This window comes from Pollicipes pollicipes, unplaced genomic scaffold (assembly GCF_011947565.3).
Source record: "Pollicipes pollicipes isolate AB1234 unplaced genomic scaffold, Ppol_2.1 Scaffold_7262;HRSCAF=8765_pilon_pilon_pilon, whole genome shotgun sequence".
In the NCBI taxonomy this organism is placed as follows: domain Eukaryota; kingdom Metazoa; phylum Arthropoda; class Thecostraca; order Pollicipedomorpha; family Pollicipedidae; genus Pollicipes; species Pollicipes pollicipes.
The window spans coordinates 91,801-233,423 of NW_023597055.1; the positions used below are offsets into that span (position 1 = coordinate 91,801).

Consider the following 141,623-nt stretch of genomic DNA (forward strand, 5'->3'; position numbering starts at 1 on the left):
CATTGTAGCCTGCAGAACATTAAGTGAGAGCTAATGGACGGCCGTTATATCTGGAAATCGTGCCCACGAACGTCGGATATGAACGACTGGACAGTTACATTCTCTTGGTCTTGATCGACGCATAGCAGGACCAGGAATGGTGGAATTTGAATGGCGTTATTTTGACGTCATGGATGCCTGGGTGGCCTTGAAATATGAAATAGCCTCCCAGAAATAGCCTGCTCACTTTTGCGGGCGTGTAGCTCAGAAACTGAAAGGATTATGTCGTTAAGAGGGACAGGGCTGTAAACTGCGCGGAATGATCTTGAGGATGGCCGTTTCAGTTCAAAACCCCATACAAATGTGTAACATTTCTTTTAAGGGTGTGGGAATGGCAAAGATTATTCGCACCACACTGAACAAGTGCAACCCGCCTCAAAAGTCCGTGGCCATTTCGGTATCGGCTTCTCCAGCGCTTCCCATCGGAGCTCCAGTTCAGTGCCGTCTTGGGGGTGATCTGTGCAACAGCCAGAGGGTGGAAATTACTCCATGCACCTCCCGTGCCATGGTTTTTCATTAAATATATGCACTCATAATTTGGACGCCTTACGGCACCCATCTGCGCGGGAGGGCTTGTCACAGGCTCCCCTGCTCTGCGAGCGCGCCTATCGCCACGCTGTCGGCGTTGTGTGCAGGCTGCTAGACCGCACGCGAAATGAGAGGACCGGCACCTGTGTTTGTCTCCCAGGTCTGCGTGTGCGTGCGTGCGTGCGTGTGTATGTGCGTCCCGCCGCCTCCCTAGAGTTTCAGTTGGGTTCTGTGACGCCCGCAGTCCGTTGCAGTGCTCATTCCGCCTCTCACACGTCCAGTCCAGGATGACTTCCCCAGCACTATGCAAGACCGCCGGCCTCGCCCGCCCCCTTCCTCATTCCCGCACCTGTTTAGTGTGATGGCCCTCCAACGGCTTCAGTTGGTGACACCTTGCCAACCCCTGTCACCCTGTCCGCTGCCCGTGCCGGCCGCTGACGACCCGGAACACTGTCCCGGCCCCTGAAGCCACCCGCCCGCTCAGTCCCTAACTCCTCTGCGCCTGTCCCGGCTCCGGACTCCTCTGTACCCTCTCGCCCGGCCCCTGACTTCCCTTCCTGCTCAGCCCCTGGCTCCTCTCTACCCTACCCGCCTGGCCCCTGACTCCACTGTATCCCTCTCGTCCCGACTCCTGGCTTCCCTGCCTGCTCGGCCCCTGACTCCCCTGTGCACTGTCCTGGTCCCTGGCACCCCTGTCCCCTGCCCGTTCGGCCCCTGACTTCCCCGTCCCCTGCCCGCTCGGCTCCTGACACCCCTGTCCCCTGCCCGTTCTGCCCCTGACTGCCGCCCCGTCGTGCCGCAGTCGCGGGTGGAGGCCGACTGGAAGGTGGGCGCCGTGCTGCCCGCCTTCGCGCGCCTCGCCGTGCAGCCGGCGGCCGCCGTCGTGACCACACATAAGGGCGCGCCGCTGCACTGGCGCGTGGCGGTGACAGCCGGCTCCCTGCCCGAGGCGCTGGGCCTGCTGGAGGTCACCTCGCGACCCTGCTTCCGCGTGGACGAGCTGCGCGCGCCGTTGCTGCCGCGGCCGCTGCTCGTCGACGGCCGCGAGTGGACGTGTCCCGACCGCGCGCTCGTCGAACACTCCAGCCAAGGCGGCGCGCCGGTGAGCGGCAGCGGGGAGGGGGGGGGGAGGTGGTGAGGGTCCCCTGCCAAGTTCCGGCCAGACGGGCTGCGCAGAGCACCGTCGCGTATGTTGTCACAATGACAGACCGGACGACGTGTGGACAGAGTCAAGACGTGCCAGTGCTCGATGAGTATTTTTTAAAAGGAAATTGATCTTTTAATATATAAAATGCAGACGCCCATATTGACATGCTGTTCCACTCAGTGCACCACATCTTGCAACACAGCGTATAAGTTAGGAGACGTTTGTCGGCATGTCCTTATTGGCGTGACCAACCGATACGGGCTGCAGTTTTGCCGCTGTCTTTCGACCCCGGAGACGTTATTGTGACCATGGCTGCATTGTTCGCTGACGTAGTGATTGCGCTCTGCAGTGACCTCTGCTCCTCCCCAGCGCCCGTACTGGTGTGCTGCTTAACTTCAAGTACTGTCTGTAACCGACAGGTGTCGTTCGAGGTGACGGTGACCTTCAGCGCGGACGTGTACGGCCAGTATCGGCAGCAGCTGGCGCTGGTGTTCCCACACCACGCGCCCATGCTGTGCTCCCTGCAGGCCAGCGTGACACCCCGCACGACGGGATGCGCCGTTGACGAACTGCGTGACCAGCTCTCCGTCTCGACCGCCGGCTGGAAAGACGAGGCTGTGCAGGTCGGTGCTGCCATCTAGTGAGCGACTGGAATACCATGGCTTACATGTTTGTCCAGATGGTGGCAGCGGGCACGCCGAGGTGAAACCAGAGTAGGGGCGGAGATAAGTCAGCTGTTAGAATGTGTCGGATTTTCTATACAGCACTGGGTCGGCTCAGAGCTGACATATCGGACGGAACAGAACAGGGAAGTGCTGGGCCTCAGGCAACGCAAAGTTACTGAGCACAAGTCTCCCAAGTCCCTCAGTGCAGTATTTCGAAGTCAAGCCCTCGGCCAGTTCAGACGTCGCCCGCGTCTCCGCCCACTTCACCAGCCGGCGCGGCGCGCCTCCCGCCCGGCGCGCCGCCCGCCGCGCCCCGCTCCCGCTGACTGCAGTGTTGGCCGCCAGGTGGTGGCGTTCGCGCCAGACCCGACCCCGCCCGACTGGCAGGACCGCGCGCTGCAGGCGGCCCACCCGCCGCCGGGGCCGGCGCTGGCCGAGCCGCCGGCCGGTCCGCTGGCGCCGGACAGTTACGCGCCGCTGGCGGGCGCGCTGCTCCAGCTGGAGGAGGCGGCGCGCACCGCGCTGCTGAGCCGCTTCAACGTCACCACCGAGCTGAGGCTGGTGGATCACTTTGTGCTGCTGCCCGACACCGGGTGAGGAGGGCGGGTGCGGAGCGCGGGGGCGGGGCGGGGGGCGGGAGCAGGACGTTCAGCGAAGAGCGAGGAGGGTACCGCAAGCCGCGGAGGTCCGGGGCTGTAGTCAGTCTGACTGCTGGCGACCAGCGGAACCGCGTATCTCCGGTCATCCGGTTGGGTGTGGTGGGCCGGTGCAGTCGTTGCCGCCCGTCGGTGGCGGTACTCCGCGGGTGACGATGCTCTAGCATCCATATGATCCATACTGCCATATGGTCAGCCATATGGTCGGCCAGCCATAGGGGGAAAATGGGCGCGGTTTTAGCCTGCTCTCATTGCATGCAGCGTCGCTGCATGCTGGAATTACCGGGTTTATATTTACAGCTAAGTTGGGGTGATTCATGTCCCCAGCCTATAAGCCCCAGTGACGTTTTGTCGTGCCTGTGTCGATGTCAAACCAAAGACCACGTGGGGGTTGTTGTTACCGGGTTGGCAGCCAGTCGGCGGCGTCGCTGCGCCGTGGCCCGGCAGCTGTTGCGCTCGGACCTGTGACATGACGCTTGCTTTTGTGCGGCCGTCGCCGCCGCCGCCAGGCACCACCACGCCAGAACCGGAGAGCTGTTCGCCCGGCTCTGCACGCAGCACGAGCTGTCGGCAGACACCGCCGCTGGTCGGCTCATACTGGACACGTGCCAGCGGGCGCTGCTGGCGCCGCTCAATCAGGTCAGGTCAGGTCAGGTGTCTCGGGTCAGGTTGGGGTGGCGAGCCAGTGCAGCGCCGTGCGTCAGTTCAGGTGGGTCTGCCAGGTTGGCGTCTTGGGTCAGGTCAGGTCAGGTTGGGTCAGGTCTGGTCAGTGTCACTAGTCACGAGGCCGGTTGGCATGCCATGAGACATACTGGCTGTCTATTGAGGCAGCCAGGTTAGTAACTTATGCCGGTTAGATCACCGAGGCCGAAAGGCGAGGTCGTAGCTGGTTATCAAAGCCGGTAGCGGTGTGGCCTGAATCCCCGTGCAGCTAAGATGACATGTTTGCCCATCTTTTTAGCGGGAAACTGGAGGAAAGAAGAGCAAGGTGTACGAAGTATTGATAGCTGCCAAAGCGAAGAAGGAAATCTTCTTCAGGCTTCCATGTGAGATGGTGGATGGTAAGTGGTCACAAGAAGGAGTTATCGGAATACATTTTTACAAGTTCCCTCGTCGGAAATGTTTTCGTCCAACCGACGCCGATGCTTGGGTTGATCACTGTAAACTGAATAAACCGTGAAGTGGCGTGAAGTACAACGCACGCCTTGTTCGTTTGGCATCTATGATGCCGTGCTATGTTGGTCTGCTGATGCTATCTACCCTGAGTATTGTGCCCATATGTGTATCTCCATGGTCAACGGGACATCATTCTCTCTGCTGGCTCATTTCCGTGCTCCACGCTTTTTACCCTACACTTTCCTCGCGTGGAGCTGCTATCTTCGCACACCACTACCTCTTCTGTTTGGTCCCCTTACACCCTGACCTTCGCTGAAGCCTTGACTCTTCCCTGCCCTGGTGACCCTTCCCCGCTCTGACCCCGTAGTCCTGTAACGCTTCACTGTGTGTCCCCTGACCCTGTGACTCCTGTCGGTGTGACCCTTGACTGTGACCCCTGATCATGTGACCCTGTGACCCTCACCCAGTGGCCCGTGACTGCGTGACCTGTGACCCCTAAGCCTGTCACCCCTGAGCGTGTGACCCCTGACCCTGTGACCCTGACTCTGACCCTGTGGCCTGTGACCCCGTGACCCGTGCCCCCTGAATCTGTATCCCTGAACGTGAGGCCTCCGACCCTGTGATCCCTGACCCTGTGACCCTTGCCCGGTGACCCCTGACCCGGCGACCTCTGACCCGGTGACCCCTGACCATGTGAACCCTGACCCGCTGACACCGCCGTCAGACCTAGAGGTGAGCGGCGACAGCTGGCTGCGCGCCGCCATCCGGTTCCAGCCGAGCCGGCAGCCCTTCTGCGACATGCAAGAGGGCGTGCGGCTGGCGGCCGAACGGGCGGCCCGCCTGCTGTTCCCCGATACCCGCGAGAGGCCCTCCATACCCTGGAGCCCGGCCAGGTGGGCGGGAGCTAGTGTACTGCTCCGCAACAGGTCATGGCTCTTCGAGAATCAGTGAGAACTCTCCGACCAACTCTCCGACCAGACCTCACTTTTACGATCTCACTTTCTCACGTTCCAGGGTGTGTTATTCGGTACTGAACGTCAGCACTCTCAGCAGTTAACGCTAGTACTCTCAGCACTTAACGTCAGCACTTCGTTTTCGAACGAGACCTCATCACCGCACCACGAGACTCCTTGGCCGAGGCAGGCGGCTGCCCACACGGGCTCGGAGCTCTCGACACACGTCTCCCCGGAGGGCGTGTCGGCGCGCGCCGTCCACGTGCGGCGGCGCCGTCGGTGCGGGCGGGGCCGACGCTGATTGGCCGGGCGCGCGGCGTGCGACAGCTTTGACTCGGGCTGCACAGGGACTGACAGGGGCAGCATGATAGAATCGCCGGGTCGCCTCTTGCCGGCTGGGTTTTTGATTACACTCGGGGTTCTCGGACAGCCGTGTGGAGCTGTTCGCTGATTTTGGGCTCAACATGTTCAGATTGCATGGAACAGGACAGCCAAAGCCGAGGATGGCAGGCAACAAAGAGCAGGCAGTCGTGAAGTCTTGTCTCACCTACACACGGCGTGCGCTAATGCCACATCTGTAAATGCATAGCTCCTGTCATAACCTGACCGCACTAGCGAACTCTGTTGGCATAATTTCGGTGGCAAACGCTCCAAATCGATCGCTTCGCACTGCGCGCGTTTCAAACGCCGCCGTTTAACTGCGCCTGTGTGCACTCTTCCCTGGCCCGAGTGCTGTACTGGTGTTTGCTCCTGGACCTGCGTGCTGTACTGGTGTTTGTTCCTGGGCCCGGGTGTTGTATTGGTGTTTGTTCCTGGACCTGGGTGCTGTATTGGTGTTTGCTCCTGGACCTGGGTGCTGTACTGGTGTTTGCTCCTGGACCTGGGTGCTGTACTGGTGTTTGCTCCTGGACCTGGGTGCTGTACTGGCGTTTGCGGCGGAGGGCGCCCTGCCTCACATCGGATGGTGGACCGCTGACCAGTGCGGCCGTCGGATCCGTGACCGTGGCGCCACCTGTCGGCAGCCACTGGCGGCCCGAGGATGACAAGCTGAACATCAAGCAGAAGGAGGCCATCAACGCCATGACGGCGGCCGTCGCGCACCCGCTGCCGCCCGTGCTCGTGCTGGGTCAGTGCCGCCTGCGGGGGTGTGCGTGTTGTGGAGGCTCGGCCGCTGCTGGAGACTCCGGAGCCGCGGCCCAGCCGCTGTACCGTGAGGGACGGCCGCACGTGCTGTCTGCCCTCCTAGCAGGCATGGTCGGCAGGGCACTGGGATCGCGATGGGGAGGTTTAGGTTCGAATCCCGCCCGATGCGTTTTTCTCGAGGTGTTCGGCAGCAGTGAATCCGGCGGCGGAAGGAAGCAGATCGATGCAGAGCGGTGTAGAGCGTCTGGCGGTCGTGATGCGCTGTTTGCGCTCGCTGGTGATGGTCAGGCGTCGACAACATGGTCATGGAATGGTCTGAGCCGATGTCTCTGCGGCGTGCGTCCGACCAACGCCTTATGTATATGTACCCATAGGCCCGTACGGCACGGGCAAGACGTTCACCATGGCACACGGCATCAAGCACATCCTCACCAATCAGCCAGAGGCGCGCATACTGGTCTGCACGCACAGCAACAGGTGGGGGCCGAGGCGGGCGTCGAAGATGGTGTGTGGGGGGGGGGGGGGGTGGGGGGAGGGCGGAACAGGTCAGTCTCGACCTCAATGTTGTATCGGGCATCTGATCGAAATCAGCTTCCGCCGAGGGGGTGCTCCATGAGATGGCTTTACATTCGATGCTGCCTCCAGCATGTAGACGCTGTCTTAGCTCCGCTGGCTGCACGCGACTCGCTCGTAATGCTGGCACGGTACAACGACACTTTTTCTAACCCCGTCGTGCGTAAGCTTCCGCACGACGCACGCTTACGCCTTGGTGTGTGACTGCCACTGCTCAGGCTCTGTACCACCTCGTGTCTTCGCCAGCGCCGCCGACCTGTACATCCGGGAGTACCTCTCCGGCTACTTGGAGGCGGGACTGGAGGCGGCTCGTCCCCTGCGGGTCTATTACCGGCACCGCTGGCTCGGCACCGTCCATGCCAGCGTGCGCCAGGTCAGTACTGGAGGTGTCGGGTCAGTGCTGGGGGCGCCAGGTCAGTACTGGAGGTGTCGGGTCAGTGCTGGGGGCGCCAGATCAGTACTGGAGGTGTCGGGTCAGTACAGGGGGCGCCAGGTCAGTACTGGAGGTGTCGGGTCAGCACCGGGGGCGCCAGGTCAGTACTGGAGGTGTCGGGTCAGTACTGGGGGCGCCAGGTCAGTACTGGAGGTGTCGGGTCAGTGCTGGGGGCGCCAGGTCAGTACTGGAGGTGTCGGGTCAGTACAGGGGGCGCCAGGTCAGTACTGGAGGTGTCGAGTCAGTACTAGGGGCGCCAGGTCAGTACTGGAGGTGTCGGGTCAGTACTGGGGGCGCCAGGTCAGTACTGGAGGTGTCGGGTCAGTACTGTAGGCATCAGGTGAGTGCCGGAGACACCAGGTCAATACTGGAGGCATCAGGAAAATGCTGGAAGAACCAGGTCAGTACTGGAGGAACCAGGTCAGTACTGGAGGCATCAGGTCAGTATCAGAGGTACCATGTCAGTATCAGGGCGCCATCTGGGCTTTGCTGAACCGAAGGCGATTTGCTTGTATCTTTCTGGCTCCGGGCCTCCGGGTTCTCTCTCATTGTTTTAGGTTAACTATGAATAATTTTGCAAGTGAAATGCTACACAGTCAACTTCAGAAATGTAGCGCAGTAGCTACCGATGCATGCCTAGTCTTTGGGAGGTCGAGCTAGCATTTAAGGGCGTTTCTTCAAGTGAGAAGTCTGCAAGGAAAGCAGAACTTCATTTGCTCCGCGGGAGTTTTGATCTCTCCGGCTTTCTCCGCTAATTAGCGTGTAATCGTTCTCAGTTCGCCTTACTGGAGGAGAACCCTGACGACCCCGACGTCACCTTCAGAAGGCCCAGCGTCGAGGACGTGCTGAAGCACAGGGTGGTCGTCGCCACGCTCTCCATCACCAAGTGAGGGTCACGTGGTGTGGCGCCGCGTCGCTGTCCCGGTGTGACGTTTTGATTTTGTTCGTTATGCCGGACAAGGTCCGGTGTGTGTGCCCCGTATGAATTTATTCCGTCAGCTAGAAATTATCTCCACATACCAGCGGCGCATCCTCGCTCTATGTCCCCTGAGAATCATTCCCCGGCCTAGTGTGTCCGCTGGTCGTGCTCTCTCTCCCTCTCTCCCTCCTTGCCGTCGCGGCGTACGTGTTCTGTTCGAGAGCCCTGCTCCGTATTCGTTCCCGGCAGGCGCACGACCTGCTGCCTCGGTGTACCCACCCCGTCTCCGTCCCGTGACCCAGTCCTGCGCTTGTTCCCCGCAGGTACCTGACCTGCCTGAACCTGCCGGAGGGCACGTTCACCCACCTGTTGGTGGACGAAGCGGCGCAGGCGCTGGAGTGGGAGGTGGCGAGGGTCCTCTCGCTGGCCGGTCCTCACACCAGGCTGGTGCTGGCCGGAGACCACCTGCAGGTCAGCACACGGCGGAGGAGGGTGTCAGGGAAGGGGACGCTAACATGGCGACGCGTGTACGGAACGCGCGAGAAGAAGAGGCCGGGGATTGATGACATGCTGCCATAGCTGTTGAGGAGATGTTGGTGTGTGAACCTGACCTGCCTATCCCCGTCTGGCTCAGCTGGCGGCGAACTTGTACCGTAGCGGACCCCTCTGTCCGGCTTGGCTGGTACCGCCGCACGTGTAACGCCCCCTCCCCGTGCCCCCTGTAACCCCTTGTCTCCCCGTCCCCTTGTTCCCCATGTACCCCCTTCTGTGTGGTTCAGCTGGCACCACGGGACGTGTACCTGACTTCCGCCCTGTACCCTCTGTGCCCCAACCCGTCTGCCTGTCACTGCTGGTACCACCGGACGTGTACCTGACCTTCCCTCCCTCCCCCCGTCTGTCAGCTGTCGCCGGACGTGTACCTGACCCTCCCCCCCCCCCGTCTGTCAGCTGTCGCCGGACGTGTACCTGACCCTCCCCCCGTCTGCCTGTCAGCTGTCGCCGGACGTGTACTCGGAGGTGTGTCAGGAGCGGCAGTACCAGCGCTCGCTGCTGGAGCGACTGCAGGCGCTCTACGGCTCCGACTTCCCCTGCTGCATCACCCTGCACGAGAACTACCGCTCCCACGCCGACATCGTCCAGGTGGGGGTCTCCGCTGAGAGCAGCCGTCGCCGCCGTGCTGCGGCTGGGCCCGGTCGGTGGCGGGTCTCGTTGGGGAACAGTCACCGCCGCCACACTGACTGTGTCCAGGTCAGGTCACGGAATGAGTGGGCGGAGCCACGCGGGTGGGCTGTCGGTCACACCCCGGTGTTCTGGCAGGACAGGTCGATAGCAGGTGCTGGCAGGACAGATCGATGGCAGGTGCTGAGGCCGATAAGCTGTGTCGCGTGCTATGCACCGGAGCAGCATCTGTCAGTCCTGACACAACCCCGTGTTCGGCGGCGCGTCTCGGACGGCTTTGATACCGAGTCCTTGACATTCTCATGTTCGTGTACCCTCCCCGCGCGGCGCCGTGTCGTGACCCTCTGCGGTTATGGCTGGTGTTCCTGCCAGGGCCCCTGCTGTGAGGCTGTGTCCTGACAGTCCCTGTTGGATGGTGTCCCTGATACGGTCTCTGTCGTTCGGTGTTCCTGCCGCGGTAAATTCCTGTTGGCGGCTGGTGCCCCTGTCACGGTCCCTGCCGTGGTCCCTGTTGCCGTCTGATGTCCCTGCTAGGGTCCGGTGCCCTTTCCACGGTCTGATGTCCCTGCCGCGGCCCCTGCCGTCATCAGGCGTCGTTGACGGGGTGGCGGTGGCACCGTTTCCAGCTGATGTCCCTGCCAGGGTCCGGTACCCCTACCACGGTCTGGTGTCCCTGCCGCGGCCCCTGCCGTCACCAGGCGTCGTTGACGGGGTGGCGGTGGCTCCGTTCTCAGCTGACCTCCGAGCTGTTCTACGGCCGGCGACTGCGGTCCAGCGGCCACCCGGGCCGTCACCCGAGCCTGCCGCCGGTGACCTTCTTCAGCGCGCGCGGCACCGCCAGGCAGAGCAGCGGCACCACCGGCTACTGCAACGATGCGGAGGTCAGGGCAGCTGGGAACGGGGTCCTACACAAAGGTCAGGGTTATGGCGGCGGGGAAGGGCGGGGTCGGCGGTGGGGAGGGGTCGCTGAGTTCAGGGAAGGGGAGGGCTGTGGGAGGGACGTGAAGATCAGCGATGGATGGACGCCGCGGAAAAGGGCAGAGCGGCTTAAGGTTGGAGGCATGTTGGACTTATGCAAGAGGAGAAATAACCTCATCGAGTGGTAATCTTCATCAGCTGAGTTTCACGGCTGGCACAGACATGAGTGAGTTTCAGTGGGATGGTTTCAGCTGGTTTCGGCCGTCGCACATCCTTCATCAGCCAGGTATAAATCATGACTGTCTGCGCGCCATGGCTTACCACTGATGGCTATGGGCCCGAGTCGTGAGCCCCACGTAATCGCCGTGCCGGATTGACCGCGCAGGCGGCCGGCCGGCCAGCCTGACGCCCGCCCCGCCCCGCCAGGTGTACGAGGTGGCGGACCGCGTGGCGGCGCTGCTCGACGCCTGGCCGGCGGAGTGGGGCGAGCGTGCCGACGACACCATCTGCGTCGTGTCCGCCTACGCTGAGCAGGTTAGGTTCGGCGCGCGCGCGCGCCCGCGCCTCGCCGCCGCCGGCGCGCCGGCGCTGGTGCCAGCCGGGCTCGAGCGCTTCGACGCCTTCAGCGGCGGTGCGCGTCTCTCGGGCTCTGACGTGCGTGCGGTGGTCAGGCGGCGGCGTGCTGTGTTAGTGGGGGTGGGGGATGTCATCAATGTCGTCAACACGGCGTTTCCGGTGTCCGTTTCTTGTGACCTCGTGCGCCGCGCTCTGGTGCGCTTCTCGGGTGTTCAACAGCAATGACAACGCCGGTTTGGCAGCTGCTGCGATGACTGTGTCAGAACAACGCGTGGCACGAAATTGCGCCATAGAGTGCTCCTCCTGTTGCTACACGTGACACAAACCCCTCCCCTCCTCTCGACCCGCACCGGGGAATGCTGTGACGCCGATGACGTCAGTGGCCCACCGTCGGCGGTTTGCGTTAGGGTAGGGCGTTGCTGTTCTCTTACCCGCGGTGCCGGGTTTCCGGTACGGAACAGCGCGGCGTCGAGGCGGTGTGCGACTTCAAGCTCTATGATGTGAAATATCAGACGGCGTTTTCACGCGCCGGCCGGAAGCACGGCTGGGGCGCGTTTGTTTTCGCGCGCCAAAGTCGGGAGCGCGCCGTCTGGAGGTGACGCGTGCGGCAGACGTGGGCGAGCGCGGGCGGGGCTGGTGGCGCGCCAGCGGCCAGCGCCGATCTGGCGGCGCCCGCGGCGCGAGCGGACTCGGTGTGTGCTGACGCCGGCCGCGTCTCCAGGTGCAGAAGATCAGGAGTGAGCTGAGGAGTCGCCGCCTGAGCACGGTCACCGTGGAGCATCTGCTCAACGTGCAGGGTAAGTACGCGTCCGCTACGGACGCATCGCTGGTGTAGCTATGCTGGCGCACTGGTGCCTGCTGTGGCCACTCTGTAGCAACTTTCACCATTTGTTAGCGTTGTTGGCCAGACGTGCTCCTTGCGGAGTACCAAAAATAGCGCAAATAGCGTGACATTGCCGGCCAGTCCCGGAGCTATCATCGTTACGTTTTATGTGACATTATTGCCCGTCACTGCAGAAGGACAGTATGAGTGTATCGTCCGCATGCGCCTAATAGATATTTGGTGTCCATCACGCGTCGTCAGCTGTGCCGGCGTAATGGCCGTGGGCGTTATCCTGCCCGGTGTTGTGAGCGCCTGGAATCAATACCGGCAGCCTTCGGCGGGCCGACGGGGCTGTGAGTCGGTGTGCCGGTGTGGGCGGTAGCCTTTATCGCTTGGTTGCGCCGCTTTGGCCGCTTTTTGATGGCGTAGGAGGTGGATCCCGATTAGCGTAGTCATACACCACCATCCACCCCTCCCCCATACCAGGGCCCAGGAGAGCGCGGGGGAGAAGTCTGTGGCGTGGTGCAAGCACGCTCGTTGAGGCGGTTTGTTCGCCGATATTGGCGATTCTACCCTGGCTGAGAGACCCCGCGTCCCCTTCCCCTGGACCAGCGGTGTGTGGCTCCGCGCCAGTCTGCCTGCTGCCACTTTGGTTGGTCGTACGGCTCCGAATCGTGCCGACCTGTCTTGCGCGAGAATTGGGTCAGACGCTGGCGCCAGACTCCCACGGGGTCTATGGGGGGGGGGGGGGGGGCTGGCAGAGACATGACAGCTGTTTTTGCCCGTGCGGCGTCGGAGGATGCAGAATACGTTGGACGCGTCTCAGTAGCGAAGCTGGTCCTCAGCTGCAGTACTAAAGGCCGGCCTGGTCCACCCTCCACTCACTCAGCTGGTGTTTGTGTCGGGGCGTGTGCTCGCGGGCGCCCGAGCCAAGCGCTTCGTCACGTGCCTTGTGCAGCCGTCAGACGCTGTGGCAGCTGCGAACGAGCGTGCGGACACGGCGCAAGGAGCCGGCTGTGACACGCTGTGCATTGTCTCGTACGCCTGCGGTTGTCTTCCTTCCCACCGATATCCACATGTATCTAATATTTATATAGTCACGTGACGTCCGGGCCGCTCCGCCTGTTGCGAACCGCGCCGCCTCCCTGGCCATTCATTCCTCGGCGTGCAACGTCGGACACGCCGTCGCCGCGGCCGGCGCGGCCGTCCCGACAGCCGGCCGGCGCGGCGGCGGCGTCACCGGCGGCGGCACGCCGGGCAGCGGGCGCGCGCCGCCTTCTTCGGCTCGGAAGGCGCTCCATCACCCGGGAATGGTCGACCCAGCCGGCGGCGGCGGCGGCGGCGGCGGCAGTGCTGACGCTGACGCTGACGTGTCGCCGGTCGGTTGGCGGCGGCCGTCGCCGACACAGCCTACCCGGGTATTGATCTACTCGTTACTGTGCACCGCCGTGCGCGCCTGCACGCGCCGCCGCCGGGGACCGCCGGCGAGACGGCAGTGCACCGAGCTCCGAGCACGCGGCGCCGGCGACGCGCCGCTGCCACACTCCCCGAAAATTATCCCGGAGCAACACTGGGTGTGCGCGTGCGTGTGTGCGTGTGTGCGCGCGGTGACGCGGCGGAGGGTGCTCGCCACCGGCCGCTGAGCGTGCGGGACAAATGACCCGCGACGGTTTGTGGCGGCCGGAGTCGTGATCGCGCGCGAGAGGACGCGTTGCGGGCGGGAGGCGTCGCTGCACCGGTGGAGGAGGTGAGCACGGCGGCGCTGCGGCGGCCGGCGGCGGGCCACGCCCGCCCGTGACGTCGTTCCCCGGCGGCCGTCAGGGTGTCCTGGAGTTTAGGAGCAACGGCAGGGTCGCAACAAAACGCGCAGATAATCAAGTGTGCTGCGCGGTGGCATGTTGCCGTCTTCGGCGGGCGTAAGTGGGGTGTGCACACTTCGTGGCGCCGACGTGCTCGCGGGGTGGGAGGCGTTGTTGACATGGCTCCGACGTGCTGGCGGGGAGGAAGACGTTGTTGACATGGCCCCTGTGTGTTTGCTGGGTGGGAGACCCTTTACGCGGCTGCCGTCGGCTTGATGCTCCGTCGGAGACCGCGCGCACTATTTTGACTGCGGATACGTAACCATTGAATACGATGGCGTTTTGTTCGTTATGAACTCGTGCACCTGTGAGCAATATTCGTTTTTTGAGAGAACGAGGATAAGTACGCTCGAAGAATGGCAGTAGCATGCAAGCTGAAAGACTGACCAGCTGACGCCATGTTCTCAACTACGCCTCAACACCTTGTCCAACTGCATCCAGTTGAATGGATCTCGAAAGATCAAACCAGCGATTTCTAGGGCTTCCGCCTCCAAGCCATTTGCACACATTTACACGAGGCTGTACGTGCTGGGAGGGGGGGGAGGGGGGAGAAGGTGCTGCACCGCCTCAGCTTTGTTCGACCGCCGGGTATGTAGCGTGTTGTGCCCATCTCCCTATCATTGAATCGTAGATGTCGCTTGTCGCTGTCGTCATTGTCGTTGTCATGTCATGTCATTGTCAGAGAGGCAAGGTGTCAGCGCTGCTTCTTGTTTGTAAAAGGTATCGTCAGCATTCCGCCTGCAACCTTGGCCTGGCTTTCTGTCCCATCACTGTTTGTCGTGATCAGTCGTCCGCGTTCGCTGTGTGCATTCCTCCGAACGGAGTATATGACGTCATCTTCTCACCCGCAAGCCGTCATTGGTCTCTCGACGGACTTGACTCCGCCCCCGCTCATCCCATTGGTTATGTGCGGGCCCGTCCCCTCAGTACTGAATGTCGCTGCGTATACAACACGCAGCAGAATGGCGATAGCGCTGGCCAATGCATGTGCCCACATGCGTAACTGTCACCACGGCTGTAAACGCTGCGGCCGCCCGAGAAAAACCGAGAGCGCCCAAGTCCCCCTGCTGCGCGGGTTGAACCCAGGACCGCGTAGTCCGAAAGCAGCGCCGCGCGCCACTCGGCTACTGACGCCCGGCCGCCGGCAGGCAAGGAGTTCCGGGCGGTGTTCGTGTCGACGGTGCGCACGCGCGACTCGTGCGCCGACACGGCCGGCGACTACCGCTTCTTGACCGACTGCAAGCTACTGAACACAGCCATCACGAGAGCGCGCAGCCTGCTGGCCGTGGTCGGTTGTCCGGTGGACGCTCTGTTCTGTCGGCGCGTGCGCCAGGTGCGTGGTCTCGGCAGGTCCCACTCGGTGGCGGCCGGCCCCTCCGGCGGCGGCGCGGCGGGGTCGGACAGGCCTGCAGGGTAGAGGCGGCCTTTACTGAGGGATGTCGTTTAGGGGAAGCATGCTTTTTTACAAGGTTGAAGAACGCTGGCCGGTCGCCCCTGCCCCCTCCCCTCCCTCCTCTCCCCGTGTTCTGATTGACACCGCTCGTTGTGGCTGGATTGTGCCCTTGGAGAAGAGGGCTCCTGGTGCCAGAAGTAAGAGGCGAGGTATCGCGGTAGTGGGGTATGATTACTGCTTTTGCATTCCAACGGTTAAGAGTGGGACGCGGCGCAATGGATGCTTACCGCAATGTCTACAATCTACCCGACTTCGCTCATACCATCGCGTTTATGTTCCCACTGTACGTACCCCTGTAAGACATGTATACATCCCTGTGTGTACGTGTTGTGTGCGTGTTGTGAACGTCGCCGTGGTGCCGAAGCTGCGCTTGTGACCGCGTGCACGCAGGGAGGGGGGGGGGGTACTGCCCACCGATGGGGTTTGTCGTGTGGCCGTGTGCACGCAGGGGGGGGGGGCACTGCCCACCGCTGGGGTTTGTCCTGTGGCCGTGTGCACGCAGGGAGGGGGGGGGGGGGTACTGCCACCGCTGGGGTTTGTCCTGTGGCCGTGTGCACGCAGGGGGGGGGGGTACTGCCCACCGCTGGGGTTTGTCCTGTGGCCGTGTGCACGCAGGGAGGGGGGGGGGGCACTGCCCACTGCTGGGGTTTGTCCTGTGGCTGTGTGCATGCAGGGAGGGGGGGGGGGGGCACTGCCCACCGCTGGGGTTTGTCCGTTGCCACACCGAGGCTGAACCCGCTCCTCCGTCCTCATTTTCGCCTCATTCGACACCCCGGCAACGCCCGGCTTGTCCGGGGTAAGCTGCATGCACCCGCCGGGAGTGGGCTTAGTGTCCTCTGTTGGGTCCCGTCAGATCGACGAGCACGTGTCCCGTTTCGAGCTCCCTGCGCGGCCTAAGTCTCGGTGGATGGACCCCCAGATGCAGGCAGTTTTGCTCCTCCATTATCCACTCGCTTTCATCCCATAGCCCTGAAATGGTTACTTCTGGCTCAAGGGCTCTTCTCCGAATGAAACCAAGCCAACACTGCTGCTGTTGTGCCTCGGTTGCTGTTTTATCGCCGCACAGGAGGGGCCATGACTAAAAGTGCTGTCAGTTTTGCCTGTGCGACGGTGTTTTTGCGGTCCTGTCCCACCACTGCACGTAACCACCACTGTATCCCTGTCGCCTGCCCGTTCAATGCGACCTAGGGAGGGGGGGGGGAGGGGGTACCAAGCGGGCCTGAAATGACTGCGGTCCACGGTCGTTGTGTGACACGACAGGCTTCTGCACTGTTTGACAGCGTCGGTGGGGCCCCGCCACCCACCCCGTCGCTCTCTTGCGCCGCCGGTCGTCAACAGCGGCTATGCGGTGTCTGTCCAGTTGCGAGGCCGGGTCCAGACCGTTTGCCGCCCCCATACACGGACAGGGAGCGTGGGGAGTCCTTTGACCGGTGTCTGTCCTGTTGCGAGGCCGGGTCCAGACCGTTTGCCACCCCCATACATGACAGGGAGCGTGGGGGCGTCCCTTGGCCGGTGTCTGTCTTATTAAAGAGGCCGGGTCCAGACCGTTTGCCGCCCCCATACATTACAGGGAGCAAATACCTGGGCTGTCGGCGCTCAGGTATTTTTCGGCTATTTTTCTCGGACGCCTGTACGTTGGAGAGACGGGGCGGGGGGGCGGGGGGTGGTGAACATAACCCGCCGCTATATAATGTTACGTGAGGGTCTCATGCCTGGAAGCTGTTGAAATAAAGTCCGCGAGACGCCTCCGCTGGCGACGGCCCCGTGTCGGTGGTGAGTTATGCACGCTGTGCTGAGCGCCGACAGCCCTGCCCCCCCCCCCCCACGTGGCTTAGCGAGGTGCCGATGACGTCAGCGGGTATTTGCTGCCTCCTGATTTGGTGCAGGGACCTTCGAAGTCGGCGCGTCACAAAAACTCCATTCAGCAACAACAGTTTTGACCTCTTGATTGGTCATGTTCTCACGGAACTATGGTATTGCCGTCTACCAGCATCTTTCGCACGCAGTCGATTATGCAGGCGTTGTTTGTGAAAGGGATCCATGGGTGGGATAGGCCTGCACGCAGTGCGTTACTGTGCAACATAGATTTATTCATGTATTATGATCCTCCAGGCCACGCACACGGGATCTGGCTATCCTCAGCGCCGCGTCATGAAGTTATAGCACAATGGATGCATGGTTTGGGCAGAGTTGCCGGCTTCCGGTTACTCGTGGGTATGCACGCTGAGGAAAATGACACTGAAGTGTCTGTACCAGGCGTGACACTTTCTTGAATCGGCCGAGGGGGCTCAGTCACTAAGGTCGACACTACCTCCAAAACATCATTTCTCCTTGGATTTTTTGCCGTCTAAAAGTTGTTTTTCCGATGTTAAGGTCAGTGATGAAGTGTTTTAGTGTTATCTTGTTAATCATACGAGAAAGGAATTATTTCAAAAGAATGACTCCCCATTCAAGTACATGTGAAACTAGCTCTGTGAACGGCTCGGAATAGGGTGTAATTCATAAAGGACATCATGTAAGACGGTCCGATATTGCCACTGGAAATGGGCCTCGTTTATATTTCATGCAGAGTTGTCCGAGCCGCGCCAACACAAGGTGGAGAAGCTAGGGCCGGAGACGCATCCTTCTCCAGACTGGAGGTGTTTACAAAAAAAAAACTCCGTGTAGAGGGTATGACAAATGTGCTGTGCCTGTCGATAAGTGGATGGACAAAATAGATGGACAGACTGGATGGACTGAGTAGTACTGGTGACCGGGCGGGTCAGCAGAATGACTGAAAGTTCGCTGAAGGTAATGAGCCTTTAGATTTCGGGGAGATACTGGTCACGCGGCGTTATCAAGCAAGCAATCGTATAAAGAAAAGTGGACGTTTCGAAGCTGTGGTCATAACCAGACATCTTTGCAAAAATCAGTTAACCCCACGCCGATGTTTCCTTCGCTGTGGAGCACACTGCACAATGTATGTCTGTCAGCGCGTCCGCATCTCCGGGCCAAATGTATGGCACGGGTGATATGTAATGTTGAGTTACAGATTCCAGGGTGATACTTCAGAATAAGCGATCGTGAAAGTGTGATGCTATTACACAATGGACAAGGAATGGCGCGATTGCAGCACGCCTAACTTGGTTTTCGCGTTTAGCTGTCCCCCTCTCCGATTGTAAATTCATGCCCACGCCCTTGTTTAACAATGAATCAGGCTCGCGATCAAGTCGTAGAAGGGTGAAACATACATTGCCGGTATGTGAAGCTCCTGGCTATGGATGGAGTTCTGTGCAGACAGGTCAACGTCACCGTACCATTGATGATTTGCACGGTCCGGCGGTAGTCTGGACTATCGGTCCTAGTTGGAAGTCCTTGCCTGTTTGAAATCCTTCCTTGTTGGAAGTCCTTGCCAGTTCGATCATTTCCAAGGCTCCAGCGTGGCCCGATGAGATGAGGCTTCGACATGCATGTGTCATTGGCCTGAAAGGAAACTGCGCTGGGAAGAACGTAGCGTATAAGGGCTCTTGGGACATCTGTCCAGAGATATTGCATGAAGGAAAAACGAAGTGTAACGTTCGTAACCGGTTTTGTCAACGCCTTGGAGACGCACGTTTACGCGGAGCGCGCAAGCCAATAGGTGAGAATTGGGTAGCCTAAAGCGCGGCAACGGACGGTGAAGTGTTTCCAACTTTTAAGGGAAAATTTTAGCAACTGCAAAAGACCACGCGGATCTCAGAATGTAAGAAATGTTGCGCAACCGTAGTCTTCTCCCCAGGCTGAACATACAGGCGTCATTTGTGGGACATTGACGCTCTGATGTTAAGCTTTTGAGCACTTAACTCATAGTATTGTCTTTAGGTGGCTATAAGTGTGCCAGTATGTTAGGAAAACTTTCTACATTTCCTTCGCCCAACATTCCTTTTTTGCCCATGCCCATGTTCATCGAGGGCGGGGAGGCTCAAACATGCATCCATTGAGCAGCCGCCCCCTCCCCTTACTGAAAGTGTAGTAAGTGACGCCCACGCCCTGACCTGTTCGCGGTAGCGGGGAACGGGACGGTGGAAAAAGCACCAGGTTAACTCGCAGCTTCGGAAGCCAAGGCTGCAGCTCTGCGCCTTGTTTTTGTATATGGTCACTGAAAACTAAATAAGGGCCCTAGCACTCGAGAAGTACTACAGCGATTCAGCGATTAGCGAGCCTGGTTGTCAAGGCAGCCGTGGCTCTACCTCGAACGCATTACTGCGGTTGCAAAGTAAGTCATTTCGGGGGTACTGGGTCACGTATGCTTGAAGACCGCGGGCCTATCGTAACGTGGCGGCCTGCCTGTTGTAGAGCATTATGGATCCAGTTGTTTGGCTCGTAATTGCCGAGCTCCTCGACTGGTGTACGTGACTCCGAAATGGCTAGCATTCTGAATGTGAACATCAGGGCTGAAAGCTATTTTTGTGTTGAATATTCACCTGTTCTCGGTTACGTTTGATAGCTCTTTCCGACGCCATTACGAAAGCGATTATCAATGATGACAACAGACGAGTTGCACCACGCCTGGAGCCACTGGTGATATCACGCTTTACTCTGCATGAGCTCGACGTTTAGACTCATGCTCAGCAAGAGGAGTGATGTACACCAGGAGCCATCATCAGGGGCCTGATGTTGGTCACAGATCGCCAGGTCCGGTCCTTTCAATGCATTGGAGCCAGTTGATATGTTGATTTGTTTATACAGGCCATAATAATTCCACAGGCAAAAGCCCAATTACGGAAGCAGTCGAGTTTTAAGAACAATGAATGACGATACACACACATACCAAAAACCCAACCAAACACACACACACACACATACACACACACACGCACGCACGCACGCACGCACGCACGCACGCACGCACGCACGCACGCACGCACGCACGCACGCACGCACGCACGCACACACACACACACACACACACACACACACACACACACACACACACACACATCGTCTCGCATTAAGTCATCGAGAGAATGTTCCACGTGTGCCGGCGAACCTAAACAGATTAGATCGGAATGATTTTGTTGGATGACAAAATTCGGTTGAGGGAGAATACTGCAAAATTTATTGCAGACAGCGGGTTGCTCATGTTTGTGTAAGCCTCCTGGCATATTGATGATCGTTTGCTGTCTTGGTATTACCACCTCACACCTTGGTGATCATATGCCGTCTCCTGGCCTTACCATATTGTTGCTGAAAATGCCGAAAATGATGAGCTCAGCATAGCAGCGAAGCACGCATTGCAAAGTAGGGAGTAATAAGATCGTAGCCGTCCAGTGTAAATGTAAATGATCGTAGCCGTCCAGTGTAAATGACGTCCGTAATTGCCAGGGCGCCGTTTTTTCAGCAAAAGAAAGCTGTAGACTGAAGCGCCATGCTGTGTCCGTTGCCGTGCGGCGTCGTCCGCCCGGTGCCGCCGTACCTCCCCCTCCCCCTCTCTTCCGCCCCTCCCCTTCCTCACGCACATAGCACGTCCTGGGGGGGGGGGGGGCGTGATCTCACCCCTCGTCATAGCTGTCTGCCGCTCTCCTCAGGTACAGGGAGACGGTGGCGGGCGCCCTCCGTGACCTCTTCCCTCCCCCCCCCCCCCAGGAGGCGCTGGTTGTCGTCCCCGCTGACTCCTCCCCCTGTGCTTAGGTACTGGGAGGCGCTGGTGGCGGCGGCGGCCGGCGGCGGCGGCCTGTTCGGTACCACGACGGGCGAGCTGCGTGCTCAGCTGGATGCCGCCGAGCTACACAGCCTGCACGGCCTGAACCCGCTGGCGCCCACCTTCCGGCCGCAGCAGCCGCCGCCGCCGCCGCTGGTGCAGCCGCCGCTGGCGGCGCCGGTCCTGTCGTCCTGGCTGCCTCGTTATCACGTGGCTATGTCGTACATCAGGTGGGTGGCGCGCGTTGGGCGCTGCGGCGGTGCGGCGTGCGCGGTGTGTGAAGCGCCGCCGTGCTGACGTGGGCTGCCGCGCCGGTCTGCCTTGCTGACGTGGGCTGCCGCGCCGGTCTGCTGTGCTGACGTGGGCTGCCGTGCTGATGTGGGCTGCCGCACCGGTCTGCTGTGCTGACGTCGACTGCCGTGCTGACGTGGGCCGCCGCGCCGGTCTGCCGTGCTGACGTGGGCTGCCGCGCCGGTCTGCCGTGCTGACGTGGGCTGCCGCGCCGGTCTGCCGTGCTGACGTGGGCTGCCGTGCCGGTCTGCCGTGCTGACGTGGGCTGCCGCGCCGGTCTGCTGTGCTGACGTGGGCTGCCGCGCCGGTCTCGGCCGAGGGCATGGTGGAGAGCGTTGCTGCTGGCGACGCTGTCAGTTAGGCGGGTCCTGGAAAAATGTTTACGTGACGTTGCTATATGCTGCAAAGTGCTGACGGGTAAAATGCCAAAGCACGTGACTTGCACTGGTGAAATGTGGACCATGGTTAAAACTTACACGCTTGAACATAACGGACTAGATTTGTGCGTGATACGACGGTATGTGATAAACTGATCAAACATGACTGGTGCATGGCGGAACTGTTGCGGAGAAAACCTCCAGATAGTCTGACCTGCAGACAAAAAATCACCAGAGCGCAGCAGGACTGATGCAAACAACACCTCTCTCTCCAGACGTAGCCTAGCCCGACCTTATGGAAGGTTGTGGGACGATTTGTTGTGTTGTGTCTACACATATTCTGGCCAAACGACGTAAATCTTTGGCCGCCGACGTCTTGATGGCGAACATTTGTGTGGTGCCAATTTTCTGCATACAGCAGTCGGGCCATGCAAATGTTTGGCAGGAGAGGGCGTGGAAAGGCTTGGCAATAGATTCGAGGATTTGTCGAGTAGGTTTCGCCTTACACATTTTGTCTGTGAAACCCGCCGGTGTTAGGCTTGCTCGTAATGCTTTTGTAGTTCGGGAGAATTGGTCGGAAGGTTTGACTGTGGACGTTTTGTCGAGTGTGAGTTTTTCGCAAAAGTTAAGACCATTGAAACGAGTCGCGCGGCAGTGACGTGACCCCGTTCTCTGTCATGTGGCAACAGCGGTCGTCATGTTGTGGCAGCAGAAGTCATGTCGTCGCAGCTGACGTCGGCTGCTCGGCTGCCGCTGCTGACGTCATGGTGACGCGGTTCGCTGTGCTGGCGAGCGGCCGTGTCGACGACGGTTCTCCGGTGCTGACCCCCTCCCCCCCCCCCCCACCGGCAGCCCGGTGACGCCCGGCTATCTACTGGGCCGGCCGCTGGTGCTGCGGCCCCAGCTGCTGCAGCCGCTGCTGCCCTTCCCAGGGGCGCGCCTGCCATCGGCGGTCAACGGCGCGCCGGCCTGGCCCGGTCCCCGCTTCGCGCCCGCTGGCGCCACCTCGGGAGCGGATGGCGAGTCTGTGTTTCAGCGACTCTCGACCACCGACCTTGTGGCGCTTCTGCCACCGGACGTGAGTGGGTGGAGTTGTTGCTTGAGGTTTTTTGCACTTCTGTCTGGCATGAGGTCGTTTTCACGTCTGTCGGGTTGTATGCTGTTTTTCTTGCAGCAAACGTTGATAGAGCCTGTAATATTGTATTGTTTTTGTATATTGTATTGTATTGTATATTGTAACATGTTTCTCCAACAAAACGGTTCGTCATGAGCGCTGGAACATTTCCTGGTGAATGTCATGGCTCTCACCAGGAAACGCGAAGATAAAATAATTGTATAATATCAAAGCAAACCCACACATCTGGCATCATCAGGCATTAGTCGAAGACACCGACAAACGGGCGGAAAATACTCCCTTCGATGTGGTACCCGCCGCTTGCCAACCGCAAGCCATGTTATTTCCAAATCACTCATCGACGCACGTGTCTTCGACGGGCAATAATCTCAAAACACCCACGCTGAAACAGCATCTGTGAAAATTTCCGTCGGCGGGAATCGAACGGGGGACCTCCCGCCTTTGTGACACCGGCCGCCCGGTCGGCAGGTGAACTTGCAGACGCTGCTGGAGGACGGCCGCCTGCAGCGGGACTGGACGGCTCAGCTGGCGAACAGACGCGGCCCGGCGGCCGCCGCCCAGTTCGGCGCGCTCGTCGCCAAGTTTCGTGACATGGCCGGTGGGTGGCGCTGACGGTGCAGTCACGGTCACGCTCGGTGTCGTGACCGCCCCTGGCGCCGTGCCAGGACCGGAGTTGTGGCCGGGCGCCGTCGGCTCATGCTCGGCCGTAGGAGATGCGGGGTTGGGGGAGGTCGGGCGGGCGGCGCAACGCAGCGTTGGGCAGGGCTAGCACGGACGTTCCGTACCGGAGCCGGGCGGGGGTGCAGTGCAGGTCTGACACGGACGTGACGTACCGTAGCCCGGCGGGGGTGCAGTGCAGGGCTAGCACGGACGTGACGTACCGGAGCCGGGCGGGGGTGCAGTGCAGGTCTGACACGGACGTGACGTACCGGAGCCGGGCGGGGGTGCAGTGCAGGTCTGACACGGACGTGACGTACCGTAGCCCGGCGGGGGTGCAGTGCAGGGCTAGCACGGACGTGACGTACCGGAGCCGGGCGGGGGTGCAGTGCAGGTCTGACACGGACGTGACGTACCGTAGCCCGGCGGGGGTGCAGTGCAGGGCTAGCACGGACGTGACGTACCGGAGCCGGGCGGGGGTGCAGTGCAGGTCTGACACGGACGTGACGTACCGGAGCCGGGCGGGGGTGCAGTGCAGGTCTGACACGGACGTGACGTACCGGAGCCGGGCTGCGGCGCTGTTGACCGGACCGGTCACACGAGGCGCCGCCGGGAGGGCTGGTGGGTTCGCCGCGGCCTGGCCACGCACGCCGGCGCCGCCGCGGCCTGTCAGCAGCTCTTGAGACGGCCCATGGGTTTCTCCGGAGGCGGAGGGGTTCTAATGTCATGTGATGTGATGTTTTGCCTTCATGCCGAGCGGTCACAGCAGCGCGGCACATCGGGCCGTGATGCAGATAGGCACCGACGTCTGGATGTAGACCACACGACCTTCCCTGGCTTACTGGTGACGTGGGACACTGAGACACTGCTGAGGTCGTGCGAGAACACTCTGTCCCGACTAACACACTGCTGAGACACGGTGAGGACACTGCTGAGACACCGACGGCGACGCTGATACCTAGCTGAGATTCAGTTCAAACCCCGCTGATGGCCAGCCGAGACCCTGAGCATGAGCATTCGTTCCCTGGCGGCAGGTGCTGCGTCCGGCGAGAGTCCGGGACCCACCGCCAGCCCCGCCCCCTCCCCCTCCCCCGCTGCCGTCGCCGCCTCCGCGGCCGCCGCCCGCGCCACTTCGCCGGCGGCGGGCGAGCCGGGGCCGGCGGGCTCGCCGTCACCGCCGCCCGTCGCCGAGCAGCTGGATCGCATGCTGCGGGAGCCGGTCGCCGAGGAGCAGGAGCAGGAGCAGGAGCGGGAACAGGAGCAGGAGCGGAGCGGCCGGCCAGCCACGGTCAGTGCCGCCACGCTGCGCCCTGCCGTAACGGGGGCTCAGCCAGCGGGCTGGGACACGCGGTGGGACGGCATCGAGGCCCCCGCGCGCGCCGTTGTGCGGGCGGTGGACAAGCGCGTGGCCTCTCTTGGACCGTCGGGGTGTGGGTCGGACGAGGCCTGGTGTGGGACTGTAGTCGGTCTCATGACGTGGACAGCACAGCGAGACTGGTGTGATTGAGTTTGATCTCCAAGCTGTTGGATGCGGAAGGTCGCACCGCAAACCTGAACCAGTTGGCACACCAGCTGTGCCACCAAGTGGTACACAAACCCGTAATAGCGATATAGCTGCGTGGAAAGCTGCCTGTTTTGCCTGCGGTCGCGGTCGGTGGGGCATGCGCTGTCGACCGCCGCACCGTGTCACCCCCCCCCCCCCCCTCCCCCCCCGTGCCCGGTCGACGTGGCGGTGCCCGGCCTGATAGTTAACCTGCTCTCGGCCAGGCGTCGCCAGCCGCCGGCGGGAGTCCAGCGCCGGCGCGAGCTCGACCCACATCCGCCGAGCCGCCGCGGGAGCCGACCGCCGCCGGCACTGCTCCGGAGGTACAGGTGACGCCCAGGACTGCGGTGCCGGCGGGCTGGCGGCGCGATGCCGCGTGGTGTCCGTTTTCTCCAGCCCGCAGGGGCACTGGCTTCGGTTGGTGTAGGGGACTAGCGCCCCCTCGGGTCCTAGCTCCGGTAACGGATGGACAGCGCAAGCTACTCCTTTCAGGGCGTAGCGACCCTGCCGGTACGTGAGCTCCTGCTCCTTGTCCCGCCCGCTCCGCTTCCCATTACCCGTTCTCCGTCATCCGGCCCCATCACCACTCCTCATCCTCGTTTTATCCGGGTCGCCGTGCCCCCTCGCCCACGTCCCCGGGTTGATCGGATCCTGGTGGCTGAGGGGCGTGTCGTGCGGGTCAGTCACGGCGCGTCCCAACACTCCACTTTGGCCAGAATATCCGGGGGCGTGAGGGGCCCGTGGGGCCCCACACGGGTCTAGCGGCTTGTCGCTCGCGTTGCGGTTGGGTGCTCCTTGCGGGTTTCCGCTTGGGGCGCCTGGCCGCGCGCAGGGGCTTAAGGGGTCAAGGGGCGGCGGCGCTGAACCACGGTGAGGACGGGGAGGGGTCTCCCCGGTTACACCTGGCCGTGTGGGAGGCGTCGTTCGCCCCGTATAGCACCGGGGTAGCCCTGGCGGTGACCACCTCCCGAGGGAGTGTTGGGCCGTCCCCCTGTTGGGCTCCGAGGTGGGTGGGGAGCCCCGGTGCCGAAATGAAAACCACACTTTATGGCGTCTTTTCACCTTAAAAGCACCCGTCCTCCGAAAGGGGGGCGGACCTCGATAGCCCCAGGGTGCAGAGAGGAATCTGCGCCCTCCGGTCCACGGATCCTGATCTTCGGAAGTGAAGAGATTAAATTGGCTTCCCTGTCACCGTTTCAGAGGCGGAACGGCTGCGACAGGCTTGGAAAAATTATAAGATGTGACAAGTTTCGGGATGGGAAAATAGAAGTAGAGTTCGCTAACGGTCTGGAGGCAACCAGGGCCATGACAGGCAAGGAATTTACGTTTACTGTTCGGGACGAGACTGGCAAGCATGAAAAGACCGTGTCAATATCAGCCATACCACATAAGACCAAAAATTCGTCCAGGGGCGTAGTCAATTGTTTCGATCTTCGTGACGTCGCCGAAGACGAGATAGTCGAGGAGCTCTCAGAGTTTGGTGTGACGAGCGCTCGCAGGATTCTCGTCAGACGGGGAGGAGAGCTGCTGCCTACCAACAACCTCATTCTGACGTTTAGCTCCACCGATTTGCCTACCGAGATACGTGTTCGATACGCTCGAGTGAAAGTTCGCCCTTATGTGCCTAACCCCATGTGGTGCTACCAGTGCCAGCGATTCGGCCGCACCAAGCTCCACTGTCGTAACCGTCCAGCGTGTGGTAAATGTGCGTCATTCGAGCACACGAGCGAAGCTTGCACCTCTGCGGAACCCGATTGCGTGAACTGCGGCAAGGACCAAATCCCACACACGACGTATGACCGTACATGTCCGGCCTACGCGAAAGAAAAAGAGATTGTATCGATCAAAACCACTAGAAATGTCTCTTTTCGTGAAGCTCGTGAACTTTACAACGACAGTCATCCAAAAACATCGTATGCGTCCAAAGTGAAAACTTCGTTCCCACAAAGCAATGCCATCGAGCACATGACGGCCGTTCAGTTCGTGGGACTTCTGAGGTCGTTTGGCCTGTCGCTTGTTCCCTCGGTCCGAACGCCCGACTCCCAGTCGGCACCCCAAGCTCCCTCTCCGCCGATCGAGCAGTCGGTGGACGTCGCACCGCTGGCCTCCTCGGCGCGCGCCGGATCACCAGCGGGCGACGGTTGGACGACGGCTCGGCGTGGTCGGAGTCCCCGCGCGCTGCCGGCCTTGCCTTCGTCTGCGACCCAATCGGTCCCTTTGCCACAGATACCTCTTGCCAGTGCCTGTGAGCGTGTGGCAGAGACGCTGGAACGTCAGGAAGCTGACAGGCGCGCCCGCGAGGCCAAGCGAGCACGCTTGGCCGAACTGGAGCGCGCTAAGGCGGCAAGCCGCCTGTCCGGTGCAGACAAAGAGCCCGTCCCCCGAAACAGCACTCCATCGCCACGGAAGCCGGTGGAGGCCCCCGCTGGTGCCTCGAACCCCGGTAGAGGCCCACCAATGGGCCCTTCCCCGCCTCCACCCCGGGCTGGGTACGCTGGCGTAAAGCGTGCCCCAGCCGGCCCCCTTCTCCATCTGACGGAGGTAGCCCAAGCACTCGTCCTAGGGTGGGGCACGCCCCCCCCCCCCCCCCCGGAATTAAGCCGAAGCTCTCGGTCTGAGGCGTCTGGACATGCAACTGGCGCAGCCGAGCTCTTTTAAGCCGGGATTGTTTTAGCTTCTCACATCTTGCCTCTTTTTTAATACCCCTTTTACAGGCGTTTTTACAGTGGAACTGTAGAGGAGTAAGGGCGAACGCCCTCGATCTCGAGGCTGTCGTCAGCAGAGGCTCTCCTGCAGCCGTGGCGCTGCAGGGAACCAAGCTAGCGCCTGACAATTTTTGCTCTCTGAAAGGATACGCGATGTTTCGCAACGACGTGTTGACGGAGAGCATTGCTCAAGGTGGCGTCCTCCTGGCAGTTCACCATAGCGTGCCAGCGAGGAGGCTAAGCTTGCGGTCCACACTTCAGGCTGTGGCCGTACGGCTTTATTTCAACCATCGTCACATCACTGTTTGCTCACTTTACCTTCCACCAGGCATCGCTTTTCCGTTGGCGCACCTTAGGTGTATGCTGGCTGAACTGCCTCCACCACTTCTTCTTCTCGGCGATTTTAATGCACATCACACCGCATGGGGGTGTGACGTCACCAATGCTCGTGGGAGGCTGTGCGAAAATTTTATCCACGGTGCTTCACTGTGTATTTTAAACACAGGAACTCGTACGCATTTTACAATGCCGTCCGGTCAGACGTCCGCGCTAGACTTAAGCCTGTCCAGTCCCCAGCTCGTCCAACGCCTCGAGTGGAGTGTTGGAGATGACCCCATGGGAAGCGACCACTTCCCAGTGTGGGTCCGGTTTAAAAGAGGTGGAGCGTTGGGTGTTCGGCCACAACGCTGGGATTTTAAGAAAGCGGACTGGTGTGAATTTGAGACTCGGGTCGACGAATCGTTCGTAACTGAGGCTGTGAGGACGGTACCCTCTATTGAGGTTTTTACTCACAGACTTTTAGAATGTGCCAACAGCTGTATCCCACGCACGTCTGGCGCTCCCCGACGTACTCCTGTTCCGTGGTGGACGGAAGAGTGTCGGAGCGCCATCCGGGCGCGTAAACGTGCGTTTCGGGCTTTTGACGCCAGGAACACTACAGAAAACCTCATAGCCTTTAAGAAAGCGAGGGCTTTTGCTCGGCGCACCGTAAGGGAGGCGAAGCGTGCTTCCTGGCATGCTTACGTGAGTACGTTGAACCGGTTCACGCCAACATCGCAGGTTTGGTCTCGAATTAAGCGCATATCTGGGCACTTGACATCCATGGCTCTTCCGGTACTATGTGTGAACGGACAGGCCGTGACGCGCCCCTTGGAAGTTGCGAACGAGACTGCCCGGGCGCTGGCCTACCGCAGCGAAGGTGGCAACACTAACCCACAGTTTGTGCGGCATCGAGCGCAATGTGAGCAATCTGGAGTGGATTTTTCAACGAGTGAGCTACATTCTTATAATGATCCATTCACCCTAGTCGAGTTGGAATGGGCGATTGCCAAGCTTCGCAGCGTGTCAGAAGGTCCGGACGCTGTGCACAACGACATGCTCAAGCATTTGTCGCCTTGCGTGCTTCGCGCTCTTTTAGCAGTATGTAATGCGCTGTGGGCCAGTGGTGACTTTCCAGCCTCTGGGTGAGAAGCTGTAGTCGTTCCTATTTTGAAACCGGGTAAAAGTGGACTAGATCCTTTACACTATAGGCCTATTTCTCTCACTTCATCACTCTCTAAGTTGATGGAAAAGATGGTGAATGTCCGTTTGACTTGGTTTTTAGAACATCACGGCGTTTTTACAAACGCCCAGTGTGGTTTTAGGAAGAATCGCAGCACAGCGGAAAATCTTTTAGTTCTTGATAATGCGATTCGTATGGGATTTAAAGCAAGCCGACACATAGGCGCAGTGTTCTTTGACATAGAGGGCGCCTATGACACCACTTGGCGTCAAGGCATCCTTCTCAAGCTACGCAGGTATGGTATACGCGGCAATATGGGCACCTTTCTTCAAAACTTTCTAGTTGACCGCTCTTTCCGTGTCCGTGTTGGAAACGAGCTCTCTGAGAGGCATATGCAAGTTCACGGCGTGCCCCAAGGCGGCGTTCTCAGTGTAGCTCTGTTCGCCGTTATGATCAACGACATCGGGATGGGGCTTCCACAGTCTGTAGGCCGTGCGCTTTTTGTTGACGATTTTACCATTTGGACTAGCGCAGCCAGAGCACCATCGATGGAACGCCAACTCCAGTTAGCTATCGACCGCGTTGAGAAGTGGGGTACCATGAACGGGTTCGGGTTTTCACGTAGCAAGACTGTAGCCATGCATTTTTGTCGTAGCCGGCAATGCGGTGACCTGTCTATCCGTATGTATGGGCAATGCATCCCAACTGAGCCTGTGGCTAGATACCTTGGGGTATACTTTGACCGCCGACTTACGTATAAGGCACATCTTAAGACGCTACGTGAACGCTGTTTTAAATCTTTGAACGTATTAAAATGTGTTTCGCGCACATCGTATGGCGGAGATCGGAGCACACTTTTGCTGCTGTATCGGGCCATCATACGCTCTAAGCTGGATTATGCATGTTTTATTTATGACAGCGCGTGTGAATCCACCAAACGCATCATTGACACCATCCACCACACTGCTGTACGTGCCATCACAGGGGCGTTCCGCACATCTCCAACCCGAAGCCTCTTGGTAGAATCACACGAGCCGCCGTTGTCAGCGGGGAGGAAAATGCTCGGCATGCGTTACGCACTCAAGCTGCGACAGTTCCCGTGGCATCCCGCATATCACGCAGTCTTTGCGCGGCCTGCTGTGCCGTTTGTTCGCCATGCACCTCGGGCGCATGCAGTGACCTTTGGCTCCCGGATACAAGCCTTACTGAGGGAAACCGAAATTCCCATTCGAAAGGCGAAGCGATCGCGTCACCTGTGCACTCCTCCCTGGCATTTGATCTCACCCTTCACAGACACATCTCTGACTGAAATGAAAAAAGTGTCTCGCTGCCAGATATAATGAGGTCCAGAGCGTTTGAGCGTATAGCGGTATATGAGGGTTACACACACACTTACACGGACGGCTCTAAAACTTCTGATGGTGTAGGCTGTGCGTTTGTGAGCGGTGGCATCACCCGGTCGTTTTCACTGCCCCCAAACGCTTCGGTGTTTACATCAGAGCTCATAGCAATCATTAAGGCACTTTGTTCCATTGAAGTCGGTGACGAACCCTTGCATCTCATTTTGACGGGATCTCTGAGCAGCGTTCTGAGTGTGAAGTCTTTTTATCCGTCATGTCCCCTTATACAGGACATTTTAACACGTTTGACTCAACTGGATCAGGCCGGAAAGAAAATCATGCTATGTTGGGTTCCCAGTCATGTCGGCATCGCGGGCAACGAGTTGGCTGACGCGGCTGCCAGGTGAGCAGCGCTGGCTCCATGTGTTCACTCTCTTTCTATTCCTGCCAGAGACTTTTACCCTGCAATAAAAACCTTCCTGCACAACAATTGGCAGCGTTGTTGGGATCGGACGGATAGCAATAAGCTCAGAGAGATAAAACCTAAGCTGGGTCAGTGGTTCTCTTGTTTCCGGAAAATGCGGCGAGAGGAGGTGATCCTCTGCAGATTGCGCATCGGGCACACATACGCAACCCACGGCTATATGTTGGAGGGAGCCGATGAACCGATCTGTCATCGATGTGGTGCTGTCCTCACCGCTCGCCATATTCTTATTTCTTGTCCGCGCCTCGCGGAAGAACGCCAACGCTTTTTTGGACAGCATGACTTGCCCCTTGCCCTCTGTGATATGCTAGGAGATAACTCCCCATTTCTGGAATTTCAACAGATCTTTTTGTTTCTCAAACACATCAACTTTGGGACCATTTATGCGGCTCATTAGATAGGTAAAACCAAACTCGCTATGGGCGCCAAATGACCACCGCTGTCGGCGCGCCCCTAAACTCCAATAAACAACAAAAATCCGTTTTCTCCTTTGCGATTTTTGTCTCTCTGGGTGTCTTGTTTGGCTTGCTGTGATTGTCGTGATTTTGCGGCGACCCGGGCGTGACCTGTTCCTGACTGCAGCGTCTTTCGAGGCGTCGTCCCAGCTTGGTTACCCGGCCCTGCCCTTCCCATGTGTCGTCTCAACGCGGTGAGCCCTCCCTGCCCTCCCCAGGTGCTCTCCCCAGGTGCCCTCCCAGCGCGGTGAGCGCTCCGTGCCCTCCCCAGCTGCCCTCCCAGCGCGTTGGGTCCTCCCTGTCCTCCCCAGGTGCCCTCCCAGCGCTCTGACCCCTCGTTTTCCTCCCCACAGGTGCCGTCTCAGCGTGGTGGCCTGTCATTGCCGCTGTACCTGCGCGGCGCGGCGCCGCCGCCACCGCCTCCGGACGCGCACAGTTACGCGGCGGCCGTGCGACGCAGTCTGGAGCCGCTGCCCCCCGGCTTGGCCGCCCTGCCGCGGCGCGAACACTACGCGCACGGCTACAGCCACTTCTAGCGGCCGGCGCCGGCGGGGCGGTGTGGGGGCGGTCGCGGCGAGCGGGGTGGCGGCGTCGGCTCGTGCCGGCTGGAGGCGTGGTCGCCGTCGGAAGGGTGTGTCCGTTGCGGTGTGTTACGAGGGAGGCGCTGCATGCGCTGGGGTGTGGGTCGGCCAGAGCCAGCTGTTGAAGGTTGGCTTCGGCTCCGGCGAGGGGGCGACACCTGCAGTCGCGCCGAACTAGCGCCGCCTCGTTGCGCGGTGTGTTCTGGCTCCTGGTGACCCGGTGTTCGCGGATTGAGCACCGAACTTGTTTGGGTTCTGGCGCGCTCCCCACACATGCTGTACACACCTCAGCCGCCAACGTGCCGTCGTCGAGGAGATGCCGCCAGCGAGATTCCGCCGCCGCTGCCGTGTCGGTCGAGACCCGACCATTCCGGCTGGTGTCAAGTTCCGTGGCACGCGTTGAGGCGTCGTTGTTGCTGTGATATTGCGCACATTCCGCGGTCTCGTCCCAACACCGCCGTCCGCTCATTTGAGCAGCGTTCCGACGGCAGTGCGGGCCGACGCACGAGCTGTCTCCGTCTGCGTGAGGGAGCCTCATCTCGCGTACCAACTCCGACGTGTTCCATGGAGATAGATGCGTATATCTCAGCTTCGTGCTCGGTGCGCTGTGGAGCCGGGACCGACGGTTGCCGTCATGGGCGTGCGGGCCGTGGAGAAGCGCCGTGTTCGGGTGGAGAAGCGCAACCTTGGCAGGGGTTCCAGGGGACAGTACCAAAGATGTTGGCGCTGGCGCTCCGTCTCCGCCGCCGTCGATCCAGATATTCAAACCGACGTCCACACAGTCGCTGGTCCTGCCATTTGTGGGCATAATCAGCAGCTCAAGCTCAAACCGCCGTATTGTTTCGGAGCGTGCAGTTTTGATCTTTGCTTTGGCTCGACTTCCTCATGATACTTAGTGAACTGATTTTAGTAAGTGCGAGAATTGAATATGCATGTGATTTCTGGAATGGTCCGTGATGCGGGTGCATGGGGTGCTCCCGCTGTTTATACCGTTTTAGTGGCTACGTGTGTTCACATTGACGATTTTCTCGAGGTTCTTATTTACCTTTGTGTTTTCGTCGCACGGATGTTCGTAGGCCCTTGCATAGATATTGTGTACAATTTGTACAGCTAAGAAAAATGATGGTTTGCCAGCTTGGCACATTGATTCTGTAAATATGTCACATAGCATACCAAACCCATTTACATGGGACAAAAATCTATAAAAACCACAAAACCTCCGAGGCTTGCGTAAGATTGACAAAAAAATGCATGATATATTGTAGTGCAGTGCTGTGCGCAGTTCATGCTTGTTGCAAATCTTGTATATTTCGTGTGTCGCCGGCTTGTTTTGCTGCTGGGGATCGCACTGCTGTGGTGATGGGAGCCCTGCGGGATCGCTCCCACGCTGGCTTTTGTACGTTAATGGGGTAACGGCGAACATTCATACTACGCTTTCGCGAGTTCGTGAGACGGACGTCACGCTAACTCTGCGGAGTTAGCTCTGCTCCTGCGTTAGTGAGTTCTTCTCGCCGGCATTTTAGCGACAATTTTCCTGACAGGTGTGCGGGTAAGCGTTAATTTTGTGTGTTAATTGTGATGCTGTTTTATTGGAGTACCTCTCACTTGCATCTGGCCGACGTCATTTATCTTCACAACCCTTTCCGCTAAAGCAAAAACGACCGCCAGGACTCATCCGCTTGGGCTCATCCGCTTGGGCTCGTCCGCTTGGGCTCGTCCGCTAGGGCTCGTCCGCTAGGGCTCTCCGCCAGGGCTCGTCCGCTAGGGCTCGGTCCTGACCGCCCGGCCGCCTCTCCGGCCAGGCGGCGTGTCAGTTGCTCTGTTCGCCGGCACCGAGGCGCCCGCCGCCTGCTGATCCCCCTCCCCCTCCCCCTTCGGCCAGTTAGACGTGCTGTGGCGCTGTGGCGCGTGTGCTGTGCCCAGCGCGTGCGCTGAGCACCAACAGCGGCGAGAGCGACGGGGTGGAGTGGACCGTCGGAGGTATCCGGAGCTCGCCGGCCGCCGCGTTTCGGCCAGTTATTGGCCACCGATGGCCACCGAGTATGTCTGGGGCCGCCCGTGACCGCGAGTCGCAGCGTTCGTCGCCGGCGGAATGTGCTGTGCGCTGTGCTGGCCCAGTGTCCGCCGGCCACCAAGGCTTGCCGTGTTGCCGTGTGCCGTGTTGTTGTGTTGTGGGGGCGGCTGTACTCTGTGGGTGCTGTGCAGGCCGCGGTGTGCGCCCGCGCGGTGCGATCTGTTGTCTGCGAACGGCGATTTGGCGGTCTTGGCGCGTGTGTGTGACTGCAGGAAGAGGAGGGGTGGCGGTGGGGGCTAAGCTAGTGTGGTGTTGGTTGTGGTGCACGTGTGCAGTGTGATCCGTCCTCTCTCAATTACGGTGTGCATGTATGTATGTGTGCGTGCGTACGGGGTGCGCATGTGTGTGCGGACCGCGTCCGCCGTGTCGTGTGTGGCGTGCGTCCATGGCGTGTCTGTGTCTGCGGCCGCGCCGCGCGTGATCCGTGTCTGGCGGGGCGGGGCCGACATACCGGGCCGCCCCGGCCGCCACCTGGTGACCTTACCCTGGCTGTGAGCAGGCCGCTGATCCGGCCACGCCCCCGCCACGCCCCTCGGAGGTCGCGGCGCGCCGTAGGAGGCGCGCCGGTCGGCTACGGCAGGGACTCGTTTCGCGCGTTTTCCGTTGTCGACGGGAGTGGAGCTCGCCGAGCACTCCGTTCTGTGGAGTGGAGCCCATCGAGCACTCCGTTCCGCGGTCTCGTGGCGTCGAAAGTACTGCGGAACGGACCCCTTAACTGCACCTGAAGAACATATCCATCGATAGATGCGTCACACTTCTATAGCGGCACACGCCATTCACTGCTCATGCGTCCTGCACTTGTCAGCCTTGCGCGTGTTGCACCCTGGCGCGGTGGAAGCCGCGGTTGTCTCTCAGTTGCGTCGAGCTCAGTTCCAGCGCCGCGGGTCTCTAAGGTCGGTGCCGTCTGGGGCGTTACTCACGTGGTGTACGGAGCTGCGCTGGCCCGTCCCCTGTCTGACGGGCCGCGGCGCGTCCGCGCCCGGTCGTGGCCTGAAACTCCCTGATCTCAGCGGATGAGGCCCGCACCGGCGCCTTCAGCGGTCTTTCAGGAGCGCGTGGTGAGCAGGGAATTGAGGAGTGTGGCGCAGTGGCCACCGGTCGGCTGTTCGTTGCAAGCCCCCGGGGTCACAGGTCACGGTCACGCGAAGGTTACTCAGAGGCGTCGGGGGTGGCGCCAGCGCAGCAGGCGGTAACTTGGTTACATCTATCGCCATTGCAGACTAGCTCCGTCGTGTTTTTTCTTCCTTGTTGTTGTCTAAGCCTCGATGAAACACCTGTAGCGGCAAAATACTGCGTGGTGATTGTCTACCAAACTTGCGTTTCCAAAAGCGAATCGCCTGCGCTAAAGCTGTGTTGCCATGGACTGCACCGGCTGCTTGAAGTCGTACTTATGTTCTGTGATGTTTAGTCAATTCCAATATGCATTCCACGTTTACCATCTTGTGCTTAATGGTGGCATTACCTCAAAAAATTCACGCTCTGTTTCCATGTTTTTGGGTGGTTTGCGCTACCGGGTTATTGTTGATTCCCCGGATCTGTTTTTTTAACCCTGCGCTTGGCAGCCTGGCAAATGTGTCTTGCTTTTGTGGTCAATACAGATCCCGCACGAAATGCTATTCAAGGGCTTGGATTTGAGTTCCTACATGTACCTGCACTCTCAGAAGTTGCAATTAGTCGGTGATGTGACTAATTTTTACGTAGCTCGAAGGCAGAGGTGACTGCAAGAAATCCGCGGGATACGAAGAAGCAACATCTTTGCCATACGAACCAATACTCAGAAGACGCATGCGTTCACATTTTGAAAAATATGTATTGGTTCGACTGTATGCGTAAAGGATGACTATGCGAAGGCTGCCCCCGCGGGGCGTGCATTTCATGATGATATGAAAGGCATGATACGTGCCGCGGCGCGCCGGCTGGCGGGGGTGCCGGGTGTCCCACGCAGCTGCTGCCAGCACGCTCACACCTCTCCGACCCGGAGTCGGCAGCTGGCGTCGCGCACAGCCCCGACACGGGGCGGCCGCCGCTCTCGAGGCGCCCCAGCAACCTTGACCCCGCCCGCGGGCTGCTGATCACGTGACGGACAGCGCGACCCGCCCCTGGCGCCGGATGCACACCGGCGCGCGCGCACACCCACACAAACACCCACACAAACACGGAACCCGTCACGTCACGTACCAGCCACGCGCACGAATACACACAGGCGGCGAACGGGCCAACACCGCGCAGAATGCCTCGCTGGCCATCACAACACGCACCGGGCCGATGGGCCACGTGGCCGGTGACGAACCGGCGACGCCACAGCGGCGCCGGCGCTGCGGTGGCGCGCGCGGCCGCCCGCCAGCGACCCCTGGATAAACATGGCGGGAGGGCCGACGGCGGTTGACGTGGGACATGGCGAGCACGAGTCAGCTGACCAGAGGACCGGGCGTGACGGCAGACTACGGTCTGGTCTGGTCTGGTCTGGTCTGGTGGGGTGGACGGTCGGAGCCATATTCAGAGGCGCATCAGCCCAGCCAACACCTACGGACCTTGCCCAGCGACACCACCGTTGCGACGCTGGGTCCGGGACCCCCTCTCCCTGACTGGCACACACTCTCAGACGACGGCCTGGTCGCCGAGCAGACGTCACCGGCCCGCAGCCTCCTCTGACCGCGCGATTGATCTGGTGGTTCTGTGTCCGTCTCTGCCCCTGGCCCACTCTGCCCTGGCCCCGCCACTGCCCTGGCTCGCTCTGTACCCCGCCACTTCCCTGGCCCGCTCCGAGCCCCGCTGGCGCCACCGCCGCAGCGTTGAGTCGCGCCTCGGACCGCGCGGCACGCGCCGGACGCCGCGGTCCGCTACAACCCGACGCCGACGCCGTTCGCGGTCTGTTTTGGCAGGGCCAACCGCCGTCCATGGCACTTCCGAGCGGCGTCGGCTGTCGGTGGGATGACGTCATCGATGACGTCAACCAGCACCGTCTGACGTCACACCAAGCCGCATGACGTCACGTCGTTTCCGGCGGCCAGCGCGCGCCGTCGTCCAGACCGCGCCGCCGACGCTGCGGCGCAGCTCCGCCGGCCGACCCGGCGACAGCCGCGGCGGTCTCGTGAAGTCACAAACCGTGACGCCATGTGCCGTGACGTCAGCGGCTACAGGTGCGCCACGATCTCGACCTCGCCGTCGGAGCCGGCGGCCGGCGCGGACCGCTCGAGCGCGCCGCTCACGGTCACCACCACACTGTTGGAGCGCACCACGTGGCCGCCCTCGGGCGGCGTAACCGGCGCCGCCGGCGGTGGCGGCGGCGCCGGCAGCGGTGACTCCTCGTCCATCATGTGACTTCCGTCCGTCTGCACGATCGTCACCAGGTTGTCCTCGCGTTTGACCTCCTCCTCGAGCCGGCCCTCCTTCGCCTCGCGCTTCTCACGGCGTCGCTTGCGCTTGCCGTCCTCCAGGCTGCCGGTCTGCAGCACCGAGATGACGTTGACGCCGTCGGTGCTGGGTATGCCATCTAGCGGGCCCCCGAAACACTAGAGACTCGTGCGAGAGAAACGAGAGGACGCTGGGGTTGCGGCTGTGGCAGACGGCCGGCTCGGCGGCCGGCTGCGGGTTGGCCGACGACTGGCGCGAGTGGTAGCTGGGCGGGTGACTGTACTCGGAGTGGCGGGAGAGCGTGTTCATGCCGGGCCTGCGGACATACGGACGGTGCTCGGTCACAGACGGCGGGGCCAACAGCGGGGCCCGGCGCCGCCCTCCGATCGGTGATCGGCCAGACTGAAGAAACCCCAGCAGTAATCATCACTGCCGGCACGGCACATAGTTCTATCCGTCAGAACGTTGCATCTCATTCTATTATTATATATATTCTGTCCATTTAGAAGCCTGTTTTTTGTCGGAAACTATCCGGATAACACGGAATATCTCACAGAACCATCAGTTTACCTCTCACTGCACCACGAACTTCCAATCACGGTATCCGAATTCGCTACATCGATCTACTACAATACATGGACGACGCAGTCAATCGTCCTCTCAGAATGCACTACATCGATCCACTACAATACATGGACGACGCAGTCAATCGTGGTCTCCGAATGCACTACATCGATCCACTACAATACATGGACGAGCCAGTGTAACTGGCGAGTGGACTCCTGCGGCCTCATTATCGCAATCAAACATATTAAGAGAAATCACCCCGCTCAGCCATACTCCCAGACACACGAATGGGAGTCGTCACTCAATGTTGGCCGGTTGTTCATTGGACCTCACCTGAGCGCGCCGTTTGACTGGTCCTTATCTAAGCTGCTTTGGTCCTTATCTTTGCTGAACAGTCGGCCATTGGCTGGTCTCCAATTGAAAATGCCGTTCACGGAATGCCGCTCTCTGATTAGGTCTTACATTTGCCGATGTTGACAGTCAAGCCCGTGGTTAGTGCTCACCTGAGCGTGCCGTTGGCCGGCCGGTAGGACGGCGGCGGCGAGAGCGCCGCCGTGTGGCCCGCCGCCGCCGCGTTGTGCCGATCCAGCAACAGTCCCAGCCGGTACGCCTGCATCGAGGCGTGGTAGCTGGGCGGTGGCGGTCGGAACTGGAACTCCGGGTACACCATCGCTGCAACAGATGGCGCTGTGAGCGCGGCGACCGGCCGGGCCGGAAACGGCGTCGCGACGGCGGCATCCTTATCGCCGCCGGCACGCGACGGCTGCTGATCCCGGGGATGAGCGGATGTCGCCCACGACGACGGAGGATGTTCGCATCGCTGCAGCCAGACGCGGCCTCGAAAGTGCTTCTGATCCCGGAAAACAGCCGCACGGCGTCGCGAGCGACGAGGCGACGTCGGCATCGGCGTGACAAGACCATTTGGATATCGCTTGGGTGGCAGCAGTGACAGCTGCTCCCTTCCAATCAGTTATGAGACAGCGGATGTGTTGCGCGAGGATTTCTCCGACATCGAGCGACACCCCTTTTCAATATGTTATGCGACCACGAGACCTTAATAACAAATTCGAATGTCTGAGCACGTGATGGTGAGCTGCGAACGAAAGGATCCTTATCGGGGTTACAAATTCAGCTCGCTGCTGACCGCTGGCGTCGAAGCATCCGCAGCTTCTTTCCAGACAGAATGGCACGTGGTGGATAAACAACGAGAGGTAAAGTGGCAACATTTGGGAGCCGTTAGGGAAAAGCATCTGCGCTGCACGTGAGGGAAAACGTCATTTTACTTCGCTTCTCTCCATGCAACATGAAGGACTACCGTCAAACGTCAAATCCTGGGACAGGAGGCGGGGGGGGGGGGGGGGGGGAAGAGAAGTGGCCCCGTCCGTCATCCGCCACCTCGTCCAACGGCAGGCCACGTACCTGCGTACGGGTGGTGGGGCCGACCGTACGCCGGCACCACTCTGTGCATGAAGCGTCGCGAGTCGGCCTCCTCCTGCTGGCGGGCCAGGCCGAGCATGACGCGACAAGAGGGCGAGTCGCGTGACGTCAGGCGCCACGCGATGCCGGACACCGTGATCAGGACAATACCGACGCCTGAAACAGAAGCGCCGACGTCAGGAGATGACCCAGACACGCAAGGTCACACACGTCAGGAGATGGCCAAGCCAGACACGGTCACAAACGTCAGATGTTTCAGCCCGAAATGATAACAAACGTCAGCAGACGTCCCAGCCAGACACTACCCCAAACGTCACGAATTGTCGCGGTCAGGACGATGCCGACGCCTAGAACATGGTCGCGGGGGTCACGGGACGTCCCCTAGCCACCCACAGCAGTAACGCGCTTCAGGAAACATCGTGGTCAGCGAGATACTAACGCCTGCGACAGTCACGACCGAAAACAGGACGTCCGAGCGCCATCATTTTCACGCCGCTGTCGCTGCAAGCACGGCGTGCGCACGGGCGGAACTTCCAAGCATGTCGAACACATCCTCATCAATGTTAAACATATGCTAATTCCGCTAATGCTAATCACCCAGCAAAACCATCGGCAGGAACAACAGACCACGCGCATGCGCGCCAGCACCGCCGCTTCCACGCACAGACGGGAAGCGATGAATAACCAGCGACGACATTCCGCACGAGCCACCTGCGCACCGACGAACGGGTTGGCGCAAACAAGCCACACCCTCGGAATCCAGCGTCCTCAGCCGATCCGGCGGAGCGCCGAGCGCTGCCCCACCAAACGCGTTTCCCTCACACCCGAGCTAACCAAAACAGACGCTTCGCGAGCCTCGCCACTAACGCGCCACTTTTTGCGCGCGTTTTGGCTGGAAAACACGCCCCGACGGCGGCGTGTGTCTTTAAGCCAGGCCGCCTGAAAAACACCCGGAAATCAGACGGACCGCGTGCGCCGATCGATGGGCTCGCTCCGCCCAGCATGCCGTGCATCTCGCACGCATCGACTGTCCTCTGACAAACTGCCGACAAGTCCCGACCGCCGTCGCGCTAAATGACGTCATAAAACAGCGCTGATAACCTCCTGCGGCTCGGAAGGGTATGGGACGGGGGCTTCGTTGGGTGAGTGGCGCGCGCGACGCAAGTGACGTCGCCGCCGCCGTCGCCGCCGTCGTCGGGAGCGACGGACACCCTCTGAAGGCGACCGGGACGGTCGGCACAGACGCGCTTCTGTCGGTCCTGATACCATCCCCCGTGCGACGCGCGCCATGAGTCACGGCGAACAGGCCACGAGTCACGGCGAACAGGCCACGAGTCACGGCGAACAGGCCACGAGTCACGGCGAACAGGCCACGAGTCACGGCGAACAGGCCATGAGTCACGGCGAACAGGCCACGAGTCACGGCGAACAGGCCATGAGTCACGGCGAACAGGCCACGAGTCACGGCGAACAGGCCACGAGTCACGGCGAACAGGCCACGAGTCACGGCGAACAGGCCACGAGTCACGGCGAACAGGGCGCGTTCACGCGACGATGTGGTAGCGTCACAAGCCAGCGACGCTGCGCGTGTCGGCGAAACGCCTTCGCGTGCGTAGCAAGAATCCACCGAAACAAACTCGTGTCAGCCGGCGCGAGGCTACAGCTGGCGAACACTGCCAGCACAGGCCGGTGCAGCGGCGCGCTCCTCTGCGGGCGGGCGACGCTCGGCAGCAATTTGGCCGCTCTCAGTCCCCCGAGTCGCCCAGCCTGCCGAAGCGCGCCGTTCGGGGAAAAACAAAGACGCATCGCCGCCGTAATTCACATCGAAGCGGTCCATTAATAACGGCGACCTCTCGTAAGCGGGCCCGCTGGTGATTGATGAGCCAAACTGGCCCGCTCCGGAGCGACTGGGCCCGGCAGCCCCACCGCCGCAGAGTCCCAGCCGGGGGGCAGGGCAGGGGGTGGCAGAGGCGCGCACCTAGAGGCGCCCACGGGGAGGCGCGGCGGCAAACTACTCAAACGCCACGGCGGCCGACACTTACCCTGTTTACATGGGCAGCTGTGATTCGAATTGAGCCGGGACCCGTCCTCGATCCGAACTATCCGGCCCATGTATACACTCACGCGCCGTTCCGCTGATTCGAATCGTGCGCCGGAGGAAATCCCTTCCCGTGACAGGATCATCCGTTCAGGAAGGGATTTCGTCCGAATTATCGGCCGTCAGCTGTCTAAACAAAAAAAAAGAAAAATGCCTGGCGCACGCAGTTCTGTTCATAGCCATTTCAGCTTTGTGCGGTGTTACCGCTTTTCCACGGGTTTTTAGCTATTGCTCGAGACGGTTCAAGTCCAGGATGGTAAGGGAAAAGAGAAGGAAGGTGAAGTTGACATCATGCTGCTAAAACTACTCTTATTATTGAGGGCCTTGAGTGGCTAGCAGCACAGAAATGCCTCACGTAATTTAGCCTTGCTAGGCGCTTGATCTATGCAGACAGCAGGCGTCGACGGTGCTTGGTGCTATCTTTCCGCCTAAAGGTTAGATTAATTTACATCTGGGGCAGGCTCCATGCTTCCAAAAGCCAAGATGGAGGTAATATGGTTATTTTATATAGCTTTGACTTGTTCTCACTTTAATTTTTGGATTGCTCAAAATTCTTGCAGAGAATGCCTCCAAGTTTCATTCATTAAGTAATACCTAAGTCCCCAGGAGTGCTTTTGCAGATGTTCCTTAAATTAGGATGCTGGTTGCTTGTCAGTTAAATTTGTGTGAGAAAGGTAGCTTAAAAATTGCTGCACTGATATGACGGATGAACAAATATAGATCATTGCAGTCAGCTCGGAATGTGAACTTTTTTAATGGTAGGACCGAAATTGCCCAATGATGGGGTCAAAACAGCAAGAAAGCAAATGTGAACACTGGATGAAAATAGTTGTCATCATTACTCTGCTAAATCCAAGTTTGTGTGTTCCATGTGCAGGAAAACAGTGCATAAACTAACACCTAACACGATGGCTCATGCTGCATGGAGAACACGTCTGTGTTGCATATCATCACCTGTTTTTGTGCTGGTGATTAAATATGTCACCTTGGTGCTTTTTTGTGATGAGTGTCTTTGCAGGCCACGAGGTAGGTAATTCAACTGTTCAACAATTCTTGCAGGGAGTACCAATAGTTTCTTTCATTAGGTGAATACATAAATGCCCCAGGATTGATTTTGCAGACATTCCTCCTGTGACTTGAACATTTGGTTGACCACCTATTGGCAGGAGGGATGTGCTGGATATTGGTGACTGGCTTGTCAAGGAAATATGAAGTTACGTCACACTGGTAGACCAACTGGCAAGGAAGCGGGGGCTGGAATATTTGTTTTTGATGCAGTTAGGCTGTTTGTTGTTTGTTGGTTTAAGTGTGTGTGAGATAGGTAACTGCAATAATTCCTGCATGATGCAAAGGATCAACAAATATAGGCAATAGATCATTGCAGTCAGTGCAGAATGTGAACTATTTTTAATGATGGGACAAAATTGCCCAGTGATGGTTCCAAAATGTCAAGAAAGCAAATGTGAGCACTGGATGAAATTAGCTGTCATCAGTACTCTGTCGAATCCAGGTCTGTGCATTTCATGTGGAAGAAAACAGTGCATAAACTAAGTAAACCTAACCTAATGCCACATGATGTGCAGAGAACATCTGCAGTGCACATCATTACCTGTTTTTGTACTGGTGAGTAAATATGTTGCCTTGGTGCTTTTTTGTGACATGTATCCTTGCAAACCATGAGGTGGATAATTGAGCTGTTGCTATAATTAATCATTTGTTATGAATTTTGAGCCCAGATTGCATTTGTCATGACAGCTCTGGGGCTGGTTCACATGTTATGATCTTTGGACTGTGCGAACACGGCTGTTTGTGCCACCTAGCCATCAGTCCATATCAGCCAATGCTGTTGACTGCAAGGATATCAAAGCAGTATTTCAACCCTAGTATGTCAAGAAAGCAAATAGCTGCATTCTGACTTGCCAGTCCATGCCAAGTCTAAATGGCAATGCTGCCCTCAGGTACTAATTGCATTGGATGGGGAAAGACAACATAGTTACACAATTTTTGCCACTAACTATGTAGCATTCATGAGTCATTTCTGTAGCTTAGCTCACTGTTGCAGGCTGCTCATAAATGCATTGGTGCGGGATTAGGTAATGTGTTTCTTGGGCTGCGCAAAGTAGATGACATGATGCTAGGTGGCATACTGATATGAGTGTGGTAAGTTTGTGAGTGTCATTGGCCAATACAAGAAAATACTGATTTTGCTGCTAGCCAAGTTTCCTGCTAGTAAAAATTTGCATATAACACTGCTTATGTGACAGATTTGGCAGTGCTGACTGCGCAACTCCTGTGTTTCAAGTGCTATGGCTTGTGCTGTAGCTATAAAGCCTATGAGTCCCGCACAGATCATTTTTCCAACGGAGTCCATCTTCCTCCTCGCCCTCAAAGCTGTCTCGCGCCCACCATGGCCCGTGACATTCGCCATCCATACGCAGAGTACCGGCTTTTTTCTTCTTGTTTTGTTCAGTTCGCCTCAAAAGCGCAGTTTTCGCCCATAACCCGTTCCTTGGTTCGAACTAAGCGGGATCGAACTATCGACCGTTAATCCGACGTAAAGCCGGTTTCGCCCATGTAAACGCCCCTCGCCGAGAGGGTTAACGTCGCATGATCCGTTCCGATCTTAATTCGAATTATCCTCGGCTGCCCATGTAAACCGGGTACATAATCCGTTCCTTGATTCGAACTAAGCGGGATCGAACTATCGACCGTTAATCCGACGTAAAGCCGGTTTCGCCCATGTAAACGCCCCTCGCCGAGAGGGTTAACGTCGCATGATCCGTTCCGATCTTAATTCGAATTATCCTCGGCTGCCCATGTAAACCGGGTAACTGCCGCGGTGTCGAGTGAGGGGCCGAAATGTCAGCTGAGCGCGGCTGGAGGGCTGAGCTGCTGCAGCCGACCAGCTGGCGAAATAGGTCAGCTGAGTTATGCCGCTCTATGTGTCGATCAGGTGTCGCCTCCGCAGGTTCGCATGCCGACCAGCCTTAAAAACGAAGCGCTCTGCTGCTGAACTGGTGCACTCATCACGAGAGCAGCCGAGAGCAAAAATGGCTCCGATAGGTTTTGGCTCGGACGGAAATCTGCCATAAACGGGCGCCGCGCCTCTAATACAGCACGGACCGTTGGACGCTGGCAATGACCCCCTAATATCGTACAGCAGAGTCGTCAAGCTCAGCTAGAGCTTCTGCTCACGCTCTGCTGGTCTCCGAGGCCGCAATCCCAGCCGTCCGAAGCTCTCCGAAGGATGACAAAAGCTATGGGTTCGGCGGGCGTCCGCAGCCGCTCCGCGGCAATCCGGGACAGGCGGTGCGTTGTCGTGCGTTTGCCCTTAATCGATGCGTGCTCCACTTGGCCCAAGCATTGATCTTCTCGCTGCCAATCGGGGTATCGACACAACGGCCCGCCGCGAGCGGACGAGCCCCGATGACGGCAGCGGCACCAGCAGTCAGTCGGCCGCCCGTCTGCTGATGACGTCACGAATGAACACCCCGAACACCGGGCCCGCGTCGGTCACGTCACAAATAGCCGTTCTAGTGACGTCATCACGGCCTAGCCGCGTCGTCGCCACATCCACATCACATCTCATCACATCACGTCTCTGCTGGCCTGGCCGCGAGGTCGGGCAGCGGTCGACTCCGGCCGTGCCCCAGCACCGGCTGATCAGCTGATCCGCGCGGCGGGCGGGTCGCGCTGGACGGGGGACGGGGGCGGGGGGTGGGCGCAGACGTGACCCGTCCCATGAGATCCGGCGGCGGAATCCGGGCCAATTTCGCACGACCGACGCCGGGCTTGCCGGCGAGCCTCCATGAATGCTGATGCCAGACCTGACAGACGTTCGTGCCGAGGACGAACGCCGCTCTCGGCCGCCGGGTCAGAGCGCGCCAATGGACGCTCGCGCCGCCCCCGTCCCTGCCGGTGTCGCGCTGGTGTCGCGCCTCTCGCGCCGGTGTCGCGCCTCTCACGTTGGTGTCGCACCTCTCGCGCCGTGTCGCGCCTCTCGCGCCGGTGTCGCGCCGCTCGCGCCGGTGTTGCGCCGCTCGCGCCGGTGCCGAGCTGCCCGCGCCGGTATCGTGCCGGCGCGATGTGCGCAAGGCCCCCGGCGCCGGCAGCGGACCGCCTCGACGACACCCAGTGCATGATGCCAGGCCGTTCGGATAACGCCGCTCATCACTCATGGCCGGGGTCTGACGCTGGCGACAGGCTGGCCGACTTCCCGTGTCAAAGAACGGGATAATACACTGCACATGGAAAGGCGAGCAGAACAGCCGCAGCCTCACCCACTCACCTAGCGTTTACGGGCTTCTTTGCACCCGCCTCAAGCATGGAAAATGGCTCTACAACCTAGCACGTTTGGCGCTGTAAATCGGACATCCACCTGTAGCCAGGAATAACATACATAGCAGAAGCGATAGGGCACAAAACGATGCCTTCAGCCAACCCCAATTGTACAGATTGAGGCAGTTTATTTTCGGTTGGGAGGCCCCACCAGCCCCACCCTCTCCTCCAACCCCAACTTAGCAAGGGCTCCAGCCCTCAACTTTGTGAAGAAAGTGGACCCGATCCCGGACGAAACCTGTTTCTTGGCGTCTTTTGGCGTATTTTTGTCAACTGCGCTGCCTAGACCCACCCACTCACTTTGCGGAACTATGCCTCTGACTTAGGGCGCACGAGATTGTTCGAAGAATGGAAGACCTGAATTTGTGTCTCTCTATCCACGCCAGGTGGCATTCTCTCCCGGAGTTTAAAGGGGGAGGCAGGACGCCCTTACAGGTCCTTCAGCCGCGCTTCTGTCTGCTGCCATGAACCCCTCGAGCGTTGAGACCCGGTGAGGTGCGGACGCTCGCATCGATGAGCTGCGGCAGCCTCCTGCAACCGAGGCCTTCACCACGGACCGCGCCCAGGACGCCCCCCTCCCCCCCCCCCCAACAGCCAGGAGCGTCACGCGCGTGTACCTGACCTTCCTGGGTCAGCGACCACGGCACGGAGGCGCCGCAGCGGCTGGTGAGTCCCTCGAGGGCACGTTGGCCAGCGGCCGCCCGCAGCTCGCCGGCGGCTCGATCCTGAGCAGATCCGATCAGATCCTCCTGAGCAGATCCGGCCGCCCGCAGCTCGCCGGCGGCTCGATCCTGAGCAGATCCGATCAGATCCTCCTGAGCAGATCCAGCCGCGTGCGGCGTGCGGTGTGCGGCGTGTGGTGTGTGGTGTGTGGCGTGCGGTGTGCAGCGTGCGGTGTGCGGCGTGCGGCCTGACGTGCGAGAAATTGCGCTGGGGGGGGGGGGGGGGCGGACAGCTGAATGGATTTGTTCGGCCACGAAGCCGCACGCGATTGCCGAACTGGTCCGGAGCCGAAGGCGTCCTACTTCGAGAGACGCCGCGTGTGCAAATGTCACGGGCCATTAACCTATGAGAGAAGCCCAGCGCATTTGTTTACGCAATAAACCGGGAATAACAGTCAGAAGGCCTTGGGGCCATTATGACTCCGCAAATATTGCGCCATTAGACTCAGTCTGGAGTTGCGTTTCATGACAGCAACGCCGCTTTTTCCTCAGAGGCCACGCCAAAAGTCGGCACGCGCGCCCTTCGAACCATATCCGCCCGCTCGACCCACAGCAGTGCCGAAACCACTCGCCGAGCGCGCGTTGCGCAACCCCGTTCCAACTTCACTGCACATCTTGGCTCCTTCGTTAGGCGTGAACACGGAGTTAACGTGATGAAGGGCCTGCCTGCTGTCTGCCGCGATGGGACGCCCAAGCGCGTGAAAACAGACGAGCAATGTCCCGAGGCGCTCGTCCGGACGTCAGTGCGCCCTTCAAGGGCAGCACCAAGGTCACGGCCTGTTGTGAGGCGGGCCACTTGCGAAACGGCGCCGGTGTTTTGTTGCCGTTGCGGTGCTCTGCCGTAATGATCGGTGCAGCGGCCGGGCAAGTGGTGCAGCGCGCCGGGCCAAACAGAGCGGCAGAGCGGCCGTGTGCGGCGACCGCGCTGCCCACAACTCAGCCTTCGCCGCGCAGGTTGCTGTCCCGCCACGACAACAGCCGCTTCACGCTAGAACGCCGCACACTTCGCAGGCGCGTGAAATTTGAACGACCGTTTTCGTCGCAGGAGGACAATCATCCCTTCGGACACGGCGCGCGGATTTCCAGCAGCCGCACGGCGGCCGGGGGATCCTGGATCCATCACGTTCCTCGTGTTGGCTCCAGCGGCTCATCATCGGTCGTCATCGGTGTGGGGGTGTTGAGGTGGCCGGGCGTGGCGGCGTGCGACGCCGCGGACCGGGCACGCCGCCGTCCTGGCTCACTGTCACCGGCCGTCCGAGCTCACCGTCACCGGCCACCCGAACTCACTGTCACCGGTCCGTCCTAACTCACTGTCACCGGCCGACCTAACTCACCGTCACCGGCCACCCGAACTCACTGTCACCGGCCGTCCGAGCTCACTGTCACCGGCCATCCGAACTCACTGTAGCTCGACATCCGAGCTCACTGTCTCCGGCCGTCCTAACTCACTGTCACCGGCCACCCGAACTCACTGTAGCTCGACGTCCGAGCTCACTGTCACCGGCCCACCTAACTCACTGTCACCGGCCGACCTAACTCACTCACCGGCCACCCGAACTCACTGTAGCTCGACATCCGAGCTCACTGTCTCCGGCCTTCCTAACTCACTGTCACCGGCCGACCTAACTCACTGTCGCCGGCCGTCCGAGCTCACCGTGACCGGCCACCCGAACTCACTGTCATCGGCGGTCCGAGTTCACTGTCTCCGGCCGTCCTAACTTTTTTTCTTTTCTTCGTCCCAACTCTCTTCGTACAAGCCTCCAATGTCGCATGATAAGTTGAATTACAACGCGTATCACTCGAACTTCGTCATTCATAGCACTTATGTCCACACTGGTGTCCATGTTTATCACGCGTACGTTAAGTTGTACTGCACACACACTACTTATAAGGGCATTGGTTCGTAGTTTTGTTTTATTGGACCGGGTCATGACGTGACGAAAACGGGCGGCGCAAGGGTCGCAGAACGCCAGATGTGAACGACTCGACAACTTTGTCTTCATCTTGATCGCCGCATGGCCAACGGAATGGCAAGATTTAAACGACGTTATTTTGGAGTCCTGGATGCCTGGGTAACCTTGAAATAATCTCCCTTAAAAATCTGCACATCTTCGCTGGCGTGTACCTCAGAAACTAGAGGGTGTTAGGTATCAAGAAGGGCAGGTCTGCGAACTGCACCGAATGATCTTCAATAAGGCTATTTCCGTTCAAAACCTCACACAAATGAACACTCTCTTTAAGTCGTCCACCCATCAGATATACAAATAAAAGCACATCATTCTGACCTGTTATTCTGGCGCACTATTCTGCCAAATTAAAAAAGAAAATGAAGCCTTCAATGCGCCATCCAACCAGGTCGTGAACATCAAATGGTGCTTCTTGTTTCCGTTCGTCGCCTTTTCCAGATCATCAACTCAACGTCAATTCCATCGGAGCCTCGCCCCGATAGTTGAATTAGTTTCTGATCATCCGCCAGGCATGCTGTCTGCAGTTTTTCAGCGCGATAATCGACTCTCAGAGCGCCGGCTTTGGATGTTGTCGGACGAGCATCTATCAACAGAAAAAACCCAAACCCCTGTTGCAATCCCAGTAAGAGCATCAACACAGCGATAACACGGCTCTCACTCGGCGCCGCGCCGCTGGCCCGTTTGTTCGACAAAGCGGGGAATTGTTTCCGCGCTTGCGGCGGCAGCGGGAAGACAAAGGAGCCGGCGAGAGCGCGCAGAGGTCGCGCCACCAAACAAAGGGGGCGTTGCGTTCTGGGGCCGCCTGTTCACGCGCCCGGCGCCTGTTCGTCTCGGGTTCGCAGCGCCGCCGCTGACACGGTATTGGAAAACATGAGCAATGAACCGGCGCCCTGCCACAACACGGCGGCATCATCGGGCATGACGTTGAGTGCGCGTTGGAAAGATGAAAAACAGATGGCTGGCGTTCCTTCGCACTGGAGAAGTCCCCCTCGCACCGCGGCCGCCCACGGGGGAGGGGGATGCCTGCGGCCCCCGGGGGGACAGCCGCGGCCCGGGGGGACATCCACGGCCCGAGGGGGGGGGGCAGCCGCGGCCTCGGGGGGAAGACGGCGCCTCGGGGGGACAGCCGCGGCCCGGGGGGGGGGGGACATCTACGGCCCGAGGGGACAGCCGCGGCCGAGGGGACATCCACGCCCGAGGGGACACACGCCCGAGGGGGGGGGGGCAGCCGCGGCCTCGGGGGGACAGACGGCGCCTGGGGGGACAGCCGCGGCCCGGGGGGGGGGACATCCACGGCCCGAGGGGACATCCGCGGCCCGGGGGGACAGAGCCGGCCTCGGGGGGACAGCCACGGCCCGGGGGGACAGCGCGGCCTCGGGGGGGACAGCCACGGGGGGGACAGAGCGGCCTCGGGGGAAGCCGGCGGGGGGACAGCCACGCGCCGGGGGACAGCCCCGGCCCTCGGGGGGGGGGACAGCCACGGCCGGGGGGACAGCCGCGGCCCGGGGGGACAGCCGCGGCCCGGGGGGACAGCGCGGCCCGGGACAGCCACGGCCCGGGGGGACAGCCCCGGCCTCGGGGGGACAGCCGCGGCCTCGGGGGGACAGCCACGGCCCGGGGGGACAGCCGCGGCCCCGGGGGGACATCCACGGCCCGGGGAGACAGCCGCCGCGGCCTCGGGGGGACAGCCACGGCCCGGGGGGACAGCCGCGGCCCCGGGGGGACATCCACGGCCCGGGGAGACAGCCGCCGCGGCCTCGGGGGGACAGCCACGGCCCGGGGGGACAGCCGCGCCCCGGGGGGACGACCACGACACTGGAGGGACGCCCGCGGCGCTGCGGGACGGCCGCGACCCCCCGGGGGGACACCACACGCCCGTGACCGGTGCGACGCTGACCCAGTTGTCCGTCCTTGCGGCTGGCGGTGCACTGCAGCCGCGCCCGGCGCTCGCCGCTTATTGAGCTGTTTGCCATTGTCCCTAGCAGTAACTGTGGGAGTGGAGTACGGCACCGACGGCGGCGGGTCGAGTGTGTGCACTGCCGGCCCCGCCAGACGGCAGCCTCGGCGACTGAAGGCTAATGTTGGCCGCGGTGCGACCAGGGCTTGCAACCGCGGCCCGGACCTGTTTGGCCTCCGATGTCCACAGTTCGCGGTACAGATTAAACGGAAATCGTGGAACTCTTTGGAGATATACACAGAACTCTTCGTTTGCACGCCGCAGTGCAACGGGAGTATTATTTCGTAACTTAATTGTGTACGCTTCATTTTTTGCTATCGCTGTCATATAAAGCAATCGGAAGAAACGTATGACAAGCATATGTATATATATATATATATATATATATATATATATATATATATATATATATATATATATATATATATATATATATAGTTTAACTACCTCGCGCGGTGAACGAACCAATGGCGACCACAAGCGGACATGCAGACATTTCCCGCGACAGCGCTGCCGCAGATGTGCGGCACGTTGGGAAGCTGCCTTCCCAACTAACGCATTCAGAAGCCCCCGAGCTCGCCCCCACGACCCTCCTAAAGACAGTGACCTTTCCAGAGCACTTGACGGCGTGAACGGCGCTCGGTTCGGCTCGGCACGGCTTAACCTCCCCGATCGCAGGTAATCTCCCCGATCGCAGGTAGCCAACCGGAATCGATGCCGGACTCCGGTCTCCCGGAATCGCAGGAAATTCGGGCGAGCTCGCTCCCGGTCCCCCTTCCCCTCCCCCCAAGCCGCGGAGCACATTTCATCGCGGACGTTGGCAGCGATGAGGCCAAAGCGGGCTGCCATATATCTGGAGCTTTTGGCGACATCTGTAGGGACGTTCGGCCCGTGTAATATCCGGGATGGGTCCGGCATTTACACCTCTGACTTATACACCGCGTGTTTGGAGATACGCGATCAGTTTCATATGATGAAAGAACGCCACGCTCAAGTTTATGAAATAAGTTCAGGAAACAAAACTTGCGCAGGGAGCAGAAGAACAGATAGAATAGAGGCATTTCACGCACGTATGGTGGTATGCACACAAAAAGATGCGTCGTCATCATGGGTAATTTGGAATTCACGTGATACCGAATAAGGCCACAACGGGTGGAAAGGCACCGAAAGGGAAATCCACTACCACAAGACCATCAGCAAAGGGCAGAAATTTCAACATCCCCACTGTGCAACACAACCCTCGAACCAGAGGCCACGGCAAGCCAAAACGCGGGTGCGACCGCCGTCGACGCGAACCCCCAAAAGACGCACTCATCAGCCAGTGAAAGCTTCCAGGTCAAACGCGTCACCGCACCTCTGTCCATGAACCGGTGACCCCGCCCGGATCCGGCGTTGGCACAGGGGTCATGGGACCCGCCCAGCAATCCGGGGGCCGTTTGGCGTGTCGTTCACCTGCGCCCGCCGCGGCAGCGGTGCGGAGAGCCTCCCGCCAGCAGGACGTCATCAAGAAGACCCGACAGCGCCGTCACCGGGGCCGTCAGCGCTCTCGCGGTTCCTGTTACACACCTTCAAAGCCCAGGGCGCTTCGAGCTTTGTTGAAACATAGCGGGTTTGCGGAGAACCCCTCCAGGCCGAGAGGAAATTGTATCCGCCCGCGCCAGAATAAGGCTGCGCGAAACTCGACCCGCTGTCGGATTTCATCGGGGATGACAGTCCCGGAGATGCCGGGAGGATACGGTTGCGGAGGCGTCGCTCTGGCCTCGAGGCCTTGTAGAGACTGAAAGGCATGTGTTCCAGCCACAAAGGACTCGGCGGAGTGGACGGACCGACAGACAATGCGCAGCGGCGCACACTGCTGAGCAGTCTCACATCAGTGAGGAGAGGAAATTTATGTTCCCTTCCATGGGAAGATGGTCATCAGTGAGGACGGCGCAGCCGATCTGGCGTACATCTGAGCCTCAGCTGAGGCGAGAGACAACATGGATATTGGACGCCAAAAATGTGCTTGCCACCAAGTTTATGATTCAGCAAGCTTCCTTTCCTGGGGTGAGCTTGCTAAGTCTCTAAGCTGGGGGTTGCTGTGGTCTGCTCGGCAGCGTGGGGAGGGGTCTCTCGACACCCGACCCCTCCCTCCCCCGACCTATACGCTCCTCGGGCGCTTCCCTGGGCAAAGCCACCTCCGGCTGCTCGTTAATTACCGCTAATGAGGGCGACACGGCGGGGAAAGGGCGGCGGTGCACCTTTGTTCCGGCTCAGGCCAGCGGCCGCCCAAAGCGGGTGCGTTCGGCCGGTACACGGACACGAACACACCCCTCGCCGGCCGCACCAGCACGCTACCGCCGCAGCCGACGGCACAGCCGGGTCGACCCAGCACAGCCGCAAACTGACCAGCACCCGGCACGAGGGACCTCAGCCCACTGATGCCTGGCGGCGATCGGCGCAGACCTCACGGTGTTACGGGTAGGCTGCGGGGTGCGGTCCTCCGCCGACATTTGGTACAATGTGGCGCCGGACTTATGCGATGCACGGAAACAAATGGATCAAAAGCATATGACCCCCCCCCCCCCTCCCCACCTGGACAAGCTCCCACGCTCTTGGTGTTGGCGATGCAGATGCAGTTGGACTACCGCGAAACAAGTGTCGGTGATGGTTGTTCCAAGGATACATGTAGACGACAATTATTATAATCGATACAATTATCATGGTTGCAAACGGGTTCACCTGCAACTTAATAGTTCCTGACGAAATTTCCCACGCAGAGCCCAACCTCATCTTTCATGGAGTCTACGCTGCGTTGCAATATAAGAGGCACAATGCATGACTGCCGCCGGCGTTCCGATTTTGGCGGAGTCGTACCGCCACTCCTCGCCGGGAGGTCAGCCGCACTGACGGTCACCCCCGTCCTAATCAGCTGCTCTCGGCTGCCAATTGCCTTTGCCAACACCGCTCATCCTCGTTAGCGGCTGATCTCAGCCGGCTCGGTCCGAGCAGGTCACTATCGCGTCATCACCACGCAGTGCCCGCCGCCCACCCGCACCCCGACACCCTCTCTCCACACAAAGCCGGCAGGCGTCGCCGCCGCCGGCACTGCCGCGCGAAGTGGGGCAGGCGCGCACTTTGTCTGAGGCTGTGCGGCTCCCACGGGTGGCCCAGTCGTGGCGCCGGCGACGGCGGAGGACCCGCCGATAACTCACAGCCCGACTGGGGGAGAGGAGACGGTCGTGGGTCGGCGGCGGGTCCCGCCGGCGAGCGGCGGGGAAGAGCGCGCCGCCGCACACGCCGCCCGCCGCCGTCGTGGGTTCGACTCCATCCCCAGTGCGGAGGGGAGTCGCTGAGCTCGGGCGAACTAGCCAGCGTTTCGTGGACGCCGGAATTTGTACGAGGTCGTCGGCCGAGGACCGGTATTGCCGCGACTTGCCCAAATGATCACAACCCGACCAATTCCCACAACCACAGCGCAAATGGCTTAAACCGACCGGGATATTGAGTCACAACAGTACCTCCGCGCATGGCCCTTGTGGCCCGTGGCCCAATAGCCCAGCTGCAAGCTCCTGGTAGCAATGAAGCGGCACTGCTCCACAGTACGTCTCCCGGGAGTTGTTAAGTTTGTTTCGAAAGTGCGAGTGACACACCCACATAGCAAAGACGATTGTTAACGTAATGCGTCCGGCTACATTTGCCCCGTTTTGAACACGCTTTGAGCACGCCACGTTTTTATCACGAAACGAAAAACAGCTCGTGTTGTCCATCAAGGAAATGAGCCGGCCAAATTAATACACTCTGAATGGTACAGCGTTCCGGGCAAAAAGCACACAGTTTTTCCGCAACTTCAGGAACTTCAACGCAAAGAACGGTAATCTGGTCCCAAACACAACCAACAAGACCCAAATTCAGCCGAACAACGTGACGACCGACTTCGAAGACAACTTCGCTTGCAGCGCACTCAACACCAGAGCGTGTCCGGTCCTTGGCCTGCAGTCAGAGCGGTGTCTCTCGAAGCCGCCGACGCCGGCTCGGCTCGTAGCGAAATCACACCGCCCGAGATGGGCGTTAAACGCGCTCTGTAGCCGCAGCGCCGGGACAAAGGCAGCGTCGCGTCCCGTGAACAGGCGACTCAAATGGCTCCCTCACGCTTTGAGGACCCCATTCAGACAAGCTGCGAAAGGAAGCCGCGACGCGGCGGCTTTTTCATGCGTCCGCCGACCGGTCCCCGACCGCTTTTTTTTGTTTCTCATCTGCGATAACATTCTTCATGTGAAAAGGGCCATCAGCGGACGCAATGCGGACTGGGTGAGGAGCCCCTCCCCCGGCACGGAAGAGTGATGATTCGGTGATCATGGCGCCGCCGCCGGCCCCGCTCCCCGCCGCCACAAGCGGCGCTAACGACCGCGCCGTCGCCGATAAAAGAGCCCGCCAAATAACCAGACCGCGCTGAATGACGTCTACGCCATTAAAGTGCCGCCAATCTGGCCCGCCGCAGTCTTCTGCGGCCGGCGGCGAGTCTCCGAGGGGCAGGCCGCCGCGGCCCGACCGGCGGCAGATGAAGGATGGCACGAGGCGCGTGGAAGGCGGCCACCGGCTGATAAATGGTAACTAAGCGGTGGCTCGGGCGGAGCCGCGGCGGACGCCGGATGATGAGCCGGGCCCCTTACGGCCGGCGGATGACGTCATGCTCAATGACTGACAGCGCATGACACGGTAATGTCCGAATGCTCCCAGGAAATGCGACTCTTAACAGTCAGGTAGCTGGGAACACGGCGGCACTTTTGGCCTTGCTCCAGTAAGCCGCGACCAGATTACCCCAGCTCTGAAAGAACCCGACCATTCCGACGCCTGGCATTACTGCGTAAACGTATGATCGTTTCCATCAATTTAGAACAGATCCAGCGGGGAGCCTGGTCCCATCAGAGCCTTCGGCGGCGGGATCAGGATCCCCAATCCTGGGATGCAACGGTGATCCAGGCCGTGTTCACCTTCCATACACCGGAGCCACATACACAGCGTATAAATTGATTTTAAGTGACAATGACGTCACTGATGCCCAGCTGGACCAGCATCTCTCTGATCATCGGCTCCGTCAATTCCAGCACGACCCCTGACGTCCTTGATGTCCAGCTGACCCAGCACCGCTCCGTTCACCAGCTACATCATCACAACTAGCACGAACTCTGACGTCACCGATGCCTGGCGCCACACGCGACCTCTGACGTCACTGGTGCCCAGCTGGCCGGGCGCCGCTCCGACCGCCGGCGCCGTCATCACAGCGGGAACGCTGGCTGCTCCACTGCGCAGGCTCGCCATTACCACACAAAGGCTCGAGTGAGCTCCTCAATTACAAGACAATGGCGGCGCACGGTCGCCGAACCGGCGGATCGGCGGGGAGCGCGCCGAGGGGCGGGGGCTGAGATCTTCGGTGCGAAGGTGGGCTCGTGAAGGAACAAGCACTTTAGTAGAATAAATGTTAGGTATCATTTTTGGTGGACGGCGTATGCGTCCAGTAAGTGTTTTTCCATGGCCCTCTAGTTTTAAGGAGGTCTTCGCGTTTGATGTGTTTTATTGGGAGACTCTTTAAATTTCATATCTTTTAATATCACTTCCATGACGTTTCCAAACCATCAAGCTTTGACCTCGCATCACACATCTCTCAACATTCTGATCATCGTGCACTCCTTATCTCATTTTCAGCTGGGGGCGCTCACCTCTGTTTCATGGTTCAAGTCCACCCAGACACGTCCACGCCAGCGTCCATCGCCGCGCAGGTCAAAGCGCATTACACCGTGGCTGATCTGGCAGCCATCCAACGCCATCTCCATCCCACCGCAATCGCCCCCCCCCCCCCCCCCCGATCGTCGGCCCGCAGCCGTCCGCTCTCCGCCAGTCACCTCTCCCTGCAGTTACCCCGGCCCCGCCCGCTCGCATCCGCCGTTGGGTCTCACCAGCTGGGACGGTCACCGGTTTAAGAGTCGACCCAAAGTGTGGTGTCGTAACTGGTGTATACTGACCCTGACTTACACTCATACGGTTGAAACTCGTCCTTGTCTTGATCAACACACGGAGGTCTGAGACCGACAGCCGGACGTCGGAAGCATACCGTCACTGGGCGAGTCCGGGGAATGCGGAGAAATGCTGGAGGTCAGTCCACACCAGGCGAACTGGCCGTTACACACAGCTCGCCCGCGCGTCTCAAAGGGCAATCGGGCGCAGTGTCTCAACGTCAAAGAGCGCTGGGACGCTGCCACCAGACACGTGCCTGGAGCCCCAGAAAGATTCCAGGATCTCATTAGCATGACACCCTATGGGATCCTGGATCCTCCCTTCGGATCCGGGCATATTCCTGGCTGCGACATTCCCACGCAGCTGAGTTCTCCGAAACTTCACGCGCAGCTGACCTCCCAACGCTGGCCATTCCGTGCAGTTCTCGCCAATCCGTTTGCCGCCGCTCTGCACAATCTCGCTTGGCAGTCCTGAAACGCTCATCGCCGCCAGCTAGGTCGACCTTTCGAGGTCCACTGCTGCTGTCCGGCTCGGCCTCCCTGGCGATCAGTCCGTTTAAGCACCCTAAGCGATTGCGATTGCTTTGGGCTGGGAGGGCGGGAAGGGGGGGGGGGGGAAGGGTGCGTACGTCCGAGGCAAGTGAAAAGTGCAGAGACGTGTCTTACCCATTCGCATTCTGCTGGCAGTGTTTCGGAGCCCCGTTTGCTCGCATCCCGAACCCCCTGACCTGGCCCTGTTTTACCAGTCAGACGCGCGGCGTTCGTGGCGCATGGCGCCGCGTCTCGTCGCGAGCAGACAGGAGACAACGATCGGAGACAATCCGCGGCCGGCGGGGGCGGAGACGCGCCCATGGCGCACGCGCGGCGCGGCCACCGGCACACGCGACCGCTGACCCGTGCCGCCCGCCGGACCACGTGACCCAGATCCCCGCGAAAGTCTCGGCCGCCGCCGCCCGACAGGCTGAGCGAGGCGGCCATAAAAGACGGGGCTGACGGGCGGGCGGCCGGCGCGGGCCGCGAGCAGTCGACGCGACGGTGAGGGGGGGGGGGGGCGTGCGAATGGGCCCCCAGGCAATATGTGAATCTCATTGGTTGGCTTCTTGTTACTGTTCCAAATCCAGAAGCACACTTTGATACGCAACAGATGTTTTGAACGTTTCGTTGATTGTCTTGTTCTGCGGTTTGAGTTTGGAGCACATACGGAGCGACGTACATTGCAGCACCTGCAGACGCTCGCAGGAGAGTTACGGACTTCGACAAAGACAACAGCCAACGGGAAGCAAACTTCACACGAAATGTTTTCCTACATTCTCTCTTCCTCGTTGCGAATACAGTCAGCCGCAAGGTAGTCATTAAGTTCACACGCCGTGTTTAAAGTTATTACCCTAGCACGCAAGGTTAACATTTACCCTGTGAGATGTGCAATACAACTCGGTGGAAAACAGTGGCCTCCCGACGACCAAACAATGAAGCAGATAATGACGGAAAGATCTCGCAGAATGAGCAAACCGTGCAGCACAGGCAGAGCTCGTGACAGACCGTAACTCCGGGTTGCGGCTCCTCCTTTTTCTCCTAGCAGCGCCATACTTGGGACAACTCCTTTACAACAACGCTCTTCAATGAAAATAGCTTGTGGACAAAATCCACCCCACAGTGCGCACTCCTCTCACATCACCCCTCACACCAGGAGCCCACCTGGCGACGCGACCCGATGACCCCCCGACCTCCAGGGCGCTGCGAAGCCGCCCTCGCCAGCGCCAAAGGTGCCGCTCTCGCCTCCCCTCCCCGCCTCCCCCCCCCCCCCCCCCCCCCCCGGCAGTCGGCCGATCACACAGCGCGCTCTCAGCAAACCCGGCGCTCGTTCGCCGACCCGACACCGAGGCCTCGCTTTGGAGCTTGTTTGCCCACTGCGCAAGCGTGCCCCAGTTCAGAGTGTACGGCCTACCCGCTCCTGAAGGACGACACAAACTCTATCGGAGACCCGTGAAGCGGACACGCGCTTTCTGGCGCGAACTATGACGCAACGACCCGCCCTGCTTTGCGCCGAGGTGTGAGCGCGGCTGACGACGCGTGCTAAGCCAACCGTGCCACGTAAAGACGCGCCAGCTTACAAAGCGCGTACGTAAGGCGGTGGGTCAATCGAAAACGAGGGTATCGACGCAGCCGCCAGTGCGCGGCAGCTTGAAATTGCTGGCAGTTGGGCAGCTTCCACTGCCGCTTAAAGGGAAGCACTGGAAAAAAGATGGCGGAAACTGAGCGGAAGGAACTGATGTTGGCAATCGCGTCAAAACAGGGTCACCACCCACGAGGTAATGGGCAATTAAAAACGGGATTAACAAAATAATACGGTGAGGGTACTGACAGGTCCCACATCGGTCATTGTTTGCTCGTGTCGCAGACTCGCGTCGCCAGTTCTTCTCATATCGACGGTGACTCTGCTAAATGAATATTATAATGTATTACTGTCCTAGCACGCTAGGAGTAAAGCAGAATGACATGCTACAAACACTCGCAAAACGCAGCTGATGAAAATCACACAAACCGCTGATCTGTTTGCTTTCCCCTTCCGTTCCCTGTATCCCAATTCGTTCCTCCCTCGACCTTTTCCACTGCTTTCAAACAACAGCCACCCAACATATTTGCGCTCGCCTTCCAGGACAGCACGCAGACGGCGGCGGGCTATGCTGAGGCGGCCAAATAGCCGGGCAGAGCAGGGCAGACAACAAAAAGAGCACGTTCGTTCCGAACAGGCGCCAGCGGTTGGCCAGGGCACAAGATGGGCTGTCAGGGTTGTTCCGTCCATTAAAACAGACTCCAGGCACGACCAATGCCAAGGCGCTAAATCCGGTTGTCACGAACAGAACTAGGCCAATACCTAAGTAACGTTTCTGCACCGCAACACGGCTGCCTCGATGTTGCATTAAACATTAAGCTGTGTTTGACGGCAGCCCGGACGGCCCGGGCGGCCCGAAGACACGCGGGAGTGGAGCCTTCGATGGAAATCGATTCGACATCCGTTAAAACCCGACCCGAAACGAGCGGTGCGACAGAAGGTCAGTCTGGGAACACCGGGTCAGGAGTCCCACCATCAGCAGGGACACCATCACCGATCAGCAACACGCGGACCGGGACACCATCACCGATCAGCAACACGCGAACCGGGACACCATCAGGGACGATGGACGACCAACAGCAGGGACAGTGGGCACACGCGTGACCGGTACTGGGGCCGTTTGGGCCCCGACCCCAGCAAGCTCGGGGAACATTCGACCATTTTGGCGTTTTGACCATACAAAATGGCACCAGAATAGAAATGAACTGCAGTAACATTTTAGGCACGGCTACGTCCCTCACAGCAGGAACAGCTGGGACGGCAGGGACAGCGGGGACGACAGGGACAGTGGTGACAGAAGGGACAGCGGGGACGGCAGGGACAGCGGGGACAGCGGGACAGCGGGGACAGCAGGGACAGCAGGGACAGCAGGAACTGACCTATCATGAGCAGCGAGACGGTGAGGTGCTCGCGGCCAGTGGTCTTCAGTGCGCCGAGCACGGTGCCGACGATGGCACAGCAGAGCCCGACGAACGCGATCATGACGATGAACCAGCGGATGGAGACCGACTGGGTGACCACCATGCCGCAGCACGACTTGGGGTCCTCCTCCTCCGTCCGGTACGGCAGCCTGGCGGGAAGAGGAGAATCGCATCAGAACGGCACTTGGTGCAAGGTGCGCATCTATTCAGAGAGCTTCAGTAGTTGATGAAGGCATGCTCCGCGCTTAACATGCACATATGCACAATGTAAACAAGGCCCGTCATATCTCCAGGTCATGCGTCGTAAGTCGAGATTGGTTGGTACAGCCCTCCCTGGGTCCGCTACACCAGTTTTGTGTGGAAAATGAGATTACAAAATTTAGTCAAGCTACGAATGTGTTCAAGAAATGAATGGTATATTTTCATTCCTGCAGGAATATTCAGAACACGTCGGCAGCAAACCGCTGAGATAACGCAGCGAGACCAGTGACGTCACTACACCACCCAATGACGTCACAAGACCGACGCCGGCTTCCCACTGCCGACAGTACGCTGGCTCCTGCTCTCCCCTGCCGCAGGAGCAGCCGCCGTCGAGTGATGGACGATCCTCAGCCCGCCCCGGCGGCGGCGCCTCAAAAGAAACACATCCCGCCGCCGACCGGGCGCCCCCGTTCCCAAGCCACAGATCGCAGGCCGGCCAGACGGCGTCGCGTTGTCATGGCGACAGCTTCCCAACCCGCCGACGGCAGTAATGCCGGGGTGTTTCACGACGTGGGTAAGTGGGATCGTTAGTCGCGCCGCCATCGCAGGACACGCGGGCCGCGCGCGCGATGAAATCAGGCGTGCTTGTTTGGAGTAGAGACGGCGTTCCCGGGGCGGAAGATCTGTCTGCTTCTCTCCGCAGCATACTGTATACCGGATATACTGGATAATTCATATATTGGATAACATATAACGGACAGCATGACAGATAATTCGACAGCACGCAAGGAGTCACTTGTCTACAGCAATGTCCACAGATCGGGAGAAACACGACTGGGTACGGCCGGGCAGCCTGGGTCCGGAGGGCGCACAGGTCAAATATTCCTTTGTGTAACATTTGACATCTGACTCGAAAATACTGCAGCCCACCGAGCTTTGCAAAACAGTCACCACCGCTAATCACGTCTGCCAAAAGGAAGCTTCAAACGTGTTTAGGGGTCGTGTTATGCTGTCAGTTCCTGTGCGCGTGGCGCGAGACGGGCATATGAATGCCATCATGGAGCTGGAAGTGGGCTAACTACTGGTAGCGGGGTGTTTACCAGGTTCGCCCGCGCTGACCTGGTCGCCTCCCGTGCTCACGCCACCCCTGCTTCACACACGATCCGCCGGCCAGCCTTGAGCTGCCGCTATCCGCATGACGTGTCATAAACTACCCTGGAGTCTCCTTAACGCGGAGAACTCGAGCCGCCCTGGTCCACAGGACTGGAATCTCGCCTGCTCCACATGACTGAGAACGCCCCTGGTCCACATGTGTAGTCTCGCCTGGTCCACATGACTGAGAACGCCCCTGGTCCACATACGTGGAGTCTCGCCTGGTCCACATGTGTGGAGTCTCGCCTGCTCCACACGACTGAGACCGCCCCTGGTCCACGTGAGGTGACGGCGCCACCGGCTCACAAATTATCGGACCTCGGCTCCCTCAAAAGCCAAATCGATAGGCCTATTGTCTGGCGGCGGACGCCGGACGCCAGAACCTAATCTGGCCGCCGGGGCCGGCCGGCGAGCCGGCGCGCCGCCGGGATTGCCTCTGCCCACCCTCCTCCTTCTTACAGGAAAAAACGGGGCCGGCACGCAGCCGCCGGCGCTCAGGGCCGGAATCGGTTGGCTGGCTTCGCGAAGTGGATCAGGATAAACAGAAGCAGCCCCGGCGCAGATCATCTGCAAACGCCACCGAAGATTGCCTTGTTTTTGCCGTGTTTATTTTGTTTTTGTCCTTCATCTCCGCAGCGCACGTCATCAACCTCCGCCAATAAAGAACGCCGGTCGCGACAGCCACTGCAGCGTAAGCACCGGCCGAACACAGTGCCGGCCTGACCTGCTGCCAGCCTTGTCCAGCGCGACGCCTCCGCCGCGCGAGGAGGGCGCACCGGGGCCGCCTCGTGCGCGGCCCCGGCGCGCCTCCCGCGCCGCTGGCGCCGGCGCCGGCGATCGGCAGAGCGGAGGAGCGAGCGGCGTCGCTGGTGCGCGCGCCCCGGCGGCGTCATCGCTCAGCCGCCGGCTAATGAACGTCGCAGCCGCGCCAGATACGTAACGACAGGTGACCGCGCCACCAGCGGCGCGGAAGCGGCCAACCAGGCGCGCCGCCAGCACTTCCGAACGGGAGGAGGTCGGAGCGCGCGGACAGACGGCAAGGAACGAGTGTAGTAACCGTGCGACGGAGAAGGGACTACCTCACCCCCTCCCACCACGTCACTACGCCCCAGAGAGGCGCTACACCGCCCCTCCCCCTCCCGCGGACGACGTACCAGGGCTGTGCCAGCTGACGGCAGGTCACTGATTGGTTGGCTGTCGGGGGGAAGGGGAGGTAGGACTCGGGTGATACGACCACGTGGTCCAACAGCGCCCGGGGGCAGCTCAACCCGACGTCGAACCCGACGCCGGGCGTGCTAACCATGCTCCAGACCAGCCGTGACGACACGGCACGTGCCGCGGCCGCTGCAAGTCCGGCATCCGGGTACAACCCGTGACGGCCTCCGGTCGGCGCATGGGGCTTGTGGTTCAGCACGCGGCCGCCGCCTTCACATTTCACACGCATGTCGGCCGGTGTCAGATGCGCCGGCGCCAGCCTGTGACAACTGTGCCGGCTCGTCCTCAGCTGCCAGCGCCTACTTGGTGCTACTGTGCCGTCCACAGACACCTGACGGCGGGACGCCACAAATAGAGATCAGCGGCCTTACCAGTCGATAGCGCCGAGGCCGCTGTGACAACTGTGCCGGCCTGTGCCAGCCTGTGCCGCCCATACCAGCGCTGGACAACTGTGCCAACCGACGCCAAATGTGTTCGCCCCCGCACAGCACGTCTACCGACTGATAGCCGTCGGCAGGGTAGGGTCATGCCAGGTCAGGTCAGGTCAGGTCAGCTCGGGTCAGTTGCCGGATAACTGATGACGCGCCGGCGGAGGCGGCGGCGAGGCCAGATGGCGTGCGCCCGGAACCGCAGCGGAGGCTTCCCGCCCTCTCCCCCGTCCCGCCCGCCCCTCTGCCCTGGCTGATGACTGTGTTTAAGTGGTCATCTGCCCGGGCGTTGGGAGCCCGAGGCTATTCAGATTCAGGCTGTATAAGTGGGTAGGTCTGCTGGTCGCCATTTCGTCATCCTTGATGTTCAGTCCTCGCCTCATCACGCCGAGATGCTCGATCCAGTTGCCCTGTATTTGTATCCTGCTGGTGCTGTGTTCATCCGTTCCTCTTCTGCTCAAAACTTTTGAGATGCAGCATAAAACTTTAAACGCATCATCAAAACATCAAACAACAAAGCCCGTGTCGCATACTCGGTTCACGGCTTGCGCCTCACCGAACGGCGCAGACGGCAACACTGGCATAGTGGGAAGCGTAGTCAAGATATCGCCAGGAAGGCGGGCAAATCAGCGCACATGAGGCCTTCCAGCCGAGGTGCTCCACTTCGTCACTACAGGGGCCTTCCCGTATTTGGCCTCGTGGAAGCATTTCAGATTCCGGATCGCCTCTGAGTGTCTCGAGCAGCCCGTTCTTTTATGTTTCAGAATCCGTACGGCGTCTTCAACCCTCCAAACGGAGCTGGGTCTTCGGCCCTAGGGGCCTGCGCCTCCAGCAGGAGGGATGGGGCATAGCCTCAAACTTTTCCTCCTGGCTATGCCACTCGGCATGGAATCGAGTCCAATCTGCGCTGGAAGTCACATTAGAACAGCCCTTCCAAACTGAAACGAAACACTCCACCGCCGGTGCAGCTGATCAGGTTCGCCGCCGTTCAGCGCCGGCTGCGGTATGTCTCGCCCTGCCTTTGATGCCGCCTCAGAGCAGCCATTTGTGACGCTGGAGCCTCTTACAGTCAACAACCAGACACACGCACACCAGACACGCGCCTCCACCCCAACGACCTCTCCTCCCCTCAGACGCCGAGTCCCCCTCGCGCGACGCCGCGCCACGCCCGGTCGTCGCCGCGCCGTAATTGTATTGCAGCGCCGCGGCGGCGATCGATGGCGCGCCGCGCCGTGTTGGCCGCGCGCTAATGGCCCTGTTTGTTGCCGGGCCGGCCGCGCGAGAGGCCGAGCGCCGGGCACCGCCCGCGGCGCCGTGATTTCAGACCGGCCGCCGGTGTCTGCTGCCCTGCCGCGCGGCGGGACGGCAGCAGCAATGGAGAACCGGCTGTTTATGGGTAAGAATCGGGCCGAAAACGCGACAATTGGTTGACTGCCGGGAGGCGCTTGGCCGGTTGACTTCGGGGGCCACTATGGAGAAGGGGTTACGGAACACAGTTTTTTTTTTTTACAGTTTTACAGCTTTTGCAGCTTTTCGGAAAGAAGGAAACACAGCACCGCTGAGTCAAGAATGTCGCACCAACTTTCTCGGCTGGGAATACAGTACGGCTTGAATTCGTGCCGCGATGCAATGCACTGATAGCAACCGACCTTGGCACTGCGTGACGACAAAAGGCCTGTGCCGGTCCTGGACGTCACGGGACCGAGCCGCAACCGGTGGCAAGCAGCTGACGCAAACGCTTATCGTGAGAAGGCCGCCGTCCACGGCCGCCCGCTCTTGCCCTTCGCGTCGTGACGTTCGAGTTCTGGCGACGTCAAGTTCATCCGGTAGTCTTCAGAACGTCGCTGCCGTCGTTTCCACCGGCGCTGCCGCCCTGACTCATCTCCGAACGTCTGAGCGCGGGCAGCCGCTTGCTAAGGTCCCTGCTCGCTGGACTCTCCGCTCCCTCAGACTCTCTGGACTCTCTGCTCCCTCGGACTCCCTAGACTCTCCTCTCCCTCAGACTCTCTGGACTCTCCGCTCCCTTGGACTTCCTAGACTCTCCGCTCCCTCAGACTCTATGGACTCTCTGCTCCCTCGGACTCCCTAGACTCTCCGCTCCCTCAGACTCCCCAAACTCTGCACTCTCTCAAGATTCCTTGGACTCTCGGCTCCCCCAGACTCTCTGGACTCTCGGTTCCCTCAGACTCCCTGGCCTCTCTGCTCCCTTAGACTCTCTAGGCTCTCTGATCCCTCAGACTCTCTGGATTCTCCTCTTCCTCAGACTCCTCAGTCGGCGCGCCGCACGGACGGCTCCCTGACCCCTCACCCTCCCTTAGTCCCGCCGCTGGCCGTCTCGGGTGATGCCAGACGGCGCCAACCCTCCAGCCGCCGCCCAGCGCGCGACTGGGCGCGGTTAGACCCCCCCCCCCCTCGCTGTCCGTTCTGGCAGGCCCGGAGCTGATGCCCCCGTTGGCTGACCGGCTCGTGGCGCTCCGGTCAGGAGGCGGCTCGAGGCGGTCCGGTCAGGAGGCGGCGGTCCGTCGGCGGCTCGTGGCGCTACGGTCAGGAGGCGGCAGTCCACCGGCGGCTCGTGGCGCTCCGGTCAGGAGGCGGCGGTCCGCCGGCGGCTCGTAGCGCTCCGGTCAGGAGGTGGCGGTCCGCCGGCGGCTCGTGGCGCTCCGGTCAGGAGGCGGCGGTCCGCCGGCGGCTCGCGGCGGTCCGTCCGGTCATGGGTGACTCACGGAGCGGACCCCGGCGCCGCTGCTGGTGTGCGGGCCCGCCGCCCACCACAGAACGCCACACCCAGAGGTCAGCCGACTGGGGCAGCACTCGGCAGGTGGCGAACACCCCGGGAACGGCGCGGGACACGGCCGGCTCCAGCAGCAGTAAACGAACACTGAAGAAGCGTTAAGAGACGAGCTGAAGCCAAGCAGCCGCGAAACGGCTCTCTGGCACGCTCGCTGCTAACCAGTCGACTACCACAGCCGCGACACAAGCTCATCACTCGCCGATAGAGGACCTTGGCCTCTGCAAGGAAAGTGCAGGGACGCAATCATGATGCGGAAATCACGCCCCGACGGATCAACAGTGGCCCCAGAACGGCCCCAGCACGGCACAGCACGGCCCAGCACGGCCCCAGCACGGCCCCAGCACCACTCAGCGGTCCTGACATCCCGCCCGACGGCCGTGTTTCATCGCGATCGCGTCAGATCTCCGCCGCGTCGATGACTTCGACCGACGGGCGGCCGGCCCGCGCCGGCGGCTGCCCGTCAAACTTCGGAATCAAGCCGGCGACGACGGGCGGCCGTCCTCCCCGCGTCGCCGCTCACAATACGCTAAATGGGCTCGGTAATGGGCGTCGCCAGCAGCCCACCGGCTTGTCATCCGCCTGTAGATCGCGATCAGGCAGCTGGTGGAGAGCTCGATCAGTTGTCGAGAAATGAAATCAATGGCCCCTGCTGGAAAACACGAGGGAATGCTCTCGGATTATTACATTAGGGAGATCAATACGTGCTCCATCAGGCACTCTCCCAGTCATCCACAAAGGAAGCACTCTCGCCACCCGCTCTTGCTTCGTTTCTGGCATCGCCCCTGACCCCCCGTCGGGCCACACCGTCCGTACGCGTGCCGGCACCCCGCCCATCCGCGCCGCCTGTCACGCGCTCCACCGCCACAGCCGGTGCCGCCTGCCGGACATCCGGCACGCGGCGCCACACCGCCTGCAGTGCTCCAGAGCTGCACGCCAGAACCATGAACGACAGCCCGTGCGTGTGTCCGCCGAGCGGTGCGGCGACCGGTCCGCGGCTGGCGGCTGCGGACGCTGCCGGCGCGCCGAAAAACGCCGCCACGCCCGCGCGTGGGCCGCAATTCAGGCCCGCGTGCCGCGGCGCGGCCGCACGCGTCACGCCAGGCCGTGCGGCCGCCGCTCAATCCAGCGCCGGTGGTTCTCCGCTGCATGCGAGCCGGCCGCCGACAGCGTGCACATCTCGGCGAGCTCTGACATCAGTGCCGCCGTCCGCGGCGGGCCCGCCAAGACGGGGCCCGCTCAGACCCCCCCCCCCCCCCCCCACTTCGCCCTGCCCTCTTAACTCGCACGCACGCACGCACGCATGTCTACGCCCCCCGGCGGCCGCTAGACCCAAGTACAACGAAGCGCGGCCATGCGGCGTAAGCCAAATAGCGGAACGCCGAGCAGAGGCGGACCCAGGCCCGCTCGACGGGGGGAGGGGAGGACGCCGCCCACCAGCTCTGAACACGCCCGACTGTGTTCCTGTTCGGAACCGCCCTCACGCTACATCAGCATGAGGGCCAGCGGCGCGAACTGGCACGCCCGTGGCCCGTGCATCGTCAAATAACGGGCATCTCACGACGGCCCTCAAATTTAGAAAACCCAGATATTCCGTACCCGGCATCAAATGTTTGCTACGTTGGCCACCGCGTGCGCAGCTGTACGACCAAACACCGCGTGGCGCCACATCAGCGGCCGCGCCGGCGTGCGGTTCCGGTCCAGCGAGCGCGGCCGGGCCTCGGTGCTGTCGACCCGGCGCCATAAATACGCCTGCCCTCCCGACGTGCCCGAGGCGAGGGGCTCGAACGGGGGGGGGGGGGGAGCTATTTGTCCACTACCCACCAGGGCGGTCGGCTGAATGTGAGCCGTGGCATGGCTGGAGAAGGCGATATGGAAGCCCGGTGTCGCGGAAGGCCTGTTACCTTTCATTGGCATTGTCATCCCTGACAAGGCATCACTTACAAGACGCTTCTTCCGGAAGCTTTGCGAACTCGCTGCAAGTGCCAAGCAGCAAGAAGTCCATGTTTTCTATTCAGCCCCATTCTAGCAGTGAATGTTACGAAGCTTCGACCCCTACAACACACGAGCGGACGTCCGCCACACCGCGACGATACCGCCACCGTTTGCAGCAGTATCGTCACGATGAACTATTTTACCACCCGCAGTAAAATGATAAAGGCAGGAGGAGTAACCAAAGACAAACGTGGCAGCCTAATTCCGCTTGTTCGCCATCATTTCTACCGCCGCCGTGAATCGGCCGTCGGAGGTGCGCCGCGGCGGTAGCGGGCCCCCGACAAGCCGAGAGGACGCGTCACCGCTGGATCGGGGCGCCCAGATCCTGCGTCGCCGCCACAGCCGATCCGCCGGCGACGGATCGGCTGTCCGCGTCCGTTTCCGTCCGCGCTCCCGAGTGGCACCATCTGTGGCGCCTGGCTCAGAAGGCGCCGACCGGATGAACCGTAGCGGGGGGGGGGGGGGGCTCCGACCGTCAGTATCGCGCGCACAGCACGTGCGTACTCGACTATGCGTCGCAGCTGAGCGGTGACGACACGGCTAAAGTAGTTCACAGCCCCATCGCATTGCTCAACGGCCGGCGGCGTGCCGGGCCCGACGAACACCCAACAGCTGTGAGAAACAGGAGCGCATCCCTGGTCACCGAACGATCGCGAGCTGAAGTGAAATGAAGTGAAGTCCCGTCACCCGACCCTCACCCCTCCCCTCCTCCCTGACGAGGCGGGCGTCCGCTCCCACGGCCGGCCGCTCGGCTCTCAGTCGGTCTCACATCATGCTAGCTACCGTCCCCCAGCAAACAATCTGTCTGCATCGCGGCGGCCTGTGCTCCGTCAGTACCCAAAGCGGGTCACAGACCACGAACCGACGCCGCCGCCGCCGTCCCGCGCCGCGTTGGTCACGGCCGCGCGTCACCAGCCGCCGCCCCGTTCTCGGAACGAACGCGTGCGGCCTAACGGGCCGACGGCCGACGGTGGCGACGAGGCGACCGCGGGGCGGACACGCGGCCGCGCCGGAAGCCACGTCCGGAGCCGGCCCGGCCCGGCCCGGATGGCGCCGACGCGTCAGCCGGCTGTTCGGGCGGCTTCGGGGCGCGTCGACGTGTCAGTGTCAGGCAAGTTGCAGCAAATGTGCAGGAAGTCACATTTGCGGAAGGCAAGTTGCTTGACACACGCCGGCACATGTGACAACGGCAGCGATGGAGTTCGATGCTTTTGTCCTACGGTTAGGATGTGGAATTCTTCATGACAAGCAAGGGGCCAGCGTTCGTCACTCCTCGCCATTCCTGAGCCCGCGGAACACCACACCAGCATGGGGCAGCGTGGGCGGAGCAACGGGCGGGGGGGGGGGGGGGCAGTGGCCATCGGTGCCTTTGTGCAGGCGCTTGAAACAATGCGCAGTGGTTCGTTTCAACTGGAAACGGATGCTCTAAATGATCAACTACCGGCCCACAAGCTCAAACTCGCCGTCCGCTCCCGTGCGCACTTCCGGATTTTGCGCTCCCATCCTCCACCCAGCCCTGTGGCGCAAAACGCTCTGTCCATCATACACTGTCCGCCCCGTGCAGTCATTCATTCCCTTCCGGTCGGCAGTCACCAAGGCGCGCTGGCCACGCTCCTTCCTCTCTTTGGTCGCCCGTGTGCAGCACTCCCTTCCTGCGTCCGCCACCGTCCAGTCATTGCCACTCGGCCTCGTTCCCCTGCCCTTCCCCCCCCCCCCCCCCCCCTCCCACCATTGGCTCAATCCCGTCGACACGTTTCGGTAATCTCGCCGCCGGTGGCGGGCGACGGCCGGGAAGGGTACAGAGCGTGCCGCCCATGGCCGGGGCCGCTTCCGGCTCGGCCCCGTGTCCCACTGCTCGACGGCAGGGGTGAACGAACGGAGCGGCGGCGGCGGCAGCAGCGGGCTACCGGTACGGACCGGGCGGCGGGCGGTCAGCTGCTGGCTGACGACCCAGCAGCGGGCCGCTGGTTTATCGGCTGGTTTAGCCGCTGGTTTAGCCGCTCGCTGAGCCCCAGTCATGGGCTGGTGGCTCAGCGATGGAAAGCGTGACAAATCCTGGGTGGGCTGATGAGCAATGGGGAGCTGGGGAGCAATGGGACGACAGACCAAAGGATTCGGCCAACGAATCATGCTCGTGTTATTTCATGTAAAGCAGCATGGTGGCCAACTCCACCGTTTACTAGGGGAAGGCAAAGGCACCGCATGCAGTGAGCCAACCCGTTGTTACTGTGTTGACAAAGTACTGTACGCGACGGAGCAATATACCCAACTTTCTGTACACGAGCGATTTGCACACTATTTTCGGTGTGGAAGCTTTTAATTCTAACTAATTTTGGCGTGAAAGCCCTCGCCAGCGTTCGGGCCGTTCACGACCACTTCACAGGCGCTGGCGCTTCCCGCGGGAGCCCATGCCAGACACGACACGGAGCGGCCGCCTTCCGCTTCGCCCCCTCTGATGAAGATAACCAGAACCTGTCTCTTCCGAGCCCAGCGAGCAAAATTACATCGGCATAAAACAGGCCCGCCGCCCGAATAGCCTGCGCAAACCCATTACGGAGCGGAATGGCCCACGTCTGTGAAGCATTTCCAAACCATCCTCCCCGCTCCCTATTAGCATAATGTCGGCGTGGAGACGGCGCGGCGCATATTCGCTAGGTCCGCCCCGCCCTCTTCCCTCCTCCCCACCAGAGACGTCCCATCTGGCGCCCCGTCCGTCGCGGAGGGCGGGGACAGGGACGGGGCAGGGGGAGGGCGTGCCCGCAGCCCGTCCGGCGCCGCCACCCGTCTTCCCTCCGCCGTGCAGAGCCGTCGTCCGCCGCTCAGTCAATCTCCGTTCAGCTATCGATCTCCCTGCGAGCGGCACCGCCACACAGCCGCCGGGCTCATTTTTCCTCGTTCGGTTCCCACGCCAGAATCCCGTCAATTTTTCATCGCTACGGCTCAGTTTGCCGGGTCTTTGGGCCCGGGCGTCCCGGGCGGGCGCGCCGGCCGAACCTGCGAGCCCCCAGCCGGCCCGGATGGACCACTGCCCAGTGACCACACGCAGCGCGCGTGCAGCGGCGAACTCGGAACGGAGGGGTGCGACGACCGAGAAACAGCACCCACCAGCGGAAACGAAGCCGCATGGCCCCGGAGCTCTCGGAGCCGCCTGCCCGGAGACCGTATCGCCAGATGCTCGCAGAGACGGGATCGCGGCGCGACGGCGGCGAGGAAGACGTATGGCCGTCAGGGCGGCCCGCAAGAGATCGACGATGAATGATGAGAGACCGCATCTATGCCACTCGCGGAAAGCAGACAATCTGCCGCTGTTGGGCATGCGGAAACGTCCCAGCCGCGCTAAAGGCAGGATAAGCGTGACAATGCGAAATGGTTCAGAAATGTTCCATGGCGTCGAAAAAGCATGCGGGATTTTGGAGCGTAGGATCACGGCATGATATCCCGGCGGGTATCACGGCACGAACGTCTCAGCAGTCTGCACTATTTCGCATGGTCGCCAGTCAGCACAGCTTCTGTCCCAGAACCGGCCTGCACCCGTCGGTGTCGGCGAGCTGGCGACGGGGCCGGGCGCGCGTCGAACGGCCGGACGCGGAGCAACAACACTGGATCACGAACGACGGAGCGACGAATGATCATGATCGACAGATTGTGATCATTCCGATGAGCGACGGAGCGTGGAGCACCATTCTGTGTCAGATCGGCACCCACGCCGCGTCCAGCCCCGCCGCCGGCAGCTGCACACCATGACCGGCACGCACGCTCACTCCGCCGGGAAATGGCCGGCGGGGGAGGGGCAGGGCAATGGCCCCGTTTGTTAATCCCGGCAGCTGTCATGGCGACCCCTCTCGCGGGACCGGCGCAGATGAAAAACACGCACGCCGAGCCAGATGCGTCGGCATGAGTCGTCGTCTCTTCAGTCCGCCGCGCACAAACACATCGCCTGCCTCGGGTCATTCATTCAATGGTGGCTGAAAAGACGGTCAACTGTTTAGAGGATAATTTCGCCTGGGCCGACGGCCTTAATTTGCTAACTGGCCTGCTTTCAGCCACCCCGTCAAAGAACCCGACGGGCAGCGGGCCTAATTCAGAAGATGCATCTCGCGTAATCTACCGCAGCTGCCGCGGCGTAATTAGCCTGCAGCTAATCCCTAAAGATCACACACATCAGTAGCTGCACATAACCCGCGACCCGCTGCACTCGTTACCACGGCAACGTCATCCGGTGCAGACAGCTGGCGTCGATCGGTCGCCGTGACGACGGCGGAGGCATAACGGGACTGCAGTCCCGGCAGCCCGCCGCCGTCGTCCGTCACGCAACGTCACGGGCCACGGGGAGGTAGCACGAGCACGGACGTTTCCCTGGGATCAGAGGCGACTCTGGCGTTTTGCTACACGATCAAAGCGGCGCGTGGGCTTCTCAAACACACACCGGAAGCGCTATTGGAGCGATTTAGTCCGGCCCGGCTACGGTCGATGGTTTCATGTGCTCCTCTGGCACGAGCAGCACACTAAAGCATTAATTAGCGCGACAACCGCTGACGGCGGCTCGGGCCTCGCTGATGCAGCCGCAGAAGTGAGTTGATTAGAACTGATCCGGAGCTGTCGAATCATACGCTCCCCGACAGAGTTTCGACGTCGGCAACTGTGCTGGTTCACTGAGGCGCGATAACGCCCGTCAGCGCCGGCTCGTGTGGCCTCCAGACCAGCAATGTGCGGATCTGGACCGAACAGGCGACTGCATAGCTGCACCAGCAAGGACACACGGGAGGACGGTGAGGGGGTAGAAATGTACTAGCCGAACTGCCGTAAGCCGCGATTGTTTCTTCCGTCACCATGGTCCGCAACATATGCGGTGCTCGCTGTGGCGTGAAGTTAGGAACAGAGAGATTCAGAACAGTCAAACAGAAAAGTCTTCCGTGATGCTCACTTGTGTATATATATATATATATATATATATATATATATATATATATATATATACCAATATAAGAATACAAATATATCAACGGTAAACTGTTCGTTCAACCTCACGCAGGTGGCGCCAGTTGGACCAGGTCGGAACGCACGAGCATCTGCCTCGAGAATGTCATTAGCGATCCTTGGGCAAGTACTACGCCCTCTTTCCGGCACTGGCGCTGTCGCCAGCTGTCTTTCAAAAGTCGCTTGTCGTCGGTCCTGCCGAAATCTCCGCCTGGAGGACCGTGAAACGACGTCTTTTTATCGGCTTATGCTAAAATATTGCCGGTCGCGGGAGACACGGTGCTTCAGAACGAGAAATATCCGGTAAAGTGTCCTTACAATGCGGAAGCAGCCTCTTCAGGAGCGATAAACTCGGAAGTGGCCCTCCGGAGGCTTTTCAGCAAGGGTTGTCTGACTTCAAAATCGGCCTCGGAGGCGAAATCTGGCACAGTGTTCCAATGGCACAGGCCCGAAAGAAGTCATATGCCTGCACCTAATTCATCACGGGCTGGTCATCGAACTCCATGTGATAAATTGCCTTCGTACATGTGCAAAATGTTGTGCTCTATAGATCACAAGTATTTCTGTCATAATTAAGTGCATGTATCATGTGATGCTTAGCTAATTTATGCCGAGAAGCTTCCAATCGTTAGCCATCTGTGAATGTGACGATTGCAAACTACCAAACTCGTGTGCAATGAGCGCCAAAGAACTGGGGCAGCAGACTGCTAGTTTACCAAAACGAATCCCCTGCTGATTTTCTGCTAATCTCTAACAACCTAAAAACGCTATCACTACCACAGCTGCAATTAACTGAAGTGGTATGCCGAGTGATGACGGCCTGGGCACAAAAGGTCTGTTCTCGATAAGTGCACAACTTTTGACGAACTATTGAGGCACCCCGCACGGGGAAAAAAGAGAAAGAGCGAGAACAATAGCGAAAATGAGAGCGCCATAGACACAGAGAGAGAGGCGAGCGAGCACAGGGAGAAGACAGAGAAAACCAACAGAAATAATGGCGGGGGGGGGGGGGGTGAAGGGCAGGCCGAGCGCCAGCACCTGCACCACGGCGCTACGAGGGATCCCATTTCACGGGTTATCAAAGGCGTACAATGGCGCAATATACATCACGAATACCTCAGCGTCAAGCCAAAAATCCAGCCAGGCACACAATCGCGCCAGGAATTCTAATTCAGCGCGACTTTTCTTCGCCCCCGACGCGGCACGACGCGTTTCGAGCACGCTCAGTAAAAACCCGTTGTTAATAGACAATTCAGATCCTATCACCGCAGTACTCACCACACAGAGACGGCGGCAGCGAGACAATGGGCGACAGCAGACGGAGGAGAAACTGAGCCAAGGTCCCCAGAGTCCGACCTCAGCGGCGCCGCCTCAAAACGCTGATGTGCGCATGATAAAACTGCGCGCCGTGCGCGGTAAAACGCCGTGACAGTTTAATTAAATTTCGCGGCGCTGCGACGCTGTGTCAGGCCTCCGCGTTCATTTTGCCAGGAAAGTGGACGCTGCCGGGCGAGAGCGCAGACGAGCGAGGAGCGAGGGCGCCGACCGCCACCGCGCTTCAAGCGCCGACTTTGATTGAGGAAGGAGATTAGCCAGCGAGTCAGCGAGTGCTTTGTCTGTCTGCCCAGCGCGGTGCGTGACGAGTTCAAAACAAAAACGCCAGCCACGCACGAGTCACTGCAGCTCACCGCAGCGCCCACACCAGTTCAACAGCCCTGCAAGACACCACGACTTCTTCCTCCACCGCGCTCTGTTATCGTCCGCGAGCGAGCCCCGCCGCACCGCTCCACGGTCGTTCCCAGCGCGCGAGTCCCGCCGGTGCGACGGGGCGCCGCGGGGACCTGCGGGCCCAGACGAGCGTCATTGTTCCGGGACGCTAGCGGGCGACGGCGGCGGCGCGCGCGCACATTCCGGCCCCGATCGCTGTCGTAATCGGGGGCGCGAGCTGTCGTACCGGTCGTACTTGCGGTGCGGCGGAGCGGTCCGCGGCTGACGGACAAAAGGCGCGAGCCGGCCCGGTCCGGCCGAGGTGGGGGACGGGGGCGGGCAGGGACTGCCGGTCCGGACAGCTGCGTCTGACCGGAGGAGAGCGACCACCAGCAGCGCCGGACAAAGCGTCGTCCCCGCCTGGCAGTTGACAGTCCCGGGAGCTTCCACAGAGACCCAACACCGCTATCGCCACCACCATCAGCCGGTCAGCATCCCATCTCTGTCACTGTCTCCGGCTCACCGCCATATCTAGCGGTGGGCCCAGAACGAGCCCACGCGCCGTCCCCACCCTTTGTCCAGTCCGGTCGACCGGCTGCACTGGGCACGAGCGTTGGATCTCTCCAAACAATCTCTTCAGTTGCGCGGTCTCGATGCGCGGTCCGTTTTTGGCTGCACCCTTCAGACTCTGACGGCACGCTGCGACGTTCTGCGTCTGCGTGTTTGCGCGAGAGGGACCGGAGCTACGGCTGCCCAGGATAGCGTTCGTGTTCGTTTTTTGGGGAAGGGATGTGTTGCCTTTGTCCCACGTTCGTGACCCCGTTCTCTGTGTCGGCAGCCGGGCGAGCCGCGCCTCCCACGCTGCGCGGTGCCCTCCCCCCCCCCCCCGTCCGGCCAGTTTTCGCCTGGTCCAGACCGGTCCGCCGGCGGTCCGCAGATCGCCAGCACCCCGGCACAGCCGCCGTCCTCAGCGGACCCCAGCCCGGCGGCCGGACCAGACCAGACCAGGCCAGACAAGACTACACCAGACCAGACCAGAAAGAACCAAAACCAGGCCAGACCAGACCAGACCAGACCAGACCAGATCAGACCAGATCAGACCAGACTTTCAGACTGGTCAGAGAACTGGATGACCCAGCCAGAGTGACCGGTCCGTCGCAGAGACAACGCCGGTGCGGGCTGGTGGTGAAGCTGGGGTGAGCGGCGGGAAACGTAGTGGCTGAGATGAAGCACGCCATCACCGCCGCTTTTATCTGTCACGGTGGCATCCTATTTTCGGCAGTCCCCATCCACCGGTGAATCCGGCGTCAAATGTCGGAGTCGGCCAAGTGTCAAACACGTGCGATTGACCGAAAACGAGCCTAACGAGGACCGTTCTCCGTTCGCCACGTCGATGGGGCCTGGCCGCGTTTGACCCCCCGGATGGACCAGCGAAGGAGGCCCCCGGATGGGCCGGTGCCCGCACCGGCGCTGCAGGGGAGCGTCGCCGCCCGGTCCAGGTCGGCCGCCCGGCTCGCCGCTCCGCCGGCGCCGGCCGCACCGGCCAACGGTACCGCATCTGGGTAACTGGAACAGCGCGCGGCGCGGCGCGGCGCGGCGCGGCGCCGCGGCGGTCGCGTCCAGCACGGGTCGGAGGTCACCGGTCCGGCTGGGCGCGCGCGCGCGGCCTGCACCGCCCTGCACGCTGGCTGGCGGCTGCGGAGCGCGGCCGTAGAGCGGCCGATTTGAGCGGGCGGAGAGGAGAGAACACGGCTGGGCTCGGGGTGCGGGGCGTGCGGTGACGGCCGGCAGGAACAGGGTGGAACCAGTGGAAGGAAACGTGTGGCAGTACAGGAGCAGTGCTGCGCACGAAAGGAAGTGCCGGGAAACTGGAAACGGAAGAGGGTCCCGTTTCGCTCCAAGTGCTCAATGCCTAGCGCCCAGTGGAGTTGCGCGCACTCGCCGCCTCCAAACCACCGCCTACAGCTACCCAGCCACGCGAATCACTTTTCGCAAACGCTTGCAAACTCTCGCAAACGCCCAACGCCCCGCTGTTGTCGATGCCTCACTCTCCGTCAGACACCGACGGCTGACGGACGGCTGACAGACAGCTGACAGACACAGACGGCTGCTTTCGCAGCCTATACATCCAGCACCACCGCTACGATTCTGCGACCACCGCCTGCAGTACATTCTGCAGAAGGCGACGGGCTTCCCGTCGGCCACTTCCAGACCTGGGTTCTCTTCTGCTGCCGGCTGTTGCAGCATCTGGCCGGCGGCCATCACCGGCGTCTGCTGTTATGTTTAGGCGCTGGGCGGATGCAGGACTGGAAGACGGATACAGGCGGATACAGGCGGACACAAGCGGATACAGGCGGATACAGGCGGAGCGGACACCGGCGGAGCGTCCCGAATCCACGACCAGCGCTTCATCTCAAAACAACGCCAAAGTGCTACTACACGGAGGGGAGCAGTCCATCGCCGCCGCCGGACGACACGCCCAGCCCGCCGCGTTCTATGGGATCGCACCGCCGCACCAGCTGACCGCCACCGCCGCCGCCGCCGCCGCTAACGGGGTGGGGGCGGCACGGTAACGGTACGATGCAGTCGTAACGCCGCGTCCGCCCCACGCGGCCACGCCGGAAACGGTGCCGCGGCGCCGCACTGCGCCCGTGAATAGATGACGTGCGCTCGCCACCGGGCCAACAAACCCTGTCACAGCGTGGAGGGACATAGTCCCAGCGGGGCGCGAGCGCCGGGTCCTGCCAGGGAGGCGATATGAAAAATCATGCCATCTTGCAGCTGCTAAAAGCTCCGCTTTACGCGACCTATATAATGCGCACCGGCAACATATCAGATCGCATCACTTTGCAATTGTGCATTGCTCGGCTGCACCGCGGCACAATCTCTTCTCCAGGACGGCTGCACCCACTGAAGAATCCGCCGAAATCAAGCTGAGATGTGATCTTGTGCAGCGCGTAAGCGTCTTCCGCCGGCCGCAGCCGAGCCGCGGTTGGCCAACTCCAAATGGCGAAACGTCAACGTTTGCACGGCCGGACCGCGGTGTTTCGTCATTTCCTTAGCGTCTGTTTATGACAGCCGTCGTCGGCAGCGCGATCAAAAGATGAAAACAAACAACGGGCCACTCGCGGCGGCAGCGAGCCGCGCCGCCGACACAGCCGGCTCAAAGGCGGCTCCAATGCCGTCTTTACCGCGACCGGAGCGCGGCAACGTGACAAGGTCCATCTCCGGGCGCCGGCTTCACCGTCCCCGGACACGCTCCCGCGTGGGAGGAGGCTCTTGGAACAGTTCTGGCCGCCGCGGCCAGGCCGGCTGGTGACGCGGAGCTGTAGTTATCTATGGGCGCGATCGGAGGGCTGTTTGACCCACGCCTCCACCCGGACCATAACTGTCGCTCAGCCACCAAAACTTCGCGGGCATATCACCCCGCTTTGCGAGATATGACCACGCTGGATGTGACCTCCCTTTCGGAGTGGGTCATACCCAAGTGGCTCCCAGGCTGGGGGCTGATAGCGGAGAGCGCTCAGCGTCCCCCCCCCCCCCCTATCCTTAAAACTGCTTCAGCACAGCCACACATACGCTAGAAGGGATTCCTGAGGTCACCACGACACCCTCGTCACCCTTGCTTCTCCCCCCCCCCCCCTCGGCTGCCGGCACAGGTCTACGTCCATCCAAGATGACACGCCTCTGGCCTGACCCTGGATCTCAGAGCGAGCTGGCCACGGTGCGCGCCGCCAGCCGTGTTTGTTTCTGCGTCGCACCGTCTCGGCGCACGCGCAGGCGGCCGGCGGCCGGCGCTAATGGATTCAGCCTCTGCCGTCTCGCGGTGATGTATGCCCGGCGGCGGCCCGGCCGACGGCCTTGGGGTTCAGGTCGGCGGCGCCCGAGGCGGCGGCCGACAAACAGGAGACGGCCACACGCCGGGCACCGACGTCCGCTCTGAGGTCGGCGCCGGCGTCCGCTCTGAGGCGGGCACAGACGACTGGTCTGAGGCGGGCGCCGACTTCCGCTCTGAGGCGGGCACAGACGTCCGCTCTGAGGCGGGCGGCGATGGTGGGCGCAAGGGTAAAGCATCGCATTTCCTTGTGATGGGTGTATCTTACAGCAGCGAATAACTTACTAACTACCAATACTGATAACGAACGTCGACGTCATGCATTGAAGCTGCCGATGTTCGCGAAGTCGTCGAATTAAGCCACAGGCGACCATCTGAGCATGAATATCATCGCGTGGGTCGCACAGCTGTTCTGACAGCTTTGCGTTGAGTCTGGACACGAGTTTATCCCTGGCGCAAGGTGAAGTGACGGCCTGGATACACACAGGACCGGACATAAACACGGACAGGACACACAGGAACGGTCCACGCAGATCCGTCCAGACAAGCACACCAGCCCATCTCCGAGGGTGCCTTGCTAACACCCACGCCCAATCCCATCCCACCGCCGCGAGTGGCAGCGAATCTGCCACACCTGCCCCGCTGGTGAGACGGATAACCGCGCAATTACACACGTGTCGACCGACACGGCCGCCGACACGTTGTCGGCCTGCCCGGCTGCCCATCGCGGGGCAGCCAGCGCGCGCGTCTCGTCTGTTCGCGACCGCATGCGAACGCACGGTAGCCGCCAATGATCGACGACAGTGCGGCAGTGCGCATTCGCGGCCGCTTTCATCACACGAGTCGGGGCAAGGACGCAGAAGACTAATGATAGTTCGGCCCGTTTCCATAGAGAGGGGTGGATCTCCGGGAGAGAGCGCGGGCGCGAGGCATGACGCCAACCATGCTTTGTTCCGACTACTCGGGTAGCAGCCGAGGCAACGTGACGACATGAAGGCGGCTGGAGAAGACTAATCAACTGTTGGCACCGGTGGCGCTCCAAGCATACTTTCGTCACGCGACAAAATAACAAAACCCGTTGTCCTATGACGCCTGAAAAGTACGAAGCGTATCTAGGATCAAGGGTCTTGAAAATATGCGGAACTGGAGTGAGAAGAGAACAAAAACATGTGTGGGCGACAGCTTCACTTTCCATCGATGCATTACCAGACCCGGCGCGACGCCGATAAAATAGTCACCGGAGATTGGAGAGTACTGCCCGGCAGGTATCCCGTTTCAGGCACTCGCACCAGGCAGCCCGTGGACCGGGCGATTTCGGCGGGGTCATCTTAGTGTCAGTGGGGTCACCCAATGCGGCGGCGAGCCTCTGAAGCTGCCACTGCACGTGCCAATCCGAAGAGCCGCTCGATCCCAGTCAGACTAGCCGGCGATGTTCAGAATTTTGAAGACCGAGCGTCCCCCCTCTCCCTGCGCTTTCGCCGCCGGTGGGAGGGCGGCGGGGGACGCCGGTTAAGTCCAAATAGGTTGTGTTTTACTTGGGCACCCGGCTCGCAGCTGCATGCGAATCACGGCCGTCTGATCTGATCGACCTGATCGCAGCAGAGCTCGCAAAAAAGCTCCAGCAGCCTCGCGCTGTCGGTAGGCCGGCTCTCCGCACCGCGCCACCGCAGCGCCCGTGCCCCCGCCTTACCGCCGCTCACGCCTTCCCCCCCTCGCGGCCAGAGGCGATGCCGCCGGGGCTGGGGAGGAAGGGAGGGGTCATCGGCAGGGAGGCGGAACGGCGGCGGTGCCGCGCCGGGTCCCCCTCAGCCCGCGAGACGGCATCTGGGTCAAGACCGGCGCCGTCTCCCACGCCTGGGCTCCGGGGCCGCTGACAGCCGTGCAATGTATGTCGGATCAGGATACCGGACCGTTTTACCCCGGGCCAAGTACGCCCGGGCTGCACGCCTGTGCCCAATGGGAACGCGACAAGGTTGCTCCCAGGTTTGCCAGGTGAATCGTGCAGTCACGGCTTGTTGGCAAACGAGCCGGGTCCTCCGAGGTCGACTGAAGCTTGGGCAGAGCGGTCTGAGCAGGTTCAGCAAGGCACAGGCTGTGTGATTGCGCCATCCCCGCTCGAGCCGTCAGTAACCCGTCTTACCTGAAGCCTAAGTGGCTGCTAAGTGACTCAAGGTGGAGAGGGTAAGCAGAGATAATCTCAGGGCGGCGGAGTCGACTGTGGCGTCATCTGGGAGCAGTAAAGTTGAAAGTTGCGAAGCCGATCCCAGGATGCTGCGCGTGATAGGGACATGTGCATCGTAGTTGACTGATAGGCACGTTTGTATCGTAGCTGATGACGCCTTTCGATGGACAGTTGACAGAGGCGACCCCAGGGTGGCGCAGTTTTCAGGGGCGTTCCCGATGAACGGCCCGTTGACAGGGGCCTTTCCAGGGCGGGGTGCGCCGTCTCGGTCGGTGCCCCGTTTAAGGAGGGGCGTGGTGAGTGCCGGTGGCCGCCCATGCGCGCTGAGCCCGGCTCGGGGGCCGCCGGAAGTGACGTCACTTCCATTAGCGACTCGGGCGAGTGACGGATTACATTCCCGTCCCCCTCCCCGCCCTCCCCGCCCCGCTCGAACCTTACCAATATTGATCACCGGAAGCGTGTGGAGAAGCTTCTTTGGAGGGGAAGGGCCACGACAACAATTCCCGTGGCATAAACCCGAGATGGAATCGAAGCAGATTCATCGCATGTCGTTTCCCGATACGTGCGCGGAATGACGAGGCCCGTCCTCCCCGTGGCTCACCCCTGAGCACGCCTCTGACGACCGCCATCGCCGGCGCCGGTGGCACGTTCGTGATGATGTGACGCGATTATGATGGCAAAGCGTCGTTTGTCACATCGATGACAGCTCGCCACGCAAATATACTGATGGCAGCAGCGGCGATCAATCCTGAGTCCAAGCCCGGTCCGAAGGCGGGGCGTTACAAGACGTCTTCACTGGTGCGAGACCAGTCTGGCGCGCCCGACCCAGGGCAAGACTGGCTTCCAGCGTATCTTGCCTCGCCGTTGATCGAGAAATACCGAGGGTGTGGGGGGAGGGGCAGGGCCGATGTAACGGGTGGGGCGCCGTGACGTCACCGTCACGTGACACCGACCTCACTTGACGCGCGGCAGGGCCGTGCGGTGTCGTCGCGGTCGGCGCCGCCCCCGGAGAAAGGCCGCGGCGTATGCACACCGCACCGCCCGTCAGTCACACTTTCACCGCGCGCGCCGTCACGTGACCTGGCCCGCCCCCGCCGGCGCCGGCGCCGGTCACGTGGGCGGAGCGCGGCGCCGTCGAAAGCCGTCCGGCCGGCTCCGACCGGTCGGCCGCGCGGGTGCGGATGGACCCGGGCCGGTGAATGGCGTCAAGAGACGCTTGCGGAGCGTCATGTGACTCTAGCGTCATGTGACCGGTCGGCCCGCGGTGTACTCTAAAACACCCACAAGCGCCGTATTTGGTGACATGTAGCTCCTTGTGATCCGACGTTGTTCCACACCTCGCACGACCTTGTACGACGTCGCGCGACATTTCGTGACATCGCGCGCCATCACATACCCCCGTGAGTCCTCCGTGACGGAGCGTGCCGTGACGCTGACGTCACAGGCCACACGCGGCGGTGGCGATGGCGTGACCGTGCCAGACGCTGGCGGCTGTCCGGTCGTGTCGAGGACCAGCCGGGCCCAAACATTGATCGCGCCGCATTTCCGCGAACCCACTGATTCCCCGGGGCATCACGTGATGCCGTGAATTATCGACGCCAATGGACAGTGTTACAATAGCCGGCATGCCACGCCAGGGGAATCAATTTACGCTGACGGAGCGAAGTATGTCCAGGAGCCACCAGCGAGCGACCAGTCGTTATCATCGCAAGAAAGCATAGCGTCGCTAACTACACTGTCTCCCGAAACTGGTCGCAGTTTGCTGCTATCAACAGCCTGAGGCGGATGCACGCTGCAGCAACTGGTCTTGAGCTCCGCAACGTTTTGTGGGACCTTATCTCCCAAAATCTCCAATATCTGTCCCCCTCGCAACGGGAAGGTCGCCCAAGAAACGAGACGCACAAAAGCTATGTATTCTGCCTGAGAGCATCCTATGACTGTTATGTTTGTTTGGCTCAAAAAGCTCTCTAACGTCGCTTGGTTAACATCATCTAGCTCCAATCCCCGGTCTATAGCCCTACGGCTGACGGCTGCTGGCAACCGCACCAAAGCCGACCCAACGCGGGTATATATATATATATATATATATATATATATATATATATATATATATATATATATATATATATCGTGACCGGACGTGATACGGAGGACGTGATATCACCATCACTGCGACAGACGACAGACAGGCGACCCCCGCCAGCCCGGCCGGCTCCGGTGATGCCACAGACCCCCGCCAGCCCGGCCGGCTCCGGTGATGCCACAGACCCCCGCCAGCCCGGCCGGCTCCGGTGCTGCCACAGACCCCCTCCAGACCGGCCGGCTCTGGTGCTGCCACAGACCCCCGCCAGCTCAGTCGGCTTCGGGCCCGTGCTGATGGCCGAGAGCCCGCGACGTCCAGCTGTCCGGTCCGTGCGGCCCACCGGCTCAGCACCGTTCCACGGCCGCGCCCCGGGACAGAGGAGGCGAGGAGAAGGGGGGGGGGGAGGGGGCGGTCGCCACGGAAGGGGGAGGAGGCGCCGGTCCGTCACGCAACGCCCGGGTCCGGACTCGATGCGTCACGGATGACGATCGTTATTCTTACTCAGAGGTATAGGAATGTTTCAATCAGTGGGTGGGCTAAAACAGGTTTTGAAGCCGATTAGTTTCACGCATTACCACACGGTTTACATGGAGCTCAGCTACAAGTGGATGGGCTGTGCCTTCCCCCCTTTCTACGCATATGTTTCCACTAGTCTGCTTCTTCGTTGCCCGGCTCAGTCATGGCTTGCCTGATGGCTCGGGGCGGTGGCTCAATCAGGTCAGTCCTTACGTGGCCTGCTACACATAAGTGGAACTGTGGCAGGAGTGCTAAAGCCGCACAAGGAAAGATAAATCGCCACGCACATTGTGTTTGAGGTCATCCTGCCTTTACTTCGATGTGCCAGCCGCGAATGGGCCACCTCAGGCATGCACGAGTATCATATAAAGGTCTCAACCCCTTCGTAACGAGGCTCTTATCCCATAAGCTGTTTATGCTAATGTGCGTTTGTCTCGGACGGCGGACCAATGAGCACCACATCTTCACAGCAACCTTACAACTCCCAGCCCGAGGGAGACGCAACGGAGCCCTTTCCAACGTACCGTACAACGACCCAGCGTCGCGCAGATAACAGCGCGAGCTCGAGCGCGATCACACTTGCATCCGCACGGCGTGAGCGACCTCGGCAGAGCTCAGCAAACCTCGGCAGAGCTCGGCAAACCTCGGCAGAGATCGGCAAACCTCGGCAGAGCTCGGCAGAGCTGGACAGAGCTCGGCAGGGCTCGGCAAACCTCGGCAGAGCTCGGCAGGGATCGGCAGAGCTCGGCAGATGATGATGATGATGATTGGGGTTTTAGGGCGCGTCGACTTCTAGGGTCATTTTGCGCCCATAACAGCTAAGTGTTTACCGTGGTGTGTAAATGGCTGTGGATCCTACGTTTCTCAAAAATGAAAACAGCTGTCCGGTGCCAAGCATGCGAGAATCGTCACCAATAAGGTCTGAAAAGGTAAGACCTGACGCATCTCGTCCGAAGTAAAATGCCCGCTCTTCTCTGAACTGTGGGCAAGAGTGAATAACGTGCCGAACCGTAAGTGGCGCATCACAGCGAGGACATTTAGGGCGTTCTTCACCGCACAAAAGGTAGCTATGTGTTGCGTGCGTGTGGCCAATTCGTAATCTGCTCAGGGTTACTTCTTCGCGTCTCAACTTACGTGAGCTTGAAGACCATAAACCCAGTTGTGGCTTGATCATCTTTAACTTATTGTTTACAATGACGTCCCAGCAGCGTTGCCATTTCCCCTCCACAAAGGTCGCGATTGCAGGGTAAAAGTCCCTTGCCGGCAAGGGTAAAGAACGGGTGTAAGGTGCACGCGCTGCCCGTTTTGCGGCCGCGTCAGCACGCTCGTTACCTCCGATACCCACATGACTCGGTATCCAACATAAGACGACAGTTTTACCAGCAAGATCTAGCGCTCTCAGGCGAACTAAAATATCCTGTATAATGGGACAAGGTGGGTTAAAGGTTGTCAGAGCCAATAGGCTGCTCAAAGAATCGGATAAGATCACGTGTGAGTTGCTCTCACCAATTTCGATGAAGCATAGGGCTTTACTGATTGCAACGAGCTCGGACGTGTAAACTGAGGCGTGTTTCGGTAAAGAAAAGGACCGGGAGGCTTGGTCATTCACAAATGCAGCACCAACGCCTACCTCCGTCTTGGACCCATCAGTATATGTGGCTTGAAAACCTATGTACGACCCGACGTGCTCCAGAGCCTTCGATCTCAGGTCGCATGGGATCGCTCCCTGTTTGCTAGTGCATGCAAGGGATACATCCACTTTTGGTGAGATAGCAGAGCTCGGCAGAGCTCAGCAAACCTCGGCAGAGCTCGGCAAACCTCGGCAGAGCTCGGCAGAGCTGGGCGTGTGCCCGACCGGTCTTCTAAGCCGCAGCCTTTTAACAGCCGAGTCCGACACGGAAAGGGCGTGATGCGTGATGCGTACGCGGAGCTGGGCCCCGGGAGACGGGGAATCCCAGGAGAACGGAGAACTGACCAGGGCCTGGGTCACCTCTGTCGCACACGGTCGAAGGCCTTCGGGGCCGACAAAATACATGAAGTTTCCAACGCCCGTGTGTTGACGGTGAAGCGGGAGACACGGAGACACGACAGGCCAGCGGCTGTAGAGCAGCCTCTCCTGGTTCTCAGCCACCACGGAACCCAGTCAAAGCTCGCACCCCAGCCCTCCACCAGTTACGCGTCACTAGCAGCCAGGACCGCGTCCCACGCGTGTCCCAGCTTTCTTGTTCCAGCGTGCAGCCCCGCAAGCCTGGATCATCGCTCTGTCATGGAAACGCGTCCCATATGTCCGCTTCCCATTGCCTACGCTCTTCCCATGCCGCGTGGCCCATGGGGGGCTCAATCGGGGCCACTCACCTAGGGAAATCCCCGCCCGGGCCCCGCCCTGCTCGAAGCAAGCTCCCCCTCGACCCCCCCCCCCCCCCCCCTGTCGCCGTAAATGAGGGAACAACGAGGCGCACGGCAAGAGGATTTCGCTAATGAGACCGCTGCCGCTGATTGGATGAAATACGCTGAGCCGCAGCGCTGCATACCAAACGGAGCGACCACGACGGCGACGGCCAGGGGCGTACACAGGACTGCAAAAACGACGGCGCCGATGCGCATGCCACCCGCAGTGCCGCGTCGCAGAGCACGCACGGGAGGTGGCAGCGACGCCAGAGGCGTTCTCCAGACGCGGTCCTCGACCTCTCCGTCCTGGACGCTGTCCCCGTTCCCGGTACCGGCCGGTCGCAGGGCCGGGCGGATCATGGCCAATCCTCGGCGTTTCCGCCCCGGCGGGCGCGGAGCGGCCGCTGCCCGCCGCAGATACCCGCAGACGGCTATTCCGGCCAGGCCAGGCCGACCGCGGTCGCCAGACGGCAGGGGCGGATCCAGGACCGCGCTAAGTGAATCTCAATCACATAACACGAAAATCACCAAGTCCTGCGGCTATCGCCCGGCTGTGGGCCGTCCGCCCGGCGTTCACGGGAGCACGCCCGTGCTGGCCCCTCCCCCGCCGCCTGGATCCGCTCCTGCCGACCAATCCCGGGCGTCTACCAATCCCGGTCCGGCGTCATGCTGCAGCTGCAGCCCTGCAGCCCCTCATTACTGTAACAGCAGGAGAAGCCAGCCGGCGGCGCGGCAGTTCCGCGCGACCGGTTCTCGCGCCGCCAAAGACACCGTCACCAGAGGAGGGCCCCCGGCGCCGGCCAACGCAAAGGCCTCGGCCGGCAGCGAGGCGGCGCACCGACACCGCTCGCTCACCGACGAGCACCGATACCAGCCGCAGTAACTGCGTAACAGGGTCGCGCTTGGCGCCGCCGCGACACCCAAAAAAGCGGGGTGTGCGAGTCTGCCCGCGACACGTCCTCGCTGTGCTGACCGAGATGCTGCCGGCCCGCGCGCGCGGGCGGGGACTCAAAGCCAGCCGACGCCAGACCAGCGGCGGGCGGTCGGACGTGCAGACCACACTGCAGACGGCCCTGAGCCCCGTCACCACGCCGGCAGGACCGTGGCAGGCCCGACAGACCGACGCTGCCGGCTCCACGCGTCCACTGGCCGAGGCATTCCCAGCAGCTCCGCTTCTTCCGCGGCGAGCTCGGCACACGGTCGAACAGGCAGACGCGGCAGTTGCGGCGCGGTGCGACGCTAACGGCGCGGCGCTCTGAAATACGGCACGGCGGCGACGGGCGGCGGACAGAGCGACGAGAAGCGAGCGGAGGCGGGGCGGGGGGGGGGGGGGAGGAGGTCGAGCCCAGGCCGGGAGATGCGGGAAGACGCGGGGGCAGGGAGTGAGGAGGGATGGCAGAGTGAGGAACAGGGAGAGGGGAGAGAAGCGGGCCGGGAGGGGTGAGCAGAAGATGGAAGGACGGAGAGGAGAGGTCACAAAGAGATCGGGACTCTTGACATCGTGAGATGCGCCAATGAATGGAACGCGACTCGTTAACAATTAATTAGTCCGGGCGAAAGGATGCGAAAGCCGACGATGACAACACAAGCGTGCATGCATCTAGCTTTCCACTGCCCTCGTGTCAAGCGTTCACAATAAAATAAGCACTAAAAGAAACATCAGCGCCCTAAGATACTAAAAACGCGCATAACCCGGCCATAACTGGCAACGGTAGAAAGCTAATTGTATCTGACAGCAGCCGTGTTGCGCGCGCCCTGCCGATAACGATAGAAAGGGACGTCATCTGACCAAGCCCAACCAGACACTGGCTCCTGGCTGAAGCCGTTCACAACACTCCAATCAGCCCGTCGGCCATCGGTGAGGCCTCACCAAGTCCCACAAATGGTAGGGTTTCAACCCACTCAAGTCCGGTAGCGCTCGTAAACCGTCCAGTTTCGAAGTTCGACTTCGACATGATCGCCTCAAGTGACGAAACCGCCCCACCGCCCTCGCTGACCTCTGACTGGCCTCTGCTGACCTCTGGCCGACCTCTGGCCGACCCGGGGCGCGACTGAGCCGGTGCCCAGTGGACCGTGTCAGCCACAAGACTGCGGCCGTCGCCGGCGACACAAACGGCCCATGGAATGAGCAGTGGGTCGACCGCACTTGCCATGGAAAGTCGTCAACGTCACCGAAATGCATTTGGTGCGACTCAGTTAGCACCAAATAGCTGGCGATCGTCTCCGACCGCTCCTCCACTGCAGCTCCCCAGCTCTCCACAACGCACAAAGAGCTTAATGCAGGTGTCGGATCAAAGCCGCACTCGCTCATGCCGCTGGCGACGCAGGCTAGCCGACGGGCCCTCCTTCCGGCGAATCGAACTGATGGGAGCGGGCACGACGCTTCAACGACGCCGGAACCAGCGTGGGAACCGGCCGGGTCACGGCCGAACACTCCGCGAGCGTCTGAGAACGGGGGGCACGCCGGAAACCCCGACCGCGCGCACCGGCGAATCCAGGGGGAGCTGCGAGACTCCCCTCCCCCTGCGTGCATATAGACTCATCCAGGCCCCGTCTCCGTGGGCGTGATTTCAGGGTAGGCAGTTCGCTCCGGGGCAGATCACCGGCCCTCCCCCTCCTCCTCCCCTGGTACGCTGGATGCGCTCCTGGCGGCGGATGCGCGCCGTGCTCGCGTCCTCGCGGAGGGTCCGGGTATGGATGGGGCCGGCGGGCTGCGACATCCTGCCTCGGCCGCGTGGTCCGGCCGCCGGCGCCGGCGCCGGCGTGGCGGTCGCCGGCCCCGGCTCAGTCGGAAGTCCAGACGACAGGAGCACGCGGTTGGATTAAGTTAGACGCTGACGGAGTGACGGGGGCGTGGGAACGCCACCCCCCCCCCCCCCTCCCTTGCAAAAGGCCAACGAGCACATCTTGGTGAAAACTCATGTCACCAGCACATCATACTGATAAGATGTATGTTCAAATCTACCATAAACGTTCCACAGTTTCCAGAGCTATGTGTGCGTGGGAGGGGGGGGGGGGGGTCCGGACAAAAGCATTCGCGTTTGCTTGCAGACACGTCCGTTACACGAACCAGGCCGTGATCAAATTTGCCGATGTCATTTCGTGTGCGTTAGTCAGCGGAACTATGGCCTCGCCTCGCGCACGCATAGGGCTGGAACGCAGTGGTTCGTGACGTAAACAGAAGCCGACGGGCCACGTGACAAAGCGTGCCAGCGGGTCGTTGAACTGCTATACGGTGCTCGCCCGGGGCGCACGTAATACAATAGTCCATTGCCATTGTGTACGAATGGATGCTCGCGTTTATCGCAGCCGTCCAATTTGCCCCAAATACGGCAAGCAAAAACATCAAACACTGACCCGTCACGACAGGCATCCCACGTCACGTGACGGCAAACCAGCACCAAACCCGTCTCGTCGCTCCATCACGACGCCCGCTGCAGTACGGGCACGGACCGTCCCTCCCCCGCCCATCCCCGCCTCACACCGCGACCCGAAGACGACAGCGGATGTTTTGAAGCGCGCGCGGCGCCTGCACAGACGACCGGGCGGCCGCTGACGACCGGCCGGATCCGGCCAGACCCAGCCCGGCCACTTCCGGTGAGCCGGCCCCGCCGCCGCCGCCGCCGCCGCCGCCGCCGGTGGCGTCCGCCCGCTGCAGCTCCTTTCTCCCGTCCGCCCGGTGCCGCGCTCGGCGCGCCAGACCGGACCGCGCCAGACCGGACGATTTGTTCGCCCACCGCGCGCGCGCAAAAAGCGGTCCGGCGGCGCGCCAAAAAAGCCGTGCGGAGACGCCCGCGGTGAAAGGGATATGCTCGGATTGGCGATTCCTGTCGGCCGGATCGCTGCGTGAGCTGCCGCGTCGTGGACGGGTCGGTGCGTGAGCCGCGGTTGTTAACACCGTGCCTGCGGTTCAGCCGCCGGCACGGTCCATGGCGGGGAGAGGGGCGCGCCCGCCGCCAGTTGCAGGCTTGCATGCACTGCCCGAGATCATCAGCCCATGGAGCGCAGCCTGCCCGTCACCCGTGGCACACTCGGTAGGGACGGCCTTTCACCGCTCCTCTAAGCACTCTTCTCGACCTGTTCCGGCTCTTTTCGTGACCCACTGACCACCACGCATCGTTGTTTTCTTCTCCTCCCCGCCTGTCTTTTTCTCCCCCCCCCCCCCTTGCCCCGCCCGTCCGCACCAGATCGGCGGCCGGGCCGACCGCAAGCCGTAATCGCCGTCGACTAAGACCTGGTCGAACCGCAGCGGGCACGATCTGGCGGGGCTCAGCCTTGGGCGGCGAGGTCACATGGCGGCCGCTCGCGGCCAGACCGGCCGGCCATCAGCGGTGTCGCCGCCGCCGAGCGGGCGCGCCGGACCGGCGTCGGCCGCCGCTGCACCGGGTCTCGTGGGATGGGTCAGTGCGGGCCGACTCCAGCCGACACAGGCCGGTGCAGCGCGATACGGGCGCGAGGCACATTAGCACGAAGTGACGACATCCTCTCGGAGGGACACGGTTGGAACTGACCGCCACTGACTGTCATCTGTCATGACATCAACAGCAGCTGACAGAGACCGACTCCGGCTGACACGTGCGCCAAGCAGCGCACCATAGACTGACAGGGACCGCGAAGCAGACCGACAACGGTCACCGAAGCCACGCTCAGACCGAGAAGGAGGCAGCCTGCCCGGGTCCAACCGCACCAATCGGCGTCCGTCGTCCTCGTGGCCTCACCGCCCCGCGCCGCTGTGGACCAGCTCCACAGCAGCCGCCAGCCGGCTCCACGGAGCGGTGCGTGAGCGTGACGTCACGACTCCGTCACGCGCCGGTCGCCGCGTGCGTGCCAGACTCCGGACAGTGTGCGGACCGCGATGCCGGCCGATAAAGTCAGCGAGACGGGACTGGGCGAGGCGAGGCGAGGCGTGGCGAGGCGAGGGGAGGCGGCGCTTCATCTCGAGGCCGCTCGAGGCGCCTCGACTCGACCTCGCTGGCGCGCTCGCGGTCCCCAAACAGTGAGCCGGGGTAACGTGCCGAGAGCGGAGCCGGCCTGCAGAGCCGAGCAGAGCAGAGTGGCCGAATGACGCCGACGCACCCATAAAATCCGATCCTCATCGTTCATCTGACGGAGGGTCTAAAATCGAATTCCTAAAGCTTACGTAGCATACCCATGCCTAATCCATGCCTTCAGAGCTGGCAGCCAGCTAAATGTTTGCTTCCCCTCTCCCCACGCGATATCAAAGCTGCACGTAGGTTCGTGAGCTCCCCTCACAAGTCATCTCGGCGCCGGCCCGACTCCACGACCCCGCCCCTCCCGCCCCTCCCGGCCGACCGGTGGGCTCCGCGCCCCTCCCCAGTCCGTGCGCGCTCCGTCTGCCCAGCCCTGTTCCGGTGCGTCCCGACAAATCGCCCGTCGTCGGCACTGTCGCAGCGTGTCTGGCATTTGTCACCGGTGGTTCATTTGGCTCCGGCGGCGGCGGCGCGGCCGGCGAGACGGGCTGCGGCTTGTCGGTCAGCCGCCCGCGCGCGAGGCGCCCCAAAGCCGGCGCACGAGCGCTCGCCGACCGCCTGCGGCGGAAGGATGACGTACGGAGGAACAGAAAGGAGGACAAAATGGTCGGAGAGGACAGACCGGAGGAGAGGGGAGAAACAAACGCACACGCAGGTGTCCGCACATTGCAGCGCCCCGGTGGGCCTCACACGCGTTAACATACCAGCGCCGTGAGTCAGGGTCATCATCAATACCTCAACATCGCCCCCACAGCTGCCGGCGCCGGCCACTTGCCCGCCGGCTGTCCGGTGTTGTCACCGCGCGTCCCCCGTGACCGCGCGACGTCCGAGCGGCAGCGGGTTTTTACGGCGCGCCTCTCACGGCCGCGGCCGGGCCAAGGCGGGAGAGAGCGCGCGCACCTTGCATAACTCACCGCGTCATGGCCCACCGCCGCCGCTGGTCCGACCGAACCCGGCCGTCACGGCGCGTCACATGGCGCGGGCGGACCACGTCACGTCACGTCACGTCACGTCACGTCTAGGTACGAGTACACGCGTGCGCTGCCGTGCTGTGTGGTCGGCCCATCTCAAAGTGGTTCTGGAGACCAGCGGCACACACACGGCTTCCTTTCAAAGGTGGGAGAGGTCCGGCCAAATAAAGCCTAAAACCTGCTTACAAGAAGTTCGCACGAGGGTGCATAGTTCATACGAGACGCACGCTGCCTGGCCCTCCTTCCATGCCCAGCTGAACTCCGGCGATGGCAGAGACCGGTGACGACTGCCGTTGTGGATGGCGCGCGCTGCTAGGAACATCTCGCCGCCTGTCGGGAAACGAGGTTGCCGCGGCGGCGGCTTCCGCCGTTACCGGGTCAAGTCGAAGCTCAGGTCAAGGCCATCTTCGGACGGTGGCCCCGCTGCCCGGCGCGGCACGCCTGGAATGCTGCCGCCCCTCGGACGGAGGTACTCCGCATGATAGGCCAAAGATATTGATGGATTACGCGCGTTTTTCTTGAAGGCGTCGCCGTTCCGCGGCAAAATGCGTCGCTTTGCACACCCTATGCTGGAGTTGTGACCTTTGCCGCGATGCCCACGCGTGACCGGTCAGATTGATTTCACACTTTCCTGATATGTGGTCAGTTTTCCCAAACTTTGAAACGTTTGGTGAATGCAAGCCCGACCGATGACACACAGCAGCAAGTTCCGAGCATTTGCAACCGGGAAGGGCACAACCGAAAACGGAAACAGGGCGAGGATTTCCCATCGGAATACTGTTGTGCATGGATCGACACGCACACCCCAGCGGGTTTGTCGATGCACATTGATCCCTGCCGGTCTCGAACCTTACATCAGCGTTCGACCACGCTGTCCGCAGTCGCGGATCGGCACAGACATGTCAGACATATTTCCCAGACATGTCGCGCGCTGTATTCACTGGGCACAGCTCATGGCTGTGACGTCACGCTCAGCTTTGGCGACAAAAATCCCGCGGCTACAGCTGTGAACAGCGAAGCTACGTGCACTGCACCAACTGCAAAGCCGTCATCGCGTTCGTCCAGGGCATTCCTGCACGGAAGCGGGCCCGCCAACCATACACAGGAAAGCCGACGGAGGACTCTTGGGCGGTGAGAATCGCCACGAACCAGTGCATACTCCCACAGAGACGCGGCTGCGCCTGGACGAGTTTGCACAGCGGTGAAAACTGCGGCCTGCCGGTCGACCGCAGCAGCGACATTGCCGCACCGTTCCGCCGCTGTTTCGACGGTCTCCGAGGCCTCAACGGTCTCGCGCGGAGGCCGACACGCAGGCGCTCCCGCTCTGTCGAAATGCTGGCACAACCGTCGCGACAAAGACGTCTCAGAGTTGCGATGAAACGACAACATGCCGAGGCTGCTATGCATGATGCACGATGGCAGGCCGCATGGAAGCCATAAAGCACGACGGGCGATGAGCATTGCATGATCCTGCACGATGACCGCGCTGATCAACACACAGGCACGGTTCGTTTATGACATAACTCAACCTGCTGGGCACGCCTCTTTCCTTCTTCTCCCCCCCCCCCCTCTCTCTCTCTCTCTCTCTCCCACCACCGCCGCAACTCAGTCACGGCCTTTACCGCTGTCTTGGATGGGCCTACGTGCTTTGCCGCCGCGGTGCCGGCACTACTAAACGCGCCGCGCCCGCGGGCCCGCCCACTCTTGGCGGCCTGCTAGCGGCGCGCGCCGAGGACGGAGGGGCGGCCGCTGAGAACGGAGGAACAGCCGCTGAGAACGGAGGAACGGCCGCTGAGAACGGAGGGACGCGCGCCGAGGACGGAGGGACGGCCGGCAGCCACGCGACAAGCGGCGGCGGCGGCAGCGGCGGCGGCCGGCGGCCGGGAGCACGGCGCATGAGCGCGAGGACGAGGGCCGAGAGGACTGCGCGGTATAAGGCGGATGACGCGGAGTAAATGAGGACCCACACACGGAGCGACATGAGCGGCGAGGCGGAAGGATTGGTGAACCGGACGACGCATCCCTGGGGCTAGAGAGAACGCAATCAAACTTAACAGGAAGGATGACGTCACGCGAGATAATGAGATTAGGACGAGGTATGAACGATGACGGGTGCCAGGTGGTCTGACGAATGATTGGGATGCCACCTGCGAACTGTAAACCGCGATGAAGAGGGTCTTTAAAAGAAGACAAAAAGGGATGCAGGGGCGAGCAACGTCACAGAGAGAGAGGGGGAGAGAGAAACGAAGAAAGAGAGAGAGAGAGAGAGAGGGGGGGGGAGAGGGAGAGGGAGAGGGAGAGGAAAGAGGGAGACAGGGGGAGATAGAGGCGCCTCGCTTCAGCCGCATTGCAGCCACGCAATGAAAGTCACTTAACCGGACCGGCTTTTACCGGGCGTCATGTTTTTCAATCAGGACAGCCGAGTGAAAGTGTGTGCGGGCGCTACGTGCTCACGTGAGCAGAACAGGACTGCACCAGCGGCACTGACCGCCGGCCATCGGTCCGACCAAAGCCGCAGTCCCCCGACCAGCGGTCAGAGATCTGGTCTGAGACTTGCTGCAAGGAGCCGCGGACCACGGGCAGACCACTCAGGCAGCTGTCATCTGGCTGACAACGGACGGACCATGCTGCCAAAGGACTTGTACGTTCCAGCGGAGGTATTCTGGAATCGAAGACGCTGGGAAGAGTGCAGTACGGCTGGAGGCATAGGTGCTCGGCGTCGCGGCGCCGACAACTGCACTCTCGGGGATCAAAATCGTGACGAATGGGAGAGTTTGTCCGGGGATCAGTGCCGGGGATCACACTCTCAGACGAGCCGGCAAACAAAGCCGTCCCCCCCCCGCCCACCGGCGCCGCCAAAAGTTTGCCGCGTCCCGTCTCGTCTTACGCTACGTACGCTTGGCGCTGACGACGTCCTGTACGGCGCCACGCTAGGGCGTCACCGTCAAGAAGCACGCGCAGCTTGGAAGCCTGCTGAGAGGCCGGCTGTGACGTCACACAGACGGTGGTATTCGCGCGGTGAATCACGGGAGGGACGGCAGCGCTTTTTCATGGCGATGACCCTGGTTCTGATGAGTAAGTCTCGCGACTTGCGAAACAGCAATGCTGCGCAGGTGGTCAGACGTACTCTTAATATTGATTAAACCCTTGGTGAAAAAAAAATGGATGCTAGCTTTTATGGTCATGTGCATGAGAACAGGGTGACCGCGGGAAACGCCACATATTTGTCACGAAACTTCACATAGACAGTGATTGATACATGGAAGGAATTTTTCCGGACGTGGTTCCACTTGCTTTGTCTGACATGCTAAACCCGCGTGGCGACAGGCAAATGAACAATAGTCAAACAGTATACTGCGCCCGGGTGAAAATTCCCGTTTGATTAGGAGACATTCAGAGCTATAGCTTTTACCTCGAGGTCATTGAGAAAATGACATCACCGCGCCGGAGGTTAGCCGAGGTTTTAGCCAAGTGCCAGCAATCGAAAATGAGATAACAGACCCTGGCGAGCGTTTCAGCAGCAGCACAACCTAGCAATCACGTCCATCTCATCCACACGCGTCTGAGACGCCCCGATCAGCGGGCCGTGGGCGGCCGGTCTCGAGCCCCAGTCGTGCGTGCCTCTGGCCCTGAGCAGTGGCGGATCCAGCGGTGGGGGGGGGGGGGGCCGTGGGCGGCCGGTCTCGAGCCCCAGTCGTGCGTGCCTCTGGCCCTGAGCAGTGGCGGATCCAGTGGTGGGGGGGGGGGCCGTGGGCGGCCGGTCTCGAGCCCCAGTCGTGCGTGCCTCTGGCCCTGAGCAGTGGCGGATCCAGCGGTGGGGGGGGGGGGGGCAATGAGGCCATAGCCCAGAACAGTGCAAAATAAATGCTACTTCTCGCTGGGGTTGACTTCTGAGGGTCCTCCCTGGGGTTGACTTTCGGGTTTTTTACTGGGGTTGACTTCTGCAGTTCTCCCTGGGGTTGATTTCCCGGTGTTCTCCCTATGGTTGGCGTGTGGTCACAACAGCCCGGTTCGTAGCGTGATACCAGGACCCCTCCCAGATTCGACGCTCGACCTGTCTCTGACCTCCGCCGTGAGGCGCGTGATTTGCATCGTGGCCGCGCAGACCACGTGCGCAGCCGAGCGAACACGGGACGCCGAAACGGGCGAAAACAAACCAGATAAGCGGCGCAAAAAGCCCCTGTTTTGAGCGACCGGCGGTGTGGCGCCTCGGAGTCAACAGGGCTCGGACGTGGCTGTCCACCTGATGCCCGAGCTGGGTTGCCTGGGGACGCTCTGAGGCTAGGCCGCAAGCAGGAAAGGCAAACAACGCCATGTGAAAAAGGTTCCGCATCAGCCGGCGGCATCTGAGACGAAGCAAAGGCGGAAGTGGTTTGGCATTGTTCTTACATACGTGAGCTATAAACGGAGCCCCAGAAAAAAATAGTTGGATAGCTGGAGACCAGATCACGCCCCAATAAAGCAGTGCTTACTGCTGCAATGACTTTTGAACATTTTCAGTAGTTGCATTCAAACACTAAGAGCCAAAGACAGCACAGCGAGCAGAGGCCTTAAGGCCTTTACCAAGGCACACAAAACACCACTGACGACACGTGCCGTAGATTTTCCACAGACAGAACCTTAGTGTTTCATACGTCTACGTAGTGTGTTTTCCAGGCCTCAGATCGCGGTACAGACTGCATTTCTACATCCTTACAACGTCTCACTTTCACGTTACGTTTCACGCATGGATGGGATCTCAACCACAAACACACGCGGCGTCGCCCAAAGCTCCAACCGGCGTGGGGACGACCACGTTCCATCCCGGCTTCCACTGTCGCGCCAGAGTCCGCTGTCGCCGCCCTGAGCCCGCCTTCCCCCACGCCCTCCCCCTCCCTCCCTACCTCCCAGCTGGTGGACTCAACCGGATCATCGGGTGACTCACGCCCCTCACAGCGCGCGATGAGTCGCCGCGCGGGGGTCGGTGACGCGCGTCGATACGCCGACCGGCCGGCGCCTCCTGATCGATCTCGACCAGGCGTTTGACTTAAGTGGCATGCAACTGACGAGGTGGCTCGCGGGAAATGTCTAACAACGCTAATTCCGCATACGTGATCAAGTTTCCCTGCAGTTTTTGGCAACTCACGACAGTCTGAAATGTGGACCGTTTCAGTTTTACCTCAGAGTCAGTTTGCCTCAAAAGTGGTAATCGAGCTGTTGAAAACGTCGTCATTGCAGACGTGTAATTCGTTTATAAAATGAGCTCGTTAGAATTTAGACTGAAGTGTCAAATTCATCAATACGATCTGCAGCTATTCTCTCCCATCTCCACACATTATAATAAAGAGCGTTCACTGCGTAGTAGCGCGTGCGTCCTCCGTCCTCCGTCCTCCGTTCTCCGTCCACAGCCGTGCCGCAATGCTCGTCCGAACCGGCACAGCTCGGGAGCAACAGCGACAATGGTGGCATCGGACTTGGAGCCGGGGCGGGCGGCGGCGGCTCCTGCGGCCCCTCCCAACGGAGGGGCCGCCGGCCGGCTATTCCCGGCTGTTTGTCCTGACGCCACATCGATACACGGAGGGCCGGCGGGATCCCCCATACGCTAGGGGACGGCCCGGTGCCGCCGGAAGACGCCCAGCGCCGGAGACGCACCACCCCAGCTCTGAGCGGCTTGGGAAGTGGCGGCCTTGGAACTATGGTGGGCCTCTCAAAATGTTTGTTTCGGTTCATCAACAAAGCGTTTGGTTCGGTCGACATGTTGTCAATATATCAGCCCAAACGCTGCATTAACATAGCTACGAGTCCACAACTGCATTCTTCAAACATGTATTTATTGCCCTCCCCCCCCCCCCCCCGCCTTTGCCTCAACGAAGGTCAAGGTGCACCCTGGTGAGACGCACAACGAACACCACGGTGCACGGCGGAGGTGTCGCCACACGGCCAGTGTCCACCACGAGCAAGCGTTGTGCAAGAGAGCGCGCTGTGGACAATTCCCAAGCTTCGCGCCCGACACCAGAAGCACTTCACGGGGAGTCTGCGAAAGCCATCGCCTTACGATGGCGCGGCTTAACGATTTGTGATCGACGAGATAAACGTGCCGCCTTGCAGGCCTTGGGAGAACCGGCCCGATGGCGCGATCAGCCATAATTGCCCAGCGTGACCGGAGACGGAGCCTCAGTGATCACTCCCGAGTGGGATTTCAGTATTTCGGCGTCCCCCCCCCCCCCGACAGCCCCAACCGAAGAGACCTGCGAGGGCGCACGGCAGTTCTTCGGTCACCCCATGACAGGAGGAAACTCTCCATCTATGCGAAAATGTCGCCGGGTGGAGACCTGCGGCGGCCAGTCAGTCACGCTCTCGCCGTGCGACCCTGAATGCCCGCTGCCCGTTATATCGTGGGATGGCTACGGTAAAAAAGTCGCTAAACGGATTACTCCCGCGCCGCTGGCCCACCCGCTCCCTTCAGCAATGGTCGGGTCTGCGTGACTTACTGCAGCGGCGGCGGTGCACCGCAGTTCAGGAGCCGCAGAAGGAAACACGTACCCACCAGGATGCTGCTATCTTTACTACGAACTTCGTTCGATCGGCGATCTCCACGGGGCTGGTTTCAACGCTCGAAATAACGCCTCAGATCTTGCTCGAGGAAAGTTGCGTTGGTATCCACACACAGCAGCTACAGGGTCCACTCCGGCCGGTCGCCTTTTGAGCCCCATCCCCAAGCATGCCCTCCCTTAGCTCAACACGCGGACGCCTAATAACCTTCCTGCGCCGCGTTCCTAAACACGCCCGCAGGCTCACCGGGCCAATATCGCGTGTTTGCCGAGCGAATTCGGCGAGATTGCCTGCGGCCAATAACTCGCCGCGTCCCCGCCCGTTTCCCAAGCCGAGGCGGCGCCGCGGGGCGCGAAGCGGGGCGGTGCCCAGCGGCGCAGCATACCAGCCGGCGCCAGCGGCCGACACCGGCGTTGCAGTCGCCGCGTTCTCACGTCAGCTGCATTCTTCGGCGCCGTTCGGCCGGCCGGGGCGGCCGCCGGGACCGCCGGACCTTGGCAGCTGGATACCCAGCCGTGACCTCCGGCTGGCAGCCGGCGCAGAGGCACGCCCCGCCGCCAGCGACGAGGGGAGGGGGGTCAGTGTCATGCGGCGCACGCCCGCCGAGCTGCAGGAAGGGCGCGCGAGGAAAACGCGGTGCAGTGTCGGCCGAGAGCCGTCGGAAATCCCTCACGGCGCCACCTCGCCGGGTGCAAAACTGTTGACCGCATCACCGAAACCGGAGTGAGGTGCCGTTACTCTGGTAGGTGAGGCGAGTCTGAGTCTTGCATGACTTCGCACATTGACGTCAGGGCGAAGGCAGATCGCCCTCCACAGGCGCTTCGCAGAAACGTCGAAGAGAGGTTTTGACACTTAAGAGCGGGGCTGCAGCCTCGAAAAACGAGTACTGAGGCTAAATAGTGAAAAATGTCGAAACCTATCGCAAGAATACACCAAGAAACCGCTCTGTCCCGAAAGCTGGCCCCGTTCTAGAGCTAAAAAAAGGCTCCAACTGAATAGGAAACTACACCGCTGCGTCATAGTATATACCTTTTTACATAGCACGCGTGCAGTAGGGCGTACCGCACACCGGTATGGATGCATCCCTATCATTATGACATGTTATGAAGCATCAACGGAAAACGCGAGCCATGGCCCTCGTTCCATCACAGCATACACCGACTTGGCTGGTGGAGCATATCAACACCGCCTGCAGCGGGGCACCAGACGGCCGCTGGTGTGACCCAATCACCCGGTTTGTCGCGGCAGCGCCCGTTACAAAGCCGCGGCGCCGTCGTCGCCCGCCAAAAACCAGTTCCGAGCGACATCGCGCGCCGTCTCTACCGTGCCGCTCAGCTGAGCTCCCGCCCCCTCCCCGGCGGAGGGGGGGGGGGGAGGGCAGGGGCGTTACGACATTTCGTTCGGGGAAAACGCCAGTCACGGTGTGACGAGGCTTGGGCGCCGGGTCGTGCCGGTGTGGGGACGGCGGTCACGGCTTGCACGGGAGCGAGCGAATACCGGCCGCGAGGCCAGCGCCTCCACAGCCAAAGTCCGCGCGCCGGCCCAGGCCGGGCTGGCCGGGCCACGACACGGCCAGGTGGCGAGACGAAAGCGCCGGTCAGCTCTGAGAATGCCCGCCTGAGCAGCACGTGCATGGACTGATCCCAAGGGAATGCTCCGTGCCCCTTGTTATTGTGCTGGCATCGCACCCCGATTTCTGGAGCGCACGGATCATGAGCGGCGCCAGGAGGAAGTGAGCGGGCGGCGCGGGCAGGCATGAGGACGTAAGCGCGCCGCGCGAGCGGACCTGAGGACGTGGGCGGGCGGCGCCTGCTCACGACGGACTGTAAAGTTCGTCTCTGGACGAGGCGGCTGTCGCCAGACCGTGAGGCGGACAACGGCGACCGCGGCTCCCGATTAACTCTCACCTCACTTTTCACGCAAACTCGGCTCGGACCCGCACGGCAAAGACACTCCCAAGCACCCGTTCGTCACTCGCCACCGCCCTGCGATGACGCCTCTTCGGGTTGCAGGCCGGCCGGACGACCGAGCGCTCGCCACCGGTGCGGCGGCCGCCACCAAAGCAAACCACGCCGGCGACGAAGGGCCTGCTCGGGTGTATAGGCGCTGCCGACACGTGACCGGCATACCACGAGCCGCGTGGCGGCCTTCCGACGGAGGCCGGCCGGCCGGCACGAGGAGGGCCCACTATTTGGGCGGCGGACGAGACCCTGGCGAGTTGGGCAGCACCGCGGGCCGGCGTCGGGGGGAGGGGGAGGGGGCGGGGGGGACGGCAGGCAGAGATGAGAAAAGGTAAGGCACGCGTGGGCTGAGCCAGACACGGACGGCTGGGAGATCTCGAGAGAGATCTAGATCTCTGGCTGGCTGTGTGGGACAGAGACAGGCAGCCGGTCAACAGACTGGGACAGAGGCCGACAGACGGGCAGAAGGATACGGAGAGGCACGTCGCTGGCTGGAGCTAGCGACGCTTGACCGGGCATTACAAGTACGTGCCACGGTCACCAGGCATTCAAAGCACTCGCACCAGCAGTGGACAATACCCCAATGTGTCCGGTCCTGGAACGAATCCAGACAAAAGCCCGAGCAAGGCAGCCTGGATTCGGGGTCAAAGTTCGACGCACCAGCGGGATGCAAAGCGATGATGAAACACCGATGGCCACCATGAAGCGTGCAGTGTTCAGTACGACTGCATCGCGCTCCAGTCGCTGGAGCAGGCGCCGCCACACCACGCTACGGACTCGAGAATCTCAGCGAGCCCGGACTCCGCCGGACTGTTTCGGGTCCGACCGTCGATACGGCCCGGCGGAAATACCGGAGTGGCGCATCCGCCGGCACGTCTCAAGGCCGCGCAGATGAGGACGGGCTTAGGTATACCCCTCAGCGTGACTCGGAGGAGCAGTGGGCGCCGAGAGGTGCAAACCCACGTCGGGTCCGCTCCCGACACGGCTCCATGCATCGACGTCCGACGAGTGGTTGGAGAGAGGTGGGCAGCTCGCAACACTAAAGCTGGAAGCCGGTGGTTCATCGGCTAAACTTTGCCGGACCATAGCCGGCACTTGCTTCAAGTAGCTGAGTCCGCGCGACTGAGTCAGTCCGCGCGACTGAGCCAGTCCCGAACGGTGGGCCGGCTGAAGCTCAACCAACACCTCTGGTTTTCGCGGTCCCAGAAGGATCACCGCGTCACGGCGCCGACTATCGACACTTCAATCACCGGTCGCTAAATCCCCCCCTCGGCGCCGTCCAGCTGCTCCGTGACCTTGGCGACCTTGCCCACATCTGGGCCGGCACAAGTGTCGCCCCCCCCCCGTCCCCTTCCCCCGTCCCGAAGCGGTGCGGTGTCCAGCAAGCCAGCTGTGCCGGGTGGCACGCCACAAAAACGGATGGCGAGTTTATGCTGACCCGACACGCTCTTTGTCCGGACAGGGCACAGTTGTGTTCCAACAGCGCACAGGCGGTGTTCAAACGAGGTGAGCGGAGGGGGGGGGGGCGGCCCAGCCGGCCGCCCAGCGCGATCTGACGCCTCGGCTGTCGCACCGAATGGTGGCGTCACAGCACTTGGCACGCGCTGTGCGCTTGGTGGTGGGCCCAGCTGGCACCGGGTCTGGCGCCTGGCGCACGACCGCCGCCGCCGCCGGTGGAGGCTTCGCGCAGAGTTCGCCTCAGCGCCTCGGCGCCCCGGCGGGCAGTACAGCCAGCAGGCGGCGCGAACCTCTGCTTCCAACGTGAAGCCCGCCGCAGCTGGTTGAAGGTGCGGAAAACACCACCGGCGGTGGATCAGAACCGACGGCAATCAAGCACCACACGGCAACTGCACACAGGGAAGTGCGCAGAAGTTAGCAATGAGAAGGAGGGGACGCTACTCAAAATGCTCATGAAAAGCCCCAGCAAAAATTGCCTACATGGCGTGAAGCAAGGCTACATGTTTTCGATTTTTTGAAGTTTACTTCTATACCTCGAATTTTTCATCATTATGTGTTCACGCACACACATATTGATGGTGAAAACACCCAGCGCCCGCGGTAGTTCCGACATTATTCGTCTGGTAGGACTGGGGCGCACAGGACACCACATAAGAGTTTCGATGGCTGCGTCTCCAGTCTGATCAACTAACTCGTCATCAGCCCGTTTTTCGCCCACAACTCTGCCGACCGTCGCGGCGCCGCGGCAGTTTCTCAGAGCCGTCCTCCCACACTTCTGTCAGCAGTCCAGCAGCGCCCCCCCCCCCCCCCATCCCCATACGGGCCCCATCGGAAACCGAGAGCGCTCGCACCAGGAGGTCGCCGCCTTTGACGGAGCGTAGCGGCCCTAATGACACTGGTGTTGACACGGGCACGCCGGGACCGGCACGGGGACCGCGAGGGTGTGGGTGAGGCGACAGCTGGCGACAGCCGACACCGGCCCCATCAGGGTTCCGTCTCAAGAGATACTGACTAAGAAGCCACGCATGAGCCTCCCATCTTTCCTCCTACTGTCTATTTTCGGTCAATGCCACGATATGCTACCTGGCGCCAGGCGACGAGACAGCGAACACTTTAAGAGCTTCAAAGCACTTCATCAGTGTCCGCATTTCAAACAGCTAATGTCCGTATTTCAAACAGCTAACTCCTTCAGCTGTTACAAGCTCCAAGAACTACACACAACAGGTGCAACACCTCGCGAACTTAAACCGTCTCCGCAAGCTCGGTGGGCTGCTGCTGTCAGCACACGAGTGCACCACGAGAACACGCCAGTGGCAAACGGTCCAGCTTCCCCATCGCACGTCAGAGGCAACTCGCCTCCACACATACACGGCACACGCCAGCGCAGCCACGAGTGGCGACCTCGAAAGACCATGACCGTAGCCTGGTCGCCGTTCGCCGCTGGTCCCAGCGGCCGGCTGCCGGTCGCCGCTGGTCCCAGCGGCCAGCCGCCACTCGGCGCCGGTCGGCCCGCTACGCCGGCGGAACAGAGTGGGCCGCGGCCGAGGAGAATCAGGCATCTGCGCGCCGCTAGACGTCCGGTGCCGTTCTTGTGTCACCGACCCGCCCGGCCGCCGGCAGTGGGAGGGAGGAGCCGAGAAACAGGGAGAGAGGCCGAGAGACAGGGAGAGGGAGAAACCGGGAGTGTTCCGAAGGAACAGAAAGACGGCGCACTGCACAATATATTCAAAGAGCAATGTCAACAAGCGTCACGACTCTCCTTGGCACAGCTTGACATCACGTGTCTCAATTATCATAGTTTCGCATTGCTACATGACATTGCCACGTAATGCACGGTGTGGGACAGGCTGCGTTCGTCTTCATTTTTTCGGCGACAAGTATCATCTGACAATGGTCAGTCGGGTATGACGCATGCATGCACGACACGGTGCCATGACACCGGTGTAAGACGAACACAACGATTGCTAAGAGGACAGACAGGCTCAACCGTATAAGGGCTTTTACGAAACAAAGGCGGCAGTCCAGCATGTAGCCCGGCGAAAGCAACACGGTGGTTAACACGAGACCAACATAAAAGCGGGAGAATCGTACACTAGGGCGTCATGAGGCGACACTCATAAACAATGAAACGGAGAAAGTGAGCCCAGGCACCCCCACAAGGCGCCACATTGTGAGAATAACTGCGCTACTGTTTGGTGATGTGCTGCTGTTTGATGAGGGGCTGTTGGGGTTTGGCAGCTGCGACTACAGTGCCGAATTACACGCGCGGTGGGTACCGCTGTTTTGTCGACGCTGCACGCATCAACAGGACAATGCAAGACGGCAACTGGGAACCGCTTTCTTCATCCGATATTTCAGTACTCTCTGTCTCAACACAAAACAGCAGTGGCAGGGCCGCTGATTCGCACAGAAGCCACGTCATCAGACTGATTGATGACGTCATCAGACGCCATCAGATGTGCAGCGTACGGCGCCTGCAGGTGTCTTCCACGGCAGAGGCCTGCCTTAGCACGAGGCGGGCGCTCGGCGCGCGGTGAATCACTCGCCCCCTCGCTGGTCCTGTGGCTGCGATGGAAACCCCGAGTCCCACCCGCGCCTGTCAGCTCCTGATGTGCTGACTCACGGCTCGTAAGCTGCCGGTTCCAGGGTCGTTCGTTCGCCGGTGTCACGCGCACAGCTGGAGGGACGGGGTTTCGGGCAACTCCAGCTTCGAAATGCTAGTAGCCTGACCGCAGCGGAGCGGAACAGTCAAAAGTGACATTGAAGGGTTTCTGATTCTCGCAAGCGCCCACATCCTTTGCACGCCGCCTCCTCAGCACACGTGCTCCGTACGCACGGTGCATCCCGGGCCCGCGTCCGCCTCCACAGCACATACGGCACGTGCTCCACCCACGTGGCAGCGCCGAGGAGCGTGTTCCACCGCACGAGCTCTCCACGGCGTGCCGTCCACCCGCCTCCCTCTCCTGGACACGTGCCTGTCAAGACTCCAGCCTCATTCCCCGCCCGGCGCGGCCGGTTTCTCCCGGATTCGGCGTCGCCGGGCGCTCGCTCGCCCGGCCTTCGCGCGTCGCCGACTGCACGCCCACACGCGGCGGCCACTGCGCGGCGCGGCTTATACGGCGCGGCCGGTCCAACATCGCCCTAGTGTGCGCCGTCTCGGCCGCGGGGCTCAAGTCTGTTGGGAGGGCTCGAGTCACAGATTCCGTGCGTGTCACGTGGGGCTCGAGTCACAGAAGACTCCGTTGGGGCTCGAGTCACATCCTCCGCGAGGCTCGAGTCAGACTCCGCGAGGCTCGAGTCAGACTTCGTTGGGCCCGAGTCAAAAACTCCGCGGGACTCGGGTCACAGACTTCGTTGGGCTCGAGTCACAGACTCCGTGGGGCTCGAGTCACAGACTCCGTGGGGCTCGAGTCACAAACTCCGCAAGGCTCGAGTCACACACTCCGCGGGACTCGGGTCACAGGCTCCGCGGCGGCCCGAGTCACAGACTCGGCAGCGGCTCGAGCCACAGGGCCAGCTGCGGCGCTGAGAGTCAGCTGGAGCCGCAGAGGCAGCAGAGCCAGTCCCGTCGCTGTCCAACTCTCCAGCTGACGCAGCACGACGCCAAGACCACGTCCGACAGCGGGGGGACGCGGTCCCAAGCACGCGGCGGTGCAATAGTGAACAGCTAGGGAAAGGGGAACAAGAGAATGCAATCGTGCAGCGATTCTAGCATCTAATGGATATTTAATGTAGTCGGAAACACAACCGCTCTGCTCCCACAGCACCCGCAGCTATGCGAAAAAGTCGTTACCGGGACGCGTCCGAATACGCAATCAGGTGACGCACGGGGCGAGGCCACCCACACTTCATCGCTGGAAGTGGCGAGGTCTTCTGCCGGCCAACTGCCGCTCCCCTTCTCCCTGGGAGCCGCAGAGGGGGGAGGGGCCAATCGGCTCACTGGCAGGAGGGCATCCCTCCCCTGAAGGCTGGTCCGATCAGCTGGCTACCACTGGTCCCCCACGGTGGACGGCGGGGGAGCTCCTCACTCCATTCCACAGTCGTCAGCTGATCCAGCGGCCAGCTGTCAGACCAGGGGTGCGCGCGGGGAGAGGCTGGCCACCAAATCACCACCGCAGCCCTCCCGTCAAGGGAGCTCAAGCGGCTTTCAATGACAGGCCATTAAATCGTCACAAACGGTCATAGACGGATCGAGTCGTGCGTGCAGGCTGAACATTTGCCAGACCCTCCCCCTTCCCGTCCCTCACTGCCAGGTGAACGCCGAGCACGACCACGCGCCCGCCGGCGGCTGTCTGCCGGCTGCCTGCCCACGGCGACAGGTGAGCGTCACGACCAGTGCGAAGGTCACCCGCGGTGGTGCCCGGCGCTCCGCTGCCGCGCAGGACTCAGCTGTCCGCGAGAGCGTGGTTATCACCCCGTGTTTGAGATTAGGGGATCAATCGTGGCTGGATCGGTCAAAATGGAACGCAGGGGTACAGCGTGGCCTGCGAGTAACATTATGATGGGAAAAGCGTGAGCAGCGAGTATTGTGCGGACCACTTTTTACCTCTTCAAACGAAGCAAAACTATTTTGGGGGAAAATGAGGCGAGTCTCCACCTGCCGTTGTTATTCGTGACGGTGACAAGATCTGCGCGGCGAAATAGCCGCGGACGTTGTCTGGTTTTGTCTGGACGTTGTCTGGGATTGTTTGGACGTTGTCTGGGTTTGTCTCGACGTTGTCTGGGTTTGTCTCGACGTTGTCTGGGCTTGTCTCGACGTTGTCTGGGCTTGTCCCCGACCGAAGCCAAGCAATGGGGAGGGGAAACAAATCCGGCCAAACGCTCCTCCATGCAGTGCCATCCGCGTTCGCGTCGGTCACGTGACTGCAGCCCCCGGCCGAGGCGTGGTTCACGTGACCGGCGTCTGGCCCACGTGACGGCGGCCGCCGGTCGCGCCGCGCACTACGTGACCGGCGCTGATGCCGGTCTTCATCGGCCGTCCCGCCGGGGGTCCCGCCGCGGGGCACTCCGTGTCGGCCAGTCACTTCTCTCCGCCCATCCAACGCCGGCGGCCCCATCAAATAAACCCCCAATTACCGCTCGAGCCGCGCCCGCCTTTGTTGCTGAAAGGCCTGAGCAAAGTGGATCGGGTCTGCCCCGAGCGAGTTAGCCACTTGGAGCGCTCCCGGTGGAGCACTGGTATCGCGGCCGTCCCAGTCGATAAGTGACTGCGACCAGAGACGTCCGCGGGGTCAAAACAGCCGACGACACCCGGGTCCGGGTCAACCAGGTCAGGTGCTGGTCCTCCATCTCCAGCATAGCGTTGTGTTGGCGGCACCTCTGAGATGGGGGACGGGGAGGACATTGGGTTTAAAGTATTTTCCCCATGGCTAACGGTTAAGTTGTCCGAAGATAGACGCCAATGCCCCTACACTCTCCAGTCCCCTCTTCTACCATACCCTGCTACGGCCCAGAGGAAGGCATTTCCTTTCCACGCTGCCGCAGGCGGCGGGTGCTTGCTTCATCTTCTACCGCTCACGTTCTATTTTTCAGCGGGCCGGTCGCAAGCTGGCTGGCTGGGAGGCTCGCAAGCTGGCTGGCTGGCTGGGACGCGAGCTGGCCTCTAGGTAAGCGGCTCACGTGCGCGGGGGCTCCTACTCAGATGAGCCGCACCGGACCGCCGGACCGGACCGCCGGGACGCCACGCTGAGTCGGCACCGACCGGATCCATGCCGGCGCGAACCGGATCCATGCCGGTGCGGACCGGATCCATGCCGGCGCGGACCGGATCCATGTCGGCGCGGACCGGATCCATGCCGGCGCGGACCGGATCCATGCCGGCGCGAACCGGATCCATGCCGGTGCGGACTGGATCCATGTCGGCGCGGACCGGATCCATGCCGGCGCGGACAGGATCCACGTCGGCGCGGATCGGGTCCATGCCGGCGCGGACCGGATCCATGCCGGTGCGGACCGGATCCATGCCGGCGCGGAACGGATCCATGCCGGCGCGGACCGGGTCCATGTCGGCGCGGACCGGATCCATGCCGGCGCGGACCGGATCCATGCCGGTGCGGACCGGATCCATGTCGGCGCGGATCGGGTCCATGCCGGCGCGGACCGGATCCATGCCGGTGCGGACCGGATCCATGCCGGCGCGGACAGGATCCACGTCGGCGCGGACCGGATCCATGCCGGCGCGGACAGGATCCACGTCGGCGCGGATCGGGTCCATGCGGGCGCGGACCGGATCCATGCCGGTGCGGACCGGATCCATGCCGGCGCGGACCGGATCCATGCCGGCGCGGACCGGGTCCATGTCGGCGCGGACCGGATCCATGCCGGCGCGGACCGGATCCATGCCGGTGCGGACCGGATCCATGCCGGCGCGGACCGGATCCATGCCGGTGCGGACTGGATCCATGTCGGCGCGGACCGGATCCATGCCGGCGCGGACAGGATCCACGTCGGCGCGGATCGGGTCCATGCCGGCGCGGACCGGATCCATGCCGGTGCGGACCGGATCCATGCCGGCGCGGACCGGATCCATGCCGGCGCGGACCGGGTCCATGTCGGCGCGGACCGGATCCATGCCGGCGCGGACCGGATCCATGCCGGTGCGGACCGGATCCATGTCGGCGCGGATCGGGTCCATGCCGGCGCGGACCGGATCCATGCCGGTGCGGACCGGATCCATGCCGGCGCGGACCGGATCCATGCCGGTGCGGACCGGATCCATGTCGGCGCAGATCGGGTCCATGTCGGCGCGGAGCGGATCCACATCGCCGGCGCGACCGGACCCATCGCGGCGACACGGGTGACACCGAATCCTGGTTCAGACTCCGACCCGGCTCTCCGTGCGCCGGATCCGAACATGTGAAACGGTGCAGTTAACCAGATTTTGGCACTCGGCGTTGATCAGATCTGGACCAATGCCGGATCTGAACATGGAGCATCTACGAAACCGACACTGATGAACCGGACAAGGACCAGGTCCGATCTGGACCAGGCTCTGACAGAGGCTTGATCCGGACAATGACCAGAACTCATCACAACCGGAACCGAGTGCACACCAATTCCGAACACAAACCAGATCCGAACACTGAGAGCATCCAAGCACCAGCTAAGCACGGACATGGACAAGATCCGACATCTAGCGCGGACATCACGCCACAGACCAGATCCTGTCAGATCCCGCAGCGGACCGTGGACGCGATCCAACCATGAAGTCTATCCAACCGCGGACCCGATCCAACCGTGGAGCCTATCCAACCGTGGACCCGATCCAACCGTGGACCCGATTCAACTGAGGGTCACGCCGGGGCAAGCCGCGCGGTACCCAGCCCCGGAACACAACCCATTCAGCGGCTGCGGCTGCGAGCTGTGCATGAAGTGTAGTATCGCGTCGCCCGTACGCGCCCTTGGGCCGCCACAGGTCGCACTTGCAGGACGTCCAGGATCGCAAACAAACAGCGCGTCCGCACCAGCCGCAGCGCGGCGCCGGCCGGCCGCCCGAGCGCGCCAGCGCGCCAGCACGTCGTCACACGTCTGCCGCGTCCGCGCCGCCTCAGCCGCGCTGCGGCGTAATGCCCGCGGCCACTTGTCGGCATCATTGCCTGGTTACCGGCGGCGGAGACGGCGAGCCAGACGGCGCGCTGAGGCAGCCGCGCCGGAGGTCCCGCCGCCCCCGTCTGCTTTGCATCGGCGCGCGCGGTCTGCGCCTGTCCGCGCCTGTCCGGGCCTGACCGGGCCTGACCCACTGCGGGCGGCGTCAGCTGATCGCGGCGGCGCCGGCCGCCAACAAAGGCTTCGTCCGTTACCATGGCGACAAGGGCGGCCGGCGGCCGGTCGCGGCGCGGAGCCCAGAAAAATGGGCCGGCGATGGTGTGGAGAGCGGTCGTCTAAAAGCGGGTGGAGCCGGGCGGTGGGACGGAGACATTCGGGCCGCTGTGCGCTGATCTGGTGCGCACGAACGGACCACAGTCGGGTATTAATTCCCGGACCCGAGGCTCATGAGAACTTTTGGTCAATCGTCCTTCGAAATAGATATTTGCGGCTTAAGGGTCTGTATTAAAATAATTAATTAAGCTTTCGGTAGGATGGAAGACAGATAAACCATGTCAACCGGGCTGCCCTTTAGAGATGACGTTTCCGAGATTTAAAAAGCAATGTTATCCAGCCTGACGGTGCGAGATTATGGCACTCCGGGGTTTAAAAAGCTATGTTATCCGGCCTAACCTTTTCAGAACAAGTTCCCCAACGTCAAGTTCCCTAACGTTTCAAAGACGTGAAAATCACCGAAGCTCCTGATCCTGCACCGGACGCTGGGAGACAAAGGCGAAGAAGGGAACACGACCACAGACAGAGCATCCACACTATTGAGCCGTACATGATGGTGCTTGGAGGGTGGGGATGCTTGGAGGAGGGATCATCGCGCAGAAGCCAGTGTCTGCCCTTCCCGTCTCCCGTCGCCGCATGCTCACCGGGCGGCCCGTTCCCTCCGCGTACCACAGACCGCGTTCCGCGGGGGCGTAGCACCTGTATTTGAGACACGAACACCCATACTAAACAAGGGATTTTTCTTGTGTCTGTCGGCGGATATCAAGGCATCGGGAGAAGAGTATGATGAAGGATGCAAACAGACGAGAATAAGGATGGGATGTAGGAATGATAAGGTAGAGAAATGAACACGGCGCTGGAGACAGTGCTTATGCCGCGCTGCCGCCGGCGTGAGACGCCGTCCTGGAAACCTGCCCGCTTCCCTCGCGCCCACGGGAGACCGACCCTAGTCGCCCTCACACGCTTCACGCTTCCTACAGCACCAGCTCCGCCGTCACAAAGGGGGGGGGAGGGGGGAGGCGATGGCGCGTCCCTGCCGAATCGCCTTACACAGACATCGATCGACTCAGAAGTCTAAGCGTGTAGGTATTTCTAAACATCCACAGCTTTCTATAACAAATTTCTAGGGCGAAAATTTAATTATATGTCGCTTAAATGTCGTCACAACTTCTATGACGAAAATAAACATCTTTCACGTCGCATCAACTTGTACATGAGAAACAATTATGACGCCCCACGCGCCTTCCTTCCCCGGGACAACGGAGCTAGCGGAGGTTGGGCGGTGGGATCGCTTCCCCCCGGCCCCTCTCCCCACCCCTACGGCACGCGAACGACGACTAACTACCACACTGAGCCAATCGCGAGGCCTCGTCGGAGACCGCCGACCCGTTTCGCTGTTTGTATGGCTAACAAGACCAGCCCTCGTCCGCCCGCCGCGTCGAGGGCGTTCCATTTAGAAGTTAGTAGCGCCGTGGAACTTTCGACCACCAGGGTCCCGTCCGGTTTTCTGGCGCGGTTGTGGAGGCCAGGCTGGTTCCGAGCAATGCACCTCTCCTCCCAGCAAGGTAGCCACAGCCTATCTGCGCACAATATGTCTAAGGTACCGCACAAGCATTGAGGGAGTTCTGAATGTCCCTCAATGCCCAGGGTCCCCAGCCATGCGTAGAATACACACCTCTACGATACGCAACGCCGCCATTCTGGCTCAAGGTGATCGCGTCCAGTTTACTGACATCACGCTACGTCGGCATGTAAATGCAGTCGCCGCGATCAGTCCGACTATCTGATCTCGGGTGAAGCGTGTCAGGGGCAGTCGGGACCGGAAATGTCGCCGTCTCCTCCGGCACGCCGCTCCCGGCCCACGGCGCCCCTCCCCCTCCCCGCCGCCCGCCCCCTCCTCCCCCTGAATAGCAGCGCGAGGTCCAGCACACGGGGCCGACCTTGCGCCGCGTCCAGCACCGCCGATTTACGACGTCGCAGGTCTTCGGTCCACCGCAGGGGAGAAGTGCCGGACGCGGGATAATGGGCGGGGCGCCGGCGCCGCGGAGCCGCGCACAATCGGGCAAGGTCGCCCCGCGTGACCTTCCAACGGGCCCCTCGCGCACGAGAGGGGGCGGCCCGGCGGGCCAGCGGCGCGCACAATACCCCCCGGCTGGCACGACTCCCGGGATGGGTCCTCGCTGTTGGCGCGGCTGCACAAGTTGGACGGAGATGAATGTCCGAATTAGGTCGCACGGATTACCGGATATCTCCCCCCCCCCCCTTGGCACACAATCCGCCTTTAGAACGGACTCCGGAGCAGCTTGCCCAGAAAGGAGGAGGACTGTGTCAGGTGTAGGTCAACCTTGGTTTTAAAAGACCCGAAGCTGTGCCCGGTGCCCACGAAGCGGGATCGCTGTTTATAACAGGCTAGTGCTGCCACGAGCCCTTGAGATATAACGCACAAGGAGCTTCGAAACCAAAAATGGAGATCACATGTTCGCTGGGACATGAGATCTTTCTGCACGAAAGCTGGCCCTATCGGTATGCACCACGTCACGTAACAAAGACAACAGCTGGACGTCCAAGCCCACCACTGCACACTCCCTGAACCTCGCCACCAATAGGCAACTGCATGCCCACCCCTTTCCCAGCGCCCAATTGCTGCGTATGAGCGTACCACCGCTCCCCCTCCGTAACACCCCCGGCAGCTGACACCTATCAGCCGGAGGAGCAGAGACACAGGGCCCACCAAACACGGCACCCGCTGTGAGTCCCGCGGGCGGCCGGCCCTGGATGAAGAGCTCGACAAACACTGGCCACACGGCCAGCACTGTGCTGTCCCCACACAGCACGCACTGTGCTGCCCGAACACAGCGGCGCGCTCTGCCATGAGATAAGTCCACCGCCAACATCGCGGTAACAAGGCCACTTCTAGAATGCTCGCAGAGCTCCCAGGCCCTCTGCGCTCAGGGCGAGGAGACGCGTGGGGGAAAAGGACCTTTACTTTGCTTTTAAGTAGTTATTGAGTTGGTGCATACGGGATCTGCGGCGGTACATTATCGTTAGCGTTATTAATGTTTCTCTTTTCAGTGCTGCGAAACGGCTACTTAAGTCCGGGCCGTGTTATCCTCCGTCCATCCTTACGTCAGCCATCATTGATTGCAGAGTCGATATCACGAGCCCCGCGCTCCCAGGAGCCCATCCCTGTCGCTGCCATGACATCGGACGGAGCGCACGGACGTCCAAGATCCAGTGCCGCCCTCCGTGCGGGGACGGAACGCAACAGTCTCCAGCCCTGCCCCCCTGGGAGCACGCGTTGTGGCAGTCCCGCCGCGCCGGAATAACCGCGGGAGTGCGACGTACGGGAACAGCAACGGCGCGCGGGAGCAACGCCGTCCCGGCGGAGGAGGGGAGGCCGAGGACGGATCGGCAGACGAGAGAAACTCGTCGCTTCAGGTCCAGGAGAGGGGGGCCGATCACCACGCGCTCACAGGCTCAGCAGCACCGCTCGCGACGCAGTGCGGGTCTCGGACGAAGCCCAGTGGCGGCCGTCGCTGTCGTCGGCAGCGACGCACGCGCAGGACAGACGCTGCTTTAGTTGGCAGGCCCGCGGCCCGGCGGGAGTTGCTGCGGGTGACACGGGCCGGCTGGGGCGTCCCGCACCCCAGGGAGAGTCGAGCAGGGAGGCGGCACGCAGCCACGAGACGACCGGGGAGGGCAGGGGCGCAGCCAGGTCGGCGCTGGGGAAGGGCAGGAGCGACGGGCAGGACGGACTGGCTACGAGCGAGCAGGAGCAGCCAGGGCGAACAGCGAGGCAGGACAGGGCGCATCCAGAACATCAGCGAGAGAGGACAGGGACACAGTTCGCAACTGTGACGACAGTCGTGGGCGTGCACTAAAGGAACGCTGACCGTTCCGCCGCTGGTTGTCGGCTGTGGCGCGACCGATGATGCAAATCTGAGCGTGGTCACCGGGTGCGGCAGTTTTTCGCCACACCGACCGTGACGTTCGTGACATGTTGAAGTTTGGAAACGGGACAGGGTCGAAATATTGTTACCCAAGACGCCGCCGTGTCTCACTCATTGGCTGCGTAACACACAAAATTTCACGGGGCTACCGTTTTGGAAGAAGAAATTACATGCGTCATGCAGCGAAAGGCTCCACTGCCAAATGAGCCGGCCACGCTGATAGGTCCCCCCCCCCCCCCCATATCCAGCCTGCCGCGTGCGCCTCTGTTCCGCCCGAGGGCGTAGCCAGCGGCGAAGCTCCGGTGGCCGACGCGCCGGGCACCTGACCCAGCGGAAGGTGATCGCCGCCGACCGCCACCCGGCACGGCCGAAACACGACCCCGGCTGGCCACAATGTGACGGCCAGCCGGGGGCGTAGGAGTGCGGGAGGGCACGACCCCCCACCCCAATGACCTGAAAAACCGCCCACTCTTGGTCGCATCGTGTGAGAGCTTGGTCATATCCATTGGTATTCTTCTCGGTGTCTCGACCACTGCACGCCAATGCGGTGATCTACGTCATCGCTGGCACTTCATGGCGGGACTGGTGGCGATGTGCGCCACGTGGCTTTTCAAAACTAGTTCCTTCACAATGACTGAAACGCGGTGAGGGGTGCCGATACAGAAGCCAAGAGGCGGACGGACTTGTAACTAGGTTTCTCTGCTAACTTCCTCCCCCAACAACATCCCCAGCCAGTTCCAAAGTTCTCAGGTTCCCACGTTCTTCAAAGGCCTTCCCATTTCAGCGCGCGACTCGTCGTCCCTGGCGGCTGGCTCAGCTGACTGTCATGTCAGCCAGCTGACTGTCCGGCGGCGACAGGCCCGCTCGGCGGGGGTCAAGAGGTCACCCGCGGTTGCCGCCGCGGCTCGTGGCCTGGGACGGGTCACCGGGCATCGCTCACGGGGTCAGGGTGTCGACTGCGCCGGCGCGACCAAGCCATGATTGGATAACGTGTTAACGACAGTATTATAATAATATAAAATCTCGCTCCCCGTGTAAACGACGGTCCAGCCTAAGCTGATCTGAACTGCCACCCGTGGGTCTACTGAATCATGTGGCTAAGAACCCACACAAGTTTCCCAGCAGGTATGACGGCTCGACCAGCTTTTTTCAACGCTGGACTAGCTACGAACTCACATAGGTTTCGCAGCAGGCACAACGGCTCGCCAAGCTTTTTTCAACGCTGGGCTGTCTTTTCAGAACGGTTTTGTTCTCGCCATGCTGTTGCCGTTACCAATTACACTTGTAACGATTCAAAGTGATGTCCATCCCGTTTTGACGAAAAGCCAGACAATCACCGTTCAGTGGACATCCAGCTCTCGCATGAAGGCGCGCTATCTACAAGCGCCCCGTGCCGTGTACCGCAACACAGGGCAGAACTTAACCTCAGGGAGCGACCAGCACAATAAGTCTCGGGCCAGAGCCTCCGGACTACCGACGGCGAACTACCGCCGAGAGCCCGACAGTCCTGAGGCCGTTCTAAGGCTGTCCTCAGGTCGTTCTAAGGCTGTCCTCAGGCCGTCCAGGGGCTGTCCTCAGGCTGTTCTGGGGCTGGCCTGAGGCCGTCCTGGGGCTATCCTCAGGCCGTTCTGGGGCTGGCCTGAAGCCGTTCTTGGGCTGTCCTGAAGCCGTTCTGTGGCTGTCCTCAGGCCGTCCTGGGGCTGTCCTGAAGCCGTTCTGGGGCTGTCCTGAAGCCATTCTGGGGCTGTCCTGAAGCCGTCCTGGGCTATCCTGAAGCCGTTCTGGGTCTGTCCTCAGGCCGTCCTGGGCTATCCTGGGGTCGTTCCCACATAACGCGACGCCCGCCGCCGCAGACATGGAAAATGAGCCGCTATGTCATTGGCCAGCCTACCCAGTGGTGAAGCGGGACCACTCTTCCCTTCCGCCATCCTCAGCTCAGCAGCGAGCAGTGTCCAGCGCCGCGCCGTCTCGCTGACGTCAGCGCAGCGCCTCGCGCGACTCAGCTGCGCACACGGCGGCGCGTAGCTCGCTGAGTGCTGAGCTTAATTCGCTAGACTCGGCTCGGCGACGGCTCAGCACGTCTAGCAGTTCGGCACGGCCCCGCCTCGCTGTCCGAACTTCGGCCTAGCGTCGTCGTGGCAGGGTCAGCTCAGCACTAGTTTGAGCAACGCGGCTGCATCGGTGGCCTGCAGGGCTCCTCGGGAAGAACGTCGCCTGAGGCCGTCATGGGCTGCGGGCCGCCTTCAAACCGTGACGCATCGTCCGGCCCGGCGCCCGTTCGCCGTAAATTAGACCGCTGCTGTGTTTAATTCCCGGCCCGCCTAATTTCCGTGACGTCACGGCCTCCTTCGCCGCAGGATATTTTCATTATGCGGCGATGTTTTCGGATAAGACCGGTGTCGCTGCGCTCCGCCGCCGCCAACCACAGGTTACCATTAACACCCAGCCCGACACTGTTGACAGGGTAACAACCCGTTACCCTGGAAACCAGGCGCGCACCCAGGGCCGAAGCTGAGGGGAAATCAACCTCCCCTAGCTCAGTAAAAATACATGGTTGGGTGTCTCCAATTTGCATCCGCCAGGTGGGCACCCGACGCCCCCACTCTGGATTAGCTGGGCTCGCCCCTGTTCAGACACTCCGCAAACACGGCGCCCGTTCGACCTGCTGCGGAGGCGGAGGCGGCGGCGGCGGCCATACGCCCCGTGACCTACCTTCGTCCGCCCATGGCCGCCAGGTTGTAGCCGTCGCCGAAGCAGAGCGCCGGCCGCTGCGGCGAGCCGGGAGGAGGCACGTACGGACACCGGCCGGCCGGCGGCGGCAGCGGCGGAGGCGGCGGCGGCGGCGCGGGCGGCGGCGGCGGCGGTGCGCCGCGGCTCGCCCCGTGCGGCAGCGTCGAGTACGGCGGTGGCACGTGCGAGTTCAGAAGGTCCGGCAGGGGCGTGCCGGCCGCCGGCGAGCGCGCCGCTGGCGCCGGCGCCGGCGTCAGCGGCGGCGGCCGGCGGCTGCCGGTGCGCTCGCGGCGCTCACGGCGCTCGCGACGTCGTTGCTCGCGTTCGGCGTCGGCCGGCGGCGCCTCCGTCTGCGTGTCGGTGGAGCGGCGCTGCGGCGGCGCCGGCGGTGCCGCGCCCCGCGGCGTGGCCGCGCCCACGGAGCTCGTGTCGCTCGCCGCTGTCTGGTTGGCGATGTGCACGATCGGCACGATGTGAACGTCGGCCGGCGGCCGGCCGCTGATGGCCACGGCGCTGACGCTGACAGCGGCGCTGACGGCCGGCGCCGGCGCCGGCGGCACGCTGAGCGTCAGATCGTGGCAGCGCCGCGGAGACCGCACGCGCGGCCCCGCCACTTCCGTCATCGCCGGCCGCGCGTCACAGCGCGTCACACATCCACGGTGTCACACTGCCGTCACGGGACCCGGCCGCGCGGGGCCACAGGAGCGTGATTCGAGAGTCGCAGCCGTCCAGCGCGGACCCCACCCCAACGCGGTTTGCTGGCGACTGCCGCCGCCGCCGCCGCCGCCGCCGCCGCCGGCCGGGCAGGCCAGCTGACTGTCAACTACCGATTCGCCGGCGCGGCGCGCGGCTGTGGCTTTGGAGCCGGCGGCGCGGCGCGGGGCGCCTCGGCACGCCGGATCGGCGGCTTAAAGAGCACGATGGACTTGTAATGGTGCCGGGCGGGTGTTGTGGCCGCTGGCCAGTGGACGGCCGGTGGGCGGGGCTGCCTGACCCGACGGACCCCGGGGTCACGGGGGCAGCCGTCTGCCACCGGGGCGGACTGGAGAAACCGGCCTCAGCCGCCTCCAGCAACCGCGCGGCCATATTTGGTGGGGTTGTTTTCGTGGACCAGAGTGAGTGGCGTTTGTTATCTGAGCCGCGTTCTAAGTTACGAGCGAAACGGTTGCCGCATGGAAATCTTTCATATATTGAAATGGCCATGCAAGCATGTGATGTTATTAACACTGCAGCCCGACACACATGGCCTTACCAATGCATCGGAGGTTGCATCATACCATCCACATATTCGCAAACGCTCGGAGCAATGTTTGTTTCTGACGAAGTCCAGACGGCCGGCGCCGCCGATGGTCACGCCGTCAGGCCTCACAATCCATGCAGATCTTGGTCCCGCGAAGCATGCGATAGCATTGGCTGTTCTCGTGTTCGGCACAGCATGCGAGCATGGCGTCACTCACTCTTCGCGTTATACAAGCGAGCAGAACTGTCGCCTGTCATCTTTGCTCGACCCAACAAATGAGCCCGCTTCCCGCGATCCCCACGCCCCATCGTGTTTGACCCCGCCGACAGCCGTTCTGACCGCACATGTGCCACGGTCCCTCACGCCCAGCTCTCGAGGTCATGCTGGTGGAGCGGGGACGTCTCGCTCCCTCAGAACGCCTTCTAATGTCGAGCTTTGTTGCAGCAGTCCTTCGTCATCCCGCTGACCGTGGAAACATGTCATTAGCACCGTCATCGCCCACCCTGCAGCGGCGGCCTGGCGCCCCACTGTGCCCTTTTACTCCTACTGCCTCCCGCCGCCTGCCGCCGCCCCCCGCCCGCCGCCTTCCCGCCCGTCCCGAGCCGGTGCTCCCGACCAACCAGCGGGCGCCGTGACCGTGACCGGCCTGCGGCGGCCGCCGGTCACGTGATCGGCCGGAGCGCCGCCGCGGTCGGGGCCGGCGCGCGCCGAGAAGTGGAGCGGTGAACGCGGCGCAGATGCGCGCGACATGCGCCGCGGCGCGGCTTAATTGCCGCGCTCGGGCCGGCGCCAGTGCGTCGCTCACCGTTATATGGGGACGGCCGGGACGGCGACAGATCTGTCAGGGCCGGATACAGGGGACAACGAGAGGGTAGGTCATGTCAAGGGCGTGTACAGTGAAGAGTACGGGAGGATGTGTCATGCCAAGGGCGTGTACAGTGAGTAGTACGGGGGGGGGGTTCATGTTAAAGGCGGGTATAATGGAGAACGGGAGACGTCATGTCAGGGTTGGATTCAAGGGAGAATGAGACCACAGGTCATGTCAGGGGCAGGTACGGCGGGGGACAGGACAGGATGGCAGGGGCGGGTCCAGGACAGGCCGGTAGGGCGGGCCATGTCACGGTTGGGTCCAGGTGTGGAGGAAGCAGGTCATGTCGGGGGTGAATCCAGGTGGGGAGGGGCTTGTCATGTCGTGGATTGGCCCAAGAGGGCAGAAGGGCCGATCATGTCAGGTTCGAGTCTAGCGAGAGACGAAAAGGCAAGCTATGTCAATGATGGGCCCAAGAGAGAAGGGGGACGCCCTGTGCCAGAGAGAATCCAGGGGGGAGTGGAGAGGTCATGCCATCACAGGTCATGCCAAGGGCGGACCCAAAGGAATGGGGCGTCGGAACATGTCATGAGCAGGCACAGGGGAGGAAGGGAAGGCCCTTAACCACTGACGCCAGTCCCAGGGAAGGCGGGGGTAGTGAAGGCAGTGCTCTGTGTTCCCAGCAAGAGTGACGAGAGCCAAGAACATAGCACACGTGCGGAGCGCTCGACCAACACCGCAACGCCTAGCCATCACTCCAAGGGCGACTTCAGAGGACACGGGAGGCTGAAACGCACACCGAATCTAGAGAAAGATGGAAAAAGAGCCACGATCGCTCGAGCTGTCACAGCTCGGTGACGTCACCAAAAACACCACTGCTTTGCATCTCGGGTCTCACCTATGTCACGCCGCAGCGTCGTGGGATTTCATGGCCGCACTCCAACCAGCCGTCAGTGTCCTTCTTCTAAGGCAGCAGATCAGTGTCAAGGTGGCGTAGATCAGTGTCAAGTTATATAAGTGGAAGTTTTGCCTCCTCAAGCACGTTCTCTAGGTTTTAAGCGGAACGAACGTGCAGCAGACTCCAACGACTGCTTCCATTTGCGCTAGCCATGAACGTCACGTCACACGCAAGCCATGGTCGTTATGGGGAACTTTTGGTCAAGAAAGTAGTTCCAAGGACCTTGGTTAAAAACACTCCGAATCTCGCCAAATATCGGCACGCGGCGTCTTCCGTTACCCGCGGCGTTGTTTGAAACCCTTAAAAAGCTTTCGGCTGGCGACGTGAAGCATGTTTGGTCCTGGACACTATTGCACGGCCGTAACGCGGAGCCAGTACTGGTGTGTCTGTGGTCGTTAGACTACGGCTGAAAAGTGGTCCGTGAGTTCGTCTGTCTATAGCAGAAGAAAAGTGTGAGCTCCAGTGGAAAATGCAAATGAGTGGTCAGTTTCAAAGGAGTGGTCTTTGGCGGCCAGATCAAACATTTGATCTGGCCGAAACTGATTAACTTGAGTTGTCATGGTTATAGCATATTGATGTTGAAATTGTCTGTCGTAACCATATTCAAGGGGTCAGGTCCAAATACGCGCAGCCCGCTCCACGAACAATTAACATAATACGCTTATACTGGGTCTCGACACTTTGCAACACTTCAAAATAATTTCTGTCATTCTTCTTCGGTTGGTGCGTCACCTTAACCATGATTTTAAGCGTCTTCCGTGGCCAAGATGGCTGCCACATGTCGCACAACACTCTGACTAGCGGCAGAGCGCTTAATGGTATGTAACCCAGTACGTTCACCCAGTCCCAGTGCGGTGGGTAGGACGGCCTTGCGCATTAGCCCTTCTGAATGTGAACTCATTCCTCCGTCAGACTGAGAGGCATCTCACCTTTTCCACAGACGGAAGGTCCGGTCCTGCCTCGTCCGAGACAGAGCCTGTCAGAGCACGCGACCGCTGAACCACGCCCCCTCCCTCCGGCCTCATAGCACAGCACCCCCGACCGCAGCCGGCAGGGTCGCCAACACCCGGCCACTCCCCGATCACCGGGTGCGCCTGTCTGCCCGCTGTCGAGGCCTTGCCGTGCCGACTCGGACCGCACAGGCTGACCGACGTCCGCCCAACACGCAGCCTGGAGGTCTGCGCTGATGGAGGTCTGCTTGGTTCTCCAAGCTGGGCTGGACGCGGCGTACGTTTGGCGCTTTGAGAAAGCTTTTGCTGTGAGTTGTAAGCGTTGCTGTTGTCATTTTGGTCGCACTTCCATAGCGGCAGGGGCGTACGCACGTAGAAGCTCCCTGGGACGCGTGCCCCCGCCCCCCCCCGCCCCTTCCAAATTTATGGTATGCATTGCCCAAGATGTACGCGGCTAAATGTTGGCCGCCAAATGTTTCAGGAAGACGCTTTAAATTGAGAAGATTGAAAATAAGTCACGTTGTTTTATGGCACTCAAGAAATTGCGTGCGCCTGGTTTTCAGTGAGTATTTTTGAGCAGTGCCCTCCCTCATTATAATACCCTATGTATGCCCCTGCCTGGCGTCCAGCGCATACACATACATACATACATGCATACATGCATGCATACATACTTGCATACATACATGCTGTTCCAGTAAACTAAAAATGCAGTTCTAAATATTCCTTTACGCTTTAAAACAATGCAGCGGCCCAATGCCACTACTCTCACGGCGAAGAGCTTGAACGAACGCACTTTGGAGGTAGGTATGACATCACTGCAGCCGTGGAAGGTACTGGACACATTTGGATGCCACAGAGCCTGACCGAGTTTCATTAAGCCGCAGGCTTCCTTACTACAAAAATGAACGGGTCTGCGGACTCCGCATGGTAATTCTTCCTTGCGTCAGCTGACTGACATGTGAGCAGTTGTGTAATAGGAAGCATAATGGGAGCATGGATCGGGCAGGCACAATTTACCGACGAATTGTCTCCCACATGGACCAGCATTGTTCAAACAGCCGCACTCCTGGCCGTGGAGTGAGTTTTATCCGGTGTCTGATGACGTCACTTGCCATTGAGGCTACTTGAGATTTCGATGACGGGATTGATTTGGAATCGGCCATGAACAAAAAAACACGAAAAGATATGAGAAAGCGATTTTGCGCTGTCTGCTGTGATGCACAAGTGATTAAAATGGTTCGCGCCGAACAAATCGCCACCTTCTTGCTACAGATGCAGATTGTTCAAAAATATCAACATGGCCATGCTGCTAGAAAAGTAATTTCAAAAGGCAGCACGATTATATTACGCTTATGTCAATGCATATTGGCGAAAAGCCTGCAGAGCCGCCATACGTTTCTCTTCACCTGTGATCATTACACACCTTGGGTCCTGCACCACCGACGGCAGAAGAATCACATGCCCTCGAGGCGGTTGCTGAATGCAAATAACGTGGGCTAGCGTTATTTCCGCCTCACTGGGGTGACCATGTCAATGCATGGGCAAAACGCTGTGTAGTCAGACACACCAGACATACGACGACATACCATGAGTCTGGAAAAATATTAATTGGAGCTCAGATGATACAAACGGATTTAAAACGTCCCATGCAAAGACGCTGCATTGTGGTTTTCGGGTCGTTTCTACTCCTTAAACAGTTTACACGATGCACGGTTACCGATTGGAGATAACGCTTGAGCCTGCCGTGCGGGAGGGATGCAAGCAAAGCCGCTGGCCAATCCTGTCTCCCCACGTCTTCACCTACGCGTCAAGTAGAAGTTCAGGCGATCACGCGACCAAACATGGCCGCCGGGCCGCGAGGAGCAGCGGGCGCGTCAGTACGGCCAAGCTTCGCCCATTGTCCTCTATTCGGGTCGCAGAGAACCCGTCTGGAAAGCCGCCCAACAAGTCGCAGCCGTCCCGCGCCGACAAAGAGTCATTACTGACGGTCGCCTGCATCGTAAAATCCCCGAGCTTACGTCCCCGTCATGCCGGTGAAAAGAATCGAGGTAGCTTTCACGCCCCTGGAGCGGTACGCTACGGGGTGAGGCAAGCAGGCGAGCGTCAAGTGATGACACCCTCTAGTCAGTGTAGGGACAGGGGCCTCACCGTATGGACGGTGCGTGCCCGGAAGGTCTCATTTGTAGTCCTGTGTTTTATCTGTTCGCGTCGTGGGAGGGATGGCTCGCATGGAAGCTTTGATTAGGGTCTTTAATAGGCAATGCTGTTGTCGCGCACTGATCTGTGCGCTGCTTGCTTGTTCTTGTCCTTTACCCCGGTCGGAGCGAACAGATTAGGGACAGGGGCAGAGGCAAGGACACGGGCAGGCCAGGGGCAAAGGCAGGGACAAGAGCGGGCAACTACTCCCTGCTCCCCGAACTCAAGGGAATATTTAACGTAACCCTGAGGCGTTGCATGGAAAACAGCGAGGAAAAAATCACGTTCGTTCCCACATCTCCAGAAAGGTCCCACCACCACCTGTCGCGGCTTGTGCGGCCTTCGGTCTCGTGCGCCAGAGATACCTCCGCGCCTGTTCACCAACGCAAACCTTTCCTAGCTGATAGCTGATGCTGATGAAATAGACGCCATGGACCATGAATCTAAAGATCGAGCCCATGTCCACGCCGATCATCTGGGCCCATGCCTGCGCACTCGCACTTGACCGCTGCTGTCGCCAAGCGTCTGCTCGTAAATGCATCACACACTGATCAAGCTGGTTCGTCCAAAGCTGGCCAAACGCGAGCCACACGCACATGGCACTGGTGTTTCCGTGTGCGACACGTGCGCCACACCCGCGTCACACGCGCGCCACATGCGCTACGCCAGGTGGTGTGCCTGCCGCTTCTCCGGAGGGCTGCCTCCCGTTATTCCGTTCATGTTTAGCTCCGACCCGGACAGTATGGTACTGCCACACACTGGTACGAACAGCGAGAGAGGTCTACCCACCTGCCACACACTGGCACGAACAGCGAGAGGGGTCTACCCACCTGTCACACACTGGTACGAATAGTGAGAGAGGTCTACCCACCTGCCACTCACTGGTACGAACAGCGAGAGAGGTCTACCCACCTGCCACACACTGGTACAAACAGCGAGAGAGGTCTACCCACCTGCCACACACTGGTACGAACAGCGAGAGAGGTCTACCCACCTGCCACTCACTGGTACGAACAGCGAGAGAGGTCTACCCACCTGCCACACACTGGTACGAACAGCGAGAGAGGTCTACCCACCTGTCACACACTGGTACGAATAGTGAGAGAGATCTACCCACCTGTCACACACTGGTACGAAAAGTGAGAGAGATCTATCCACCTGCCACACACTGGTACGAATAGTGAGAGAGATCTACCCACCTGTCACACACTGGTACGAATAGCGAGGGAGATCTATCCACCTGCCACACACTGTTGCGAATAGCGAGAGAGATCTATCCACTGTTTGTGCAAGTCCAGCGTTAAGCCTGTATGGTGGTGCATGGAAAAATGACGTCACGAAGGCACCTTTCACTCCTTCACGACGCTCGTACGACTCTGGGCCGCCAGACCGGAGGCGGAGAATGATCGTTTTTGAACTTGCCTCCGACGCGTGGGTCCCGCTGTAGGACCGACGCTTCAGCACACACTGGTACCGGACTTGCCTCCGGTTCCGAGGCAGCGGCTCTGCCCGGTGACCCCTGCTCCGGCCGCCCCCTCCCCCGGCCCTGTACCTGTTCACCGTGGCGGTGCTGAGTCGCCGGCAGGTCTGCAGCTCGTGTTCCAGGCTCCGTAGGCCGTGCCAGACCTGCGGTTCCCGCGTGCAGACCGCAGACTGCACCCTCGGCCTGAGCCAGGGCTGGACCGGCGGCTCAGACAGAGGCGACTGCTCTGTAACCTATTCTGACCTTAAAGAAGTCCATGGAAGATGTATAATGCGGTTCGTGTTGTCAATAAATTCGAAATGAGCACCAGAAACTACCCCATACAGCAAGTGTGTGTGCTTGGCACCAGCCTTCGGTATCAATCATCTGCTCCGACTGCATCACAGCCCACAACAAGAAATCCAACGTAAGCGGAAATTATGGGCACAATAACCGCATTTTTCGCTAGTTTGTGGGGGCATCATTGCCTGCTCCATAAATGTCAGTCTTGACACGCTCTGGGATCACTACCAGCCGCGACCAGACCGGTTATCGGCCCGTACCTCACGACCCCAGGTCGCTGTAACGAGCGGAGCCGATGAGACAGCACACTGGGGATTCATCAAATGCTGCGCAGCGCCCCTGGCGGCCGGTGGAGGAACCGCTGGATGACCAGACAGCCGGTATGTCGAGGATGCTTTACCCCTTCGGCCCAGTCGGTCTCGGCCATTATATACGGGCAATCGAAGCAGTCAGCTGTCTGCAGCAGCACCCATACGGTTCAATGTGCGCCAAGCTGAGTGGGTGGCTTTCGCGGTCAGCCAGCAAAGAAAATAAAGCGTAAATGAAAAACAAGGAGAGCGCTCAAAAGAAGCGCACGAAGGTAAAACTGTTCAATGATTATACAAAATGCATACTGCATAACTTGTAACATTTTGAGCTCACAGCCAGGCGCCAGTGGTCTTAAATGTCAGTGTTCGTATTCCCCTACTGCAACCATTGGACGATTCAGAAACAAGACCGTGGGTGTTGCGAGCACACACACACACATACACACACAGTCATGCACACACACACATACACACGCGTACACGAATGGCGCGTGCGCCTCTCGGTCATCAGGTTATCAAGGACGTGGCCACACCCTTGCCATCAGTCATCAGCCGGCGACGACTGGGCGTTGACGGGTGATGGGTCGGGGGGGGGGGGAGGGGCGGGGGGGCGGGGGTTTCCGTAAGTGGTCGGTGGCCGAGGTTCAGGCGGGTCGGCAGCCATGGCGGCGGTGCTCGGCACGTTACGGAGCAGCATGGGCTGGAGAAGGACCGTGTGCAAATGCTGGAACGCCACCTGCAAAGGCTGCAGTTCTTAGAACCTAACTAACTTAATCTTACCTGCTCTACGGTGGCGCTCGGTGAGCTGGTGAAAGCTACGGAATCGCAGGGCTGCTCACCAAGCAAGTTGCTGAGTCTCATGCGTCCGAAAACAGATCCTGATTTCTGGAAGATCTTTTGATACACCTTGCTTGATAATTCTGAGTGCTAGAAGAGCGTTCCATGGGATTTAGGCTGTCGATCTCAGGGAAATATAAATTATTGGTTTAGGTTGAGAAGATTATTTCTTGGCACCTTTTTACGACCTGCAAAAACATCCGCTGGGTACACGTCTGATCAAGGTCAGCAATGTTACTTTTCTAGGAGTTGGGACAAGAGTAAGGAATTTTGATCTGTAAGACACACAGTATCAGCATACCACAAGCACGCGTACAAAACCAGAACTTCTCAACCCTCACGATGGGAACGATTCTTTATGCGTCTTGTCTATCACATTTACTGTTACGTTATTACGTTTTTACGCTTACGTTTTCTACATGCCGCGTCTAAAAAGGACTTGAACCGCCTCACTGGTTCAATGCCACCAGTCTGCCTCACACATGAGCAACATCTACAGGACCTTCATTCTCGCCCATATTTATAGCAGTGCGAGTGGCCAACGAGCGTGCACCGAAAATCAGCATTGATGCAGATTATTTTTGCACATGTGCTTACAACCGGTGCATAGAAAACTGGCTTCATGCATGCGTTACACGTTTATTCCTCTTTCCAGAGACGACTCGACACTGTCCGGCCCCGCCCCACAACAGCCACAAGAAGCCTCAAGCTTCGCAAGCTCTTAATGTATGGGAAGCCTCTGCCTCCAAAAAACAGGGCCCGCCCCCTCCCACAGTCAGCTATCGGCGTCATTACGCCGGCACGTGCCTTCCGGTGGGGAGGGGAGGGGGTAATTATACCTGCGCACCTGGTCCCATGAGTGGTGTTGTTACCGATCGGCGTATGGACCACAGGGGCCGCCTCCGGACGCGGAGCGATCCGGGGTCGGCGCAAACCGCCGAGGATGACGTATTGTGCCAAGGGTCCGGGACCGGGGACCAGGGGCCAGGGGCAAGGGGCCAGGGGGCAGCGATCAGGGGTCAGGGGCCAGGAGCCAGGGCCAGGGGACAGGGGCCGGAGGCCAAGGGTCAAGGGCCAGGGGCCGGGGGCCAGGGGCCAGGGGTTAGGGGCCAGGGCCGGGGACCAGGGGCCGGGGCCCCATCCGACGAGCGCACGGGCCAAACGACTGGGCAGTAGATGCGACAACAGTGGCAAATGCACCAACATGTCGTGCAGAAAGCGGTGCGTCACCCTCTCGCCCCGGTCAGGATGCTCTTCCGCAGCCTGCCGTTCCGGCGTGAACCGCGACCCTCCACCAGCCGAGCGGGTGATCCACAGACAGGCGACACCGTGCCGCCTCCACGGTGGAAACTGCAGCAGACGCACAGGACAGCATCACCGGCCCTCCGGATCGCCTGTCCAAGACAGGGACGAGCACAAGAGAGCTGCCGCCCAACGAAACAGTGTTGTGAGTTTGACATTTCTGCCATTCATATGCAGCCGACATAAAAGCACACGTGTATTTTGGTGGCGCAGATCGTTTGATATTAGCGTCTGCATGAATGCTGAATGGTCTCTGGAACCGGTGTGTGCCAAAATGCATCTTCATAATGTAAACAGCTATTCGCTTTTGGTGGGAATTTTATCTTCATTATATGTGCTTTGAGATTAAATTCTAAGGGATATCTGGTCAAATGCTATGGCATTTTATAACACTGCGACCACTTTATAACGAGGGAACTGACACTAGTATGTGCATAGGAGTGTTTCGTATTTCATTTTCCAAGCAAACAGTGACCGAACGCCAATGGATAGGGGTGCCGATAGTGTAGTGGTTAGCGCGTATGCGCTTATCAATGAGTCTGGGAAACCAGATGTACAAGGGTTCGATTCCCCGCGGTGCCCGCCGTTCCTGTCAGGGCGAGAGGCAGGCGACGCCATAAAACCTCAGCAGCTGAGTGCGTTGTGGAACCCCAATGACAACCCCAATGCATAACGAAACTCGTTCCCTCCCTAGCCCGGCACCAGTGTGTCGTCACTTTTTTGGCCGACCATTCATACCGAGCCGCCTATCCGGCCGCAGAGAACAACGCGGCGATTGTGGTGCTGGCGGCGCAGCTGCGGCGGTCGCAGCGCACCCGGGTGACCGCAGAATCCGTCCGCCCGAGGGACGGGGGGGGGGGGGGAAGGGGCGGGGCGGCCCCTTCCGCCAGCTGGCCGGGGGAGGAAGAATCGTTACGCGCCGCTGGAGTGGCGGGGGAGGGGGCGTAAACAAGCCGGGGATCGGCGCGTGTCGGGCGCAGGGAGGGGGGGGGGGGGGGCGCCCCACCAATAGCATACACCACAAGTGGTCGTCTCACCCGAGTGAGAGACACACGTGTCACACGAGCGTCACACGAATGAGAGACACACGCGTCACACCCGTCACACGAGCGTCACGAGGGTGTCCCGCCCGGCCACCGTGTTTTAGGTGTCGTGTGAACACGCCTGACATTGTCTGGTGTGGTGATGCGATGATGAGCTTCGGAGGGTCAACCCGGCGGACGCTCGTGGAACTCCTGGGCAGGCGAGGGAGATAACTCAGTTGTTGTAGGTATTGCCAAAAGATACAGATTACCCCAGTTTCTACGCACGGAAATTGAGATCATTGTGGAGTATTCAAAGATGAATTTACGTTACCAGCTTTCTGTATCCCGAAGGCCTTCGCACGCCTATTTTGTTGGCAGCCCATTTGTTTGGTTATGACTCCAAACCCTGGCATTTGAGCTGCTCAGCCGATTTGCCAGCCCTGAAGCGCCTTCATGCTGGGTTTACCGCCGGCAGACTCAGTGTTCATTGTCCAATCTTGCTCGAGGCGAGGAGCAACAGGCAGTGATGTCCGATCCAGGAATATCAAAGCATACAAAATATGCATATGTTGACATGGTAAAACTATTGGCATCGCACCTCTGACTCCAGCTATTCATATACCGCCACGCTTCCCAGTCTAAGTGACGCAGTGTGTTATGAAGCCGAATGGGGACGTCACCATTCCCACCGTCGAACAATTCATACATAGCACTGTCTTGTTTTATAGAACCATGCCCATGTACCGTGACGCCGGGGAGATGCGTGAATATTGTGAACTGGGCAAATTGTATTTGGACGTTGGAGTAATCCTCGCCCTTTTATTGCATTCAAACGAATCTAGCTGCCTAGTCGGTCGGAAATTTTATAAGTTTTAGCCCGTATGCGGGAATATGCGGTTGAACGGTGCCTATTCATCCGCGCAACATCATGACACCATGTTGATGGCGTCACTGGAAACATCTAAAAGAAATGGGACACTGGTGGCTTTCGGTCTGGTCGTGGGCAACACTTTGCGTCACCACCAATTCCAGCACAGTTTTGTCAGAATGGAAGACGATCATAGAGCAAGACTGAGTCTTGCCATGTTGGTGTGGGATTAATCTTGAGTATTGACTTTAGACGGGCGGAGAGCTGGCGTCCCTTATGGCTAGCTGTTCAGCATCGGTACAAAACAATCCTGAGATTACAGAACTTTCACGCTGTCTTAATCGCTCCTCGCGCTCGGTGTGTGCTCCTCGTGCCTGGCTTCTCCCGCTCTCGACCTTGCCGTTCTCTCCTTCGGCAAGATCAAGAGAGCCCGAGACCAAAACCCTTTCCACCTGCCCGTTCCTTGTCCCGCCTCGCCCCCCCCCCCCTTCCCACGCACTCATCTCTCCCTTAAACAATCCCGCAGAAGCTATCAATGACTACCATGCTGATGCCTCCATCGTCAGATCATCGTCTCCCGTGAAGGAGCTGAGTCCAGTACGGCAGCGCAGGCAGGGTGACCACATGCCCCCCCCCCCCCCCCATTAGGTGCCGAGAGACCCATCGGACCCCTCAGCCCTACGATTAAGGACCCGATTTGAGGACCCCAAGGGCCAGAAAGGCTGACCGGAAATTGTATTCAGGGGTCCAACCCTGTGGGCCTCAGCCCGGCACACTTCATTGTCATCCAGAGTGCCCTGCGCGCTGATCAGGGGCCCCTGACTCGACAAGAGTCTGTATGGCGGTCAGACATCACCTATAATGCGCAATCGGCTTCGTGTCGGCTGTCGTGTCCCTGTCTGGGAATGGGCCTGAGGGCCCATTCCCAGACAGGGACAAGGCAGGAGCCAGCGATTCACATTGGTCGGGGCCCCAGTGTCTGTCAGGGGGGGGGGGGGGGCACTGAACCTAAAAGGGAGCCCTGTGTTGGGAAGAGGTCCGAGTCGGCCAAAGGCAGGTGGTTAAGGAGGCCTGAAGAGCCAAGATGGCACCAGCAGTGTTTACTGGTTGGGGCTCCTGTACCTATCAGGGGTTGGTAGTGCATAACTGAGGGTCCTGTGTTTGCAAGAGACCCCAGGTCGACCAGGGACAGCGTTCGTTGAGGCCCGAAGATGGGCCCGGACGTCCCAGCGGAACCGACGATCAAGGGCTCGGTTGGAGGGCAGTAGGGCCCGAAGGACTGGCAGTAGATGACAAAGAATCGCGACCAATAGGGTCGTGACCTGAAATGTCAGTCAGAGGTCTTTTTGCGCCGTTTGAAGCCCCTGGGACAATGCGGGTGTCTCGGTCGGCCAGAGACCACGAACACCGAACGGTTGCCTCCCTGTCAGTCTGATCCCTGGGGGCCCAGTTCCCAAGGAGGGGCAAGGCTGGGGGGCACGACGTGCATTGGTCTGGGTTCCTGAAACAATGGGTGGGGTCCCCGTGGCGGTCAGGAGCTGAAGTGCCTAACAGCGGGTCATATGTCGGCTGGTTGCCCCGAGTCGGTGAAGCGCTTTGTTTGGGGATGTCCGAAAAGAGGCCGAAGGGCCTCCCGGGACCAAAGACCAAGGGCCCGATTGGAAGGGTGAAGGGTCCGAAGGGCTGGCTGTAGGTCACATTAAGAAACCCGCCCGAAGGGTCGTGATCTTAAACGTCAGTTAGAGAGTCTCTTGTACCGATTGGGGACTCCTGAAACAGAGCGTTCCTCAATTTTGGCCGGAAATCACCAACAATGAACAGTCGGCTCCGTGTCGGTCTGAGCTCTTGGGGGCTGTTTTGCAAGCAGGGACATGGCCGGGCCCGCTATCTGCATTGCCAAAGGCCTCTGCAACAATGCGGGCTCCTGCATCGGTCAGCGACCCAGTACCTAGCGGGGTGTTCTGTATCAACAAGGGGTCTCGAGTCGATCAGGGGAACATCTGCTCAACAGGGACGGGAATGGGAGTCCGAATTACGGAGGACCTCTTGCGTTGGTCTCGGCCCTGCGACAATGAAAGGAAACATTATATCTAGCGGGAGAAACTGAAAGCAGTGTATTCGTGGGTGAAGCAGCGTTGATTTTACGCTTGCAGTTTGTTCAAGCAATGGAAACCGGGGGCCAGAAGGCGGTCTTAATGACGGAGTCTCAATTCAATATCATTTGCCAACTAGGGTGGTCTGTAAAATATGTACCAGCCGCAGCGCCATTGGCGAAAATGGCATTGAAGCATCTAATGCTTACCTCAGGCTCACAGCACGCCTGGCGCGATAAGCTTTCAACACACCTAGGACCAAGGCCGCGGGAACCGAGGGGGGGGGGAGGAGAAGTGCAGTGCGGGTAGCTCGCCCCCCCCCCAACATAAAAGCTGGGGGGCGGTGCCCCTCCCCCTTCAACTTGGAGGACCCCTGGAGAGCCCATTCTTGTATGTTAAGGGCCGATTCTGAATTGTAAATGAATTATGTAAGCCTTTGAAAGTCTATTATAACCTTTAAGAAGTATATCGTTAACTGTGGAGGGCCAGTGCCGACCTGCAGAGGCCCATTCTGATCTGTAGACGCCCATTATTGATTGGAGGGCGCATTCTGGACTTAAAACAGACCATTTAGCCTTTGGAGGCGCCATTCTAGCCTTAGCATGCCCATTATGACCTGAACAGGTTTCGTTTTGAGCTTAGCAATGTCCATTATCGGCTGTCGAGGGCCCATTCTGGCCTGTACATGGCTCAAAGTCTGACCTGTAGAGGGGCCATACATGCCCGTAGAGGCCCCATTAGTTACTAATTGCGATAATTACGGTATGTAGAAGGCCCATTCTGGTTTGGAGATGGCCCATTCTGACCTGCGTAAGGTCTATAACCGGCTGTGGAAGGTCCATTCTGGCATGTCCAGGAGGCCCATGCAGGTTTGTAGAGTGTCAATTCTGGCCTGAACAGGGCCCATTATTGATTGTAGAGCGTCTTTTGTTGCCTGTATTGGGCCCATTCCGACACAGAGAAGACACATTATTGACTACGGAGAGACTATTCCGGACTATGGAGGAATCCATACTGGAGGGGTTGATTTAGGCCTGTAGAGGGCCCATTCTAGCTTGTAAAGAAGCTATTCTGACCTAACCGGGGCTATTCAAACGCATAGAGATCCCTTCCTGACCTGTAGTAGGTCCATTGTAACCTATCGAGGGCCCATTGTTGACTGTCGAAGGCCCATTTTGCGCTGAGGAAGACCCATTCTGACCCGCATGGGACCCATTTTTAGCTGTAGAGGGCCGATTTGGACCTGTAGAGGGCCCACTCGCTAAAATCGACGATGATTTTGGCATATCTGAGTTTGCACCCCCAACTTGAACGTAGTTCCAAAGCCCCTGCCTAAGATACGTGGCTACACTTTCATAAGCAGTAGAGCCACGGGTGTAGGAACAGAGGAGGGGGCAGGGGTGCCATGACCCCCACTTCTCAAAGTGGGCGGGGTCAGCGACGTTAACTATAGCTCCCTCACTTTTTCAGATTTAATTTATGTTTATTTTGCTTTTGAGCTACCTTAAACATGCATGCATGCCGATTTACCTAATTCACCAGCCATCTTACTCATACCTCACTGGGCACGATTGTTTCATGTCGTAGATGACAGCATCTTATTCTATAATGTGTGGCCAACGAGATATTTAGGGGCGAACCTGAGGTTTCTCAAGTACCAAATGCTCCATTCTGCCCTTTTATATCGCCTTAGCTCTTTTGCATGACTGCTTAGAGTCCCCTCAGCGAATGTTCATAGAGTTCAACTTGCAAGATGGTATGATGTGGCCCTCTAAGGACCTCGGGATCGATCAGGGCACCCGCTCCCGTGTCCCCAGAGCGACAGCGGGAATGCATCCTCGCTGGGTTGAAATGGTCCTTCAGCACTGGACCGGTAATGGTAATGTGCCCCTAGTATTCTATTTACCCGGAAATCGTAACGGGTTTCAGGAGTGTTGAATGGAGTGAATCGAAATCATGTCAAAAGCAAAAATAGGCTAGCTCGTGTTCGGCTGAGAACTATCATTTTTGCAGAATCGACTAATGAAACAAATAACATGAATCAGACCAGACCTTCGCGCTTACAATCTCAGGGGCAAGAACAGCGATGGTAGGGGTTGTAGTTCCCAGAGATTAGACTGGGCTATCTTTTCTGTCAATGTTGGGGATGTCCTCTGGTCAAATTAACAGTTATAGCAACACGAAACAAAGAGATTCTTTCTTTAATTTTCCAGTCTTCCGCCAGATTTTGAATCTCACAATGGTGAAAGCTGTCTTGCATGTGCTAAAATCGACCAAAGCTTCAGAAATACGCATACACGACATGACACATGGGAATACTAAAAGAAGAAAGAAACACGGTGCTGATCTGAAATGCTATCTGGTAATTTGGACTTGAAAATAAATGAAATCGTTTGCGAGCATTTTTTTTTTTTTTTTGTTAGCGATGCAGCATCTCTTCCCGGTGCTATTTATATTAATGCAGGTTCCTGATAGTTCAAAAGGCCATCTTTTTTAGATCTGTTCCAAAGGTGGGACGCTCGTTTTGACATCAGAAACACGCGTGACAATTAGAGAGCTTCTCCATTCGGTTCACAGTGCGTGGCCCTCTGCACACCTAAGCGATATGTGCTCAGGTGTGCAGAACGCATCTGTGTGGCAGTACAACCCAGTGTCCTAGAATTGCCGACTTTGGGTGTAAAGCAGCACCCTGTGATGAGGAATTTTTCACTCCTTTTCCCCATACCTATTCTATGTGAATTTTTCGCTCATGCCTGACGCTGTCTAATCGCACATGGCAAACACATATTTCCCTTTCCGAGGTTTTCAGATGTCATCCAAAACCAAGCTCACTTGAAACCACTAAGCATAAACGGGGCTCCACAGAACCTGGACACCTACGGCTATGTCCCGCCTAACCCACATCTGAATCATGTCTATGTATGCACAGAGCAAGGGCACCAGGTACCTTCAAGCCCAAGACCCCCCAGCGACTCCAGCCACTTGCACGCATCAAGTTTGGTTTGTTTACAAAATGCATCACAATTGGCAGCAGTGTGACAAATGCAAGGTCCTCACGAATCCCCAATTTTTTGTCTCACCGCCACACCACGACAGCAGAGCCTGATGCGAACACCATCAAGGCCTGACAGATAATCTTGCTTCACGTATTTATTTTTCATGAAGGAGCTTGACCATTAAATTGCATCACTTCCGAAATGCAGGAGTGAAAAATTCAAGAAATGTCTTCTGAATTGTATTTACAAGATGAATATCATCATTTGAGCACTTATTCTAACATATTTTAAATAAAATCAGTTGATAACGGAATTTTTCCAAAGAAGCATCAGCCTTTATATTTATTTAACTAATTTTGTTTTTCTTTGTATCATATGAGTGTGATACTACTTCATTCTTCTTTCCTTTCCCACTGCCTTTAAAGGTACCATCTATTGCTTGAAATGTTGAACAATTTCTCCGCAAGCTGCTCCAACTGCAAATTTGCATGTATTTTATACATAAATTGGATTAATTCGCCACCCGCCCAAACATGTTTGATATGCACCAAGGGTGAACAATTCACTGGGAATGAAGGAGACACGTTGGAGCATGGAACTTTTTAACGCCATTTTTGCCCTGTTTAACCCTCGGTTAGCCATCTTTTGGCTCATGGCGGTGGTCGATAATTATAAATATAAGCCGTTCAAGTGCCTTACCCCCCAGGCCCCCTGACAAGACCATCCTTATGCTGCCATATGGAGCTTTGGGACAGACCTAACGCAGTTGACACATAAGTGTTTGATGGCGAAATTTTGTCCTCCAGAAATGTTTATCACGCACACCTCTTACTTGTTCCGCATTGTAATCTCGTAGGTTGGTGGACGTGATTAATATTTATATTTGGGGGTGAGTGGGATGACTTTGTCTGTCAGCAAACTGTGCAAACCGTGGCACTGACTTTCTGTTTTAGGGGACCAGGAAGAAGCGTGCCCCGAAAAAGCCAGCAAGTCTCTTGTGGACCAAGTAATTGCTTACCTTACCTGCTCTCAACACATGACTTGTAACCAGTGTTAGCCATTTCCTGTTTTAATCCATCGAGTTTTGTCATAAGACAAATTACGATGCCACAATGCCTGCAATGGGCTTATTTTCTTCCAGATTCTTGATCATTCGCCCAAATTTCGTGAAGCAGTTCCTCATGGCTGTTTTAACCAGATGTTTCCCATAGTTGCCGTGGTTTGCTGACTGGCAAATGACTGTACTGTATATATGCACCATATTTTTTACACTGGGATACTCTAAGCTGTATAGCAATTATAATATGAGATAAATGTCAGCATTAACCAAATAGTCAGACCATCCCATTTAAAATGTGAAGCCAACATCTCAAACTATGTCATAAAATATGAATAAACAAGCCTAAAAAGATGCCGTTGCTGCAGCTGAAAACGCAAGCAGCAAAACGGGCATGGTCATCTAAAAGTTGTGTTACTTTTGGAGAAGAGCGATTGTTTTGTGGAGCGTACCCATTATTGCCCTTGACAGAGGTTAACCATGACTATCAGAATAAGTTGTTCAAAGTGATTTGAGGTGTTTTCATTTGTGTATTGTCAACTTTGCCTGATGTCAACAAACATACACAGATGAGCTGAATTAAAAATGAAATTTGAAACCAGCCAAAAAATGAGCTTTATCATGTTTTTATCATATGTGCCGCTGTCAACAGATCGGTGACTTGAGATGATGTTCAACATATGGGCTACTCTAAGTAAGGTTAAGTTGGTTAAGTGCATGGCAAGTGGCAATAGGAATTGTACAGGAATCAGTAACTCACAACTGCTGCTGTGATTCCAACAGGTTAAACAGGGTGAGATGAAGTAAGACATCCTTAGGTTAGGCATAGTTAGGCTACTTTCACGGAAATAAGCATTGGTATTTTGTAAGAAACAGTGACAAAATGTTTGTTTTCCCCCTACCCCATCTTAACAGAAGCCAGAGGTATGTGTATTTTGTTTGACTTGGTGATGGGCCGATGTGTAGGAGTCCAAGGTTTTTTTGTTTTGTTTTTGTTTGAGTGCTGTATGCTTGTTGAATTTTCTGTTGTTATTTTGTTGTTGAATTCCTTTGCTTTGTTTTGTGCTAGAAGCGATGTGGAAGGGAAGGACAAAGTGCCGCATCAACGTATTGTTGTTAATGCATTTGTTATGCCCATAAGACTGTCATGAAGTTGCTATACTTTAATGTATTCTGTTTCACTTAAATGGCCAAGATGTTAAAAAACAAAACAGTTTTGTCAGGTTTATGATATTACGTCCATGCCACGCTGAAATAGATGTCTTTGTTTGCTGAAGCATCAGTCACTAGGTCATAAGCTCCATCTCTTGTAAATTTAATTTTTCACTCCCAGACAGTCTTTTTGCGATGGAATTGCCCACTCCCGCCCTAGTTCAAAAGCGATTCTAGCTCACTGGTACAAACGCATGCTGTTGCCTCAGCCGTATATTTATGCGCCGTGTTATCACGACCTCGGCTGCTCGGTGCGCAGTCACGCACCTGTGGAATACATTTCCTGCGCGGAGGACCTTCAGCAGAACCACACGACTGCATAGCCAAATCACAGCCAGCGGTAGGCCGGCAAACGGCCTTGGTTTTTCCGACGAAATGCGCAAATTTGCGGCGGGTTCGTTTCGGGCTGTTGCCATTTTACGTCTGCCTCTCACTTGGTTTGGACAACAGTGTGCTGCTTTCGGGATCGATTTGGAAAAAAACGCGACATTGGTCGCCTCACGATCAATTGCTGACGTCACTACGGATCGGACAGTGATGGACGGCATGGGCGGTTTGCAGGCGGCACATGCACCTACATCATGCAGTTGGTTTCATAACGTTATGTGCGTGGTCTGCTGAGATCTGACATGAATCCTGTACAATTCCAGGAAACTGCCGGATCCGTGGTTTTTGAACGTAAGCACGTGGGACGACCGCACGCAATAACCCGCATCTTTGCCAGTGCGGTACTCACTTCTTTGCCGAGTCGAAATATGCTAATTTCGTTTCGTTCAAATGCATCAGGTTTGTAGCTTCCGATGGTTCTGTGGCACGCTGCATTAAGTGTATTTTCGACATCCAATTGTAAGCATGCATTTCAATGCTCTCCATTTCGCGATCCACCCATCAGCGATCAGGCCTACGCTGGTCCAGCGAGGACAGCCACTAGGAACGCGCTGATCCAACGGGCGCGGTGTGTCCCCGACTGCTTCAGTTTTGCTCCAGCGAGGGCAGCATGTCGCGGACCAGCCGGTGGAGCGGGAAGGCGCCGCGGCCACACACGTTGCCCCAGTCGTCGTTGTCCAGGTTGTAGGTCATGGCGCCGGCCAGGTCGAGCGCGCGCACCAGGCTCGCCTTGGCCGCCATGCTGCGCGCGTCCTCGAAACTCACCCACTCGGCACCGCTGTAGGCGTACGGCGCCAGTGCGAACGGGTCCCACTCCGCCGTGCCGTTGCCCTGCAGCAGGCGGCACACGTCCGCCAGGGTGACGTAGCCGCTTTTCCAGGGTCCGGAGGCGGGCGCGAGCAGGCCGTGGACGGCCGAGTCGCGCAGGTGCCAGCCGTGCCCGTAGGTCGGTAGGCCCAGCAGCAGCTTGGAGCGTGGCACGCCGCGATCCAGCCACAGGTGGGCCGAGAAGTTGGTGTTGAGCGTCGCCAGGAAGCCGCGGTCGCGCGACGACGCGAACAGCGGCGCGTTGTGGCCGGTGGCCGGCTCCAGCGTCTTGTAGAAGTGGAAATCGTAGGTCATGACGCTGACGAAGTCGAGCGCGGCGGCGATGCGCGGAACCTCGTACGACACGTCGACGATGGTTGACGATCCGCCGACGGCGGCGGTGAGGAGGCGCGGCCGCGGCAGCGCGCGCAGCGCCGCGCCCGTCGCCTCCAGCAACAGCGAAAAGTCCCTCCGCTCGTGACCCGGCCGGAAGAAGGCGGGGAACTCCCAGTCAAAGTCGAGACCGTCCAGGTCGGTCTGCTGCAACAGCTGTGCCGCGGCGGCGGCAAAGCTGGCGCGGCTAGTGTTGGACGCGGCCGCCGTGGCAAACGCGTCGTTGTTGGCGGCAAACGTCAGGCAGACGCGAAGGAGTGGGTTCTGTTGCTGGCGCATGCGCACCAGTTGCGCAAGCTTGTCCAGGTCGGCATCGTTCACCTGCGGCAGGCCGTCGGCGGTCACGTGGCCGAAGAAGGCCAGCAAGTGCGTGCAGAGCCAGGGATCGATCTGGTCGAGCGGCACATCTCGGAAAAGGTAACAGGCGCGCACCCAGCCGCGTGCCTCAGTTGCGTCCAGGCCGCGCGACGACAGCTGGTTCGAGCTGCGGTGCTCCACTCGGGCGGGCGCGGGAGACAGCTGGCTCAGCAGCACAAGTAGCAACAGCACGACCGGCGCCATGATGGCGTGGCGGTGCACTGACGATGTACCGTATGCGATAGTGATGACGGAGGCGATCCCAGTGGCGGGTGTAAACAAGTGAAGGAGGGGGTAAGTGCAGTTACATTTGAAAATGTCGGCGACAGGTCTTTGGACTTAAGCGCAAATCATGAATACACTATTGGCTGTGCCGCTCTTTGCCCTACTTTCTAAGGTTCTTACGCCCTTGCCCGGCCTCTTATCAGTTACCAAACGGAAGCGTCTCTGTGACATCACGACGCATTTGCCCCAGTAAATCTGAACAGCACATTCATGTAAGCTGGTAGGCGTTTGCACTAGAGTTATGCATAGATGTTATATGATATGCTCTGTCAAGCTATGCAACTACTTATCGCTGCGTGTTTGAAGTGCAAGGCCGTCACAGTCCACAAGGGGCATAAATAACGTGTATCGATCATTTTGGGGGAGTTCGAAGTAGTACTTCAGTAATGATAAAGGAATATGGCTGCGGACTACCGCCACAAAATAAGACGAATGTGGCGCGGGAAATGACGTATCTTGGCGCCAACCCACGCCAACCGTCGTTCTGCGGTCGTACAGTGGTGGGAGAGTCGGGTGAGTATTGTCCGCGTTCTTTTTTCGTAATTTTGTGCGTTTACAGGCATGACAAACTTTATCGACGACACTTGGGGACAGAGGACGCGGCTTTTTCTGGTTATGTAGTGTTTCATTCCACAAATATGCAAATGAATGGGACGTGTGCCAGGGCATCGCCGGTCTCGGGTTGAGGTAGAATTGCGCGTCACCTACCTGAGTAAACATAACAAGATAATAGGAGATATTAATTACCTATGCTTACGGCGGCAGTGTAAGGTAATTTTCAAGCGCTAGAAATAGCTGAGGGTATGTCTGAAGCTCTGGGAATTTTGTCCTATGGTACGTTTTAACGGGGGCTGGGGCAGAAGTTGGTGAGAATGTATCGAGCTGATATTTTAATTTCTGTTGGTTGCTTCTGTGGTGGAGAAATTTTAATTTCTGTTGGTTGCTTCTGTGGTGGAGGATGTCAAATGTGTGTGGCTGAACCTGCCAAGCCCCCTGCCATTGGCTATAACTGGTTCTCAACAGCGCAACCCATCCAAGTGCCCCTGAACATCAGTGTGATGTTTCTGAAGTATGGGTTAGGGTCCTTGACTAAGTCAAAAGTGTGTCCATTAGGGTATGAGTTGAATATTTCAGGCAGTGAGTGAGTGAGTGTGGTATTTTGGCAATAATCTTAGAGTATGTGTGAAAGCTGAACACCTATAGTCTTAAAGATGGCCAGAGAATAGACAGTCAAGCTGTTAATGTATTGTTATGTCGTAAATGTATCGGTATGCAAAACTGTGCGTTAAACTGCGAACTGGGCAATAATTCAACATGGGCTGAAAGCGCGTTAGTGAGAGCGCCAGTTTCGTGTATCATTTAATCACTGAAGCGTTCAGACGTCTGTTACATCAACGTAAAACTGATCCTCACATGTCATGGCGGGGCAGGCAATCGGGGTCTTAGCAATGGTTTTGCAAATACGGCCTTCCTGACCGGCGGGTAAGTCACGTGATTGCGACGTCTGCACACGGCACCAAATAGCCAAAGGATGTGAACACGCATATGCATTTGGACGTTGTGTTGAGGTGATCACGGCTGGGACGGCAACCAGCGCTGGCTGGGGCAGACAACATATTTGAAAAACCTGTGCCAGTGGCTGTAAGGTCGGGTTTAATGGGTTCATGCATTACTGTTACGCAGGTGTAAGGAGCGTTAGAGTAGCCCATTAGAACTATGTAGACCAGTAATGGCTTACTGACTAAAATATATAAAAAGAAACAAGCCATCATACGCTGAACAGGGCTGTTTAGGCATTTTGAAAGTCTTCATTCGCAATTCTCATGCGCTTTGCAAAATCCAGCAAGCCCGAATCTTGTCACCAGTCCGCGCTGCTGGAGCGCAGCATGCACCTCTCCTCATCCCGCACCCTTAGTATCGCGGCGCTCTGTTGTGCGTGCAGTCCGGATTGCCACGGAGCTGTGCATGCGCGACGACCTACGCCGGGCGCGACAGAGGCGCACGGGCGCGACAGACGTGTACGGGCGCGACAGGTGCGCGCGGGCGCGACAGAGGTGTACGAGCGCAACAGAGGCCCACGGGCGCGACAGAGGCTTGCCAGCGCGACAGGGACACACGGGCACGACAGATGTGCACGGACGCGACAGAGGGGCACGGGCGCAACAGAGGCGCACGGGCGCGAGAGAGGCAAACGGGTGCGACAAAGGCGCACGGGCGCGACAGAGGCACACGGGCGCGACAAAAGCACACGGGTGCGGTAGAGGCACACGGGTGCGGCAGAGGCACACGGGCGCGACAGAGGCACACGGGTGCGGCAGAGGCACACGGGCGCGACAGAGGCACACGGGCGCGGCAGAGGCGTACCGGCACGGCAGAGGTACACGGGCACGACAGAGGCGTACCGGCGCGGCAGAGGTACACGGGCACGACAGAGGTACATTGGCGCGACAGAGGCGCACGGGCGTGATAAAGGCGCACCGACCAGTGCTCCACGCTGTCTCGGGGCCGTCTTCAGGGCTTTGGTGTATCCAGGGGCTGTGACACGCTAGAGGCCATCTCCGCTGGGTCTTCTCCGCAGCCTCGGGAGCAAATTGCTCTCACTCTACTCGCTGCTGCCATTTTATTCATGCCACGTTGTATTCATTTTATTCATGTTTTTATTCTGCTGCCATTTTATTCATTTCATTTATGTAAATACCACGGATATTGATTTCTGAAAAAGATTTGGCGGCCTGCTCGAGGAAGTCTCCGATAGCAGAAAAATACGATAGCAGTACGAAAATCTTTTCGGATTTCATCGGCTTGTTTTTCCGGTTTTCCACTATGTATATACGCCTATGTATATATATATATATATATATATATATATATATATATATATACACAAATATACATATATATATATATATATATATACAATATATATATATATATATATATTTAATATATATATATATATATATATATAAAAATATATATATATATATATATATATATATACAATATATATATATATATATATATATATATATATATATATATATATACAATTGCTTTTTTGACTTGTGTCCGGTATGATGTCGCACTCAGGAGCGGGTTGCAGTGATTCGTCTATAATCTTGGTTTTATGTAGGAAATTGCTCGATTACATTGGATTAATTAATGCATTCATTTTATTAGCTCTTTTCCCAATATAGATGGCATCATATCTGGTGTGAGGTGGATTCTTCTTCCATTAGTGTGCTTCGAGTTACCTCCGACTTCTGTTATGATCGGTCGGTGTTCGTGGACTACTAGGCTCGCGCTGGTACCGGTGCCAAGGCGCGGCGTGGACATGACAGGCTGCTCTGCCACCACCCTGTGCTGCGCGCTGGTTAGATCTCCCCCCTCCTGTCAAACGTACTAGTTGGTCTCACGAGTATGGCCGGTTAAAGTTAGCACCATTACGCGTTTCGGGTAAGCCGCGCGTTACCGCTTCAAGCGAGCTCCGGGCGGCGGGCGTCCCAGCAGACTCAGCACGTCTCGATGGCGCTGTCCGCCAGGACGCTCTCGTGGCGCAGCCGTCCGCGCCTCCTGGACGGGGCGTCACCGTCTGACCGCGCGCGGCCTGTGTTTCAGCCGCCTCGAGTGATGCCCCAGGACCAACCGGCGGCGCCCAAAGCCAACGAGAAGAAGCCGCCCAAGTGCAAGGCGTGCTGCGCGTGCGCCGAGACCAAGCGCGTGCGCGACGAGTGTATCGTGCGTAACGGCGAGGAGAACTGTCAGCCGCTGATCGAGGCGCACAAGCAGTGCATGCTTGACATGGGCTTCAACATCTAGAGTGGGCTGTTTTCTTGTAGTCTTTTAGCTGTGTGAACATTCTGCGACAGCGCCGACGATTGGTGAAGGAAGTTGGTACTCGCAGCGCCATCAATAGAATGTCGTCCACCATACGAAAGATCCTCATCTTTGTGGCGGAGCCGATGGGCGAAAAGCCCGTGATTGATCTAGCCGGCATTGGCGAGGTACTCGGCAAGGGACTGGTCAACCACGGCTTCGACCGCGCCTACATCGTGCCCGGCCAGTTCCTGCTCCTGAAGGACAATGAGCTGTTTGTCGACTGGCTGGTGGACCTGATCCACTGCAACGTCAAGCAGGCGTCCGACTGCTG

The 141,623-nt window shown here is 59.8% G+C and overlaps 4 protein-coding genes across 4 annotated transcripts in view; 2 read left to right on the forward strand and 2 right to left on the reverse strand.

The window, feature by feature from the left end:
* The first annotated feature begins 2,851 nt into the window (after positions 1–2,851).
* Positions 2,852–31,663, forward strand: Helz (Helicase with zinc finger). Its single transcript, XM_037238240.1, has 16 exons — positions 2,852–2,972; positions 3,545–3,674; positions 3,997–4,096; positions 4,876–5,044; positions 6,127–6,230; positions 6,622–6,724; positions 7,067–7,193; positions 8,030–8,139; positions 8,496–8,643; positions 9,166–9,312; positions 10,086–10,232; positions 10,696–10,803; positions 11,567–11,642; positions 14,676–14,860; positions 20,630–20,869; positions 31,481–31,663. Exons 3-16 carry the CDS (start codon positions 4,087–4,089, stop codon positions 31,661–31,663), a joined length of 1,857 nt encoding a protein of 618 aa, XP_037094135.1. The 5' UTR covers positions 2,852–2,972; positions 3,545–3,674; positions 3,997–4,086.
* Positions 31,664–35,594: 3,931 nt separating this feature from the next.
* LOC119114324 (uncharacterized) lies at positions 35,595–115,713 on the reverse strand. The gene is made up of 5 exons (XM_037238519.1): positions 115,609–115,713; positions 59,708–59,898; positions 39,123–39,296; positions 38,207–38,375; positions 35,595–37,452 (listed from the first exon to the last, which is right to left on the reverse strand). Exons 1-5 carry the CDS (start codon positions 115,620–115,622, stop codon positions 37,188–37,190), a joined length of 813 nt encoding a protein of 270 aa, XP_037094414.1. The 5' UTR covers positions 115,623–115,713; the 3' UTR covers positions 35,595–37,187.
* Positions 115,714–135,472: 19,759 nt separating this feature from the next.
* LOC119113928 (acidic mammalian chitinase-like) lies at positions 135,473–137,398 on the reverse strand. Its single transcript, XM_037238161.1, has one exon. It carries the CDS (start codon positions 137,390–137,392, stop codon positions 136,217–136,219), a length of 1,176 nt encoding a protein of 391 aa, XP_037094056.1. The 5' UTR covers positions 137,393–137,398; the 3' UTR covers positions 135,473–136,216.
* Positions 137,399–141,390: 3,992 nt separating this feature from the next.
* The window catches only part of LOC119114007 (barrier-to-autointegration factor-like), a 1,769-nt gene continuing 1,536 nt past the window's right edge, over positions 141,391–141,623 (forward strand). Inside the window, exon 1 of the mRNA XM_037238241.1 lies at positions 141,391–141,623. This exon is cut by the window's right edge and continues 53 nt beyond it. Within this exon, the coding sequence (XP_037094136.1) occupies positions 141,391–141,623 (233 nt within the window).

Coding starts and splice junctions, on each gene's coding strand:
- LOC119114324 (XM_037238519.1), bottom strand. Junction 39,297..59,707: donor CGTCTCGCTGCTCATGATAG/GTCAGTTCCTGC, acceptor CTTCTGTTTCAG/GCGTCGGTATTGTCCTGATC. Junction 38,376..39,122: donor GCCCCACCACCCGTACGCAG/GTACGTGGCCTG, acceptor CATCTGTTGCAG/CGATGGTGTACCCGGAGTTC.
- LOC119113928 (XM_037238161.1), bottom strand. CDS start 137,392: ATGGCGCCGGTCGTGCTGTTGCTACTTGTGCTGCTGAGCCAGCTGTCT.
- Helz (XM_037238240.1), top strand. Junction 9,313..10,085: donor CCCACGCCGACATCGTCCAG/GTGGGGGTCTCC, acceptor CTCCGTTCTCAG/CTGACCTCCGAGCTGTTCTA. Junction 10,233..10,695: donor GCTACTGCAACGATGCGGAG/GTCAGGGCAGCT, acceptor CCGCCCCGCCAG/GTGTACGAGGTGGCGGACCG.